Consider the following 144,179-nt stretch of genomic DNA (forward strand, 5'->3'; position numbering starts at 1 on the left):
ACAGCAAGATCCTTTTTGACCCACCTCCTAGAGAAATGGAAATAAAAACAAAAATAAACAAATGGGACCTAATGAAACCTAAAAGCTTTTGCCCAGCAAAGGAAACCATAAAAAAGACGAAAAGACAACCCTCATAACGGGAGAAAATAGTTGCAAACGAAGCAACTGACAAAGGATTAATCTCCAAAATATACAAGCAGCACATGCAGCTCAATATCAAAAAAACAAACAACCCAATCCAAAAATGGGCAGAAGACCTAAATAGACATTTCTCCAAAGAAGATATACAGATTGCCAAGAAACACATGAAAGGATGCTCAACATCACTAATCATTAGAGAAATGCAAATCAAAACTACAATGAGGTATCACCTCACACTGGTCAGAATGGCCATCATGAAAAAATCTACAAACAATAACTGCTGGAGAGGGTGTGGAGCAAAGGGAACCCTCTTGCACTATTGGTGGGAATGTAAATTGATACAGCCACTATGGAGAACAGTATGGAGGTTCCTCAAAAAACTAAAAATAGAACTACCGTATGACCCAGCAATCCCAGGGCATATACCCTGAGAAAACCATAATTCAAAAAGAGTCATGTATCACAATGTTCATTGCAGCTCTATTTACAATAGCCAGGACATGGAAGCAACCTAAGTGTCCATCATCGGATGAATGGATAAAGAAGATGTGGCACATATATACAATGGAATATTACTCAGCCATAAAATGAAACAAAATTGAGTTATTTGTACTGAGGTGGATGGACCTAGAGTCTGTCATACAGAGTGAAGTAAGTCAGAAAGAGAAAAACAAATACTGTATGCTAACACATATACATGGAATCTAAAAAAAATACAGATGGTTCTGAAGAACCTAGGGTCAGGACAGGAATAAAGATGCAGACTTAGAGAATGGACTTGAGGATATGAGGAGGGGGAAGGGCAAGCTGGGATGAAGTGAGAGAGTGGCATGGACATATATACACTACCAAACGTAAAATAGATAGCTAGTGGGAAGCAGCCGCATAGCACAGGGAGATCAGCTCGGTGCTTTGTGTCCACCTAGAAGGGTGGGATAAGGAGGGTGGGAGGGAGACGCAAGAGGGAGGGGATATGGGGATATATGTATACATATAGCTGATTCACTTTGTTTTACAGCAGCAACTAACACAACAATGTAAAGCACTTATACTCCAATGAAGATGTTAAAAAATATACATCCATACTATTGATACACACTCAAAAAAAAAAACAAAAAAACCCCAACTCCTCAAGGATTCCAGCCCAGAGTCGGAGTGGAGACTTGTGGTCTGGGAGGCCGAGGGAGGGGAGGGGTGGCCTGGCAACGTCGCAGGAGCTTGACCGGCCAGGATGAGCCAACGGGCTCCAGAGGGGAGGCTGGCCCGGAGTCCGAGGAGAGCAAGTGGGCCAGGGAGAGGGCGGACTGGCTTCAGCCAATTCGGTAAACTGAGAGCCATGGAAAATGTATTGTTTCGATTAATATTACAGTTTTACCCAGTCTTCCTCTGCCATTAGTAATATGGCAAGCCTTTGTAATCACTCTCTCCACATACGTATCTTTTATAGATAATTCTTTTAAACCACACATCTTAAGATCTGTATCATGTTGGGGACGGCCTGAAGACCTGAATTACTCACATATTAGTGCTGCCCCAGAGCTGCTTTCAGGCTCCCTTGCTCCATCTCCTCCCGGCAGGGGTCCTCCCCAGGCTCCTTCCTGGAAGATGCTGGGCCTCATCAGGGCCCCACCCATCTCAGGACCCCAGCTCCCTCCCAGGCTCATCTCGGACCCCAGCAGCTCTCCTCCAGGATGCAGGGCTTCCCTGGGAGTGTCTCCTGATGCCCTGAATCGAGTTGATGCTCGGGGGGTGCCTGTGCGTTCCTGTCACACGTTTCTGCATTTCTCCTGAGGCTGCTCCGCCTCTTAGACTTTTAGGCTCACCGCCTCGTCCACAGTCACACCTGGGAGCCTGCGACATAAGCGGCTTTTGACGGATGCTGGCTTCACCCATGAGCACAAAGGATCATTTCCAGGTATCGTCCGCAGCAAACAGTGTTCATCTGGGGCAAGAAGTGTAGCCCATATGTTACGGTGAGGGATAGATGGAGAGCAAGAGCCAGGAGAGAGTTTTGAAAAACCATTGACAAACAGTACAGGAAGATGCGGGTCCGTCAGAAAATCACGGCCACGGTCCCCAGTGTGCGTCAGAGGTTAAAGACAGGGGAAACCTAGTTTTAAGGAACACATTGTGAAGTTTTTCAACTGGAGATTTCGGTGGACAGATGTTGGTGCGGTGACTCGGGATGGGCAGGGGGTGTGTGTCCCTCCACTGGTCCACACGCAGCACAGGCCTGCGGGGCCGGGGGGATTCTTTCTGGCTCCTCAGGCCCTGAACCCCGCAGCTCATCCGACAGTTTCCAAATCGTTGCAGGGATACCGTGATGCACGGTCTGGAAGCAACATTAATAGTTATCAGATGTGACTTCAAATTATTTTTATCTTGGGAAAGGAAAACTTTGACCAAGAAATCATTACATACTTATTTTAACATTTCTTGAATAGAAACACATTTTCTTTGTTTTGTTTGCCCTTCAGCTAGCATTTTGTAAGAGTTGAAAGGAAAGAGATTTGGAAAATATAAAAAGGAGTGGGTTTTTGCTGTTGTTGTTGTTATTGTTGTTTATATGTTTGTTTTTGAGCTTTTAATACATCTGGAATATCTAAACTTTCAACCCTTTTGGGATTTTATCAGAAATATCATCCTGAGCCTTCAAATCTATTATTGTCGGTATGATGGATCCAAGCTTTCTCTGTGATGAATGATACTTCTATTCTTTAGGAATTTCTGCTTGTGTTTTCATAAATTATAGAAGCAGGTTTTACTTTGAGTTATTTTAGAGAAATAGCAGTAGAGGACACAGGCCACAAGGAGTTTCAAGAAAAAAAGCTTTTTTTGCCAAATGATATGTTCCTGAAGCATGTTTCCAGAGAACTCACCAATTTTATGAAGCATCTTGAAACAGATGGAAATGGAGATGTTCAGTTTCAAAAACAAATGATTACATGTGTTATGTGATAGACAGCCAAGCCCTGGGGAGTTCGGAATGCAGTCAAGAGGGGGCCTTGGCCCTGCATGGTGTCAACTTGGACAACTTGGTCTGATGCTTGGAAGTTTAGGAGAAGAGCCTTTTAGCTCCATGAGAAAAGAACGTTATCCTAACAGGTTACACGTAAGGTCACAGAATCCCTACCCTGCCTTGCGTCCCAGCGAAATCGGAAGGACAACTACGGAAGGTATGTGGTGTGTGTGGTCAGTGGGACTGGGTTGTTTTTCTAAGAATTATTCAGGAATCTGATTCTTGTTTATCTCAAATATCTTTCTTTGCTATTGATTGTGGATTTCAATCACAATTTGAATTTTCAATGTCAAAAAAGAAGGTTTGGGTGATTTGGGAAAAATGTAGTGGTCTAAACATTCTTAAAGCTGTCATAAGTTATTCTTGAATAGACACACCTTTGCTTAATCCTGCACCAAGTTCTTGTTATTTGTTCCTCATCTGACAGGACCTAATTCTACCCTTTCTCTGTGTCTGTGCCTTGATGCCACATGGCCTACACTTCACCACCAGGATCTATAGGGAAGGGAGATATGTTGTGCCCTGGTCAGTGCTATAGACCTAGTTCCCCAGCATTCACGAAGCCCCAGATTTCATCATCTTATGTAAATTATAATCAAGTTTACCATAGATCATTGTGTAGTGTTAGGACTCTTGACAGTTCCACTCCTTAAAGGAGCAATTTCCTGAATCTATTTTTGCAGTAGGACTTAAATTTAGTCTAGGAAATCATTATAATGTTTAAATTATACATATTTCTTATTTGCTATATAAATTTTTTAGACTATAGTGCTGGGAAAGTTAAATAAATGTCAAAAACCAGAGACTCCTGAAGAAAAAGTCCTCATTTCTTTTCAACAATCCATTGCAAACAAAAAATAAATATATTCTTTATAACTACTTTCAGGAGAAAAATTGAGTCGTCTGTCTAAAAGGATGTTTAACACATTCTCAAGGGACCTGGAATTTACAATAGATTAAAACAAACTTCCTCTTGATAGTCATATTTTAACACGAGGGCTGAGAAAGAAGTACAGTAAATGTATATGTTTACTCAGTAATTCCACCAAAAATGTTGGTTTGGCCCGATTTGGAGCACAAACATTCCAGTGGAAATTCCCTGCTCCACATTCATCATGGCCACAGGAAAGAGTGTTTCAATCCTGCATGTTTTCCAGAACGTTTCTTTCCTTTGTTTGTTTTGTACTTCACGGAATGTTACTTTTTCCAAGGTATTGTTGGTGGTGGGGGGAAGGTTAGTAAGAGGAGGAAACAATGGAAAAGGAGGGCTTGGGAGGAGTTTGAAAGCTACTGAACAAACATGGGTTTGCAGGCCTTTGTTGTCCTTGGTCCTGACAATGACTAGAGACAGTGGTGTCTCCCTCCAGGGCCCCCTGCCTCCTGGGAGTCCCCATCCAGCACACTGTCTTTGACCCCTGGTCCCCACATGCTGAAGTGTAATGTGTCTTATTAACCCACTGCCTGGAAGACCTGTTCTTGCCCATTGTAGTTTCTATGATCTACACACTTTTTTCACAGTGTGTTTAAAAGTCATTTACATCATGTATCACATAAAAAAACTTTAGTGACTCTAGGTAAAAATAGGTTTCTTCTTTCTAATTCTTCGTCTCTTAAGATATGCATTTCCCATCTCAAACAATTTAGCAAAATTGGACCTTAAGTTCAATTCACTTATTAGTGTGCTCTTTGAACTATTAAAGTCTCTGAAATTAAGTTGACATAATTTCTAGTAAATTAATTCTAATTCTCTACTAAAATAATCATTTTCAAATATACCTTGATTTAAGTATAACTTGCGTAATTAAACCCATCTGTAAGTTCTTCGATGTGATTGGCTTTGTAGGATTTATATTTTTAACCTCTATTGTAGAGCATTAGAAAGTATAGAGGTTACCCAGATGCAGCTATCCACTGTCAAATGTTAAAATGATCAGTGACCTCAGCCAAATTGAGATATTCAGGGACATCTTTGAAATGGTAGAAAACTTGCTTATGATTCCCCGTGAGATGCCTGGACACCGGGGGCGGCTTTGGGAAGATAGGTTCACACTGGTGCACGGAGCTTAGAGCACACCTGTGGGCCATACATCACTGCAGCCAACTGTAAGCACATCCTCTTGGACCAAAGGACTTAGAACTTGAGGAAATACATGATTGGTGGGTTGGAGGACAGGATTCAGGAGCTGGAAACCCTCCAGAACCGTGAGACAGTCAATTGCCACTTTTAGGCCACAAAGTTTGTGGCACTTTGTTACAGCAGCTTCGGCAAACTAACACACCACAGTATCAAAAAAGGAATGACTGGCTTATATAATAACACACACACAAACACAATATCTTGACACATTTAAAGATCACATATTTGAAGAATATTTAATGCCATCCTAAAATGTCCACCTTATAATAGTGAGTAAAATATAAACACATGAAATCTTCTGGTTTTACTACCTGCCTGTTACCCCATGGGGAAAATGGAGGTGTGTTTGGAAATGAACGGAGAACGTGTCAATAAAGAGAGACTTTGTGAACAGCAAGCAGCAAAGCCAAGCTTTATCCTTGATTTAAGGTGAACAACGGGAAACGGTTTCAAGGAAAAAGCTTCTTTTTATTGCCAAATGAAATGTTACTGCTTTATTTAGTAACTTAAAGCCTTGATGTACCATTTGAATATTTATTCATTAGAAGGGAAAACAGAAGCTGACTTTGATAATTATTGAAACAATATGTGCACTAAAAGGGCCTCGTGCTTTCATACAATTTAGTTGGTTTTGTAATAAGTTATTAGATTATTTCATATTTTAGCAAGTTTATCATAGAATTATCGCTGTAGAGTTGTGACATATTCTGAAATTAAACTTCACATTGTGGAAGTTTGATATAATATGGCCTATAAACTTTGGGCCTAATAGCTCCATTCTAGATAAGAAAACTTTGAGAGTCATGATACTTGACTTTATATATTTAAAGTGCTATCATATAAAAAGAGCAATAACTATGTTTGTGCTACTTTTTTTCTATAAATCATGATGCAGATGTCCTAAAGAAGTGATTTTGTTCTCTGTAGTTCTAGGAATTGAAACCAATGGCTGTAAAATTGAATTGATTGAGAATCTCTGCTCACTGGGGTATACATTTCATTTTGTCCTCATTAATTTCTACCAACTGAGCTCTGTTGTTCCTTTCTTCTGATGTTAAAACAAGAAAATTCCAATCACTGTCAAAAATTACAAAATATTTTTGATTATTAAAACAATCTTATTTCAGTTATTCAGTCCATTTAAAAATTTTGTAGCACAGAAGTGCTTTCTATATTACACAGTTGCATTCATATATATCATATAATGGATATATACACTTATATGTGTGTATGCACGTATGCACATACCTACATATGAGTATATATACACACATATATATCCATATATGGGTATATGTGTGTACATGTCTATATACTTATTATTTTGAAGTGATGTTGGGCTTCCAGAAGAGCTGCAAAGATAGTACAGAGGGTTCCCACCTACAGTCTTCTCAACTCTGGTTCTACAATTAATTGGCTAGAGACAGGAGGGTCTTCAGTGCTTATATTTTTATAAATTTTAATTCAATGCAATTCTGTTGATTTTTTTTTCCATGAAAAATAGACACGAGTAAATACTTTCTGTTTCATGAGGCATAAAGTATGAAAAGCTTCTGCATTAGAGATACTAAGTCAGTAATCAATTTATTCTGGAAGAGAAGCATATACCAGCAGGATGTGGGTAAGACAGGGTAGCGGGTTTTTCCCCCTGGTTTTAACATCTGTCTCTCTTTGTGTATATATCCAAAAATCCTCTTACAGTTAGGTAACAAGAAAAATATGCATCACTGTTTGAATTACTTTTCTGTATTATCCTTTAGGAGCTATTAAAAGTGATATGCTTTATATCATATTGTTTGAATGCTAAACACACCAAATGCCTTGATGAGCTTTTATCTGTTAAATTAAATAAATGGAGTTATATATACTTTTAGTTTTAAACAATGTGAAAAATATTTTTTATATATCTCAACTTATGGTACACACAGGAAAAAACACAGGAGTGTAAAAGGTACATAGTTTCTCAAGTTTTTTTATTCATTTTTAGTTGACTATATGTCTAATGAAACACGAAGATCTTTAAATATTAATATTTATTTTTATTGTCTGATTTATGTAACACAACACAAATCGCTCTACCCTAAACTAATTCCAAAGAATCCAGTTAATATATATTTCCACATTCGTCAATATATTCAAATTTACCTATAAAATTTTGGGTGGGTGGTGGAAAAGCAAAGAGAACATTTTAAAAATAGGGATTAGCTTTGAATCTGGATAAAGTTTCAGTTGTGAAAGAAAGAATAGAACGATTTCTAAAACTACATAAATTTTACATGCTTATACTTTTAAGTTAAAGAAAACACCATTGAAGGTCATATTTGTAGGCTAATTTTTAAATTAATTATAGCAATAAGTATTCAAACTATCCTCTCCTTCAAAACGTCTGTGAAGCAGAAGCAGCCTAAAAAACAGTCTGTCCTGGCAGGCATTCCTGACATGCGTGTTACTGAAGGGTCGGGCAGGTAAAGGCCGGATGGCCCAGCTGCCCCAGCCCAGAGCTGCGACCCCTGAAGTGGAACTCAGACCCCGTGTCTCTTTCTCCTTCAAGACACCCGTGATTCCCAGCAGGGTGTGCCCACAACATGCCTGGGACATCTCCCCACCATCAAGTTCCACGGTGTCTGAGGCTGCGATCGCTGCGCCCCCCAATACCCTCTTCCTGTAGCTTCCACGACACTTTCCCTGGTTTTCTTGACATTCTTTGGTTTCCCATTTTCAGCCTCTGAAGGAGTGTTTTTCTCTCCCCAGCGATAAAACACTGGGGTTTCTCCAGTCCCGGGCTGACACCATCTTCCTATCTTCCAATTCCAGGCTGTCTCTGGACACTCCCGGTCCATCCATCGTTGACCATCTGTTTGCAGACGATTCCCTTCCCAATCCAGACCCACACTCTCTGTTCCAGATCACACGTCCAGCTGGCTCCTTGATTTTTCATTCTGGTTCTCCCCGAGGCACCATGCAAACTGAAAAGTAATTATTCCAGCCCCACACACACACCTAGCTTTGCAGGTTCTAATGTTTTCTTTCAGATTTCTGGTACCATCTTCCGTTCAACAATGGAGGCCAGAGACACAGCAGGCACCTGCCCCCCTGCCCTTCCTGCTCCTCCAGAGCCAACTTGTTCCCACATCCCACCAAATACCTGTCTGCAAAGTCTCTCAGGTGTCCCAGAATTCTCCCACGTCACTCCTAGCACCCTGGTCCAAACCAGGAGCTGCCCTGGACTGATGCTCTGGCTTTCCGCCTGCCCCCTCCCCAAGCAGGAGGGTTTCTCCCTTAAGAAAAGTCCCAGGATACCTTGCACCTTCCCACTTTCAGGGAGCTTCCCGTTACCATGGAGATGTAGATGCAATACCTTATATGGCCTTCGAGGCCGTATGTGCCCTGGTCCACACACACCTCTGCAGCCACATGTCACATTCCCTGCCCCATCTTCCCGCATCACACTCACCCCAGCACCCTTCCGGTCCCTCGGGGCCACGTGCTTTATGCTCTTGGGGCCCTGCAGTGTCTGCTCCTTGCCACAACTCTGTCACACCTATTTTATGTTTTCATTCTTTCTATGCATTTCCTATCACAGGTGAGCTGGAGGGGTCGCAAAGACACGATTGGTGCCCTGAGCTGGCCTGAGGCTTGTTACCTGGGCTTTTGCTTGTAATGCTCGTCCTTGTGATGCTTTTGAGAGAGACTAAGGCTGGAGGCTGTGAATTTGCAGATGTACTTCTTCTCAGACATAAATTTCTAACTGCATGCTAGAATGGGCCAAATTGTGTCTATCTTTTTTCCGGAAAACTTGGCTGTCTATCCACCGCTTATAGAAGCAAGTAGCAACGCCCTGAAGTTTCTCAGTACTTTCAAGCTTACGTCAACCACCTTCCTGGGTTTATCTCAAGTGAAGCCTCCACATTCTCTCTGCCTGGGAATAGCCCACTTGGCGACCTTCCTCAAATACTCCTACTTTCACGTCCTGTTACTATTCAGTGAAGGCTGAGGAAGAGTCAGAACCATTCTGCTGAGAAGGCAGGAACCAAACAGCTCCATCAGAAATACAAAGTTGTATTTTTCCTCTGATTTATTTTACGTCCAATCATTTGTGTTAAGATTTAAAGAGCACGTGCCGCGTGGCCTTGTCCTTCAGGTGCTGTGTCGGCGACTTCAGGGTGAGCTCTGTGCCACCTCTGAGCCTGAGTGCACTTTCCCAGGGACGGGGTGGGGGGGACGCGTGTTGGTGACCTCGTGAAGCACCCTCACGTGTTCGCACGCCACAGCCAGCAAGGGAGTCTGTAACCCATTTTTCCTCTGTCTGGGATCTTGGCCACATGCTAAAAACAAAAGCAAGATGTGTTTCCATATTTCCTCCCAAACAATGACCATTCCTGCTTATTCGAGAGCTCCACAGCCCTTATTGAGATTCCATTTTTTTCCCTGAGTTTCTAAGAGGACGAAGCTTTAACATCCATTTCAGCGGTTAAGTTTACTCTCTCAGGTTGTTCTTTTCTGCACGAATGCCATCTTATGTGTTAAACTGAAAGTGGGCTTCCTCACCTCGTGATAAACTTTAGTGACTGTTTATTTAATGACTGGGCAGCGGAAAGCACACACACACACACACACACACACACACACACACCCGATGTCTCCAGAGCCTCCGCGATCTCCGCACACCCTCTGACGCCCCGAGGTGGCCTCCTGCATAGCTGTCCTCGCCTGACTTTTAGATCTTTAAGCCAAGTGGGCTGCGGCGGCTGTCCTGACTCTTCTCTGAATTTTCCGCACAGGGTAGCCCTTGGCTGACTTTCAAGTTGCCCAGTGTATTTTGTTTATTTTTCCCACATCTGCCAAGACCAGCTTTCCCTCACGAAGAATGAGAAATCTACACAGTCGATTGACTAGTGGGAGCTCCGAGGGATGAAGGGGTAAGAGGAAAAAAAAAGCAAACAGACCCTGAGTGGCCTAGAAATTCCTAACTGCAGTTAGCCCTCTCAGTGGGCGTGGTGGTCTCCGCGGTAGGAGAGGAATTTAATTTTACACATGAACTATTCTACAGGAGAGCAATGCCTGTTTAAGGAACACCTGTGTGGCCCCTCGTGGAAGGCGGGCACGGGAACTAGTACAGGCCACGTGCCAGGGTGCTTTTTCATGACACCACACTCAGCAGCTGGGTCTGTGGTCCGTCAGGATCATGCTATGGATTTGTTTCTAAATCCCCTTATCTTGTCCTTAAAAATATATGTACCTTTCTCTCTTATCAAAATGCTTTCTTCCCAGAAATGAAGGAGAGTCCAGTCATACCAGCGATTGCCAGCGTCATTGGAAGACCTGCCATCTGCTGCTGGGAGGTGATTTTTCCCTGTTTTACACATATGAGAAGTGAGGTTTCAGGGAGTGAAAGAATTCCCCTCAGATGGAACAGTAATGCGGAAGCTGTGATGTGAAGCCTTAGAGGTCTGATTCCAGAGAGGGGCTCTTCTTCCTACAAGGCACCAGCCACAGGGGTTCAACTCTTTCATAGCCTTGCGAGGGCTCCTTGGTGAGGGTCTGTTCACATGGTTTCCTGAGTTGCAATGTGGCACTTATCTAGGATCAAGAGAAAGAATTCTCGAAGAGCGGCAGCTGGGGTCTCTTGGTCCATTCCCAAATACTTCTATGGCCACAGTCTATTTATTAGGGTCCTTGGCGATGGCCAAAATTCCAACTAGGGGTGTGGAGAACTCTGTTTGACCCCAGTCCCCCGCTGCCGTTTCTTTCATTAGTTCAGCTGAGCTGATTGAGGGCCAGTATATCATCCCAGGATACGGGATCCGGAGACGCAAGTATCCTGCTACTCTCGGGCCACCCAGCGCTCTGAGGGTGGAGCTGGTGTGGGAACCCGACTCCTGTGGTCCGGTTTCTTTGTTAATGCAGGCTGCTCGAACAGACGTTCTCATGTACAAAGCTTATTTTGGATGGTGATTCCATCATCAGTTTAAGTTTTCCCCCTGAAAATTCTGGTTTTTCATGGCTTCTCAAATGCACACTTTTAAATTCAAACATCATAGTATCAGGTCCTTTTTTGTCCCCGTGTAGGTATGTGATGTGTCTGTTTTTCTCAAGGCACTTGGGAAGCTGGATGTATACATTTGTTGCAATTCAGGAGGAGCCGCTCTTCTTGTTGGGAGGGGGGAGGCGTTGGAGCCAGGGAGGCTCATGGTCACATTTTCAAATGGCCTGAATTCCTCCCTCTAACCCAGCTGGATCGCGCTGGTCAAAATGTTCTCCCTGGTTCTCTGGAAAAACTAATTCAAATATTCGCCGTTTTCTTCAAACCTTGGCTCTCTCCTCTCATCTTTCATTCTGGAAGCAGGTGAGTTCACCTGAACTCCACAGGGAAAATCGCAGTTTTTCAAAGGAACATCTCCAAATTCCTTACAGCAAACAACCTGCCCACATGTAATTCATACTCCTTTATTCCTCCTGGTTTTTAAGTTTTAAAATCGCTGTGTATCATGGATGTAAAATGCACCTGTGCTGGGCGTGTAGCTCACTGGGTTTTTACAGGAGACTGTCACCAGCATCCAGATGGAGACGCAGGCGAGCCCAGCACTCCGGAAAGTTCCACACACATCCGCAGTCAGTAGCATCTCCTCAGCACCAGAGGCAGGCGCACTGCGGCCAGTGATTCACTTTATCTTCCCTGTTGCTTCTCGTCAGTGGATGATTCGGTTCCCGCATTCCTCGCTGCTCTGGCTTCTTTCATCGCCTGTACTGCGTGTGGGTTCCCTGGAGTCATCAGCTCTATCGCGACTTAGCTCCTTGTCCTGCCCTGTCCTCTCCTCGGCTCTGATGGATGGCCCACAGTTCTAACTTGGTGGCTTCACGTCACACCCACCTATCCTCTCCTGGTTGTCTGAGCTGAGGTCGGGCTCTGCCTACCTGGGACCTCTGCTCAGGGTCGCCCATGGCTGCCGCTGAGACACTCAGGCCATGTCCCTTCTGGACCACGGTGTTGTGAGTCAGTTCCCTAAAGTCGCAGGATGGCGGCCTCCCCCGCCATGGTTTCCCCCACGTGCCCCCCTTCTACGTGGCCGCCTTCCCAGTGGCCTCCCCCCACGTGGCCTCTCCCTGAACACCTTACGCCACTGCAACCTCTACAAGGCCAGCGGGGGGCGGGTGGGGGTCACCCCTCAGTCATCAGAGTTGGAGTCTCACAAAACATAACATAATCTCGGGGGACACTCCCACCCTTGCCGTGTAGCACAGCCTGTCCGGGAGGGATGTCCGTCACCTCTGCCACACGACACGGGGAAGCACGTCCCAGGGCCCAGGGCACTCGGGGAGGAAGGTGCCCAAAGGATTGCGGAGGCCGTGGCACCTGCTCACAGGAGAGCGTGTGGAACTGCACGGCCACATTTTGCTTTAGACACTGACAACCAGCTTCCCCAAGTGCTGTGCTGATTTACGCTCCTACCAGCAGCGTATCAGAATTCAGATCTTCACCTTAACAACATGGACATGGTAGTTTTGTGGTCTTGTTTTTCACCAGCCTGGACACAAGGATTCTGAGAGAGCATGGCCGGGTCCCACTGGCTTGTTTATTGTGACATCAATCAAAAGTAACATTTTGAAGGATGATGGGAATCCACGTTGAAATGCTCTCTGGAAGAATTTATCTGGATTAAAATGCTTAAAACCAGGTCCAGGTCTGTCCGGCTTGCATTCCCTTTCTTGAGATGTGTTATCTGGGTTTCTAGGAGGGCTTCCCAACGTTTGGATGAAATGTCATCTTTGTGCAGCTGTGAGGGCAGAGGAGCTCGGGTCCAGGCTCCCCTCCGGGCGGGCGGATCCCCTGTCAGATCCCAGCAGCTCTGTGACTACCTACCGTGGGGACTGCGTCATCGCCTCGAGAGACTGACTCATCAGCCGTCCACTCGCCTCAGCCTGACTCACGCTCAAGATCAAGGTTCTTTCTGCATTTCTTCTAAGCCTCCTTCAGGCCCACTGTGTATTTGATTGCTAAGTTCCTCTAAAATTATTAGCACAGGATCCTTGGGGAGAGCAGAGTGAAGTATTTGGAATTAGTTTCTTTTAAGTGGCTTCAGTTTGGCACCTGCTAACTTTCAAAACATCTTCCAGAAAATGACCAAAATTCTCCACTTGTGTCTTCCCATAAAACACACTGTGCATCTGACATTTGCTTCTCATCACACTGTAAGCACATAGAACATCCTTTTTGTTGAATTTTAAAGAGAACACAAGGAGCTACTCAGAAATCTAGAAGTTGAATTCACTGGCCACTCACACAGAAGGCTGCCCTCTCTTAGTTTTCAACGTGACAGTGAGGCTGATGAATGTGTTTTTGCCTCTGTATTTTGGACAGCCTGGGTGGAAACACAGCCCAGAGGGGAAAATCAATTGGCAAAGGCAAAGGCAAAGGCAAGAATTCTCTTAAAATTCATCATCATCGTCATCATCATCATCATCATCATCGTCATGACCCTTTCTAAATACATTCACCCTAGAGCAATCCTTTTAACGCAGCTCAACTCTAAATACTATGTGAAAATGAGAACACAAGCATTCATAAGTATTGACACATGTCACCTGGTGTGTGATTACTTGTCTATGGTGCTACAAGTCAAATACACTTGAATTTCCTTTGCGCTTCTGAGTATTTCTTTTGTTCCTAGTTTCCAGTTCCTCGAGGTTCATGGATGACTCTCATGGAGAGCAGAGACGAGAGACTCTTCACCCACATGACTGGACACAAGTTGTGCTTTTCTTCCTACTGATTTCCGCTCATTCCCCTAAGAACCACCTGAAACCTGCAGGTGGTTCAATGGACATTTAGGAGTTCCAAATTGTTTAAAAACTAACCCATGCTTAGCTGCCTGGGATCTACAAGGAACTATGATTTAGCCTAATTCCCAGCGCTAACACCTTGCTTTCATGCATATACCTGGTACACAAGAAAAAGATGCTATTGATTTTAAAAATCGTTAAATTATAGAAGTAGTAAGAATTGAGAATTTGATGGGCTATAGTGCAACTAGGTTAAGACCCTTTGCCTGTATCATGGGAAATACAGTGACTTAGATGGAAAAGTATCGAATTGAGGCGGCTAGAATGTGGGGCAGGCATAGCTGGCAGGAGTGATTCATGGACCACTTTAGCCTCTAGGTTGTGTGTCCCCAACCCTGACCCTCTGCATCTGCCGATGTCACCGTGCTTTGTGAAGAGTCAGGCTTTGTGGACCCGAAAGGACAGCTTGACTAAAAGTGGTCTTTCCTTTTCTTGCCTGAATTTTTTCTTTTCTTTCTCCCTGCCTCCCCGTCTTTGTTTAAGGAAACTTGGTGATTTTTCTAGATTTCTTTGAGGGGAAAAAAGAGCAGATTTAAATGAAGTCATAGTGAGAATAATACCATGTGGCTGCGTTTATGCCAGGCAAGTGATTCCTGGTGCAGTATTATGTGATCTGATCTTTTTGTTCTGTGGCAAAGGCATCTTGTAAGACAGAGCAGGAACTTTCTGGGTCAATGGACAAAGCAAAATGCAGATTAATAGAGGATCAAACCATTCACCTATCTGAAAACCCGTCTCTTGGGGCTGAGTTACTAAAGTACCAAAGTTACTAAAATACTAAAGTTACAAAGGTACTAAAGTTACTAAAATTGCAAAAGTATGAAAGTTACTAAAGTACTAAAGTTACTAAAGTAAGGGAGATGTCTTGAGGGGTTTTGTTTTTCCTTTTGGTTACTAAAAAACATCACAGATGATCTAATGCTTTAGAGTTTACAAAGCATTTTCTCCTCCACATGCATTTTATAGATGTATTCTCTTAAAAGCCCTGTAATTTAAGTGGAGCAGTTATTCATATTTCATAAAAAAATATGGTACAGATAGTTGAATGACCTGCTCTGAACCACCCAGAGTCATTCCTGACCCCGACAAATATTCATTCATCCCTTTGTTCATTCATTCATGTACTTATATGGCAAATGTGGGTAATCGCTACAGGCTTCCATCAATTCTGACACCCTGAAAAATACAGAGATTATCTATCCTAATCAAACTTGACTGTGTGGGAATATGTTTGATGACACTAAATGATGTTACCTTATTTCAAATGTATTCAACATTTAAAAATAAAATATTAATACATTAAACTACATGTTAGGAAATGAGGATGCAGGACAGAGTCATGGTATGTGATCAAATAAATATTATGGATAAATATTAATTAGCTTTTCTTTAAAAAAAGAAAAACCTGGCAACTTTCCAACAGCACTACACCTGCTGATGCCTGATGCTGACCATGCACCACGTGTCTGGTCCCCTCCTTTACCTGCAATAGCATATAATCAGGTAAACCACAAACATTTAAGAGGCAATCTTAAATTATTTTCTAGATGCCTGAGTACTAAATCAAAGCCTTCAGGTGATACAAATGATGATGAAATGAGCACTATCTTAAATATTAGTTGTTTGTTCCATTATATGTCTTAGAGATAATGCAAATACAAAATTTTTCTTAAATACAACAGCATGAAAAAGATGAATATCTTGGAGACTGCCTGACTAATAAATAGGTCATCTTATTGAAAATACCAAAATGCAGAGACACTTCACATGCAGTTTTAGTGTCTGAGAATCTATGTTACTGATCAAGACAAGTCAAAAGAATATTTGCTTTTGCAATTCACCTGCACTGCACTGAGGTTGTATGGGAAAGAATTATGAACTTAGCATGAAGTTTTGGAAACTAAAATTGACATGAAATAACTGTGAATAAAAGTTTAACGAAAGTATGTCTGGAAGATATTATGCAGTAAAATATGTTAGTTGTAAAAATGATACAGCCTAAATATTTTATAGACATCCTGGAAAGAGTGAAGTTGAAATCTTTCTGTTCCTTGAAATATATTTTTTTTGGTCAATGCATTTTACACAAATGAGTCCTTAGCTAAGTAACCATTACCCAATTTAAATAATGGAATCACAATTCAGGAAAGTGTGAAATGGGAGGGTGGCTGCACATGAAAGGAAGGTCTGGAAAAGTCAAGTGGAAACAGGTTTTAGAGGAGCATAATGAGTGGGTTAAAGTTGATTTATTGAGAAAATTACTGCATAAAGTATAACCACAGGCATATAAGTATTATTTTTTTAAGGTTGTGAGTTCAGCCAAAAATAAAGATGTAGAAAAAGAAATAAAAATTCCATACCTAAATATATGTTTTCTTTTCCAAAAACATGATCAAATATTCTTTGAAGTCAATGTTCAAAACCAATAATATTGTCAAATATTGTGAGTCATTACATATTCTTCATCTTAAACGATAAGGGCAATTTTTAGAGCTTGAAAGTTAGGATGGGTAACCAAAATGTTGCTATAGAAAGTATATATTTTTTGAAATGTATTGGAAGCTCTTTTTAAAACAATAAAATGATACAAGTTTAGAAATATTTTTCTACCAGAATTTGAACAATAAGATTCAAGATTAAATTCACACTAAAATGTGAGCTTTGTACTTTTCTGTTTTTCATCAGCAGTCCATCTCATTTCAAGCCTTTAAGGAAGATTCTGAACTTGAGACCCTGCACTGGCTTTCCATTGGCCCTTCATGGTTCAAAACTTTAAGTCACTTAATTGTTCTCCAAATTAATGGTAAGCAAATAACTCCAATTTATTTCAATATTTGTTTTAAAATTAATTAAAGTACCAGCATTTAAGGAAGAAATATTACCAAATCTCTACAATCTTCTTCATAGGGAGAAGCAGAAGAAATACTTCCTAACTCATTTTATGAGGCCAGTTTTACCCTAATACCAAGACCAGATAAAGACAATAAAGGAAAGATAACTACAGAATAATATATGTCATGAACATAGATACAAAGAGCCTCAACAAAATATTAGCAAACTGAATCCGACAATATATAGAAGGAATTATATGTCATGACCAAGTGGGATTGATTTAAGGTATGAAAGGCTGCTTTAGTGTTTGAAACCGATTGATGTAATCCATCACATGAAGAAACTGAAAAAGAAAAAATCACATGATTATATCAACAGAGACAGAAAAAGCATTTGCCAAAATCCAACACTCATTCATGATAAATAACTAGGAATAAAGAGAGACTTTTTCAACTTGATAAAACTATCTACAAATATTCACAGCTAACTTCATACTTAATCATGAGAAACTCTAAGCTTTTCTAAGATCCTGATCAAGGCAAGGATGTCTACTCATCACTCCTTTTCAACACCATACTTGAAGTTCTAGCTAATGCAACAAGGCAAGAAAAGGAAATAAAATGTGTACAAACGGGGAAGGAAAATGAAAAACTGTTTTTGTTTGCAGGTGACAATATCATCAATGTAGAAAATTTGAAAGAATTGACCAAAAAACAAAAACAAAAACAAAAAATGGAAAGAAGTGAAAAACCCTCCTGGAACTAATATGTGATTATAGCCAGATTGCAGGATACAAGGTTAGTGTAAAAAATAATTTTCTTTCCTTTATGCCAACAATGAACAAATGGAATTTGAAATTAAAAGCATAATTCCATTTACATTAACACCCCCCAAAAGGATATACTAAGATACAAAACTAATAAATTATGTACAAATCTATATGAGAAAAACTACAAAACTCTGGTGAAGAAAACCAAAAATAACTTTGAAAATGGAGAGATATTTCATGTTCGTGGATAGGAAGACTCACTATAGTCAAAATGGCAGTCCTTCCCAACATGATCTACAGATTCAATGCAATCCCAATCAAAATCCTGGCACATTACTGTGTGGATATCAACAAATTGATTCTAAAGTTTATATGGAGAGGCAAAAGACCCAGAATAGATAACATAAAAGAAAGAAGAACAAAATTGGGGGACTGATGCTACTCAACTTCAAGACCTACCATAAAACAACCGTAATCAGCATCCTTTGGTACTGGTGAGACACTAGATAAAATAGGTCAATGGAACAGAATGGAGAGCCCAGAAATAAAGCTCCATACAGTCCACTGATCTTTGACGGAGGACAAAAGGCAGGACAGTAGAGCAAAGACAGTCTTTTCAACAAATGGTGCTGGAACAACTGGACATCCACATGCAAAAAAAAAAAAAAAAATGAATGAGACACAGATCTTACACTTTTCACAAAAATTAACTCCAAATAGATGATAGACTTAAATGTAAAATCATAATGATAAGACTCCTAGAAAATAATATAGGAGGAAACCTAGATGGCGTTGGGCATGATGAGACATTTTCGATACTACACCAAAGGCACAATTCATAAAAGAAATAATTGACAAACTGGACTTCATTAAAATTAAAAACTTCTGTTCTGTGAAAGACAATGTCAAAAGAGTGAGAAGACAAGTCACATACAGTGGGAAAATATTTGCAAAGGCACTTCTGATAATGGACTGTTATCCAAAATACACAAGGAACTCTTACAGCTTAACAATCAGAAGACAAGCAACCTGATTAAAAAATGGGCTAAAACCTTAGCAGACACCTCATCAAGGAAGGTATACAGATGGCAAATAAGCATATGAACAGATGCTCCATATCATGTGTCATCAGGGAAATGCAAATACAACCAGATACCACAACTCAGCTATTAGCATAGCCAAAATCCAGAACACCAAAAACACCAAATGCTGTTGAGGATGTAGAGCAACAGGAGCTCTCAGTCATTGCTGATGGGAATGCAAAATGGTACAACCAACTACTCTAGAAGACACTTCGGTGGTTTCTTACAAACCTAAACCTGCTCTTATCATCCGACCCAGCAATCATGCTACTTGGTGTTTACCCAAAGGACTTGAAAACTTATGTTCACACAAAAACCTGCACACAAATGTTAATAGCCACTTTATACATAACTGCCAAATCTTGGAAGCAACCAAGATGTCCTTCAGTAGGGGACTGAATTGATAAATTGAGGTCCATCCAGACAATAGAATATGATTCAGCACTAAAAAAGAAATGAGCTATCAAGCCATAAAAAGACATGGAAGAACCTTAAGTCCATGTTGTTAAATGAAAGACACCAATGAGAAAAGGCTCCATACTGTGTTATTCTAACACATGACATTCTGCAAAGAGTAAACATGAGACAGCAAAGGACCAGTGGTTGCCAGAGGGTCAAGGCGCGGACATGAACAGGCCAAGCACAGAGGATGTTTAGGGCAGTGAAAATACTCTGTATGATATTATAGTGTTGGTTATGTGTCATTATCCATTTGTCCAAACCCATAGGATGTACAACACCAAGAGTGAACCCTAGGGTAAACTATGGACTTTGGGTGATTTTGATGGGTCAACGCAGGCTCATCAATTGTAACGAATGCACCCCCTAGTGGCTGATGTTGATAATGGAGAGGCTGTGCAGGTGTGGGGGGAGGGGGTGTATGGGAATCTCTGTGTCACCCTCTCGATTTTGTTAAAAACCTCAAACTCCTCTTAAAAAATAAAACTGACTAATTAAAGTGACCAAAGATTTTGGATTGATATCTTATACAAGAGTTTGATATAGAAAATTGCTACAAGTAAAAGACGTACAATGTCTCTGATCAGTATTTGGAGAGGAAACAGCTTTATATTGTTTGATACGCAATGTAAAATTCAGGAAAAAGTGATCAAAGCAGAGGATTCAGCTTAGAAAATTGCATTACTTGGTTTACAACTTTTTTGTACCTGCCTAGGTCTCTGGGAAACAGATGTTGAACAGGAGTTAGAAATGCAAGAGATTTATTAGGACTTAACACTTGTGACAAAAAAGAGGGGAGGAGACAACCAAGGCAGGAGAGCCTTCGGTGTGAGAGGCAGGTCTGACACATGTGAAGGATGATGGAGAAGAAGGAGGGTTTGGTGGAAGGAACCTCAGACGGCGTCTCTGAGAATGATGTTCATAAAGTGCCATGGGGGGTACCTGCAATACGTAGGGGGACACAAAGGAATGAGAGGTAAAAACCCATCATGAAATGAGAGAGTAAGTTTTTCACATTCTTAATATTCTACCAAAATAATCTCACCTTCATGGAGTATTGTCAGCCCCCAAATCAAATGCAGAGACATATTTTTGTCTCTATAAACTAAGGGGGTTGGAAATTATGGTCTCAACTTCCAAGAGAAACTAATGAAAATAGTAGGTAAAAAAGTGTGAAATGCTATAATGGACGTGAATGCAGGGCATTCTGAGGGCTCAGGGCTGTTCATTTTGCACAAGTTAACAAATTCCAGGATTACCGCATTTCGTCCATTTCCTGCCCCAGAATTTTAATTCCATTTAAATGGAATGATTTTAAAGTTAGTTCTTCAATAAATTTAAGAGAACACAAACTATGTATAAGAAAAATGACTTTTTCCCCCCGGACATCTGCAGTTTAAATCCAGGATCCAGATTGCTGAGCATGAATCAAACCCATTTGGGTTACTTTAATCCTGATAAATGCCTGTCAAAGCTCCAAGGCCTTTTTTATCCCAAATTTAAGTGCATCTTTCAAGATACTAAAATCTAAAGGCCACAACTCTTTGCATACAGTAGCTGGTGTTCCAACTTCCAGAAAGAGAGATTTCAATCTGGTGAAAGACCCTACACTTAGGGTAATCCCATGGGCTTGGAGTTTTACTGCACCTTCTTTCAAACGAGTCATTTAGAAGACCAAGATCCATCTTTGGTATCCAGATGTGCTGATTATTTAAAAATGGCACATGTGTTTCAACAGGAAATAGGTTAAATATGTGGTTGTATTTTAGAAGAAGATAAAGCATTTTAAAAACCTCATTCCCAAATTTATATCTTGAGTATAGAAACAACAGGCAAAGCATTTAGTTGAAGAAAAATGAAATAAGATTTTCTCCATCATCCATCATTTTCTTCTCCACTTTAAGAGGAAACTTTCCCAGAAGCAAGCCTGGCATTGCTGAGGCAGCCTGGAGACGAATGAAACGTGTCCCAGGCCACTAGGCTCCAGAGCTCCTGGGGCACAACCCCTCTCACGTGGCAATTGAAACAGAGAGTATAAGACCATCTTTTTCATTGTAGAAACTCAGTAGATTCAAAGAACAAAGCAAGAATATTAGTTGAAAGAAAACTTAGAAATGACATTTTATTTAGTCTTTTTATTCTATAAATATAAAAACGAAGCCTAGAGAGATGAAGCTATATGACCAAAAATCAGTAGACAGTTGATGACAGTGGGAAAAGAAATGTCAAGAGAGGAGTTATAATAAAAGCTTTGATTTATCTAATTATGATATTATGTTAGAGAACTATAAAAGTAGAGTAGTGTGGTGCAGGGGTAAAACTAGGTAAATCAATCAATCAAGAAACACTTAAACATATAGAAATTGATTTTATTAAGATTAACACTAAACAGAACAGAGAAAGGTTGGATTCCTCTTGGGAAAACTGACCAAACTTTGGGCAAAAATTAAAGTTAGACCATAAAACTGTATTTCAAACAGTCTACAATTTTACTGTAAAATTAAATCATGTGAAGGTACCAGAAACAAATGTAAGTTGATAAGCCAAGGTGAATGCTTTTGGCATTTATCCTGCCTGGTGTTTTCTGGGCTTCCTGAGTCTGTGGTTTAGTGTCTGACGTTAATTTGGGGACACTGTCAGACATTATTGTCTCAAATCTCTCTTCTTCCCTGTCCCTCCTCCTTCTCCTTCTGGTATTCCTGTTACACGTGGGGGATATTCTGCTCTGTTTTCCTGTCTTTGTTCTCTTTGCTTTTCAAGGCTGGAGGTTTCTACTGTGATGTCCTCCAGCTCGGGGATACTTGCCTCAGCTGTGCGGTCGGCAGAGCCCATTAAAGACGTTCTTCCTTTCTTTTACCTTTTCTTTTATCTCCAGCATACTTTGTGGTTCTTTCTTGGAATTTCCATGTCTTCTTACATGGCTCATCTGTTCTTGCCTGATGTGTCCATTAAAGTCAGTGGCATAATCATCACAGTGTCTTGAATTCCTGGTCTGCTGATTCCAACACCCCACCATGTCAGGTTACTATTCTTCTGCTTCCTTTACAAATTGTGGTTTTTGTCTCTTAGTGTGCGTTCTAATTTTTCTTTGATAGCCAGACACGATGTACCAGATAAGAAGAACCTTTGAAAGTGGTCCTTGAGTGATATGGTGAGGTGGGGGGAGGGGAATCGTTCTCTAGCCCTGCAACCGGGTCTCAGTTTTGAAGCACATGTGCCCCTGGACTTGACCATCACCAGGGCGTTGCAGGTTGTCTAGAGGGGCCTGGAGTTGGGCTTCTCTCTTTCCCCAGGTCAGTTAAGCATGTGTGTGCATATGCACATGTGAGTGGAAACTGACAAATTGATTCTAAGTAAAAAAGGCCAATAACAAGTTAGGAGGGCTGGCCATGCTTGTATCAGAATTTACTATAAAGCTACAATAATAAAGGTAGCTTGGTGTTGGCACATAAATAGTTAACTAGGTTAATGGAACAGAGTAGGAATCTAGGAATTCACCCTCATGCACATGGGCGCAGGGTATATGACAGAATCCCTGTACAGGACAGTCAGGAAATGATCATTTTAATAAGTGGAGCTGGAATAATCATGTATCCATATGGAGAAGAAAAAGAGAAATTTTACTCTTACTTTGCAACGCTCATAAAATTCAAGTCTTGGTGGATCACAAACGTAAATGTGAAAGGCAAAACAATGGAGCTTCTAAAGATAATATAAGAGAATTTCTTCATGGTCCAGAGTAGGAGAAGCATTTTATAGACAAGACGCAAAACTGCTACAAACACTAACTTACTGCTAACACTAACTTCTAACTAAATGGCAAGGGAACCCATAAGATGCTTCGTATGGAGTTTTAGTTTGCATAATCGTTTTAAGCTCTGCCTTTATGTTTTCAGCTATATTTTCAAAACTAAATGTGTTTTTAAAAAGTACCTCACACATCATTTGAAAATTCCCTGCAGGAGTGAAGAAAGAAATTCATATATAAATGCACATATTTCTTTTTTTAAAATTCAAGTATAGTTGAATTGCAATGTTGTGTTAGTTTCAGGTGTACAACATAGTGATTCAGATATATATATATACACACATATGTATACATACATATATATATATATATATATATATATATATAAAACTAGTTATATATATATTTTTTTAGATTTTTTTCCGTAACAGGTTATTACAAGGTATTGAATACATTCCCTGTGCTATACGGTAGGTCCTTGTTGTTTATCTATTTTATATATAGTAGTTTGTATCTGCTAACCCAAAATTCATTATTTATCACCCTCCCTTTCCCCTTTGGTAACCATAAGTTTGTTTTCTATATCTGTGAGTCTGTTTCTGTTTTGTAAATAAGTTCATATATATCATTTTTTTTAGATTCCACATATAAGTGATATCATATGATATTTGTCTTTGTCTGACTTACTTCATTTAGTATGATAATCTCTAGGTCCATCCATGTTGCTGCAAATGGCATTATTTCATTCTTTTTTATGGCTGAGTAGTATTCCATTGTATATATGTACCACACTTTTAACCATTCATCTGTCGATGGACATTTAGGTTGCTTCCATGTCCTGGCTATTGTAAATAGTGTTGCTATGAACATTGGGGGGTATGTATCTTTTTGAATTAGAGTTTTTGTCTTTTCTGGACGTATGCCCAGGAATGGAATTGTTGGATCACACAGTAACTCTATTTTTATTTTTTTAAGGAGCCTCCATACAGTTCTCCACAGTGGCTGCACCAATTTACATTCCCATCAACAGTGTAGGAGGAATCCCTTTTCTCCATACCCTCTCCAGCATTTATTGTTTGTAAACTTTTTGATAATAGCCATTCTGACTGGTGTGAGGTGATGCCTCATTGTAGTTTTCATTTGCATTTCTCTAAAAATTAGAGATGTTGTGCATCATTTCATGTGCCATTTGGCCATCTGTATGTCTTCTTTGGAGAAATGTCTATTTAGGTCTTCTGCCCATTTTTTGATTGTGTTGTTTGTTTTTGTTTTTTTGATATTGAGCTGTATGAGCTGTTTGTATATTTTGGAAATTAATCCCTTGTCAATCGCATCATTTGTAAATATTTTCTCCCATTCCATAGGTTGTCTTTTCATTTTGTTTATGGTTTCCTTTGCTGTGCAAAATCTTATACATTTGATTAGTTCCTATTTGTTTAGTTTTGCTTTTATTTATTTTGCCTTGGGAGACGGAACTAAGAAAGCATTGCTACGATTTATGTCAGAGAATGTCTTGCCTATGTTTTCTTCTAGGAGTTTTATGGTGTCATGTCTTATATTTAAGTCTTTAAGCCCTTTTGAGTTTATTTTTGTGTGTTCTAATTTCATTGATTTACATGCGGCTGTCCAGATTTCCCAACACCACTTGCTGAAGAGACTGTCTTTTCTCCATTGTATATTCTTGCCTCCTTTGTCAAAGATTATTGACCATAGGTGTGTGGGTTTATTTCTGGGCTCTCTGTTCTGTTACATTGATCCATATTTCTGTTTTTGTACCAATACCACACTGTTTTGATTACTGTAGTTTTGTAGTATTGTCTGGAGTCTGGGAGGGTTATGCCTCCACCTTTGTTCTTTTTCCTAAGGATTGCCTTGGCAATCCTGGGTCTTTTGTGGTTCCATGTAAATTTTATGATTATTTGTTCTAGCTCTGTAAAAAATGTCATGGGTAATTTGATAGGAATGACATTAAATCTGTAGATTGCTTTGGGTGGTATGGCCATTTTAACCATATTAATTCTTCCAATCCAAGAGCATGGGATTTCTTTCCATGTCCTTGAATCATCTTTGATTTCCTTTATCAACATTTTATAGTTCTCAGTGTATAAGTCTTTCACCTCCTTGGTCAGGTTTATTCCTAGGTATTTTATTTTTTTGACATGATTTTAAAAGGGATTTTTTTTTAACTTTCTCTTTCATTGTTGGTGTAAAGAAATGCAACAGATTTCTGTATGTTAATCTTGTATCCTGCTACCTTGCTGAATTAATTTATCAGTTCTAATAGTTTTTGTGTGGAGTCTTTAGGGTTTTCTATATATAGTATCATGTCATCTGCATATAGTGGCAATTTTACCTCTTCCTTTCTAATTTGGATACGTTTTATTTCTTTTTCTTGTCTGACTGCTGTGGCATAGGACTTCCAATACTATGTTGAATAGAAGCAGTGAGAGTGGGCTTCCTTGTCTCATTCCAGATTTTAGCAGGAAGTCTTTCAGCTTTTCACCATTGAATATTATATTGGCTGTGGGTTTGTCATAAATATTTTATTATGTTGAGAAATGTTCCCTCTATACCCACTTTGGTGAAAGTTTTTATCATGGATTGATGTTGAATTTTATCAAATGCTTTTTCTGCATCTATTGAGATGACCATGTGATTTTTGTCTTTTCTTTTGTTGATGTGGTGTATCCCCTTGATTGATTTGTGTATGTTGAATAAATGCATATTTCTCACTGGGAAGTATGATTATGGGGCATTGCAAAATTTATAAGTAATCCATTTTTACAATAAGTATATTTCATAATTGGTTGGGAAAACAATTTCAGAGTTGTATGTCTAAGTTTTATGTGGTAACAAAACAAGTGCTTGAATAATCTAAACTGTTAGCAGTGGGCTCAATGGCTAGATATTGAAATAGCACACAAAGATTTTGTCCCAAGGACTTGGAAATTATCACAAAATGATTTAAATAGAAACTAGCAGGATACTTTAATCAGACTTTATGAATACTGAGATCCCAAACTGAATATTTTGTTGTACAACCATTTATTTTTCTAAGGTTTAAAAATCACCATATGTATGAAACTTCCTGGATAAAATTTCAAAGAAATTAATGTGTACAATACTTTAGGTGAAATTTCCATGGAAAACTGCAATTATTGACATTTGGGCCTCTGAGATGTCAAAGAAGCTGGTGCAGGACACGAGGTTCCGGGGGGGGAGGCGCTAACCATCAGCCCTGCTACCTGCCCCCTCCCGGCTATCACGGTTGCTCCTGGTGCGGGGCAGGGAGAAGGGGAGGCAAGTGTTTAAACTGCAAATTGAAACCTTGTAACATCTGTGTGAAATCACAAAATCACATGTAATTATAAGTGGCTTTTTGTTCTTGACATACTGAGTTTGAACACAAAATTATATGAATTTAGCTGAAAATGTGGAGGCAGCATTTGACTCCTCTCTCAGGAGAATGGCCATGCTAGAAGGTCAGTGGCTTCAGCCCCAGGACACTGGAGGCACGGTCTGGCCTCCCCAGGTGGGCTCCCCACACTCACGGTCTTAAGGTGAGATACTAAAGCTTTGACTGCTAGGTTGGTTTTGACTATTTAAATTTCACATCTTTGATTGTTGGGGAACACTGCCCCCAAAAAAAATCATGCTAATTCACAGGTTGTTCTGGTAGGTCAAGAAAAAGCACCCAAGTCTTATCGGCATCCCATCAAACCTTGGAGCCCTTCCAGCAGAAGCCAGGAACAGGCTCCCAGGAATAGAAAGAAGTAGGAACCTGTCCAGGTAACAAGACGGCACCACAGGGCACTCAGGGAGAGACAGCCTGCCCACACCTGTTACAGGAGGGGACTCTGGGCTCAGGAGAGGTGCTGGAGGAGCGTCCAGCACCAAGCCTAGGTCCTCAGTTTGCTGTGCTCTTTCCTCCAACATCATGGAATCCTTAGGCTTGCGGGGATGTCGTTCCCACCTGCCTGCCCCACCCGTGTGTGGTGTCTGATGATCATGCACCTGTTCTCCAGCCCTGATGCTCTCGGGGTCCCTGCGGCCTTTGGGAAGAACCCATCCCCTTAGCGAAAACTGCTTGGACGCAGCTCATGCACTGCGGCCACCCGTCCTCTCCCATCCCTCCTGTAGCCTCCGAACGATGAGAGGACGAAGCCTACAATGCTCACCTTGGGACCCTCAGCATCCAGCACAGTTTCTGGCCCATCGTAGGTTCTGGTAAATCTGTACGGAAGGAGATTAGATTGAGGGACTCATCAAAGTCCTACCAGAGAAGAACAGGGAGGGGTTTACAGCAAGAAACCAGCTTTGAGATGGTGGGGGCTGGGAGAGCAGGGGAGACCCCAGTGGTGGGCGGGGACCTTCAGGGCCAAGGCTGGTCCTGGTTCCCACAGAGGGTCTTCTCAGCCACTCCAAGGCCTCAGACTGATTAAGTCAGGCCCACCAGGGTCATTGTCCCCTTGGCTTAAAGGTGACCGACTAAGGGCTTTAATCAAGTCTGGAATGATAATCTTAGACTTGGTTATATAAGAGAAGGAATGCAGATTTTAGTTTTGGTGGCTAGATGCATTTATGGTGATATTTCAACATTATGTAGTTATAGAAAGCAGCTGGATAAACATATCCTAACATAAACCACAGAGAGCAGATGAGTTAAAATGGGTAATTCATTTAATTCAATACAGGAAATAGTATCTTCGCATTCAACGTATATATTCCAAATATTCACCCCTCAATGCACACAAAAATGTGAGGCCTAATAAAATACAGATTATAAAAATAAAATCTTTCATACTAGCTTTATTATAAAATACTATTTCTAAGCCCTTCTGTTATCTCAAAAATTATTATTTTTCTTATATAAGGTAGTATAAGAGGTATTGTACAGTCATTTTTTAAAAATGAATTTATTTATTTATTTATTTTTGGTTGCATTGGGTCTTCATTGCTGCATGTGGGCTTTCCCTAGTTTCGGCGAGTGGGGGCTACCCTTGGTTGCGGTGCGCGGGCTTCTCATTGCAGTGGCTTCTCTAGTTGCGGAGCACAGGCTCTAGGCATCCGGGCTTCAGTAGTCCCGGCGCATGGGCTCAGTAGTTGTGCCTCGTGGGCTCTAGAGTGCAGGCTCAGTAGTTGTGGCTCACGGGCCTAGTTGCTCTGTGGCATGTGGGATCTTCCCGGACCAGGGCTCGAACCCATGTCCCCCGCATTGGCAGGCGGATTCTTAACCACTGCGCCACCAGGGAAGTCCCTGTACAGTCTTGAAGAAAGTTAAATTTCATAAAATTAACTGGTTATTGCTATAGACATCAAATTTATCTGTGTATTTGAAGCTCTGTTCTCACTTTGGACACTCTCATTCTGTAAAAACGTTGACAGGGTGTTTGTTTCAGCCCGAATTGTGTACAAAGTGTAGGCAGAGATGAGGGCTGACTTGGTGGGTCCCCCCAGGGCTCGGGGGGGAACTGTGACACAGGCAGGGAGAGACCCTTGGGAACCCAGAGTCTGCTCGGCCCTCCCTCCATGCAGCCTTGGGAAGGACGCCGTGGACCCTGCACAAGAAGCTCCATCCCTGGCGCCCGGCAGCTGGGGCATCATCACTAAAGCGCTGTCCGCATGTGCATTTGACGAGTGAAAACATGTGGCCATTGTTGGGACCTGGGCCCAGGGTTTGACAGAAGGTAGCAAAGATCCTTTAAGTTCTGAGTGGAGCTCACAGAGGCTACACGGCCTTTCTCTCCACCGGGAAGGAGAGGACGGAGCTCGGAGCCTGGTCCAGGCACAGCCCCGGCGGCGCTCGGGGTCGGGGCTGGCGGTGGGACTGACTGACCGTGAGGGACTCCAGAGCGCCCGTCTCCTGCGGGTCATTCTCCTGAGCTGAGCTTCCCGACTGTTCGCTTTTCACTCTTTTATTTTCCTCTGTGGGAGAAATTCTCTGAACCAGCTCTTGTGAAAGGAAGGAAGCTGCTGGCATCGCAGCTGTGTTCTCCAGTCACACACCTTGGCGTGTTCTGACTCACAGCGTGTCCACTGTGCTGACCGACAGGCCTCGCCGCTCAGGCCCAAACGTGCTCTGTCTGTACCAGGTTGGAGCAACCAGGGCGGGCAGGGGGAGATGCAGCCTTGGATAGATACATCGAATTTCTTCTAGCACGGCATCTCTAGAACACTACTTATTTATTTTTATTATTATCTCGAGCTCAGCGGTTGGTACTTCTCAGTATCAGAAACTCAGGGGTGTTCTCCATGTTTACATGTGAGCCCGTCGCAGGGGCGATTGTAGGAAGCTGCCTGGGCCCGTCTCCGTGTGCCTCTTGCATCTGCTGGGAGCAGCTGAGAAGCAGCAATGACCTGGGGCCTCCTGGACGCTCTTCTGTTGCTTTGGGAAGGAGGCCATGGACAAACAAGATAGTCCAGAGGCACCTTCTTCAGACGGAAGAGGAATTCCCAGCTGTGGGGGTAATCGCGTTAATCATATTGAACAATACAAAATTTCTTGGGAAGTTACTTTATTCCATTTTCTGTTTTGAAAACTTTGCAGCATCAGCTGATTTATCCCTCACAAGAGTCCTCTGAGGGATTTTCTGTGATTAGATCCTTTTTGAGGATAAAACCAGGAAGCACAGTTTTGAGGATGGATGTTAAGTGACTGATTATGCTAAATCAGTCCTCTTCTCCTTTGTCATTTAGAAAACAAAGCACCAGAACAGAGGAAAGTTTAAATATCCAGTAGTGTTCAGACTCCGGGTAAAGTTTCAAAATTGCTGGAGTTTCCCATTTAATTTAACAGGAAAATGGCCAAAACATGTTGACCAAAAAGGCACACTGTGTTAGATTTTCATTCAGAGAGCTGTTTATCATTGTGACAGTATCCCTAATCTCTGACTTCCTTAAAACGTTTATACTAAGTGAAACTCAAGTTTGGGGAAGAAAGTGTTTTGGGAACGGCGCTCTCGTGACAGTTTGCCTGCTGCGTGCCCCCCGGATCCTCCGCTTACCCCCCAAGCGGAGGCCTCTGCTGGAATAGGGACCTCAGTCTTTCCACCATGAGCCCTGATCGCCATCCAGGAGCCGGCGACGGACACACGGCCGGGCCCCATGGACGATGGGCCAGGAGCATTAGGACAGCATCCGGGAGCGGGGAGGGAAGGCCCAGGAGAACGTGGCTTCCTTTTCTTCAGAGATGGAGCGATCCACGGTGTTTCAGAGCTCGAAGTAAGCAGAGGTACTGAAATAAAAATGCTTCGACTTCTTGATGACCAAGCCCATGTTGGAGCAGTGAAGTGAGTCTCCGTGTTTGCAGCTGCTCAGCCCCCGCTTCCCCGTGCAGGACCCTCCAAACCCTCCACTGAGCTCCGACCCCGAGGCCCAGGCGGGTGTGTGAGTCCCGACCCGCCCTTGGTCCTACACGTAGCAGACCTAAGAGCGAACAGGGAAATCAGCCATGTTCCACAGGGAACACCCGCTTACGGGAGGACAAAAGGAAAATCAGCGAGCCCTGGAGTTTCTGCTTGGTGTTACGACAACGGGGAGTCTGCGGGAATGTACAGGGTTACAGCCTGCTCAGAGGTGAGGACTTGGGGTTCGGGGCTGGTAGGCCACCTGCCCAAGTTCACAGGCCCCGCCGCCTGCCCAGGCCCTCGCTGTGTCGTCCGCTGCGCGAGGCATCGTCTTCGTCAGAATCCACGAGCCTCCGCTTTCTGTGAGAGTTTGGTCTTTTGGGAGTGAATATAACTTTATCATATTTAGGTTAAATAAGCCAAGTAGCAAGTTCTGGTCTAATTCGGCATCACTCATTCAGGATGTTTGAGGAGTCTGGGCACAGATTTGGCTGAAATAGCCAACTGTGCGAAGGACACACCTCAGTATATTTTTTACCTTTTCAGGTCTCACATGTGGAATATGGCAAACTGAGTTCTTTTCTGCCCTGTAGGAGGGACTCTTTTATAAATATTTAACTGTTTTAACCAGTTAATTGAATTCTAATATTGCCCCCAATTTAAACTCAAGCAGATCCTTCTTCCTTTTGCTGCCAACGATGGAAAAATCCCTGTGTAGCTTCAGGCTTGTGAGCTGCGCTGGAAATGGTTCTGTATGTGTTGGCATAGTTAGGAGTTTGAAGTAAAATGCTAAGTGCAGTATTCACTTTAAATATAAGTGGTTTATTTATATGAGAAAAGCAAATCCATGGCCTAGCCTTAGGAAAGTGTTACAGATTTAGCAAGGTAAATGTTCCACAGTCATAATTCTTTTCCTTTGTTGAAGACAATTCCCGTATTGAAATATTCGAGTCCTATCGGCTGATGCCTCTGTTAGCTTTTCTGATGATGCAGAGAGCTTTAGAAGCTCTTGCCCAGGAAGCCACTCAGCGAAAACGTTAGGGAGATCCTGGGCTTCCATCATCACTGTTTTCATAAAGGAGCAATCTAGTCTAAACACAGACAAAGATGCCGTAGGGTAAGGATCAAATAATCCCTGGCAGAAACAGAACAAGAATCAGAGGTCAGTCTCTTCCATGTCTTCACCTGCCCTTTGGACGTGGCAGGTCGTCTCATGGTCCATCTCTGCGTCTCCCTGAATCCTTGCCCTTCCTCCCTCCCCGAGGCCAACCCCGTGTCCAGGAGACTCTCACTCCCTCTGACCTGGTCTTCTGTCTACACAGGCTGCCATCACAACAGACACATTTCGGCCCCCTTCACTTTTATTTCCCCACCTCCCACCACGGTCGCATTTGCCCCCCAAAAGGCATGTTGAAGTCCTGACCCCTGGTGCCTCTGAATGTGGCCTTTTATGAGCAAGTTAAGATGAGGTCATTAGGGTGGGTCCCCATCCTACAGGCCCGCAGGGAGAAGCCCCCCGGCGACAGGGGCAGGGAGGGAGGCATGCATCTCACGCCGAGGAGAGCTTGTGGTCACCAGCCCCACTAGACGCTGGGCCTGCTGATGGCCCTGCCGACACCTGAATGTTGGATGTCTGGCCTCCAGTCCTCCAGGACTGAGAGCATGCATTTCTGAGTTTGAGCCGCCCCAAGCGTGGCACTTTGCTGCTGCGGCCCTGGGGTACTAGTGCACTAGGAACCTCTCAAGCCGCTGCCCTGCCCCCGTCCATCTTTTGCCTCACTGCACATGGTTCCACGTTGTCCGTGATATTTGCTCCTGTTCTAATTTCTTGTTTATTTGGGTGCTTGTTTGTTCCTTACCCTCCTACAGTCTCAGGGTTGGTGTTTGGAGACCTCCTCGGTACCTGTGGGATGGTGTAGAGAGGTTGGTGGCAAGATCCTTCTCCTCATTCATCATCACAGGCCCTTTGAGAGACCTTGTCACCTGTGACTCAGATTAGTAAGGCAAAGCCAGCCTATAGCACAAAACAGCACCTTTGAATGCAAAGTTTAGAGAAGGACGGCTCTGGCTATACTGCGGCTCTTGGGGCTAACTCCTCCCTTACACGTCACTTCTCCCATCAAAACACATTCTGTTTCCGTCCGCACGTCAGGAGGCACCTGGGCAGCGCTGGTGCAGCCCCTGGGTTTGCTTCTAATCTGGGTTATAAAACCACCAGGGTGATGCCACAGCCCGAGACCAGGCACAGACTCAACCCTCGTCACCTGTGGATTTTCAGGAAGTGGCTTTCGTCATCGTACTGGTTCTCCTCTGCACTGGCTCACGTGCATCGTCTGGTTCTCATTAGCAAACTGGGAACTGGATGATCCTCACGAGGATCTGAAGAGCTCACAGAGCCCCGTCACCGGACCGGACCCGCTGCCCCCTCCCTCCGTCTCTCTCTCAGTTAGTGGTTTTGTCCACAAGGCTGAGAAATATATGAGAACAATGGAAACAGATGCGATACTTTGAAGATAAAAGGTTTCTCGGAACGATCTGCTCCTGAACCTACAGATGTGCTCCCATTTTTCATTCTCACTGACACCAGTTCAGCTCAACTAAGCGGCAGTGACCCTGGGAACACACGGCCTTCTTAGATCCATGGGAGCCAGGATCAGGTGACCGCTTGTCTTTAGTGATAATCCTGATATTGGAAGAGCAGCAATTTAACCTCAGACATGAGAGACAGTCAGTTAACTAACGAAAAGATATTTCTGCCCTGCACGGATACCTAAAATATTTATGGTTTCTAATTTGGGGAAGTTTTATTTTATAATTTGAAAAAAAAACACTAGCTAAAGCATATTAAGGGGATTATGTTAGTTTGCTTAAGCTCTGCAGACTGTTGCCCTGGGTGCGTTTATTTGTATAAATACACCCACACTTGCTGCTTTATCTATGCCTATGTGCTCACGATGCCGCGTCTCATCAATGGGACAGCAGTTGCAAACGATACTCTTATTTCAAAATTTTGTTCCCCCCTCACGTGTAGTTCACCGGAAGAAAGCAAGCACAGACTTGGGAGCTGAGTTTCCATGTTGGTTTGTTCTGTATCGTGTTCACCTTTTCACATCCAGTGTTGTTAGAGACCTGGCGACACCTGACGTCAGTTTTTTTTCTTGTATTTTATTTATAATTTTTTCTTGAAGTGCTAGGAAAAGTCTAAGTACTGTGAACCCCCATCTTAACAAAAGTGACATCAGCTAAATTCTTCCCAATGGTAAATTAAAACATTTGACTTGATATCTGTTGAATTAATTACTCATTAAATGCTTATATATTGACAATGCTTAAAAATTTATACCAGTTTTGGGAAAGGCAAAATCACAGCACGAATGAATCAAGACAATGTCGCTTTGTTGAATTTTTATTAAATCTGTTTCATACTGTTTATGGAAAAAAATTCTTTGCTGAAGCTTGAAAAGCTAGACATGCCTGTGGTACTTATAAAAGTCAGTCTGGTGTTTCCAGTAACTCACTCGGTACGGGCACAGGATCAAGAAAACCATCCTATAGGTGAGAGGGCTCCTGCTACTTGCAGCTGCTTCAGCTCTATCACAGCTGACCCTGAGGGGGTCACACGGAGGAAGACGAGATGCTCTCAGACCCGCTTTGCGAGGACGGCTCTTTCCGGCCACCTCCCTGAGCTCAGCAAGTGGGGCACCGGCTGGGCCTGGCGCTGGCCACTCTGGGCGTGCATCTCTGCCCCTCCTGGACCCCAGCCAGCTCAGACCCGCCAGGGGCCCGTGGGCTGGCTCTGCCCCTCTGCTCGGAGCTGCTCTCCCTCCCGACCTCCATCCTTGTCTCCCTTCCGAGGGGGGAAGAGAATCAGGTCCCCAGAGGGCCTCCCCCCAGCCCCATTCTTCCCTTCCTGCGCTGCTTGTTCTCCGATGGCTAAGCTTCTCCTTGGGTGAGGGGCCTGCAGGGACGTCTAGGGGACCCCAGTGGGGGCCTGCCTCTCGGGTCCTCAGGTCAGGATTAAACACCCGGAAAAACGCACGTGGGTTACAGCCATCGTCTCTGTCTTGAACATACGATGTGTGAGGACAGATCATCCAAAAGAAAGGACTCTGTCACCCATCTCAGGAAGGAGACCAAGCAGACGCAGCAGAGAGAGGGCGCCCAGACGCCCCGTGGGGTCCCGGGGCCCCAGCAGAGCAAGGATTTGCTCCTCAGTGTCGGGACAGGGCTGTGGGCCACCCCTGGGTGCACATGGCCACGAGAGGTTCATACGTGGGGAGATCAGGGCCACAGCCCAGGGCCGCCCCGCAGCAGATGGGAGCGGATTTCACACCATGGATGTGGTCGGCCCGCACGCTCAGACGTCCTTGCAAACGGCAGCGGCTGGAGCTTCCACCATCCACCCCCCGCTGTCCCGTGTCCGTAAGGTTGAAACTGACACAGGAAGCGAATACATGACACTTACTGCTGATGGGAACTTTGGAAAGAAAAGCCTTTACGGGAGCAGGTTCTCCAGGGACCAACCGGTGACACTGTGTCCGGAAAGATAAATAAAGCGTTTATGACCATGTGTGCCCTCCAAGAAAATGGCTATTCATGGGTAAATCCATTAAATAGTGTGTAGTTAATTGGTCCGTATGGTTATTTTGCTCTGCGGATCCTTGGTTTCCAGGCCACAGTCCGCTTGGCGGCAGAGGAGTAGCTTCTTTAAAACCCATGCGACTGTTTATTGACGGCAGCGTGTAGACGGGGGTCACCCACCGCCACCCGCTGGGAGCGCGCACAGGCGGTCGCCCGGGCGGGCGGCTCTTCAGTAACCTAGTCTCGCCCGGAGTTGTCCCCGCGCCTCCGCCACCCCAGGCCAGTTCCTCTTCTCACTGGGAGACGCCTTATTTCATGCTCTGGTTTTAGCTTGTTGTGACTTCCGCTCTGACCCTCCGTACAGACCAGAGCAGAAGCCCCCAACCCCATTCTGAAGGATGAACCGTCCAGGCCCGGCGGGCACAGGAGGGGCGCGTGCCGTACTCTCCCCAGCGCCTTCGCTACACAGCAAAGCACCCCGAAGTTTAGTGGCTACAAAACCCTCTAAATCACACTGCTCTCAAACTCGCAGCTTTGCAGGGCTTGGGGGCATCAGCTCGCCCTGGTCTCTCGGCGGGAGGACCTGCGTCCCAGCACTTCCATCCGGGCGCCTCCCAGCACGTGGCCTCTCGTGGAGGGGGACCTCGCCCGGGGCCGCCTGCTCCGGGGTCCGCCGGGAACCGGGACGGGTCTCGTGGCCAGGCTGTGCTAAGCTGCGCGCAAGTGCGGCGAGGGAGGCACACGCCCAGTGGTCCCCATCTCTGCCCCGGGGTGGCGCTCCTTCCCTGCTGCCGGCCCCGCTCTCCATGCTCTGCTCACCGTTTCCAAGAGATGCTGCTTTTGCTGAATTTCAAGTCTCTGCTTTGCTCAGTTATACCTGAACTCACGCTCACCCTGCACGTTTAATGCAAACTCATCCTGGTCACCTGAAAGTGTCTTGCTGCCCCTCATATGACTGTTCCATTGTACCAGAGAGATGTTAGAAATAATGCACAGTAATTAGTAGTCACATTGAGAGCCTGGTAAAGAAAACGAGACGTGAGTCCCTCAGGGGCGGAGAGGAAGCAGGCGCGGTGACGAGGCGCCGGAGAACAAGGTGCAGGCTGTGCTTCACGGGGTGGCCTTCACGGCCTTTCCAGCAGTGGCCTTTCCCCCTCCCTACTGAAATCTCACATTTCTGTTTGAAAGTGTGAAGGTTCTGAAGGCCCGCCCACTGGGCCGCCCCTTCCTCCTCAGGCTGTGCTGAGGGTATCACGGAGTAGAAGGTGAGACAGGGTCCTGGCCTGATTAGGAAGGACACTCGGGGGACAGGGAACGTGTGTAGCTGCCCACTGGCGTGTCAGGACCACCAGACCATAAGTTTGGGGCACGACAGTTGTGACCATCCCCAGACTGTAGAACTCGGACTTGTGATAATCGTTGCCAATCCGCTTGGCTTCAGTTACAAGGAGAGAAGTGAAGCCAAGGATGAAGGAGGTGGGGGATGGGAAGGGGACCACTGGGACCAGGATCGGGGTTCTGAACACAGATGCTTTGCAAGGTCTACATTTATGATCCATGAGAAGAAATGGGATTAGGGATAAAAGTGAAATGAATCAACTCAATCAGACTTCCCTACGACCACGGAGCATGAGGGGTGAAGAGACCTATACAAGAGCACAAACGCCATGTAAAGCATCAGCTGGATAAACAGATGCTGGGAAAGATGCCATGAAAGGAGAAAGCATCCCTCTTGCCTACAGAAGAGTCATCTTCCTGAATGTGGCAAGCCTGGAAAGGACATCACCACGTCTGCCAGGACTCGGGCTTTGAACTCAGCTATTTCACCAGAGATGTTTAAATTAGGGAAAACCAAAGTCTGTTTGAACTCAGTACAAAAATAGCATTTGTGCTATTTGCAGACTTCTCTAGCAGATTTAATTACGGTCTTTCCAGTCAGGTAAATGCCCTACACTCTTTTTTTTTTTTTTTTTTTCTTTTCTTCTTTTGGACTGTTTTCCAGACAAAATTTTCCTCTCTTTCAAAAAGCTATAATTATGTCAAGGAATTGTCAATAAATTATACTCATTTAATTTTATTATGGGAGTGGAGCCTTGAGATGTGTGCCTGATGGTGAAATATCAGGGTGTCGTATTTGAACCACACTTTCCAAGAGTCAGTCGGGCATTTGTAGAACCTTCAAGAGTTAATGAACAGAATAATGATGTTAATTTCAAGCAAGCAAGTCCAGATGGAACATAGGAAAGAATAACAAATTTTTAACATAGTGGTAAGCTAAAACATTCATGTTACAGAAAAACAGCAAAGCAACAATTCTAGAAAGCACCCTCTTTACTTCTCTTATGGAAAATGTTTCTCTTATAGAGAATTTTTCTCTTATAGGAAAAAAATATATATGTATTTAGGTGAGAAAATGTCAGTGCATTTTCATTTTTCATCCTTGGCTGGAACCAGCGAAGTTATTTGTACCCATCACTTCACGACTGCTCATTTCCAACAGGACCAATGATGACTCGCGTGGTCACACCACACCTGTATCACGGTTACTATATGGCCACCACAGATGGATCCTGGCTCTGTGAGCTCTCGCTGCAGAATCAGGGACTTTCTAAGATGGCTACTGGGGACAGATTCTTGTGCCAGAACACGGAGACACCCAAAATCTCTGCAACACCATCCTACAGCTGGTACAATTCTAAAAGATGGCTGCAAACAAGTATGGCAGGGGACGATTAGCAGTTGGGGTGAGAAAACTGCACAACCTCTGATGGGTCATAAGGGATGCTGGCCCCAACTGAAACAGAACTCCATCTATCAGCGCGAGTAGGCACAGAAAAATTAAGTTATATAAAAAGTACCAGAAACTTAAAAAGAAACTAGACTCAGGAAGTAACAGGCATATATGGGTACGTAGAATAAAGGGGGCCAAGCTGAACAGAATAATTGGAGGAAGCAGGAAGGGAGAAAAGTAAATTAATTTGCACACACACACACACAAATAGTTTGTCAGTGATATTTGTTCTACATCAAACTGTCATGAAAAGATACAGTCTGTTAACCAGAAGTAGTTATCGCAGGTAATGAACCTCTCTAATTTGAAGACAAACAGACAAAACTGATCGCAATGAGGAGAAGATTGGTTATTGCAGGAAAGAAAATTGAGCAAAGTTAAGGTGTAGCTTGAGGAAGACCAGTAGTCCTGAGAACAATGGAAACAGGGTCTTGGGACCCTGGGAAAAAGCCAAGGAGACAGACCCCCACATTGCCTACCCTCTAACTGGGGCTGGCTTCACTGTCAACCATATTTTCCAAACAGGATTGAAGAATGTATCTATTTTAATTAGGCAGAACCATCTGAATTTGCAGATATTCACCTGTCTTTGACCAGACCTGCGAAAACAAAGGCGTTTCCATGTTGTTCATGTTATTTATCATTTAGTCATCGTGACTTATGCTTTTTCTACTGCGTGAAGCCCAGGGCTGGCTCCGGGTGGTCCCGAGAGCACTGACTGGCTGCGTCCAGCGGCCCTAGACTGGGATCCCCTCCCTCTGGGTCCTCGGAGGAGCCGTCGACACCACTGAGTCTGTAAAATGGGGATGATAACGTCGACTTCAGAAAGTTGTTTGAGGGAAAAATGACATGAAGAACAAAAGTCCATCGCACTTTGTCTGAAACATGCTCAAGGATATCAGTTCTCACAGTTCCTGTTCCTGGAAGCTTCCCTCTCCTCCCGGGACACCCCCAGCCCCGCTGGAAACAGACAGGCCCTCTTCCTCATCTCTGCCCCCCGTCCACTGATGGCTGCTCTGCCTTGGAGTCTGGATGCCTGTCAGGTCACTCCCACCTCAGCTTTCAATGCTTGGCCTCTCTCCTGTTTGGCTCCATGCATTTGAGCCAGACTCATGGAAAACAGCCTCGAAATTGAAATTGTGAGCCAACTCCACCTGACGTCCAGATGGGCACAGCCCCGCCAGCTTAGGTGACGGAGAGGTGAGGGCAAAACAGCAGGACGGACGCCAGGCTGAACATCCGGATGGACTTTCTAGTAATCCCAGTGGAACCCAGGACTTTCTAACACGGTATCTGCAGGGCTTTACCAAATTTCCCTTACCACCAGCAACCTTTTAATCCCGAATGAGAATTAGCTTTTTCAGTTAATCTACAAATGTAAGAATGAAGGAATCACTCATGAGAGCAGATTGTGTTGAAAGAGGGATGATTTGAAACAAGCTGCGTTTTTGGATTTTTATCTTTCACCAAGCCTGAAGACATGATTATTTTTCAAAATTTCCTTTTGGTAAGCCTGGCATGCCATTTTATAACACTGACATTTTTCTTTATTTATTCAAGCTGAGGATTCAGAACTTATTGAAAGCAGGAGTTGTGGGTTGCTGCATATGTGCCCAATAAGAATAAGTTTTCATCTTGCTGTTTGAAGACCTAGTTATAAAATATTTTGAATAAAGCAGCTCTACCTACTCACAGGCTAATTTTTATTGCTGATGTGGATTAAAATCCACATCCAAACTTTATGTCTAGTGGGTTTTACCACTGATACAAACCACAGTGTTGGAAAGGATTCCAGAAATGGCTGAAGGTAACGTGGCCGACACCCCAGCTTCTTCCTGATCATCTTCAGACATCCGTGGACACCTACGGAAGCCTGGAGGCTTCCAAATCAGCAAGTAAAAATGCAACAGTGGTGGGTGAGGAACCAGTCAGAGTAAAATAGAGTAAACTACAGATAAATTCCATTTGTGAAAATGAGAATGGTTTCCAAGGGGCCAAGCAATGAAATCTGGAGGAAACACGAATAAGAAGGTAGGTGGGCCCTTCCAGGGCATGGACAGCACCAAGCACTCACCAAGAAGGGACTGCTGAGGTCCCCCGCCCCCATCTGTAACGCGGGGGTCTCTTCAGAGGACTGGTGTTTGTTGTTTCACATTTGTGGACCTGTTTACTGAGTCAACCAATTCTCAAAACTTGTACATGTTTTTGTTTTTTTTCTTTTTTTTTTTTTGCAAAAGTAAAAAAAAAGTAATAATAAAGCTATTGTCTTCATTGTAATTAGTGAAGAGCTAGAAATGTTTTTTTACATTCGTTATTGGTATTTGGTATTGCTGGGTTGTATCATAACAAATGTGTAAGTAACTTAGTGGGTGGTGAGAGTGGAAACGTATGTAGACTTCTTATTAGGTTTTAATTCCAATGGCCCAACTGTAAGTAGCTTTTTTATTCCAATGGCTATAATTTCACTTTTTTCACTGCTAGGTCTATTATCTGAGCACAGTCAGTGCAGGTTATAAAAAGTGATAATATGAGATTAATGATTAGGGGCCAGAGAATATCTTTTTCACTGAACAAATTTACACTGAACAAATTTCAATAATTCATTTCTTCATTAGCTATTTATTAAGCACATCTCAGGAGTGAATATTTGTTTATCAGAGAAGATACAAAGATGATCAGAGCAAAGGACACTCACTCTCTCAGGAGCTGGCAGGCCAGAAAACACATAATAACATTTTTTTATATAACCTAGGACTTTTGAAAATACCAAGATCATTTAGGAGAGGAAAAAAATAACTCACGCTGCTTAGGGAAGAAAGGAATAACTGCACTGTCTCCTGATGTCAAAACCCACGTGACACAAGTGCAGCTGCAGGTGGTGCTGGACCCAGGAGCTCTTGTGCCCTGGGATCTGGTCTCACCTGTCTTTGCCTCTGGTCTCTTCAGACCCCTTGTGATGCAGTTCACCTGTGGGCATCTCCCCACTGCATGCTCCCAGATTCATGTCCAAGGGCAAAGAGAAAACACCTGCCTCATCGTAAGTCCTCAGTGGATTCTGACAGGGTCATATATCCACATTCAAATTGTGATGCTCTGATTAGCTAAGCCTGAGTTAAAGTCCAAATGAATAAACTGGAGAAAAGAAAAAAAAGTTGCAGATTTAGAAGAAATCACCAGAGAAATTGCTAGGTGCAAAATTCAACGTATTTCCATTCCAAAACTACTAAAACCTTTATCTTCTTGTGAATTTATTTTTTAGTGACTTTTGCCCCAGTTTTATTGAGAAATAATTGACATACATTACTATATATATTCACGGTGTGCAACATGATGATCTGACTTGCATATATTGTGAAATGATTACCACAATAGGCTTAGTTAACATCCATCATGTCATAGAGTGTACATGAGATCATACAATATATTTCTTTCTCTATCTGACTTATTTCACTTAGTATAATGTCTTTAAGGTCCATCCATGTTGTTGCAAATAGCAAGACTACATTCTTTTTTATGGCTGAATAATATTCCCTTGTATATATACCACATTTTCTTCTATTCATCCATCGATGGACACTTAGGTTGTTTTCATGTCTTGTTTGTTGTAAATAAGCTGCTATGAACATGAGGGTGTGGATATCTTTTCGAGTTTGTGTTTTAATTTTCTTTGAGATATTCCCGGAAGTGGAATTCCTGGATCATACGGCAGTCTTATTTTTAATTTTTTGAAGACCCTGCATACTATTTTCCATAGTGGCTGCCATTTACATTCCCATCAACAGTGCACACGTGTTCCCTTTTCTCCACATCTATGCAGCATTTGTTATCTTTTGTCGTGGCAGACTGAAAACTAAGTCTTTGGGGAATGTAACCTAGTGGGATTCTTAATCAATACTTGAAGAGTATTGATGATGACAAAAATCTCCTGCTGCTGTCAATTGTGCCTGAAAAATAAATTTCCTCTCTTGTGTCCCCTCAGTACCCAATCCAAGAGCTACACTAAAGAGAGCTCAGTGTCACCTGTGCCACATAGTGACACTATGCCCTAAGAGTTTTACATGAAAATATTATCAGATTAAATTAAACCTTACAAGTGTGTCTTTGGAAAATTACACAACATGGAAACAATACTATTAATCACTTAAACTTAATTGACATTTATAGGACATTCCAGCCCAAAACTGCAGAATAGATGCTCATTTCTGTTATACATAACATATTCATCAGGCAGTATGGTCACATTCTGGGTTATAAAACAAACCTCACGACGTAAAAAATGCTTAAAATTGTGCAGAGTACATTCTCTCACTATAATGACGTTGAGTATAAATCAATCACTGAAAGATATCTGAAAAATTTCTAAATATTTGGAACTAATCCAACATACTTTTAAGTAATTCATGAGCTAAAGAAGCTATGAGAGAAGCTAGAACATATTTTCCAATAAATGGATATAAAACACAAAATTTCAAAAATTGTGAGATACTGCTGAAGAGATACAGGGAAAAGTAGAATTTTAAATGATTATAATAAAATTAATGCTTTCCTAAGAAATGATAAAAAGTAGTTCAAAGTAATATCAAATTAAGTAGAACAAAGGGAAAATAAAAGAAAGAGTGGAAAATCAGTTCAATAAAAAATATATAAACAATAGAAAAATCCATGGAACCAAAAATCTTTGAAAATATCAATAAAATCTATGAAACTCTAGCCAGGCTGAATAAGAAAAAAAATAGGAGAAGATACTATTTACTAACATGAAGCGTGAAAAATGAAACATTTCTAAGATCTTACAGACATTAAAAGAATAATAAAGGCATTTCAAGTACTATTTTATGGCAACACATTTGACAAATTATATGAAATAAACATATTCCTTGAAAGCTACAAATTACCAAAACTGACTTAGGAAGAAATAGAAAACCTGTAAGGTCCTTTATACATTAAAAAAAAAAAAATACTGAAAACTTTCCACCAAAGTCCGTATATATCCTAGCCCATGTAATAAGGTAATAAAAAAAGGGCATATCGATTGGAGAAGAAGTAAAACCATTTTTATTTATAAATGAAATGATCATGCAAATAAAAAATTCTAAAGACTACAAAATAGCTACTAGAACTGATAAATGAGTTTAGTGGGGTCATAACACACATAATAGAAGTGCAAAGATCAATTGTATTTCTATATACTACTATGAAAATTAGGAATTTGAAATTGAAGTATTATTTACAACAGGATTAAATATGACATACTTAGGAATGAACTTAAAATATGAACAAGATCTATACACTGAAACGTACATAGGACTGCTGAGGGAATTAAAGAAGACCTGAATAAATGGAGAGATAGATGCTGTTCTTGGATGGAAAGACTCAATATTGTTATAGTGTTAACTTTGCCCATTTTGGTCTATAGACTCAAAGCAATCCTAGCCAAATTCTGAGAAGACTTTTTTTTTTTAGAAAAGAACAAGTTGATTTAAAATTTAGGTGTAAATGAAAAGAATCTAAAGAGTCAAACAATCCTAAAAGAAAAACAAATCTGTGTGTCTCACTCCGTCTGAGTTTGAAATTTACTGTAATGACAGTGTAATCAAGATAGTGGAGGGTTAGAAACAGAATCGCTTCATCAATCAAAGGAGCAGATAGAGTCAGAAAAAGCAGTAGACACAAATGGCCATTTGATTTTTAACATGTTCAGCAATACCAATTGGGAGAAATGACAGTCGTTTCAACAAATGGTTCCAGGACAACTGGATAGAAATATAAGGGGAAAACACCTCGACATCCACTTCATGCCATAAATGAAAGTAAATTAAAAATGGATTGTGGACTTAAGTGCAAAAGCTAAAAGTATAAAACTTCTAGGAGGAATCATAGGAGAAAATATTTGAGACTTTGTGGTAACTTCTTATTTAGGAAACAAAAAATATGTATAGTAGAAGAGAATTTTCATAAGTTGGACTTTATAAAATTTAAAAACACTGCTCTTAAAAAAATGAAAAAGAAGCAAAAGGCAAGCCACATATTGGGAAAAAATATATGACAAAGAATGTGTATTCAGAATATAAAGAGAACACATAACTCAATAATGTGATGAACAAACCAATTTCAAGAGGGGCAAAATATTTGAACAAATACTTTCAAACAAATTGTTAACAAGCACGTGAGAATATGTTTAACAACTATGGTTAACAATGAAACTTAGAGCCTCCATGACCACTGCAGACACAGTAGAACCTATTAGTCTTAAATTTGAAAGACAAATATCTTTTCTGAATATTTTCAGTAATCTAGGTGTGAACCAAGTCTGAAGACAAAGAAGGAGAGGAAATAAGGTAGAAACCAATGTTCATTGCTGCCCACTAGAAGCGGGGCTAGACTAGAACTCTGCTGTCCCCAATTCAATTCTCACGTTCCTCAGTGAAGACTGTTATCCCACTTCACACGTGAGGTGATGTAGGGTTAAGGCCAGCTCTCTTTGGCCAAAAATCCTTGTTTTATCTGTGGTATCGCATGGTCAGTGGGGGACACACAGCAAGATCACCTGCCACGGGATTCCTGTGTTTCCCTTTCTGGGATCAGGCATCATCCCCACATTTGTGAGTGGTACTAGTAACAGTTAAAGTTTGAAGGGAGGGCAGACCAATCCCTACAAATCTTTGGGTTCATGCGTCTTCTTCAGAAGGAATTCCTTGGAGCGAACATACCTTCAAGCTATGGAAAAGCAATTACCTTCAAGGCAGTGTATTATCTCTCAATCTTTGACAAATTTTGTTTGAACTCTGCTTGTTTGAGGAAAAATACACCATTAATTTTAGCCTGAGCATATAAACCCTAAGATAGTCCAGGGAACTGGCAAAGTATCCAGAAAGCTATCAAATATGTTAAAAGAATTGAGTTAAAAATTACTACAGTTTAAAATATGTTGAGAGAAACAGCACATTCCTTTTGCTCTATATTACGTTTAAATCTTTCACACATGGCTTAGTCACAGAATTCTCAGGGCATGTGGGACTAGCCTTATTTTCATGCTGAGGGCTTGATGGAGAATTTTTATGTCCAGTTAGGGGCCTGAGGTCATGCACTTCCCTGACTCACAAATAATATTTCAATTTGTCATCTAAATGATTACATCTCATATGAACTTGGTAAAGTGGAGCCAACTGAAAACAAGCAACTACTAAAAATAGCTTCTAGTTCCTCACCTAGACAATCTCCCACTTGAAATTAGGACAATCCTTCCAAACAGCTGGCAGATTGACAAGGGAGGGTCCTGTGTCCACCTGAGACCTCCAGAAAGAGAAAGAACAACAGAGGTGGCTCTGACAGGTCTATCATTTGCTGACAAGGAACACTGCAAAGTTCGCGTATTTTCTTTTTGTCCATATTTCTGACCACATCACGCTTCCCCTTGGAAGCTGCCTTCTTCACCTGCTGCAGGCCATACTATCTCCCCTCTGCTCTCCCTGCCGTGTTGGGAATTACCTTCTTTCATACCCTCTGTCCCTTTATTCTTCCTTCCCCCTTTCCTGCCATACTTTGGGGTAACTAGGTACTTCCTTAGACTTATGTTTTTATCTCCTCTATTGTTGGGTTTTTTTGGCTATAACTCTTCACATTGTATTTTAGTATTAGTATAGGATTTATAAATACCAATCCTTAATTTAATAAAATCTACTCTGAATTAATATAGTACCACTTTGTTCTCTTATCTTTGTGCTATTGTACATTTTATATATATATATAATATATATATTTTATTGAAGTATACTTGATTTACAATACTGCCTTAGTTTCAGGTGTATAGCAAAGTGATATATAGATACATATATATGTGTGTGTGTGTATATATATATATATATATATATATATATATATATACATAACATATATACAACTGAATTCAGATTCTTTTCCATTAATATGTATATATAAAACTGAATTCAGATTATTAACCATTAGAGGTTATTACGAGTTATTGATTATAGTTCCCTGTGCTATAGTAAGTTATATATTTTAATTCAACATATATCATAGGTTCTACAATGCATTATTATATCACTTTAAAGAATCAGTTTACTATTAAAGATATTTAGTAAAAAAAAGTATTTTATACTTATCCACATTTTTGTAATTTCTAACACTCCTATAAATCCAAATTTCCATTTTCCTTTAGTCTGAAAAAGTTTCTTTAGCAATCATGGCATGCTGGCAGCACATTCTTTCAGCACTTGATCCTGTGAAAATACCTTTATTCTGCCTTCATTTTGAGGGATATTTTAACTGCACATAGAAATCCAGATAGGCACTTTTCATTTGTATCACTTTAAAGATGTCATTCCATCTTCTTGTGGTCTCCAATGTTTCTGATGAAACAGACTCTCACTGTTATCATTATTCCTCTCTAGGAAATGGGTTTTTTTAAAATATATACTTGCTTTTAACAATTCCTCTTTAAAATAAACCTTTTATTTTAGAAGAGTTATAGATTTACAGAAAAATTGCAAAGATAACACAAAGTTCCCATATGCCCCTCACCCAGTTTGTTATTAAAATCTTACATTGGCATGATCAATTTGTCACATCTAATGAAACAGTCTTGATATATTAATATTATTATTAACTGAAGTCCATACCTACTTGAGATTTTCTTAGTTTTTCCTTATTATCCTTATTGTGTTCTTGGATCCTATCCAGGAACCATATGACAGGTAGTGGTCGCCTCTCCTTAGCCTTCCTTGGCTATGGCATTTTTCTCTTTCCCTGTTCTGGTGACCTCTGTCCCAGGTGGGATTTGTTGGGTGTTTTCCTCATGACTGGGGTCAGATGGTGGGGGAGGAGGAAGCGAGGAGTACAGTGCTGTTTCCATCTCCAGCATCTGGGTGTATCTCCTCTCTGCTGAGGTTACCCTTGACAACCTCGCTGAGGTGGTACCTGTGAGGTGTCTCTCCTGTACAGTTACTCTTTTTTACCCCCTTTGCATGCTGTGATCTTTGGCAGGATTTCACTGTGTGTAGCCCACACTGAAGAAGTGATGCTCTACCTCTTAAAGGGCAGAATATCTGCATTAATTATTTGATGTTCTGTGCATGTGAGAGGTGCGTTTTCCCCCCATTTTAAATTCATTTCATCATTTATTTATATAAGTATGGTACTTTGGGTTATGATTCAATACCTTTATTTGTTCCTCCAGTTGTTCCAGTTTTAGCCATCGAATGCTCTTTAAGATGGAGCCAATGTCTCTTTAACAGACCTAATCTTTGTGCATTTTTGTGAATCACTTCCGTACTCTCTGTCACGACAAGATGCAGCAAACTCATATGTGTGCTTCTTGCCTCATTCTCAGAATCAGCCATTTCTCCACGGAGACATGGTAGGATTTCCTCGTATCTTCAGTTTGATGGAATTGACCATGGGGTGCCCGGGTTTGGTTTTCTTTGTGTTTCTCCTCTCGTTGTAACTGAGTTTCTTGTATCTGTGGGTTTATACTTTTTATCACGTGTGGGAAAAACTCATCACCAAACCCATATAGATCATATAGATTTTTACCCTGTGTTATCTTCTATGAGTTTTATGGTTTGTGGAGAGTGTAAGGTCTTTGTCAAGATTCATTTTTTTGCAGTTGTTCCAGCACCATTTATTGAAAACTCGATCTTTGCTCCATTGTATTGTCTCTGCTCCTTTGTCAAAGATGAGTTGACTGTATTTATGTGGCTCTCTGTTCTGTTCCATTGTCCTGTTTGTCTATTCTTCTGCCCACGCCACCCTGCCTTGATTACAGTAGATTCAGAGTGAGTCTTGGAGTTGGGTAGCATCAGTCTTCTTAGTTCTTCTCCTTCAATATTGTGTTGGCTGTTCTGGGTCTTTAGCCTCCCCACATATGGAAGGTAGAAGCGGAGAGCAAGAACACAGCTAGAAAGAGCCAGCAGTGCTAGATTGGAGAAAAAGAGAGAAAAAAAATGATGATTTAAAATCTTGTCTGTGGTCTCTCTTTGGTAATTTTGAAAATTTTTAGGAAAGATTTTGATGGTCTGTCAATTAACTTTTGGTTTTATAACTGTTACGTTTTGAATGATACACTTTGGGGAGACTGGGTTTTAGGAGAAATCAAGAAAGCTCTGCTTTATATGAAAACACAAAGATAGAGATGTCCCAGCAACTTATCAAATGAAGACCATGGAATTCTGAAGAATGATGGCTGCTCACCCAGCATGCCTAACATCACTGTGTGATTGTGTAGGCCGAGAAACTGGGTCATCCATTACAAGGCAAAAGGCATTTAACGTCTACAACATATTCTGCCATGTTTTATCCTAAGGACTGTTATTAGCTGATGTCACTCAGTGCTGCCATTTCCATGATTTTTACCAATCCCTTTTTATTTTATGACATTTCTCAGAATAAATAGTATTACCTGCCTTTATTCTTGTTCCAGACAATTCTCTTCAACATAGTTTTCAATATGCGATTTCTAAAACACAGATTTGATTATGTCAAGTTTTCTCCAGCTTAAAACCCTTAATCAGCAAGTACCCCATTGTGTATAGAAAGTCAGTGTGGCTCTGTGGTCAGGGAGACGGGTAGCTTGTTCAAGTCCAAATCCCAGCTCCAACCCTGGGAAACTCAGTCTGGCATGGACTGCCACACTCTTGTCAAAGATTCTTCATCTGCGTAATTATATATTGTTGTGAAAAATAAATAAATATATAATATTGGTTTTATTTATAAAATATTCATGATTTATATAAATATAAAAACATACTATCATACATAGGTATAAAATATAAAATGCAAATAAAACATAAATAATATAGACATGAACTATACAGCAATACATATTATGAACATGTGTTTAATATACATGTCACACTATAGTGTCTGGTGCATAACACATGCTCAAGGCATGGTAGCGATTACAATTATTAGCATCAAAAGATCTCATTTGCATTACATCTGAGGTCCTAAGTGATCTGGGAACCAATCTCCTTTCCAATAAAATTTTACTGACTTCATTTCCTTTATTTGTGCTCTTCTTACCCTAATCACAAGTTGGTTTTGCACACAGAGCTTCTGTAGAAACGGCATCCCAGAAGGGAGCTCGGTTCTGCCATCCACATTGCTCCCCTGTGGGCCTTTCTCTTGTTGACTGAACGTTCTTACAGGTCAGAAGAGTGGCTGCCCAGGGCCCTCCTGTTCCCATGGAGGGTGGCTTTTTCATCTGCCAAATATCAAGCTTTTAAATAGACTCAAGTTTTTAAATGGAATCAAGCTTTTTAGTGGAATATCAATAAAATCCTGCCTATATCATTATAAGATTGATTTTCTAATGCTTTTCTCACTCTATCTTCACCCACATCTCCAACCCTAAGCTTTTAGAAATGACTTTATGATGTTGTCTTGGAAAGTCCTTGAGTTCACTTTGAGGTTACATTTCTTATGAAAATGATAGTACTGCTGATTGGGGCAGCATTGAGATGATAGTACAACAGAATTTCTGAATCCTGATTTAACTGGGACTTTTGTTCTCCTCCATGACGTCTTAGAAGGAGTTGTTTTAAAAAGAGAAAAAATGAATCACAACACCCCTTTATTTTGAATGGGGTTGGGTGAGAGATCCCAATGGCCTCAGATCCCAATATTTAGTGCTTGCAATGGACCACGTAGAGGGCAGATCTGAATACTCTCAACTCCAAGCAGGCACATATACAGGTTTGCTCCCATATATTTCCCTTTACTGCCTAAACCGTGGTATCAGCGATCACCAGCGATCACCATTTAGAGGATCCAGGTTTGCCAAGGGCCAGGACAGATGCAGATGGAGAGAAGCCTAGGGCTGCTTCCAGCCACCTTGCCTAGAGTTCCAGGGACCACAGCTTTGCACCGAAGCTTAGAGCCCCCGCCCCGGCCGACTCCACTCTGCCCACACCCCCCGTGATATTCTGTGGAAGAAGAGAGGGCTCTGAAGAGGAAAAAAGAGAGAATTAGTGTCTCAAAGCGTCGTCCTATCCAGAGCACATTCTTGTAATTTTTTAAGGAAAGGGGTTGGGGGAGATCTTCTGTTTTATATATAAAAGAAAAACATAAACATTTTGGATTCCCAGGAAAGGTAAGACAAGAGGGCATGATCTCGGACAGCCTGTTTTGTAGTTCTCTTCACATTTTGGAGTAAAGAAGAGGAGATGGTGATGGGCCAACACTAGGGTCCCTCCCAGCCGTCCACAGACAAGAGTCCCTTGCAGCCAGCACTTTAAACCACGTCTAGGTGCATCGCCCGCAAAGGTATCAAGATGGCCCCATACACGTTCAAATGATAATTTAAAAACATCAAGACTGGTCACTTTATAAAACATAGTAGGTGTCTCCTTCCATTATGGAATCACTTATCCCCACAGAGAAATCAAACTTCCATTGGAACATAGCTTCCTCTTTTTTGCTCCCCAGAGAAAATCTCAATATATGGCCCTTTCACTTTTCATTCTGTTCATGCTCAAACCAAAAGCTGAAAGAACAGCCCTTATCTGACGACTGATTTGCATAAACTTCCATTTTAGCCTATGGAATCATTTGTAGGAAGCCAGAGAGGGGTTTTCTCAAACCCAATGCACTCCCATTCCTCATCTTTCCATGGTTCTAGGATCACTCAGTACGGATAAGCATAGCACAGCAATGACCTGACACCCACAGAATTGAGGAAACAGAAATAACAGAAGCAAATGTGAAGACTGCAGCAACTTGAACCCCGGCCACCAGTCCTTGGCTGCTGTCACCACCGATGCAGTCAGCAACGTCCACCGCCCCTCAGCCCTGCCCACTGTGTCGTTATGACGTGAGTCATTGCTCCCCTTTCTCTGCCACTTCACAGTTCTTTCAAACACACCCCAGCATCCTCAAGCCCCCGTGCATCAGACAGCACAAAGAACAGAGAAGCCAGAGACGCATTTCCCTTCAAGTGTACCTTCACGTCCACACACTTTTCTGCATCCTGTGCGTGCTTTGTCTTCCCTCCTTCCTAGAGGCTAATCTCACTGCGTGGTCTGTGGGTCTCGTCTCCTCATTATTCCCTTCCCCTCTGTCTCTCTCTCTCCTCTCTCTTAGTTTCTTTATTTTTTAATTTTCTAAAAATTTATTTTATTGAAGTATAGTTGATTTACAGTGTCAGGTTAATTTCTGTGGTACAGCAAACTGCTTCAGTTTTACACATATATACGTCCTTTTTCGTATTCTTTTCCATTATGGTTTATACCATAACTATATTCCATATAGTTCCCCGTGCTCTACAGTAGGACCTTGTTGTTTATCCATTCTGTATATAATAGTCTGCACCTGCTGACCCCAACCTCCCACTCAAACCTTCCCCCACCCCCTCCCCCTTGGCAACCACAAGTCTGTTCTCTAGGTCTGTGAATCTGTTTCTGTTTCATAGATAAGTTCATTTGTGTCATATTTTAGATTCCACATATTAGTGATATCATATGATATTTGTCTTTCTCTGACTGACTTACTTCACTTAGTATGATCATCTCTAGGTCCATCCATATTGCTGCAAATGGCATGATTTTGTTCTTTTTGATGGCTGTCTCTCACCCTCTTTATATTTATAAAGCCTGCATCCAGATGCTAAAATGCCTCCCCTCAGCCCACATCTTCAGTTACCACTCTCCTCCATGCCACCCATATATCAAGATTTTAAATGGATTTCAACCTATTAATTTTTTCTTTACTTCTTTGTTTGTTTTGTTGTTATTTTACACTGTGGTAAGACACACACAAGATAAAACTTACATCTTAACTATTTTTAAGAGTGTAGTTCAGTGGCATTAAGTACATTCACACTGTTGTACCACCATCACCACCATCCGTCTCCAGAACGCTTTCATCTTGTAAAACTGAAACTCTGTCCCCGTCAAACAGTAACTCCCCTTCTCCCCCCTCCCCAGACGCTGGCACCCACCGTCTACTTTCTGTCTCTGTTATTTTTACTACTCTAGGGATCGCACGCAAAAGGAATCATACAGAATTTGTCTTTTGTGACTGGCTTATTTCACTGAGACTAACGTTCTCACGGCTGATCCATGTGGTAGCAGGTACTAGAATATCCTCCTTTTTTAAAGCTAAAGAATGTTCCGTTGTATGTACCCACTGCATTCTGTTTATCCATTTCTCCATTGATGGACACCTGGGTTGCTTCCACAGTTTAGCTTTTGTGAGTAAAGTCGCTAAGAACATGGGGGCACTCATATCTCTTCAAGACCAAGCTTTCAATGCTTTTGGGTATGTACTCAGAAGTGGAATTGCTGGATCATGTGGTAATTCTTTGTAATTTTTGAGAAATCACCATAGTGTTTCCCACACAGTTGTACCATTTTACATCCCCACCAGCAGAGCACAGTGTTCCTCCCACTTCCTTTTCAGTCACTGTGAGCTTGTTTCATACCAGCTACTTAACTGAAACTATCTTGACAGGATTACTTTTCCTACCACTAAATCCAGTTGTTCCTGTTCAGTCCTTGTTTGTCATAATTTCTCATGAATTTTCATTCATTTATAAATATTTATTGAAGGCTTAGTATATGCCAGCCCACATTCTACTTTCTGGGGAAGTAGTAATAAATGAGACAGACAGAAAAAACAAACAAACAAAAAAGAACAAAAAAATAAACCTTGATCTCATTGAGGTGTGTTGATTAAAAATAAAAAAAGTAAAATAGAAAGCATGTATGTTAATTATAAGTGGTAAGAGGAAAATGCAAGGCAGAGACAGTGTATAGAAATTGTTGATGAAAAGATATTGAAAACTTAAATAACTGGTCATGGAGAAATCACTGAAATGATGGCATTTGTGTAAAGACAAAAAGGAAATGTGTGTCAGACTGTACACTTAAGGATGAATTTGTGGAATGCAGCTGATACCTCAATTAAACTGTTCGAAACAAGTAAGATATAGAAATTTATAGTTGTTATCAGTAGGAAAATAAAGAGAAGAATCTGATTTGAGAACAGAGGATATTTTGCCTTATTAGACAAGTTAGTTTTGAGGCCATGGTAGAAAATTAAGGGGAAGGTGCCCAGTGGGGTGTTGGACCCAGGAGAGACCCCCAGACGTGAACAGTATGTAGACACTGCCTGAGACCAGCAGACCACACCCTACTTAACTGCTGATCTTCTCCCAACATTCAAGATAAACATCTTTGAAAGTTTTATTGACTCCTTCAAATCACTAGTTTTTGGTTATCCTATTTATAGTTTACGTACTGAAAGATTATAACTTACACTACAAGACTACAATTCTATACTTACAATACATTGTTAAATTTAAAGGTAATTTAATTTTCATGAGATGTATAGCCACAGTTACTTAAGTAAATGTCATTTAGGAAGCAACAATGGTAGAGTGTTATTTTGAAAGAAGAACATAGAACACACTCTATATAATCTATGTTGCTTACGGAGTTTTCAATCTTTTTTACATTTAGTCAAATAGAGAGTGCCAATTGTAGAATCAAATTCAAGGCACTGATTTCACAAATTCAAGTTTCGTTTCATTTCAACAAAAATGGGAAGATTTGGTTCAAAGAAAAAGATTTCCAAGGATTTCTGGTCATTAAACATTTCTTATAAAGAGCTTTTTCAAAGGCTTAAGAGTAACTTAATTAAATGCACATGGTTTAATGTTTCTTTGCAAATCCAGTGATTGAGGGAAAAACAATTTTGTGCAGAATGTATTTGCCAGAACTTTTCAAAAACAGGTTAAGATGTATTTTGTTGAAAATGAAAGGGTGCTGGTTTCGCCCATCCTTATCAACAGATACCAGTGTTGAAAATAAGTGATCCAAAGCCCTGGAGGATCTGACACTCGAGCCAGATGTGGATTCTCACACAGGAAGATTTTTTTATGATGTTCCAAAAAGCTAACAATACCACTTTGGTTGCCATCAAACGGAAGCTTTGCAGCTGATGGGGTTCCAGGCCTTTGGAAAGTAGTCCCGGGGTTTGTTCCAGGAGGGATTTGTCTCCTGTGCCCAGGCCCGAAGGCTTGCTGTTATTCGTCTCTAAGCTAATATTCTTCCATATTAGCCCAAATCTTTAATCCATCTCTCTCTCTCTCTCTCTCTCTCACTCTCTCTCACACACACACACACACACGTATTGCCTTTTCTGAATTAAACAAAACTCTGCTGTATTGCATAAACTTATTACATAAACTTGCATGAGCCTAGGATTCATTAGTAAAATGGGAATAACATCACCGTCCTTCTCCTTTGTTGTGACAGTCGGATCTGTGATGCACCCAGTTCAGAAGAGCAGCTGGAACGAGGTGCCCTCTTGGTAAGTGGCAGGAACCCAAGGGTCTTCAGGGTCACTGCAACCAGCCATGTTTTGGAATCTTTCACTGCATCACCACACTTCTGTGTCTAATTTATGTGGCAATCCATATTTTTTCAGTTGTAACAGAAATCCAACTCGAACTAGAATAATAAAAATAGGATTACTGGACAAGTACAAAGGTAGATGACAAAATTATTGAAAAACCTAAAAGAGTCGGGGCATCTTGCAGCGTGACTGTCAGCAAACTCTCTCCCTGTCCACCACCCACCCCCCCCGCCCCCCACAATATCTCCATATTTTGTCTTTGCTTTTTGCTTTTCTCCCTGTGTCAGCTTCATGCTCTTGTTTATTTCATGGCCACACAGATGCTGGGAGCTCAGGAATATCATCCTTAGAGAGTTGGGAGGAACGTAAAGGAGACTTCTCCCCCCAAGAGTCAGACAGGAAACTCCTGGAAAGTGCTGCCTGGCCTGATGGGGTCACCATTTCTTCTGGACCAACCATGGTTCTGGGGGATGGGGCACGCGATTCACCCAGACAGTCAGGGTCAACCTAGGCCGGAGCGGGTGAGGGCTGTGAGGGAAGCAGTGCAAGAACCAGATTGTCAGGAAGGAGCCTAATCCTTTACCAAAGGAAGAAAGGGTGTGGTTTCCGGCAAAATGATTTTTGTTCACTATAGAAGCAAAAAAAAAAAAACCCAAAAAACCACTAAACTACAATTAATACCATTGGGTGTGTTAGTGTCTGTATGTGATTTCACTTAGCCATCCTGTCTTCAAGGCTTTCCAAGCATATTGAGATATGAAAATATTTAAACAGCATGGGTTTTTCAAATCATTAGAGTATTTTTAAAAATTAAGGTAAATAAATCTTTGTCCAAATGAGGATGATAGTCTGTTCACTGCTGTAAATGAGCAAAGAGAAAATGTAACGTTGCCATGGATTATTCAGATGTTTTTTCAACAAAGATGTTTTTTCAACATTTGCAGCCCCCTTGTCCTCAATCATGACCTTTGATTCTTTCCTTAAAGTGCCCAAGAGCGTCAGATTTCACCCCACTCATTTGTTAAAAAATGAGATCTCCTCCATCTTCAACCTCCTCTCTCGTTCACTTAGTGATTAAAAGTATTTATTTAGCACCCACTGGGGGCTGAGCAGGATTCCAGAAATTGGTACATAGCAAGTAATATTACTCACAGTTTATTCCTTATGGAACAAGGTTGATGGAACGCCTTCTACATTCTGGAAATTACTCCTTCATTGTCCTACAGGCACTATTACATCCTTCATCATTTTCTTTGTTGCAGTTAACGAGGCATTTTTATACTACACTATTATATTGTTTAAATATTATCTTCCATGGTCAGAATATTTTCAAAGTTCTATTTCCTTTTGGTTGAATATAGTTTTGCTCAATAACGTTTGAGTAGCTGCTGGGGATTCTCCGGGCTGCCCTTCTCTGCTTTACTTTATCACCATAGCACTCCTTACTTCCTAAAATGCTATAACCTGTACTTATTCATTACACTGAATGCCCATCCCTTCCACCAGAAAGCGATTTCCATGAGGCAAGGGCTTTGCCTCTCTGTTTGCTTCTCTATCCCCACACCAAGAAAAGTGTCTGGCATCCAGCAGGCTCTCAGAGTATATTTGCTGAATTGGGCACAAATAGGACAGGATGTCAGTCTTTGAAGGGATTCTGTCTAGTTGGGAAAGCAGGAATCTACAAGGTAACAGCAGATGCAAACGCTGCCAGCAGAGGGGTCTCCACTCACACTGGGACCAGAGAGACATGATCATCTCAGCTATTTTCTACATAAAACAGATGGGAGTAAGGTCACGGATTCTGAGTGTCTCATGTCGAAAGTATGTTTTCCTAATAACCACGCTGTCTTTGAAAAGGAAATTGGTTAACTGGCTTTCGTGATTTAACAGAAAGCTGCCTTTCATTATGAACTTAGAAGAAAATAATAGGAAAATGGCCAAATGGGATATTTTTAAAACTCAACCTGTATTGAACAGAAAAATACAGATATTACTAATGGAAATGCCTTGGCTCCGAGGAAGTCTTAGCCTTTTCCCCTTTGCCAGTTCAGGAATGTAGGGCAGGTGGCCAGAGGCAACGTGTTTAAAAAGGGTACAGACACGGGGCCCCTGGCACCCAGGTCTGACGAGGTGGACGCTAGAATAAGCTGATGGAACCGCCAATGAAGCTGCATCATCTGCTGGGCCGTGGAGACTGAGGGCCGCCTGCAGACGGCAGGTGAGCAAAGTGAGAAACTGTAAGTAAGCAAATATTGAGACTAAACTGAGAAGCTTGAGGGCAAGACCTTGACCTCATGCCACGCTGCCGGCCCATGGAAAGCGGCCAGCGACGGTTTTCTCATTTGAGTTGAGGTTACCACCTATAGGTGGCTTAGCTTTGTGTTTCTACGAAGGAGTCATCTTGAAAAGTGTATCTTGGGATCAGTCTTTCTCACTGAGACAGTTACTAATTTCACTTTGAATTGGATGTTATTTGGCAGGTGTAGAGAGGACACGGGGAAAGTGCCAACTGGATGGTGAATTTGAAGATCTCGGGTATCCACTGCCAGGAAAGTCACCATCACTTCTCTGAAAAAACACCAAATTACTCACCAAATATAATTCATAAAGTCCCAAATGAAATAACAAATATTTCATAGTGGTTCTCAAATGCGAATGTGTCAAAAGAACATCCAACAACATTTTAAAAACGCATGTTTCCAAGCACCATTCTAAACACGCGTGCATTTGCACGTCTGCGTGCATGACACACACATGTGCACGTGGTCATTTACACATGCATACACACATGCACGTATATGCATGTGGACACACATACATTTACCTAAACATATATACCCAGATACATACCTAGACATGCATACGCATGTACGGAGATACATACGCACATATACAAGCATATGTAATTTGTTCTAGTAGGTTCCAAATGGAAATACTTACATTTGTGTGGTCATCCCTAGGCATCCACAGCTGGCGGTCTTAGGAGGCCTGCACCATAAGCAATGCTGCGGAGGTGGCCCTTGCCCGGTCCTCGGGTTTTGGTGACGGCAAACACAACAGGAAGCGTTCACATTGTGCACGGTGCAGAGCATGTCGGCGGCCACCTTGCTGCAGTTTCCTGGCTGCAGGGTGGGCGGTGAGTGTGGAGAAGGGAACCAGCCCCGATGTGTCAGACACGGAGAAGAGATTTTCATCCACAAGCTCAGAGGTTCACACAGCGACCCTGACGCTGGACGCGTCCTCTTTGCGGTACAGCCAGGAGAGCTGAGGTCCAGGGTGACCAATAACTCACTCAAGGCCTCACCGTCTGTTGGTGGTGGAACTCCTGAGACTCCGGGGGCCGGCCTCTCCACCCCCTGGCCGCACCCTGGGCCTGTGCGGGGCTCTGAGCTCAGGCGTCGATTCCAAGCGGGAGATGCCATCTGGGGACGTGGCGGGGTCGGGGGGGAGGGGGCGTGTGTCCTGATCCCAGAGGTGGTTGTACACGTACATGTGCTTATTCATCAAGCAGTAAATTCTGGATTTGTGTCTCCTCTGCAGTGTGTATGTCTATCTCAGTGATTAAACAAACAAACAAATTTTCCTCAGAATTAGACTTGGGAGTTAGAACAAACCAGTTCATTCCTGACAACAAGGTTCCTGGAGCGTGACCCAGCTTTCCAGCAGAAGCAACAGTGGACGTCCTGGGGACATGTGTGCAGCCCCCAGAGACCCGGTGACTTCACCCTCGTGAAATGCTGCAACATGTGAGCAGCCTCTAGCTTCATAAAAACTGCATTGAAAAGATAACTTCCTAGCTAATGGAGAAGGCCACGGCTGGTAGTGAATTGATGATGGGATAAACTGAGAAACAGGCATACAGCAGGAAATGAATTTTCAAAGAAAATTGACAGGAAATGAGAATTGATGGGAAATGAAATCAGTGGATTCTTCTACAAGTCCATAAAACCTACAGTAGGAAACTGCTGTTCTAATAGTTTTTGAACCAAACCCTAACCCTATGTAATTCTGTGGTGATCACATACTCGGGGAATCCCGTGTAATTGTGAGTTCACATTGTCAGACAGGATCTGAGGCACTTTCTTAAGGCAGAAGCCACCATGTTTCTTCCGAGCAGGATCTGGGCAGAGGAGCACAAAACATGACTCGTTATCGAACTTACTAACAAAAGTTGCCCTGGAAGAATCACTTCGATGGGATGGTGGCAGCGGCAGGGTCAGTCCCTTCGTCGCTGTAGCTGGAGATTAACTTACGCTTATCCTGTCCCTCAGTTGCACCTTATACATACAGACAGACTTTGAAAGCAGTTCAAGTTTGTGTTTATCCTTAGCTCAATCTCGGATGAGTTCTGCAATTGTATAGAAGGGAGTTTCTGTGCGTAGATATGAAAAAAATGAAACCAGCTGAAATCCCCTCTGGAAATAAATCTCTCACCAATGTTACTAACAAAAAAAAAATAAGATCTCCTGTTTCTGGGAAAAACATGATTTGAAATAAGTTGCAGGGGTCTTCAGTGTCCTGGCCACACTCCCTTCTGTTTTCCCCTCTGTAGGAGCATTTTCGGAGTTTGGAATCAATGACTTAGTTCTGTGATCCTTTATCAACGCCCTCTCCACCGCCATAGGTAAGTTCCAGGGACGACGCCTCTCTTGTTCACAGGTCATCTCCAAGCCTGGGACAGCACAGGGGCCGTCACAGGAAGTTATCAAACGCTAACTAAGGTGCTCAATGAGAGTTTCCTGAGAAGGGTGGATGGCGGTACCCTGGGTGTTATTCAGACCTCCAACACACAGTGGCCCTGGGTCCCAAAGAGCATTTAATTGAGTTAGAAAGGAAAGGTTACTGTGTAGAAGAATAATAAATAATACAGAAGCGATTGTGAGTGGGCCTCCACGAGGGGGTAGGATGTGGATAGATAGTGGGGAATCCAGGGAAATTTCCAACAAGGGAGCAGCAAAAACAGAAGCAAAACTGGCTTTCTGGAGACAGTGAGATTCCTGTGTAGATTTGGGATGGAAAGTTGACTGCGGTGTGCGTGGTTATGGACAGGCGGGGAAAGGGGCTGGAGCAAAACAGCGAGCCTACCCTGATGTGGGCGGGTGGGAGACCCCTGGGGGTTTAGGACGAGAGGGTGTCGTGACAGATCCAGGGTGGCTTTTAGGGAGAAAGTCTCAAATGTGGGAAGTCAAGGTCAGAAACAATGGTGGAAGCGAGGCAAGATTATCTGTTTGGATGACAGCAATCTGAGTTGAGACAAAGGAAGTGATGTGAGAGACATTTTAATGGAAGAACTCATATAGTTTCGCCATCTGGTGTGGATACTAAAGGAATGAAGTACAACAAAGCTGACCTGTACAACCTTTGTGATTTTGAGAATGATGTTTCCATCCACAGGAGACTTTGGGCAGGTATCATAGAATGGGTGAACAGCAGGGAACCTAGTGGGCTTGGCTTTAAAGTTATTAGATTTGTGTGAGAATAAAGCTTCCTAGTGAGCTGTGTGGCTGTAAAAAGTCATCTATCTGGGGGCTTCCCTGGTGGCGCAGTGGTTGAGAATCTGCCTGCTAATGCAGGGCACACGGGTTCGAGCCCTGGTCTGGGAAGATCCCACATGCCGCGGAGCAACTAGGCCCGTGAGCCACAACTACTGAGCCTGCGCATCTGGAGCCTGTGCTCCGCAACAAGAGAGGCCGCGATAGTGAGAGGCCCGCGCACCGCGATGAAGAGTGGCCCCTGCTCGCCGCAACTAGAGAAAGCCCTCGCACAGAAACGAAGACCCAACACAGCCATAAATAAATAAATAAAAGCCATCTATCTGCTTATCGTCATTACTTTTATTTAGACACATTGCCTGTCAGGTCAGATTTATTGTGGCTTAAAGTTTTGTGATCCCGTGACACATCAAATATACATTTGGGAGAGAAGCTTGTGGGGCTGGTCAAAACCCTGAGAGTGGATGAGCTTTTGTGGGGAGAACAGAGGAAGAGAGAGAAAGAGATCCAAGCTGAAGCCTGAGGGATTAGCGCAGCTCACAAATGGAGAAGTGGGAAGTCTGCAGTAAACACACAGTGTTTGTAAAAGCAGACTCAGTTTATATTTGGGAGGATTTACAGCAAGAGGATAGAAGTGCTGGACAACTTCACCCAACGACTGGAAACTTGAAAAGGGCTATATTGAGCATGAATTCAGCCCATGGAAGAGCCATTTGTACACATCTGTGTTAATAGAAAGGAAAGAAAAGAGAAGCCACGCTGATTCCAAAAATGTGCAAATAAGCAAAATGTCTAGCTTTGTAGCCGAAGTCTGTCTGTCTCTCTCAGAAGCCAAGGAATGATTAAAGTGTACCGGCAAGTGCAGATGCTGCTAGGAGGATATGACCTTATTCTTGGTACTGCTGACTTACTAAGAATACCCACTTCAGGGAGCCGTGCCAGTGTGAAGCCAAAGTTTTCTTGGAGCCCAAGATCTGTGTTCACAGCTGTTCACAGCTGTGTTCACATTTGCCCCAGAGGAAACACTTATCTGACTCTCTGAAAAACTCCTGAGATTGGATCTAGGTCTGGTCACTGGGTGTCATCTGGCCTGAGAGAAGGGGCCCCTCTCCAGATCCAGGTGGCAGGATCTGTCTCACTGTCTCCCCTGAAATGGCCACACCACCCGCGTGAATGTGGATCTAGGAGGGAAATTGTGAGGGAGAACGGCGACTGCCACTTGGTGAGAACAGAAGCCACCGCCCTGAGGCTACTTGGAACTCAGAACCTCAGAATCCGTGAACACGCTTGGCGACTCGTCTTGGGGCCACCCTCAGATATGGTTTACTTGGCAAGTTCCCTGAATTGCTGACACATATATTTATGCTGCCCCCCTAGGGGTCCAGAGAGCCAGGACTCAGAGTCCAAACACCAAGCATCTGGATATTGTGGTCCTTCTCTATTCACCCAGACATATCAGAGATATGTTTAATAATACAAATAACATGGACAAAAATGATGTAAATTACAGCTGTGTAATCTCCATTTATAGTAATAGCTTGTCATATTAATGTAAATTTCACCATTTTGTTAAATTTACCACGTTCAAATTCACTGATTTCATTTTCAAAGTGTTCCATGAACTAGGTATTATTTTCTCTATTAAATGAGCAAGTGCCTAGAACAGTGCTTGGCCTCCATAGTTATTAGTAATCATTATATCCTGGCCTGGAGAAATTTGAGTGTTTTCCAAGGAAATTTAGAGTTTAGGTTGTCGGAGAAACTTGAGTCTACAGACCCTGGTGTTAACTAGAACTAAGTCCTAACCACGAATCTTACTTGCTTTAAGCATATCAGCAACTCTTTCTGAGATTAATTTTCTGTAATACAGAGATTAAAGATGTTAATCACCTCACTTTGTTGTAAAATTATAACATAAATGCTTGCAAAACAAAGGCTTTCCTCATTTTCTTTTGCCTCTTACATCAAGATATTGCACTTGCAACAATTAATGAGCCAATATTGACACATTTTTCTTAAGGGAAGGCTGTACTTGATTCAAATGTCTTTAGTTTTTGCCCATGGTCTTTCTCTGTCCCAGTTCCCATCCAGGATAGCACATGACATCTGGGGGTGAGAGGCACTCCTTGTTTTGATGACTTTGAGAGTTTTGAGATGTATTGTCAGGCGTTTTGCAGAATGCCCTTTTTTGGAATTTGTCCCGTGTTTTTCTCGTGGTTAGACAGGGATCACAGTTTTTTGAGAGAAAGACCTCAGAGGGAAAGTGCTGTTTCCAACACATTTTATCAGAGTTGCATACTTTCAAGGTGATTTATTATTAATGATGTAAACCTTGATCACCTGACTGAGGGTGTGTCTGTCTGTCAGGTTTCTCACTGGAACGCTACTAATTTTTGTCTCTCCTTAATGTACTCTTCAGGAGAAAGTCCACACTTAAGCAGGGAGGAATGATTTCCTCCTCATTTGAAATTCTTCTGCAGGGAGATTGGCCTCTTCTCTCACCTCTATTTACTTATCCAATCATTTATTTATATCAGCTTGTAATCGTGAATATGTATGCTATACTTTTAGTTATAATCCATTACTACTTTCTTTTCTTGCTCTAATTGTTCTAGATTTATCCACGGGGGTGGAGGGGGTGCTTTCAGCTGTCTCCCGTGACTGTTTAATGTACTCCTACCAGTGGGGGCTGAGAGACATTGGCCTGTAGTTTCCCTTTCTTGTCATGTCTTAGTCTGACTTTGGTATAAGTGTAGTGCTGACTACATAGATTGAGTTAGAAGATAATTCTTCTTTTCCTATTTTTTGGAAGAGAGTGCAGAGAATTGACATAATTTCTTACTTAAAGGATTGGTAGAGTTCACCTGTAAAGTCGTCTGGACCTAGCACTTTCTCTGTTGGAAAGTTAATAATTATCAGTTCAGTTTCTTTAATGGATGTGGGCGTATTCAGAACATTTTCCCTTGAAGGTGTTTTGATAGCTTGTGTCTTTCAAAGTATTGGCCCATTTCATCAAAGTTATAAATGCAGTATGCATAGAATTGCTCACGGTATTCCTCTGCCATCCTCGTAATGTCCATGAGATTTGGTGGTGATGACTACTTTTTCATTTTTGAGATTTGTAATATGTATCCTTGTTCTTTTTATCTTGGTTAGCCTGGCTAGAATTATATCAATTTTATGGATCTTTTCAAAGACGCAGTTTTAGCTTATTTGGTTTTCTTTATTTTTATGTTTTCAATTCATTGACTTCTGCATTAATTTTTAAAATTTTGTTTCTTCTGTTTGCTTTATATCTAAATTGCCCACCTTTCTCTAGTTTTCTAAGATGGAAGTTTAAATGATTGATGTTAGATCTTTCTTTCTTACTAATATATACAGTCAACACTATACATTTTCCTCAAAGTACTGCACTTGCTGAATCCCACAATATTTTATGAGATGTATATTCATCTTCATTGTTCAAAATTTGTCTTAATATTTCTTGAGACTTCTCATGTAGCATATTTATTTAGTAGTATGTTGTTTAATCTCCAGATATTTTCAGACTTCCCAGCTATCTTTCTGTTATTGATTTCTAGGTTAATTCCATATGGTCTGAGAACATACTTTGCATAATTGTTATTCTTTTAAATTGGTTTGTGTGTTTATCTTTGTGACTTTACATATGCACTTGAGAAGAATGTATGTTCTGCTGTTGTTGGTTAAAGTATTTCATAAATGTCAATTAGATCAAGTTGAATTATGGTGCTGTTTGGGTCAAATATATCCCTGCCAATATTCTGCCTGCTTGATCTAACAGATTGTTATGTCTTCTTGAAGACTTGACCCCTTTATCATTATGTAATGTCCTTTTTTATCCTTGGTAAATGTCCTTGTTCTGAGCTCTGTCTGAATATGATGTAATTACTCCAGCTTTCTTTTGATTATTGTTAGCATGGCATATATCTTTCTTCATCCCTTTATTTTAATCTATGTAAGTCTTTATATTTAAAGTTGCATTTCTTGTATACGACATAGAATTGAATTTTTTTAATCCATTTTAATAATCTCTGTCTTTTAATTAGTGTATGTAGAGCTTTAACATTTAAACTGATTATCAATATAGTTAAATCAATATTTACCATGTTTTCTATTAATTGTTTTTTTTCTTTCTTTCCCTCTTTTTATGTCTTTTCTGGTTTTCATTGAGCATTTATATGATTTTATTTTCTGTCCTCTCTTAGCATATCAATGAATACTTCTTTTCTAAATGGTTTTAATGGTTGCCCTAAAGTTTGCAATACGACTTTTTAACTAATCTAACTACAGTTTGAATAATATTATAATGTTTTACATGTAGTGCAAATACCTTAAAACAGAGTATTTCCAAATGTCTTCCTCCTACCCCCCTATGACACAACTGTCATTCATTTCATTTATGCAATATCACTCAACATATTGTTGCTATTATTTAAATAGTTACCTTTAGACAATAAAGAATAAGAAAAATAAAAGATTGCATTTCACTTTTATTCCATCTCTAATGCTCTTCTTTTCTTTGTATAGATCCATGTTTTTGTCCTCTATCACTTTCTTCCTCCTTGAAGTGTGTTTCTTAACATTTCTTGCAGGGCAGGTCTGCTAGCAATGAATTCCCTCAGTTTTTGTTTGAGGAAGTCCTTATTTGCCCTTAATTCTTGAAAACTAATTTCACTGGATACAGAATTCTAGGTAGGCAAGTTTTTTCTTTCAACTCTTTAAATATTTCACTCTACTCTTTTCTTGCTTTCATGGTTTCTGACAAGAAGTCCATTGTACTTATTATCCTTCTTTTTTTATAGATAAAGTTTTTGTTTGTTTGTTTTGTCCTTACCTCTGTCGTCTTTCAGGCCTTTTTGATTGTCTCTAATTTTCTTCAGTTTGAGTATGATGTGCCTTGGTATTAATCATACTTAGTATTCTCTGAGCTTCATAGATCTGTGGTTTAGTTCATGTCTTTAACTTTGGAAAATTCTTGACCATTATTACTCCAAATATTTTTTCTGCTCCATATTCTTTTGCTTTCCTTCTGATTTTCTAAATACACACTTGTTAAACCATTTGAAATTGTGCTACAACTCTTAAATATTATTTTCTGTGTTTTTAAACCCATTTTTGTATTTGTATACAGTTTTGGAAATTTTTGTTGACATACCTTCAAGTTCACTGATTCTTTTCTCAGACCTGTCCAGTATACAGATGAATCCATCAAAGGCATTTTTCACTTCTGTTTCACTGTTTGTGATTTCTAGAATTTCCTTATGAATCTTTTTAGAGTTTACATTTCTCTGTTTATAATCCCCATCCATTCCTGCTCATTGTCACTTTTATCATTAGAGCTCTTAGCACATTAATCACATCTATTTTAAATTCCCTCTCTGATAACTCTAAAACATGTGTTATACCTGAGTGTGGATATCTGAGTGTGGCTACAATGCTTAATTTTTCTCTTCAGACTATTTTTTCTTGCCTTTTCACATGGCTTATAATTTTTTGTTATTGTTGAATGTTGAGCATGATAATCTTATTTGTTTTAAGTATTTTTTTAAACATTTATTTAATTAATTAATTAATTTATATTTATTTTTGGCTGTGTTATGTCTTCGTTTCTGTGTGAGGGCTTTCTCCAGTTGCGGCAAGCAGGGGCCACTCTTCATCGCGGTGCGCTGGGCCTCTCACTGTCGCGGCCTCTCTTGTTGCGGAGCACAGGCTCCAGACGCGCAGGCTCAGTGGTTGTGGCTCACGGGCTTAGTTGCTCCGTGGCATGTGGGAGCTTCCCAGACCAGGGCTCGAACCCGTGTCCCCTGCATTGGCAGGCAGATTCTTAACCACTGCACCACCAGGGAAGCCCGAGCATGATAATCTGATAACAGAAACTAATACAAGCCTTTAGTGTGAGATTTTATGTTAATCTGGTTAGGAGTTGAGCTATGTTTAATGTTGTATGCCAGATCTTTCCACTTCTTCTAGTTTATATGTGTTTGTCTCCACTGTATACTGTAGGCTTCCCTAAGTATTCCTCCTCAGAGAAAATCTGAGGTTTGCAGCTCTTTCAGCTGTAATTCACTGGAGCCCTCACAAGTGGTAGTAAGGTATAGGGGAGGGAAAATACAGAATTATTTCATGTTTTAGAAGGCTTCTGCTCCTGATTTGTGACTTTGCCAAGTATTTATTTGTTTCTTCCATCTTTAGGTAAGGCAGGAAAGCTAGAATGGGCTGGAGTTGGGTAATTGTCCTTTTCTTAGCTCTGAAAAGGCTAATATATATATATATATATATATATATATATATATATATATATATATATATATATATGTATATATATATATATATATATGTATATATATATATATAAACTCCATACAAACATCTAGAGTAATCTCATATCTAATTGAAGATTCAAGAACCAAGGAGAGGAGTACTATAGTTTTTTCTATCATTAATAGAAAGCCAAAGCCTTCTTAATTTTGTCATGTATTGTAAATATTGAAGGATCTTTTCAGGACACAGTCTAGCCAAGCATTTACAGAAATATTGACCATTGCACTAATGTGTGGGAAAGTGACCAAATTTCTCTTGAAGTGCCACTGAGTTCCTGGAGTAAAGGACACTGCTGAGAAGCTCTTAATAGGTGTTCTGTTTATAAGAAGAGGACCGAATGTGAGCAAGACTGTGTGGATGACGGTCACATTAGCTTAGCCTCCAGCCTCTTCTGAACAGCCTCCCTTCACACGGTTAATAAAGACAATTGCTAAGTACAAGGTCCACATGGGCAACTTTTGCCATCTGTTCTCTTCACAGGACAAAAGCCAAGCATAAAACAGACACTGAAAAATATCTGCTGCAAGAACCAAATGGTGAAAGTTAGAGAGTGGGGTAGAAAGAAGAGGCATGGAAAGAGCATAGAGATACTGCTCACCTTTCTAGAAATAGCCAAATATGACAAAATAAAATTACATACCCCCTCTGAATTTTAGAAAAAATGGAAATTAGTACTATATTTACTGGATTGAATCAAGAAATATGTGTGATACAGAATACCTGATATAATTTACTTTGTATGTTTTGAATGAAAACAAGATGAATGGCATTGTTTTCTTAAATGATGCATATGAATACTTGGCAAGCCTCAATGTGATGGCGTGGTGCACCTAACTGTGCCTTTTTAAAAAGTTCCTCATTTCTGGTTCAGGTCACACATGTTTGATAGAGGTGGAAGCTCCAATTTACATTCTTTTTGTGTTTCTAATAACTTTTATCCAACCCCAGGGCTCTCACTGCCAGAGGTCCACAGACATTCATATTTCATGTTGCTACATCCCTGGATCCCAAACCCAACACATGGCTGTTCTCACTCTGCACTCTCCACCCGTCTCCATGTTATCCATTCCCGTGGTCCCAGCTATGCCCTTTATGCCCTGATCTCCCAAGTCGACATCCCTATCGTAATCCTCTCCCAGAATTTCAGAATGCAGCCCTATGCTTCAGTTTTCTCTAATGTAAGGTTGAGTTAATAGTATTACCCATCTCTGAGAGCTTTTTGAAAATTCAATAAGTTACTATTTGTAAATTACTGGGAAAATCACCAAGTACATAATTAATAACAACAGCTCACAATTTAGTTGCCCCAGCAGCATCTCATGCTCAACATCCCAAATTAAATTCATTGTTATCCTCCAGTGGTTGTGTACCTGAGATGAGTTCCCCATCTCAGCTGGCCATGTGTCCAACCGTAGCATGACCCAGACTGTGAGTCACTCATGAGTTACCATTGGCTACTCCCCTCTCTCCAAACCAATAAATCACTAAGACTTATTAATTTTGTTTTACAAGTACTTGTTGATTTTATGTCCATATCTCCATCCTTACTACCCCTTGGGTTTCATCATAATGTGCTGGATTACCCAATGCCTTCCACTGAGTCTCTCCAACCCAATCAACTCCCTCTCAAAATGTATTTCTATAGATACAGTGCCATGAACTGTCAAAATTACAAGTCTGATTCATTTATTTTCATCTATACCTTTTGCCAATCTCCCATGATCTTCAGGATAGAATAACAACTCATTGGCATGGTAGGAAAGGCCCTTCACAACCTTGACCCAGTCCCTTCCCCACCCCTGACCCTGAACTCTACACTGGGCTCCTCTTATCCAATCTGCACGTGGTTCTTTAACATTTGATGCTTCGTGCTTATTTTCAAATGCATTTTTAATCTGTCTGTCTCCTCTCTCTGCAACATATCTCTTGCTTTTCCCAAGTCTTGCTAAATTTTTATCCACCTCTATTTTCCCATAACAGACACAAAGTTCATTACAGACACAAAGATGGGTGTGTGTATTGCAGTCCAGCTAAGCAGATCATTAAAACTGGATACTTTAATATAGAAGAGCAGGCTTCTTTCCTCTTAGAAGTAAACGTTTTCTAATTTTCTCTTCTACTTGGAATACATCTTCTAACCACGTACTAGATTCTTTGCCTTTTAACCTCCACCAATATCCTTGTCCCCAATCTTCAAAGTTCTATTTTTTTGCTTACACAGAACGTTTTAGCCACCATTTCATCTGATACAAGCTCCAGAAAATACTTAGAAAACCTCATAGTCTTAACTAAATGCAGCAATCATGAAAACATTCTAAGAAAATCAGCTCTTTTCCTTAAATATATTCATAAATTACTCCCTTCTCTTTTCTAGGACATAAGAAAATATATTTTATTATTTTATCTCCCAAGATAATGTGATTTACTAAACTATTTAAGGAAGATTACAGATAGAACAATTTCATCACATAGCTTCTCTTCCAAAGATTCTGGTAGAATAGATCCTGTAAAACAGATGAATAAAGTGGCAAAAACACTTCAGAAACAAAAGCCTTGGTGTGAGAATAGGATGTAGTCATACATTGTACAAGCATTTTACAAATATAAAACAAAAGCAACTTAAATGACATAAAAAACAACACAAAACAAAAATCTAAGAGGAGAAAGAGAGCCAGAGTGGCCCAGAAAGAAAAATACAGCTCAGTGGGAAAATATCCAATTATAGATAACAGCCTCATTTTTTATTCTTAGTGTAAATTCCAATCTCATGTTTGGACCAAACTTTTGGGAGTGGGTTTGATCCCTCTCCTTGGAACTAGAGCTACTTGCAGATCCATTTTTTAAAAATTGTGTATTCTAAGGGCCATGAGTTTTCAATGAACTTTTGCAAATATTTCATATCTAAAGCACATAGTCATTTTTTAGGATTGGAGTTTGGGAATATTTCTGAATATATCTGTATGGAATTTTCTTTACATGGTAGTCTTATTAAACTAAATAGAAAAGGACTTTTCCACTTAATTTAGATGTGTGTGTGTGGAGGAAAAAGAGAGAACATCTCATTAAGAAGTTCTTGAAGGGTTTCCCTGGTGGCGCAGTGGTTGAGAATCCGCCTGCCAATGAAGGGGACACGGGTTCGAGCCCTGGTCTGGGAAGATCCCACATGCCACGGAGCAACTAGGCCCGTGAGCCACAACTACTGAGCCTGCGCATCTGGAGCCTGTGCTCCGCAACAAGAGAGGCCATGAGAGTGAGAGGCCCGCGCACCGCGATGAAGAGTGGCCCCCGCTTGCCGCAACTAGAGAAAGCCCTCGCACAGAAACGAAGACCCAACGCAGCCAAAAATAAATAAATTAATTAATTAAGAATGGAGAAAAAAAAAAAAGAAGTTCTTGAAGACATGCAGGAGCTTGTGATCTTCTATTAAACCTTTGCTGTGTATTACTTAGTTTCTTCAAAAATGCAGAAGATGAGATAGAAAATTTATCCCCATATCCAGTCCTTTCTAAGCATAATAGGAACACTAAGCTTCTCCATAATTCATTAAAGCAAGACTCAGTTTAAATATCTGTATATTGTACTTTCTGAAACATCTGGTAGCACAATAATTATACGGGCTTGTGAGTTATAATAACTCCTTTCATTTTTGCACTAATATTGTCATGCTTATTCTACTCAAGGAATAGCTCAACAAGCATTTTAAAATAATTTTTCAAAGAGAAATAATTAATTCATCATAGGTAAACAAATTTAGAGAAGCAGCATCATTTCAAGAAATACACCATCAAAGTGTACTTTGAATAGAGCTCCAACTATTCTTTAATACAAACATGATTTAACTGAAGAAAGAAAACATTGCTGTATTTTGTGTCACTGAAGTGGTTTCTCACCAGCTGTCATGCACCACAAGCTATGGTGTGTAGAATTGGAGTTTTGAAAGGTGAGTTAGACTCGGCAGACAAAAATGTCAGATTGTATAACGGCACAGGTATGGGAAGCACGATTCACAGATGGATGGTTTTGCGCTGGTCCATCCACATCCTATCACCAAATACGTCTTTGTAGAAGTCAGCCAAGATCGTGGGAGGGAGGGGGGGATGTCAGTGACCTCAGAACAGAGTGAAGCAAATTGGCCACACCACGTGATGGAACAATAACCTTGACCTTATCACATGGTTACAACAAATTGAGTTAGCCAGCCTCCACCGTTTTGGTAAATCCTGACAGACTCACAGTCATCTATGATTATTTAGCAACTGCACACTCTGTGTTATCACCCACCAACCTCACAGAGTCTGGGGTTAGTAACACTGTACAGACGGGATAATTCGAAATACCTTCCTTCCTGCTCAGTATCAAGAATATGAAACATAAAGCAGATGGTTAAAAGCATTGCCTACTCCCACAGTTGGTCAATGTTATTACAGAAAAAATTTAATGTTAGGTTATATTCTTATTCACATTCCTTATTGTTTTAAAGTATATCATATGTTGATAATCCTTGATAATGGAAGTAACAAAGAATCAAAGAAAAATTTGTCCAGAGGAAGCACTCCTGATCTATGAAAATATTCACAAGTGGTGGATGCAAGATGGCATTGTTGAATCTTCATAGGTGGTCAGAGAGCTGTGTAAGTTTCCTGGGCACAGAGGCTATGTCCTGCAGTCACGGCAGCAGGAGGATAAAGTTCCTCAAAGACTATTAGACTCTTCAAGGTCAAGGTGAGTGAGTTCAGCCAAGCTGCTAGCAAAGTGGAGATGGTGGAATGGACTGGAGTCTGGAAGAGGACCAAAGGAAACAATAATTTGCTTGTCCTGATAATTATCCCCAGCCCAACCCCAACTTTCTAGGGGAAAAAAAGGAAAAACAAGAAAAAGAAAAAGGCAGAGAAGCAAGGACTGAAAAACAATTTGCACAGTTTTGCTTAATGTCGTGGAGCTTGGGACTGAGGGTCCCAGTACGGCCAAATCCCACCTCCTTCTGGATCAATCACACACAGTAAAGGTAGACCAATCCCTCTACTGTGCATCACTGTAGGTGTGGAAGAACTGAGGTTGGCCCAAGCAGAGGGGAGCTCATGCCTATTAAAGAACAGTGTGGTTCTAGTTCAACATGATGTTTGGTGAAGTACAATCACTTCCTCATTTTATCCAACAGATAGAGAAAAGACCTCACATCCTCTGGAAACAAGCAAGCCAATTAAAACTGTTAAAACAATGAGACTATTTCATATTCCAGTGCCCTTCCACATATAATGTTCCACACGTCATAAAAAATCATAAGACATACAAAGTAATATGAGGCTTACAAACAAGAGAAAATAAGTAACACAACGGTTTGCTGGGTCCAGAAATGGAGCTAGCAAACAGGACTTTAAAAAACCATGGTAAGGGCGTGGAGAAAAGGGAACCCTCTTGCACTGTTGGTGGGAATGTAAATTGGTGCAGCCACTATGGAAAACAGCATGGAGGTTCCTTAAAAAACTGAAAATAGAACTACCTTATGATCCTGCAATCCCACTCCTAGGCATATATCTGGAAGAAAACATTAATTCAAGAAGATACATGCACCCCAGTGTTCATAGCAGCACTATTTACAATAGCCAGGACATGGAAGCAACCTAAATGTCCTTTGACAGAGGAACAGATACAGAAGATGTGGTACATATATGCAATGGAATGCTACTCAGCCATAAAAAAAGAATGAAATAATACCACTTGCAGTAACATGGATGGACTTAGAGACTGTCATACTGAGTGAAGTAAGTCAGACAGAGAAAGACAAATATCATATGATATCACTTATATGTGGAATCTAAAAAACTGTAACAAATGAACTTATTTACGAAACATAAACAGACTCACAGATGTAGAAAACAAACTTATGGTTACCAAAGGGGAAAGATGGGGGGGGATGGATAAATTAGGAGGTTGGGATTAACACATACACTCTACTGTATATAAAATATATAATCAGAAAGGACCTGCTGTAGAGCACAGGGACCTATACTCAATATCTTATAATAACCTATAATGGAAGAGAATGTAAAAAAAGAATATATATACATATATATATACAATGGAATCACTTTACTGCATACCTGAAACTAACAAAACATTGTAAATCAACTATATTTCAATAAAAATGTTTAAAAAACATTGTAAATCAAGGATGTATAGGGAAGAAGGAAAGACAGAGTGAACAGATGGGAGGAGAGAGCAGAGAAAGGCAGGTTAGGAAATGGGACCAAACAGAAATTCTAAATCACAAAGTTACAATATCTGAAATAAAAAACATACACTGGGTAGGCTTAACAACAGAATGGAAAAAGCTGAATAAGGATGAATAAATTCGAAAAGAGACCTGGATAGAAACGATCTAGACTGAAGCTCAGAAAAAATCCAGATTGATAAAACCTGACCCAGGTGCCATATGAAGAGGTTTCACATCCATGGTCAGGACGTCAGAAAAGGAGGGAGGGACAGGAGCAGACAGGCATTTGGAGGAAGAGAGGGCAAAAATGTCCCAAATTTGGTGAAAAACAACCTATACATACAAGACACCCAACAAACCCTAGTGGAATATATACAAAGAAATCCACACCTATGCACATCATAACTGTGAGAGATACACAAAAGGAAATCCTAAAAATAACCAGAGAAAAAATCACTTACACCTAAGGGACCAATGGTGACAGTGACAATGTAAGAATCTCTCTAACATATTGAAAGAAAGGGGGAAAAGTCAGCTAAATTGGAATCTATTACCAGTGAAATTATCCTTCAAAAACGAAGGGGGAAAATGTCTGTTAAAAGGGTATCTTACCAAAGAAATTATTCCTCAAGAATAAAGGGACATAAATAATTTTCAAATAATACAAGCTGAGGGGATATTCTGCCAGTAAATTTGTACTATAAGAAATTGTAAAGTTATTTCTTCAGGCAGAAGAGGAATTATAACAGCTGGAAACCTGGATCTTTAGGAAGAAGTCCAGAACTGGTAAATGTATGCATACATATAAAAGATTATTTTTTCTTTTTCTTAATTTTTAAAAAGTAAATCAACTTTAAGATAAAAACTACAGCATTGTATGGAGGGGTTTATTTCATATGTGCTATTAAAATTTATGGAAACTGGGGTAAACATCTTATGTTTTCCAAATTAAAAGGAGCAAGGCTCATAGTCATGAGGCTAATCCTATAAAATAACTTTCTTTGATTATAATTTTCTTTAATATTTTTACACTTTACATCTCCATTAATAATTTTCCTGTGTCTCTTTCTAAAAGAGTAACATGAATGCTATAGAGAATATGGGTGCGTGGAAATGGGTATTAGGATACCTGGAATTATTAATTAAAAATGCGGAAAACTCTGTGTCTGGACTGAGTCCGTGGAGCTCACAGGTAATAAAGAGCTCCAAGGGATGAAGGTTCACTTGGCAAGACACTCCACAAGGAGAGTCTACACCCCGCCCCGCTTGTCATCGCGGATTCTCAGAAACGAGAGCTGAGGGGGTGGGTACGGGTTGAGTGGACCTCGTAGCTTGGGGTGGAGTTTTCTATTTTGTGCCTTTTATGCACTGGGATCCAAAACTGTATTCCCACTTTCCCAACGGGTAAATATTTTTCTTTCTGGGTCCTAAGGAGTTGACATAACCAAGTGTTGAGGCTGAATTACATCTAAGCATGGTTTGTTCTTGTTTTAATTTAATGTGGTGTCTACATTGCAGACCCTGCTGCGTTAGCGGGTATTTTTGAGGCTTCTCTGGCATTTTGTCAATACTTTGGGGAGGGATTAGGGAAGAGAGAGCACTATGGACTGAATGTTTGTGTCCCCCAAGTTCATGTGTTGAAGTTCTAATCCCCAACAAGAAGATATTTGGAAGCGGGGTCTCTGGGAAGTGATGAGGGTTGGATGAGGCCATGAGGGTGGAGACCCCGTGATGAGATTTCTGATTTAACAGGAGAGAATGTGAGCACGGCCACTGCAAACCAGGAGGAGGGTTCTCAGCAGACACCACGGCTGCTGGTGCAGACCTGGGGGGTCCAGCCTCCAGAATTATGAGAAATACATGTCTGTTTAAGCCACCCAACTGGTATTTCGTTATAGCAGCCAAAACAGACTAGGACAAAAAGCTAGACCACTCTTCTAAGTTGGACTCATTTAAAATGACTCATTTACCATTTCTAATTTGCAAAGTAATTTGTGCTCATTTTAGGATTTGAAAAATGTATAGAAAAAATCAAAAACACCTTCATGCTATCACACTGGCAAAATTCTCAACAATGTATTGGGGTTACAAGTATGAATGTTAATATGTATGTGTGTGTATATATACATACACAATTATATCACACTACATATAGAGTTAATATATGTTTTATGTAAAGTATATCATCAATATTTACCATTTAATTAATTTTATTCAAAATACAATTTATATGTGGATCTATGATGATTTTATTTGATTCTTCCTTATTCTTGGACATTTTCTTACTTTTTCCCATTCTGACCCTATTATTTAATATAGTCATGAACACTGTGATATTTAAAATATTAAATCTGTCACATTTATTTTACTTACAATTTTAATATTTTTATTTTATATTGTTGCACATGTATAGCATGTACATGAACAGTTTTTAAAATAAAATAAGAGTCTCTATATACACACTACACAGCTTAAGATACAGGATGTTTTCAGTACTTATGAGACCTACTGCTCACCTCTCTGAACACATCCACTTTCCTCCAATCTCTCCTCCACCCAAGTAACAGTTATCCTAATTTTTACATTAATCATTCCTTCTTTTTAAATGATTTTGCTGCATATATATTTTTCCTAAATAATTTATTTTTCAGCTTTCCTGTGTTTCGAATAATGAATAAATGTATATATATTGTACATATTCTTCTAGAATTTGTTTTTCACTCATTTGGTTTTGATAGTCATCTAAGATGATAAGTGTACCTACAGATTAGAAACTTTCACTGATGTTCAATATTCCTTTTTGCGACTATTCTTTCTTGATATATTATCTGTTGAGGATACTGAGGATATTTCCACTTTTTTGCCCTTGTTGACACAGCTGCTGTGCACATTCTTATAGTGCCTTCCTGGGAACAAGAACAAGAATTCTTCTCAGGTCATGAGATTATTTTCCAAACTGGAGGCTGACCCATTAATAGATCATTAGATCAATGTAAGTGATGGTGAAATATCCTTTTTGTAAAAGAATAAATAAATGTTTTAGAAGAGAGGGAATGGGAAGACAGAGAAGGGGATGAGAGGGGAGGGAAAAGAAAAAAGAAAAATATCAGATTGCATCACAAAAAATAAGAGAAAAAGGTGTTTTGTGATCTTCCATATTGGATATCTGTGTTCCAGCTTATGATATTAAGTGTATTTCTAACTGTGCCTTATATTAAAAAGTGGTTGAAAGGTGCAACTTGAGAGCATGTGTTTTGCAGTGGGACCTCAGGCATCACCAAGAGGTGCTGGATTTTGTTGCACAAGTCGTATCACTGTGTAGCTGTGTCACCTTCACCAGGAGGAGGTGTGGGGAGCTGGCCTTGGATCCTCCACCACCACTTCAAAGTCACGACAAAGAAGCAGGTGACAACAATGACTGTCTTTCACTGGCTTCCATTTGTTTGCAGGTATGAGTTCATCTCCCCAGTTCTTGGTTTCTTCATCTTGTCTTGATTATAAATACTTTTTTTTAAACATCTTTATTGGAGTATAATTGCTTTACAATGGTGTGTTAGTTTCTACTTTACAACAAAGTGAATCAGTTATACATATACATATGTTCCCATATCTCTTTTTAAAGAATCTTCTCGGTTATTCTCATAGGGAAGAGCAAGATGTGAGCTGAAGAGGAGGAACTGCTGTTCACGGCGTGACCTGCAGCTCTGGGGATGACACCTGGTGCAGAGCAGGAGCTCAAGTCCAGGACTTCTCATTGGTAAATGTTCAGTACACGAATATGAGGTTCTGCCCTGGCGATGACGGTGGTCTCTGGTGAACCCATTCTTATCCTTATCTGACTAAGTGATAAAAGTGTATAAAACATGCCAGTGGTGGAGTCATGGCTGGAGGTGCCATGCCTCACTCAGCACCAGCACCAGCACCTTGGGGTTTCTCGTTACCATTTGAAGAGTTTGGGGGACTCATAATATACGGATTCTCTACCAAATGCCAGGTTGCTTTGGATTTCACCATGAAAATTTGGTCTGGATGTAGAAGAGTGGCCAAATTCAGAAACTCATTTACAAATGCACTTTTCAAAAGCATCTTGACTTGGGGAGCAGGAGACTGGTACCCAACCAGCACCAGCGTTTGGAGAGATCAAGTTGGATGTCTTCTGGTGTCAGTCCTGAATGAGCAGGGCAACTCCCTCCTGTCACAACCCACCCTCCCAGGGCTTGGGTTTCTGCAAAGACTAGTCTGCTCTTGGACCTCAACCAAGAGCATGACCCCCAATGCACATGCATTCAGAATGATCCACTCAAATAGATTTTAACAGTACAAAGTCATCCAATTCTTTTTAAAAACTCGATGGTCTCAGCTGCCTAGTTGAAAATATGCTTTATTTGTGTCAAACTAGTGTTTATTATGCATTCTCTTGTGTCCTTGTAAAGGCACCACCAACATGAACCAAGAGAAGTCCCACAAGTGAGGGTGGAAGACTTGCTGAGAGCGAAACCCCCTGGGAGACATGAGCTGGCGGGGCTCCGTTCTCCAGTGCCTGCTTTCATCCAGATGGCAGTTTTTCCTCAATGTAATCCAACATGACACGTCCAATTCCCTTTCTCAACTCCTGAGCTTTTCCAGGGGAAAAATGTGATTCTGCCCTACTTTTAGCAGATTAATGTTCCTGTGCTTTTGCTTTGCTAGTGCATTTGAAAACATATGGACACTTTTGGCCAAAAAGAAGCCATTTCTGATTCATTTGGCTAAAGTGTGAATTTTTCCGAATACAGTAAAAACCCTGTTATGAAATGCTTTCTTCGATCTTAGAATCCATTAGACCATGAATCAAACTTTTTCCTTGGATGCACAGTATGGCATGAGGTTTATTCCTGAGCCCAACTTCTGATCTGTTCTTTGGAGAGGAGCCCTCCACCTGCCCCACTGCCTGGAGAGAATCACTGACCTTTCCCAAGAGGGTCCTGCTCTGTCCTCACTGTGAGGTAAAGTGTGGAGCTCCCCAAAAGAAAGCACATAGGAGACAGTGCTCAGGAGCTGGATAAAGAAACCTGGTGCCCTAACAGCTGTTTAAGAAATGTGGAGGGAAGGTAGGAACGTGTAGGAAGAAGAGGCGAGATGAGACTCCAGGCAAAGTCATCCTGAGTCAGACTGGATGGTCTTTATGGAAGAGAAAAGTAGGGACTTCGTGGGAGAGAAGTAGTAAGGAACAGAGTGACAGCTGGTGATGGCCACCAAACAGGGACTTCACGTTCTGTGTCTGCTGAAGCTGGACAGGCCCCCATGGAATCCAGGGAGAGTGGGATCTCTAAAATGTTAAATTTCCAAAGCACATCAAAAGTGAAGCAAGGCACGTTAACCTTAAAAGGAACTTACAGAGAGTGGAACCATGATACGGGTCAGACTCAGATTGAAATTGTAGGCCTGTCCATCGACAGATGAATGGATAGAGAAGATGTGGTACATATATTCAACGGGATACTACTCAGCCATCAAAAAAGAATGAAATAATGCCATTTGCAGCAACATGGATGGACCTAGAGATTATCATACTAAGTGAAATAAGTCAGACAGAGAAAGACAAATTTCACATGGTATCACTTATATGTGGAATCTAAAAAAAATGATACAAACGAGCTAATTTACAAAACAGAAACAGACTCACAGATGTAGAAAATAAACTTATGGTTACCAAAGGCGATGGGTGGGAGGGATAAATTAGGAGGATGGGATTAACATATACACACTACTATATACAAAATAGATAAACAACAAGGACCTACTGTATAGCACAAGGAACTATATTCAACACTCTGCAATAACTTATACGGGAAAAGAATCTGAAAAGGAAGTGATGTATGAATATGTACAACTAAATCACTTTGCTGCACACCTGAAACTAACACAACATTGTAAATCAACTATACTCCAATATAAAATAAAAAATTTTTTTTAAATGTAGGCCTGTCAACAGTGCAGATCAGTGAAGGTCTTCATACCTACCTCATTACCTCATCCTGGACCCTTTATGCCTCTATATCTGGGTAATTCTAATCCACTTCTCCGATCTCCCTCATCCCTGATTATAGAGACAGTTTCTCTGATGTTCTTGCTGATGGAATTCTGAGAAATAAAGAGCAGCAGACAATCCAAATTGGCGTGGAAACTCAGAGAACACAACTCACTTTGCGTCAAAAGCAGATGGGGACAGACCCTCCGAAGACAAGAGGCCCTGGGAAATCAGGCACCAGCCGTCAACTGGTTGGGGTTTGTAGGAACTTCCTTTGCAGCTAGAGGCAGAGTGATTGGAATTAGGCTCTGTGGCTCTAAGCCAGGCTCCCTGGGCCCTACTGCCCCAGGACGACGTGTCTGTGTTGGCACCTGAGACATATCAGGGTAACTGCCTGAGCAGCTACCCGGCTCTGTGTGTGACCGGTCATGGCCAAGTCCCTCCGTGGTGGGAATGGTCAGTTACCAGAGAGCAGGAACATGCTCGGGGTCAGAGCAGGTCACCAGCTTGTCCCTGACTTTCCGTCCTGTCGGGTGCTGTCCTCTGGAGGCTGGCACGGTGGCCCCCGTGTCCCCAAGTTCGATTTTCTCTTCCCCTCCCAGCCCCACGGTCAGGTTGTCCACGTCGGACTGAACCTTCCCCAGAGGGACTGTGCTTCTCAACCCCAGGTTCTACCAACGAGCACAAATCCTAACACGTCTGCTGCGAAGTCAAGGTACCCTGCTGCCAGCTGGATACCACCTGGGTGTCCCGCATTTCACAACAAAGCATCCTCTGTAGGTGGGGCCATCTTCCAGGCATCCCAGGGCCAGGGGTTTATGCTGAGTCTGTCTCTGGTCACCGCCACTCAGTGGTGGGCTGGTCCTCAGTTTGGCCGCTCTGGGTGACACACACCATCCGGCTTCTCAAAGGAAGCGACCAGAGGGCAGCCCAAGCTCTCGAGCGTGCATCCAGCCTGGGACGTAGAGCTGGGAGCGTCGGATGCCCAGGGGCTGGTGGCCCTGTGACCTCTGCTGTGAGCGGGAGCCGGGGCAGCCGGAGAGGATGGTCAGATGCACAGGGCATCCTGCACGGGGCGGCCAGTGGGGTGCCAGCGCCCAGGTGAGGAGAGGAGGGCACCCCTGAGGGCCTGGCTGGGTGGGTGCGTGAGGCGGGTGAGGAGCACATCCAGGTGTCCACGTGGGGAGACAGCTCAACACCTGATGTCAGGACCACCGCAGCGTATGGACAGAGGCCCAAAGAGGGTCCAGCTAGTCTGGGGTGAAGGAGGTAAAGCCATATGAGGAGGGCTCGCCCCCTTGCGGCCCCACTGTCCCTGAGGCCTCCGGCTGCATCTCCTTCAGCGTCTTTGGCTCCAGAGCCCGGCCTCACTGAGGAAAGTCTCATCTGAATCATGGTGTCTCACGCCTGAAACTAACACGATATTCGAAGTCAATGATGCCGCAATAAAAAGGAGGACACTTGTCACCTCGATCTTGGCTTCTCAACACCACCCTTCAAGAAGAAGAGTCTGGGCTTCCTGGAGAGAAGGTGGATTCAAGGTGAGGAAGGGAAGGGGTGAGATGAGTCTGGACCATCTCGAGGGGCCATAAAGGCAGACAAGGGCCCAGAGGGGATGGAGGAGCCGGGAGACAGGCCCGGGGTCCAGCTCAGGCCAAGACACCACCTCCAGCCAATTAAAAAGAAAGTCACAAAGTATGTGTGTCTAAAGCTCATAAAAGAGAGAAGTAAAACCAGTGATTCACTGGGGTAATTAGCAAACATTTATTGTGCACACAGCAAAAAGCCAGTTTGCAGCCTGGGGGCCCTCAAACCAAAACACGGAGTGAGGGTCAGCCTTGTGTTTTACAAACCCGCTTGGACAGTGTGAAGGCAGTGACTGTTTATTCTTTACAGTGGCTGGCTACAATGTTAAACTTTTCTTAAAGGGAACTGGGTACCGGTGAACTCATATCAACTTCGGATAACTATTAAAGTTTTGCTTAGGATTTTCAAGAAGTGACCCAGGTCGAGTTAACCTTGTCCGTCTTGCAAGATAAGTGAGAGTTCGCTTTGCTGGTGTGAATAACTGGTTTTGTCTGCTCGGGGGATTTTCAGGTTTGCTCTCCATTTTAATACATGAAACTCTGCTGTTTAAGACCCCGACAGTCAGATAACAGAGGAGGAGCCTCCCACAGACACAGAGAGCACACGAGGCGAACCCTGTCAGTTCCCAAAGCTTCTGCCTGGAGGCAGGGTCCCGCCAGGGCCTGGACGAGTGACCCAGTCCGAGCCCCCAACCTGGCTGGAGCCGTGCAGCTGGGGTTCACGGAGGAAAATGTGGCTGGGTGCAGAGAGCAGAGGGCAGAGTGCAAGGCGAAGATGGCTGCACAGAGACTCCAGGACTCAGAGGTGAAGCCTGGACTCTCTGGCCATTAGTGAGAGCCGACGTCCACAGCCAGGAGGAGGCTGCCTGAAAGATTGCAGGAACGGTCTTTCAGATCACCCAGTGCTGGGGATGGGTCTGTCCCCAGCAGTCAGAGGGCCTGTCCTTGTACATCCCAGGAGCCTTGGGGGCGTGGGCTTCACCTCACCAGGAGGGCAACATAGCTCTGGATCAAAGCCCCCTGGATGCCCTCCTCCAGCAAAGGTTAAAAGCAAGACCCAAAAGGACCCAACTGGTTCCAGAGGAGAGCTCAATAACCCTGTTTTATTACAAGAATATTTGAAGCAAAAAGAATATTGTGGGTTTTTTTTTAATATTTACAAGTAAAATGTATGGTAATATACAAAGGAAGAGTAAAGTTCAAAGTCCTCATACGGTACCTGAAATGGTGTATCAACTAAAGGTGAGCTGCGATAAGTTAAAAGATATATGATATAAACCCCAAACAACCACAGAGTGACACAACAAAGAGCTAAAAATGAAAAAGTAAACAAAGAACAAATGTGACACAGAAAAAGTAAATAGTACGATGGTAGATTTAAGCCCGATCCTGTAAAAAGTCACAGTAAATTGTAAAAAGTCACAGTAAATTAAGTTAAATGATTAAACACACCAATTAAAATACAGAGTTTGTCAGATTAGATAAATTTAAACAGCTAGGTCATCTATCTGCTGCCTATAAGAAACCCACTTTAAACATAATGACACAAAAGATTAAAAATATTTATGCCATGTTGACATTAGTCAAAAGAAGCCTGGAGCAGCTGTGTTAATATCACAAGGAGATTTCAGAGCATAGTGCATTCAGGGATGGAAAGCAGGTCTCCTAATAATAAAGTTGTCAATTTAACAACACGACGAACTGGGTACTGGTGGCCTTACTGATGAATTCTACCAAACATTTAGGAAACAATATCAACTTTATACAAATTCTTCCTGAAACTTAAGAGGAGGCAATACCCTCCCCATTCATTCATTGAGGCCAGAGTTGCTTTGATATGAAGACCATTACAATAAAAGAACTTACAGACCAGCACTCTTCATCTGAATAAATGCAAAATGCCTGAATACAATTTTAACAATATAAAAAAAAACAATGTTATCATGATAAAGTGAAGTTTAGCCCAGGAATACAAGGTTGTTTTAACATGGGTCGATGTAATTCACCTTAGTAATAAAATAAATTAAATTAAATTAAATTAAACTTTAAAAGGAAAATAAAAGAAAATAATATATATGATTATCTCAATAGATGCAGAGAAAGCATTTGAAAATATCTAACATTCATTCTAATAAACACTCTCAAAAAACTGGGAGTGGAAGAGGACTTTCTCTACTTGACAAAGGGCATCTACATAAAATCTGACATAATGCTTATGATGAAAGACTGAACACTTCCCCTGAGGTTCAGAAAAATGGCAAGGACATCAACTCATATCACTTTTATTCAACATTGGACTGAAAGTTCTAGCTAGTAAATTAAGGTAAGAAAAGAAATAAATGGCATCCAGACTGGAAAGGAAAAAGCAAAATTGTCTTTATTTGCAGACGAGATATTATCTATGTAGGAAATCCTATGGAATCCACAAAAATGTTACTATAATAAATGAGCATAAAGAGATCGAAGGATACAAGATAAATATATAAAAATAATTATAATCTATATATCAGCAACGGACAATCAGAAACTGAAATTGAACATACAGTGTAATTTAGAATAGCATCATCAGTATAAGATACTTAGGGATAAATCTGTAAACAGATATACAGGACGTGTACACTTAAAATTGTAAAAAACATGGCTGAGAGAAATTAGAGAACGAATAAATGAAAAGTCATATCATGTTCATGGTGCTGAAGACTCAATAGTGTTAAATTCTTCCCAAATTAATCTACAGAATCAATGTAATTTTGATCAAAATCCCAGAAGGCTTTTATTTACTTATTTTTTAGAAACTGAAAACCTTATTTTCAAGTTTGAGAATGAAAAGCATCTAAATTGGCCAAAAAACATTAAAGAAGAAGAACACAACTGGAAGATTCACATGACTTAATTTAAAGTTTACTATGAAGATACAGTAAACAAAACTGTGATGTTGACATGGTTTATACACATAGAATTGCAGTCCAGAAATAGATCCACATATTTATGACCCACTGATTTTCAAGAAGGATGCAAAGATAATTCAGTGGAGGGAAAAAATAGCCTTTCAACAAATGGTGCTGGAACAATTGGATATCTTATGTGAAAATTAATTTCTATCCATGTCTCATACTATGTTAAAAAAAAAAAAAACCTCAAAATAGATCATAGACTTAATGTAGAATATAAAGAATATAAATTCTAGTAGAAATCATTGGAGAAAATCTTTGTGACCTTGAGTTGGACATAGATATTTAAAGTTGGACAGCAAATGTGTGATCCATAAAAGAAGAGAAATTGATAAGCTGGGCACCGTCAAAATGAAGAGCAAGAGCTTGTCAAAAGCCACCACCATTGAGACGGTGAAAAGACAAGCCACGGACTGGGAGGAAACATCCACAAATCACTATCTGAGAAAAGGCTCATATTTTAAATGTATAAGGACTCCCCAGACTCAGTAATAAGAAAACAAACAACCAATTGAAAAATGGCCAAAAGACTTGAACAGACATATCACCAACGGAGATATCTGGATGGAAAATAAACAAACGAAAGAAGCCCAATGTCATTAGCCATTAAGGAAATGCAAACTCCAGCCCCAGAGAGGGGCTCTCCCATCCCTGTCAGCGCACAGGAAGATGACTGACCAGGGCTGGGCTTCAGCATGACAGTCAGGGCCTAGCTAAAGACTGAGGGTGGGGCATTTCCTGTTAAATATCGACAAACCTGAGACCCCAAGCCTCTCCATAAAGCCTCAAGGATGGGAAGAGAAGGGCCCCCTTCTCTGCTGTGTGCCCTGCACTCCTGGTGGGGGCGCCCTTTTATTTTTATTTTTAGGTAATAAAACATCCATGTTTCATTTTCAAAATAACTTTTCAGCTACAAGCCCAAAAGCATCACGTTGTAACAACCTCGAGTGAGGAAGCTGCCTAAATTGACGGATTTTAAAAGCCTTGAAACCATTGGTGTCTGGGAGGTGCAGAGACAAAGGAGGCCACTCCATTAACAGCCACAGAGGATGGCTGGCCTTTGCATCCGCAGCCTCGCGAAGCAGGAGAGACGCAATCGTGCTCTACAGCTCAGCTGAATGACACAGAGACCACGTGTGCTCACCGTTTCTCTCAGAGGTTGCAGGTTAAGTTATTTAAAAATCTCCTTCTCTTGAACTGTCTTTCTCTCAAAGAAAAGAATCCCCGGGATCTACTTCACGTGGCATTTATGGAGGACCTACAGCAAGCCAAGCCTGGGACTGGGAATTTACCATATTAATTAATCATTATAACAAGCTGGGAAGTTCTAAATTTTTGCCTGAATTTCATAAATGAGGAGTCTGAGGGTCAGAGGACTACAGTAATTTATCCAAGATTCCAGAGTGAATCCAATATAAAACCAGTACTTTCTGACATACATCGTGACTCTCTCCACGTGCCTTGGATTCTATATTTAGACTGAGTGGAAAGAGGTCTGGGAAATGCATTAGCCCATCTGGAGGTGAATTTGATACTTTCTCATTTGTCTCAGGGAGTAAGGTGAATGGAATGAGAAGTGGGGCTTCAGGGGAGGGGGGGAAACCAGAAAACTCTTGGCCTCAACCCCTTCCCCTCTTTCCTTTTTCTCCCCGTCTCTTTCTGGAAAGTTTGTTTTCCTCCCAATAAAACTGGAATTCATCACTGTTCATGTATTTAAATATTTTAGTTTGTCTCTCAAAATAAAACTTGGTTCCCACGTATGTACTTAATGGGTATCATCATGTGTCCTCTTCAAAATACTCTGTGGCCATACTCTATTATGCATGGTCAGGAATTGATTTTCCTAATAAATGCTTCAAAATTTTTTTTCCATCATGAAATGTAGTGTAAATCAGTGTCTCTTCATCCTGATTTTATTTCCCCTTGGGCAAGGAATTTTCACTTCTAACAGTTGAGCTTTTCAAAGAAACTTTTTAATGGACAGATTCTTTTCAAATGTGTATTATTTTTTCTGATAATAGTAACTTGAAACTTTTCCTAAAAAGTATTTCAAAAGTTTCATGAACTCAAGGAAACACTTAGGGAAAATGCAGAGCTTTGAAAAAAATTAAAAAAAAAATCAGTCCAATTAAGAGAAATGAAGTTGATACAGGAGACAACTTGGGCGAAACTTGAGGATGTTATAAGTGAGAGAAGCCAGATACAAAAGACCATATATTGTAAGATTACATTTATATGAAATGTGGCTGCTGAGGGCTGGGGGGATGGATGTGGGAGGGGACAGAGAGTATCAGCTTCTTTTAGAATAAAAAAAGTCCCAAAGTTATATTATGGTTATGGTTGCACAAACTTAGAATATACTAAAAACAGTAATTTGTATGGTATGTACATTATATCTCAATATTACTGTTAAAATATTCAGTTACAGAAAAGATCAGTCCATGTAACTTCAGGAGTTTTGGATTGACTGGAATTTCATGAATGAAATCTAATAAGTAAGATCCATTTGATACATTTTCATGGATATTTGGGTTTTATATGAGTTTGAGTTAATTTTCTGATGTTTTCCGCATTTTTATCAAATCTTCAATAGGTATTAATTCTAGTTCTTAAACTTAATGTGTGACCTTGAGCAAGTTAAGTAACCTTTCAAAGCCTTATATTCTTCACCCCTCTCCATCACACACGTATGCCAATGTACACACACTCACTACCAATACATACATCTTTCTGGGAAAGACTTTTCAGAAAGATAGAAAAGAGAAAAATACTGTTTTTACATACAACTCCATAAGGAGTGTATGAGGCATGTACACACATGTATGCTATGAAAACTAACCAATACAAGGAAACAACAAAAATGTATGTTGTAGCTTCTTAAGAATCTTCAGGCCTTAAGGTTTCTCCAGGGATGTTCAGAGCACCCAGAACCCCACACTGATTCTCCTCAGTAAAGGTAGGATCTTGGAAGAGCCAAAACACTAATAGAAGAAAGAGAAATAAAGGGAGAGCCAACCCATGCCACAAAAATCACCCAAATTAATGTCTTTGCGAGAATTAAGTGTTGATTATCAACTCCACACAAGCCCACAGGTTTGTTGAGTAAGGAAAGCTGAGTTTATAAGATTTACTAATAAATAAGGAGAAATATCACTTGGCAGAGTCTTAGTTTACTATGTCAGAAGTGGAAGGAAAGTGTAGGTTTGAGTGATTGGGATTGGGTAGTTAATGACGAGGTAATTTAGGGTTGGTGACACAAGGAAGCAAGTTTTGAGGTGAGTCTTCATACTTGCTGTTTGACAAATGAACTTTTTGCTCAGATTAGCAATATACTGTCCTGATAGAGAGACTTTTGCTTGTATTATCGAATTGTTTCTATTGATAAATTGGTTTACAGAAATTCCTTGAAGCAATCTTAAAGTTGCATCTAAAGTGGCACTTCATGATGAGCACAGTTACCTGGGAAACCAACTGATGTGTTACGAGACACTGGTACCGAAAGAGTCTGGATGGCACCCAAAGGAAGTGAGAAAAAACCCCGAGAGCTGTTTTGATGGTGTGAATCAGTTAAATTATGAGAATGTTAAAATGAGAAATCAGACTCATAACAAGAGTGATTAGGGACGAAAACGTCATACTACAGACAGGAAGGAATATCATAGGCACAATAGTTGAGAGAGACAAGTGTCTGTTAACAGTACAGAAGCTTACACACACAAAAAGTAATGAAAACTCTCAGGAAAATAGAGAATAAAAGTATACACACTGAAGCATGGCCATCTCTAGATCCAGCCATCTGGAAAATATTTAGTGGCTCTTGGCTGGAAACTACTCACTTTTTTCAATTCTGTTCTTCATCTGAAGGTCTTGGGATAAGTTGTCTTCACCCCACAATCATCTGTCCTGGTACATTGCTGACAACTCTTGCTGTAAAATTTCCTGATGGGAAGGAGGACCAGGTGATTCAGGGTAAGACCTTATGGCTTTTTTTTTTTTTTTTTTGGCTGTGTTGGGTCTTTGTTTCTGTGCGAGGGCTTTCTCTAGTTGCGGCGAGCGGGGGCCACTCTTCATCGCGGTGCGCGGGCCTCTCACTATCGTGGCCTCTCTTGTTGCGGAGCGCAGGCTCAGTAATTGTGGCTCACGGGCCTAGTTGCTCCGCGGCATGTGGGATCTTCCCAGACCAGGGCTCAAACCCGTGTCCCCTGCATTAGCAGCAGATTCTCAACCACTGCGCCACCAGGGAAGCCCGACCTTATGGCTTTTCACCTGGGAGACCTAACTCCAGGGACCTCTACTCTGGAGTTGAATTGTAGTCATAAGCAATGGATACGGTCCCTTCCAACATGATTCCAAGGCCTGTCCTTTTCTTTCATTCTTAGAAAAGACAAAATCTCCAGGTTCCAGGTCCAGTAGAAGCTTCTTTGGAGCATAAGGAGAAAAGGCAGCTTCTACCCATCAGCTATGAAACTGAGTATAATGCATGAATCTTTTGAAGTAACTTACTTTATCTGCCTGAAGTAAGGGAAAGTTGAAAATTGGGGGAATAAACACCTCATGTTACTGAAACGCGTGTCAGGGTTTATGGCTGCTAGAAAGTGTGAACTCATGGTCATGAGTGTGAACAGCCTTCATGGAGGAACCTTAGGAGTTCCAGACATTGTGGGTGGTGTGAGCTATACAGCACCATTGGACACCTCTGTCCAGGGAACGTGGTAACGTGTCTGTGTAAGTGGCAGTTCTCACTCAGAGCTCTCTGTGACAATCCTGGCAACAATGGGGAGATTGATTTGTTTTCTACGTTGGGAATCTACATAATTGCATTGATTTATGTATTTTCTTTTTCTACTGTCCAGGCCACAGACAAGTGAAAGTTCCAATTAGTTCTGAGAAAAACCAAACAATGACCAGGACACAGTCAAAACTCATCATACAGCGTAATTACATGGAATCCAGGAAGGAACCCTGAGGCTTAGGCTCCTGAATGTGTTTCCCATTTTTCAGTTTCACTAGCAATAAACACTTGATCAATAGAGATGTTTTGGCATTGCATTCAGCAAATTTCTCACCCATATTGACTGAGTCAAGCGGCCAATCTATTTTTGCTATAATAGGTAATTTCATGAAAAAAAAAGTTGCCAAGGTTTTATTTGAGGAACTCTGGCTCCACCAAGTGGCTGGCCTGACAGCCCCTCAAATTGTCCTGTAATTTGCTACCAGATTCTTCTCCATATCTTCTCTTCTAATCTGGAGTCAAGCTGTTGAGTTCTGTTATCATTTGTAATGCAGTTAGATTCATTTGTCTTGGTCTGCATTCTGTCTTGGGATCCCCTTAAATCCTGGTTGATTGTTTTTTCTACTTTGCACACAATAAATTTTACTTTGGCTTCTCTATGCCTGTTGGCATTTCTCTGGAATTGGACAAATACATAGAGTCATGTGTAACCATACAGAATTCCATCACTCTAATCATTTGACTGTGTGGCCTGTTTGTACTGAATCCCTTCCCAAGCCCCGAGAAACCACTGATTTTCCTTCCATCCCTATATTTTTACCTTTTCCAGGATGTCATATAAGTGGAAAACTATAATATGTAGCTTTGGGGGTCTGGCTTCTTTCACTCACCAAGATGGAGTTGAAATTCATCCATGATCCTTGTGAATCATGTGCTCACTCCTTTTCACTGCTGAGTCATGTTCCCCTGTGAGAACAGACCACAGTTCTTTCATCCATTCTCCTTTAAAGGACAACTTGGCTGTCTCCAACTTGAGGTGTTACAAACCACTTTTTGTGGCAACATAAGTTTTCCATTCACTTAGGTAAGAATCTAGAAGACGGCTTTCTGGACCATATGGTAAGTATATGTTTATCATTCTAAGAAACAGCCAACTGACATCTAAGGTGGCTCTACTATTTTTGCATTGCTGCCAGCAAAGAAGGAACATTCTTGTGGTTCCACATCCATACTGGCATTTGGTATTGTCACTGTAAAAAAAAAAAAAATATAGTAATTTTAGTGATACTTATCGTTGAGAGAGAGAGAGAGAACTCTGGATACAAGTCCTTTATTAGATATGTAATTTGTAAATAGTTTCTCCAAATCTGTGGCTTGTTTTTTTTTTGTTATATTTACAGTGTCTTTTGCAAAGCAAAAGTCTTTAATTTTGACTGAGTCAAATTTAGCAAATGTTTCTTTTATGAGTCGTGCTTGCAGTATTGTATCTATAAACTCACCACCCAAACTAAAGTCATACAGATTTTCCTTGAAGTTTTCCTCTAGAAGTTTAATAGGTTTTCATTTTGCATTTAGGTCTATAACTCATTATGAATTAGTGTTTGTATATGGGCCAAGGTATGGATCAATGTTCTGTTTTTTGGCATATGAATATCCAAGCGTTCCCACGACATTAATTGAAAAGACTGTCTTTCTCGACTGAAATGCCTTTGCACCTTTGCCAAAAGTCACTTGCCAAAGTATGTGTGAGTCTACTTCTGGACTCTTTCTTGTTCCATAGCTTTATTTGTCCATCACAATGCCAATACCACACTGTACTGATTACTGTAGCTAAATAGTAAGTCTTGAAATTGGGTCATAGGAGTTGTACAAATTTGATCCTTTACTTGTTTGTTTTCTCCCCAGAATTGCTGTTGTTATTTGTAGTTCCTTTGCTTCCTATGTGAGGTTTAGATTCAGTTTGGTACCTACAGAACAGACTTGCTGGAATTTGACTGAGATTGCACTGATCAAATGGGTGGGAATTGGAAGAATCAACATCTTTAAAATACTGAATTTTCCTATCCACAAAACAGTCTATTTCTCCATTTACTGAGATCATTTTTACTTCTTTCATCAGTGCTGTATAATTTTCAGCATACAGATGCTTCACTTATTCTGTTATATTCATATCTAAGTATTCCATTTGTTTCAGTGCTATTGTAAACAGAATTTTTAAAATTCAAATTCTAAATGTTCATCATGTACATAGAAATATATTTAACTTTTTCTATAAGTTGTTTAACTTATAGGCATAGATATGTTTGTAATAGTACTGGTTTTAGATGTTTCTTATTTTCTAACACAAGCATTTAATCCTCTAAATTTCCCTCTAACCACAGCTTTAGCTACATTCTGCAAATGTTGATATGTTGTATTTTCTTTTAGACTAAAATATTTTAAATTTAGTGTGAGACTTCTCTTTTGACCCACAGGTTATACAGAAGTGTGCTCTTTAGTTTCCATATATTCAAGTATTTCCCAAATATATTATTTTTTATTTCCCAGTTAATTTTGCTGTGTTCTGAGAATACATTTTTTGTGTTTTCTATTATTTTACCATTTTTATGTCCTAGAATATCATCTATCTTGGTGTACATTTCAACTTGAGAACAATGTATGTTGCTGCTGTTATGTGGAATTATCTATAAATATCAATAAAGTCAAGTTGTTTAATAGTATTTATTTAAAAAACACAGGATAAAAGATTAATGAGCTACTCTTTGGTAAAATTTTCCTAAAGAGGACATAAACAAACATAAATTATACAGACAGAAAGCAATGACAATTGTGAACTTTTATCCTTCAAAAGACATCATTAATGATTATATCAGACTGAGAGAAAACATTTGCAAAACAAATATCTGGCAGAAAGCTTTTGTTTGGAGTATACAAATAGCTTACAATGCAATGGTAACAAAACAAATAATCTGATTCAAAACATGGGCAAAGATTGTAAGCAGCACTTCAATAACAGCATAAAGATTCACAACTGGCGAAGATGCAAATGAAAAGATCCCCAACAGAATTTGTCATTAGAAAAAAGCAGATTAAATCCACAGAGAGAAACCCTTACTCATCAGCCTGAATGCCTAATGTTTAAAGGTGTGACCATATCAAGTGTTGGCAAGGATGGATAGGAACTTGAACCCTTATACATTCCTAGAAGAAGAGTAAAACCATTTTGGAAAACTTTTAGGCAAATTCATAAAATATTAAAACTACACCTGTCATATGACCCAGTCATTTTACTCCTAGAATTAATACATTTGAAACACAAATTTTTGCAGATAAATGCTCAAAGCACCTATCATTTGTAACAACCAAAACTTGGAAATAATCTAAACATCCATCAACAAGTGATGGACAAGCAAATTGTGCTGTGCTCGTGAAACAGAACCCCACCCAGCTGTGGAAAGGAACACGCATCTGGTCCATGACCTGGATGAAGGAATCCAGCCTGTCACGTGGAGTAAAGGAAGCAAAGTAAGAAAGAGTGTATGCCATACGACCCCGTCTGCACGAGGCTTTTGAAGATGGAAGCTGCCCTACAACGACAGCAATCCCATCACCAGTTGCCTGGAACAGAGATCCTGGGAGCTGGCCTCCGGAACACGAGGACCTCAGGGCCAAATGGACATCTTGACGACAGTGATATCCTCGTGGGTGTACACATGTATCAACACTTAACAAAGCAGCGCTTTGAATATGTGCAACTTATTGTACAAAATTTTACCTCACTAAAGCTGTAAGGACATAAGATGAAATAAAGACATTTGAGTCAAACAAAAGCTGATAAATGTCCTGTCATGAAACTACTTTAGGAAGAAATAGTAAAGGAAATTCTGCAAGTTGGGAAAAAAACCCACAAAATGATCCTAGAGGTAAGCACAGATATTCGGGAAGAAGTGAAGAATGCCAAAAAGTGTAAATGTAAACAAGTATTAACTGTTTAAAACAACTATAATAATGTAGTGTGAGCTTTATAAGGTTTGTATAAGTAAAATCTTATAAGAGCAGTAAATTCAGTTAACTTTTGGAAACTTCTTGCATTTTCAAGGAAATATTAAAAGCACTCATTTAAAAATTAATTACTCAAGAATGCATATTGTAATCTCTAGGGTAACTGCTAAAATAATATTAACTAAAAATAATAAGAGCGAAAAATCAATTGATGAAAATAATTGCTTTATCTGAAATAAAACAAGAAAGTTGGAACAAAGAAAAACAGATGAGAGGAGTAAAATCATATTGTAAAATGGTAGACTTAAACACAATTATATCAGTAGCAATATTAAATATGAAAACTGAACAATCCAATTAAAATCCAAAGATTCTCTGTATCCAAATAAAGAAAAAAACAAGTACCCAACAATATGTAGTTTGCAGGAGGCTCATTTTAAATAAAAGGATGCAGAGAGGTTGAAAATGAATGCAAAGTGGGAGCCATAAAAACATCCTCCAAGAGGCAGCTGGTGTAGCTGCATCAGTATGAGAGAGCTGATCTTAATAAATGCAAGATAATACTAAATATTACTGAAGATAAAGGGGACATTTCATAAAGAAAACAGGAAGATAGAAAACTCATAATTTCATGCGCACCTAAATAAGATGGTTAAACAAGGATAAGAGAAAAACTTGACATTGCTAAATGGAGAAAGGAAATATCCACAAGCATAGTTGAAGATTTTAATGAATCTCCACCAGAGGCTCATAGAATGAACAGATCACAAAAAAAGTGTGAAAATAGATTTAAAGGACATAATTGAATTTTCTTAATTGACATGTATAGAACAATAGACCCAGCATTGCAGTATAAACTCTTTTTTTCAGATGATCAAGAAACATACATTAAAACTGACAGGGCCATAAAGCATGTCTCAACAGATTAAAAATAAATAAATAAGTAAATAAAATTATACGAAGTATGTTTTCCCGCACAAAGCAATCTCACTATAACCCAACAACAGAACGATAACTAAAATAATTGCACATCACACTTCTATGCTATTTAGGAGTAAAAGAAGTATAATGGAAATTAGAAAATATTTTTAATTGAAAGATAAAAAAATATGGCATATCAAAACTTGTGGGATGCAGGTAAGAAGTGTTCAGAGAAAGTGTTATACCTTTTAGTGCATGTATTTAACAGGAAGAAAAATTTGTAATAAAAAAGCTAAGCGTCCACCCCTAGAAGCTAGAAAAAGAATGGCAAATTAAACCCAAAGACAGAAAGAAGGAAATTATAAGCTAAGATGAGAAATTAAGAATCTTTTGCATGAGCAGATATGAGTTTGATTTTCCAAAGTCAAACTTTTTCTAATTGAAGATCAACCAAACTGTTTGTTCATTCACAGGCTTGTATGTTCCAAGTATTGGTTAAGCTCTGCACAGAATACAAAGTGCCCCGTCAGCTGGAGAGTTACAATGAGCACATTACCAATTCAAGAAATCACAGGAGAATAACAATTTCAGGGATAAAATCTGAAGGCTCACAATAAACCCAGGAGCCATACTGCATGTCCTCTGACATTCCAGAGAGGATCCCTGTGATGAAGGGCAGGGCTGGGGCGCAGGTGGTCGGGCCCAGCATCCTCTGTGCTGAGAGCAGGTGGCCTCCTGGGCTCCCAGGTGTGACACCTCTATTCCACTCCGCAAGCTGGCTCCTTGCCGCTTTCATCTGGCCTTCCGGCCACAACTGCCTCCATGCCGGGTGGGGAAGATAAACATCATTGCTGCCACTTTAAAGAGGAAGAGTCACAGATGCAGACAGGTGTGGTGAATGGTGGTCAGAAGTCAGGGGTCAGGACTTAGGATGCATTTCTTGCCCTGTCCTTCTCGTCACAGCGGCCACCACAGGGGTAAGCACTTAGGGCTCGGAAGAGGTCAGGAGGCCATGGGCCAGAGAGCGTTTACGGGGGATGTGGAGGATGTGGGCTGGGGCTGGACCGGGCAGTGGAGGGGGTGTCGAGGAAGCGGGTATGGGGCAGCACCACCCAGAAGCCCCTCATATGGATGCACGAAGGACAGAAACCCGGGCAGTGGCTCCTTTGTCACATCTGACCTCCCAAGACATGCACAGAAATTGTTTTTGTTTTTGTTTATAAAACTTACTAATTAGGTAAAACTCTCAGGTTTAGTTGTCACACACTTTTCAGCACCAAGTGCATCCTTCGTGACAACCCGGCCCAAATGTGTCCTGTTATCCGAGAGGGACGTGACAGAAGCCTGCATATCCTGGGGTGACAGATCCGCACACCCTCTCCGTGGAGGGGAGGGTGGGAGGCTTGGGCAGCAGACCCCGCAGGCTCGACCCAGGGCCTCCAGGGCCTTTTACAGTGTGTATTTTAACGTCCAGCAGAGGTAACCTGTGCCCACAGAGAAACATCAATCTTGCTTTAACGCGGCAGCGGGTCCTTTCTTATTCCAGACGTAGTCTCCCCGGGACACCATGCCAGGCACAGTAACAATAAGTAACCGAGCTCCAGCCCTGTTGTGAAATGCAAATCCTAGATTTTAAAATGTTTTTCAACATAAAGTCATGGGAATAGAAGTTCAAACACCAAAACAGAGTTATATAAGAGGAATAATAAATTAAAGATGTCCAAAGGCAGTTGCGGCAGGAAACCAGCACACCCACAGGCCCACGTGGCTCTCTAGCCCGTGTGGCCACGTAAGCAAGGCCACCGCCACTGTTTATTTAGAATTTATACCATGCATAGCTCCCCTGCCTCGCAAAGCTCTGCTTAGGCATTTTGACAAGAGTTTAGAAACGCAGAGAGAATTAACCATTGTAGTTCATTTTTTCATAACTGGCTCAGCAAACAAAAGAAAAACACTGCAAGTATTCTGCTGCTGACGCTACAGTAATTATTAGGGAAATTATATAATGCTCACAGTCGTAGCAGTTTTCATGACTCAGGGAGGTAATACCATGAAAGCAATTCGTGGACGTCCTGCCAAAGAATACGTACAAATTTGTACCTCCTCTTGTGCTCCAAGATGTAAAACTTAATGGATGCTTTGCAGTGATGACATACTTTGGTTTTATGTTTTATAAAATTCTCAAGTAGCAGTGAAGTAAGTTTTTCCAATCCCTGCCCAGATACTATGGGCTGTTTGACCTTGGGCAATTCTCTTCTCCTCTCAAAGCCTCTGTTTACTCATTTTTAAAAAGAAATAATAATAGTGCCTGCCTCATAGGAATGTCATGAATATTTATAGAAGTAATACATTGAAAACCATCTGAGTACGGGGCTTTCTAGTGAGATCTGTATTGATTCATCTTTCTTACAGGTTACAATACCATGTGTGGTCAGCTTTCTTTTTCAGTCACTTTTGTTATGTTTCTCCATGTAAAATAAACCGGGATACAGGGAATGAAGAGTGCTGAGGTAGGACGTGAATATTGCAACTTAAAATAAAAAGATCAAGACTTGGGAGTGAAGGAAATCCTTGGTCATCTTATTTAGAAAGTCTGGGGAGTGGCATGCAGATACTGGACAGTCCAGATGGAAGGAATAGCAAATTCAAGGCTTTGGGACAAGAGCATGTTTGTTGTTAAAGTATCAGAAAGGAGGACCACATGGGTAGGGCAAAAAAGAACAAGGGGCGGGGCATCGTGGGAAAAGAGGTAACTAGCCAAAAAAAGAGACTGTATGTTCAAAAAAGGTGGTGGGTTTAAGGGAAAGCATTCTACCCCTGGGCATGAAGGGGGAACAGAAGACACAGTCACAACCCCATGAGACCACGGCTTCTGGTGACTCAGTGGACCCGACCTGTGGTCAGGGGTGGAGCAGCCCTACCCTTGGTGCAGAAGGAGGGAGAAAGGACAGGGTCCCATCTTCGCTCTCCCACACCCTGATTTCCTGCTGGTGTCAACTTCCTCTCTAACCACAGCAGAAACCAGAGGGCAAGGGACCCTGTAGATAAAGGTCATAAAGGTCAGCCTCCCGAGCACACAGTGGATGGCAGAGAGTGGACAGTTGATCAAGAGCGACAAACAGAAAACATCCAGTGTTGGAAACTGAGGTTATGGGGAGGGGTTAGACCGTGCAAAGTCCTCTGGATCCTATGATGGAGCTCACTCCAATCAAGCAGAAGCTGTAGGGGCCCAAGTCTGGGGCCTGAGTGCATCTGACTTGACTTTCAACAAAATCCTCCCGGCTGCTGTGTCGAGAAGACCGAGGAACAGAGGACGGAGCAATGAGGTCATTGGGAGGCTCTTACAGCTGTGGCACACGGGCTTAGTTGCTCTGTGGCATGTGGGATCTTCCCATAAGATAAAAGAAAACAAGTAGAAACCAAGCTGTAAAATGACAGAGAAGCCCTAACACAGCAATAATTATATTAGAAACGAGCCTGAGATCCGAGACGGCAAGGAGGCGGCCATGAGCAGTGAGGATGCAAAAGAATTGTCAACTGCAAATTGTATATCTGAAAAAAATGACTTTGAGAAATTACTGGAAATAAAGACATATTCAGATGAAGAAAAAGTGAAAAGAATTTATTGCTAGCATAGGCTCAAAGACTGGCTAAAGCAACTTTTTCAATCATAAAGAAAATGATAAAATAAAGAATCTGAAAACAACAGGATGGAAGAAGGAACAACAGAAAGAGCAGAAATATGGGTATTTACATTATTTTTCCTCATGAGTTCTATAAGTTATATTTCATGATTACAACAAATTGTAACTCCATTGATGATCAAGACAGTCATATATAAAGCAGGGGAGGCAAAGAGATGTAAATGGAAGTGGGGTTTCCGCATTTCACTCAAAGTGGTAAAGTGTGGGCACCAGCGCACTGTGATGAGCCATCCACGCCCACTGCAGTACACGGAGCGGCCACCGTGAGCGCTATACAGGGAGACACACCCAAAAACCGGATAAATAAGTAAAGATGGAATGCTAAGTAGTGTTCAAGTACACAAAGAAGGAAGAAAAAATTAGCAGAGGAATAAGAAAAAAGAAAACAAATAGAAACCAAATTATAAAATGACAGAGAAGCCCTAACACAACAATAATTATATTAGATTTAAATGGTCTAAATAACCCAATCAAAAGACAAAGATTGGCAGAGTAGATAAAGAAATCACCACCCAACTACATGCACTTTATAAGAAATTCACTTTAATTTCAACAACATAGGTAGCTTGAAAGTAGAAAGATGGAAAAAGATATACCATGCAACAATTACTTTTAAAAAACAGAAGTGGCTATGTTAATATCTGAAAAACCAGGATTCAGAGCAAAGAATATTATTAGAGATAAAGAGGGACACTACATAAACGCTAAAAATACCAACAAACCAGGAAATCACAGTGACCTGAAATGTGTATGCACCAAACAACTGAGCCTCAAAATATGTGAATCAACAATTATAAGATGAATAAGTACAGATGGAGGTCTAATGTACAGCATGGTGACTATAGTTAATACTACTGTACTTTTAAAATTTTTTTATATATTTATTTATTTATTTATTGGCTGCATCGTGTCTTTGTTGCTGTGCGCAGGCTTTCTCTTTCAATGATTGTGGTAATCATTTCACAAAGCATATGTGTATCAAGTCATCACTTTGTCCACTTTAAACATATACAATTTTATTTGTCAATTATACCTCAGTAAAGCTAGAAAAATAGATTTAATGAAACTGATAGAGCTGAAAGGAGAAATGGACAAGTCCACAATTACAGTTAGGGGCTTCAATACTCCCCTCTTGGTAACTAAGAGGACTATTAATAATAGGAAAACAGCAAGGATATACTGTATCTGAAAAACACAATAAAACAACAGTATATAACTGACATATAGAACAATCCACCCAACAACAGAATATACATTTTTACAAATACTCGTGGAATATTCATTAAGATAGACCACATCCTGGTGGTCCAATAACAACCAAACCTCAAACATTGAAAATAATTGAAGTCAAATATAGTGTCTTCTCTGACAAAATGGAAGCAAATTAGAAATATTAACTGAAAGTGGACAGAAGAATCTCTAAACACAAGGAAATTAGACAACGGTCTTCATGTGTCAAAAAGGAAGTCTCAAAGAAAAATTTAAAAATAAACAGACTGAATGAAAATAAAAATACAACATTTCAGAGTATATGAGATGTATCTAAAGCCGTTTTGAGAGGGAAATTTATAACTGGAATTGCTTGTACTGGAAGACAGCAAAGGTCTGAAATCAATAATCTAAGTTACTACCTCAATAAACTAGAAAAAGAAGAGCACAATAAATCAAAAGCAAATGGATAAGAGGAAATAATAAAGAACAGAAATCAGTGAAACTGAAAATAGAAATTCAGTAGAAAAAATCAATAAAACCTAAAGGTGATTTTTTTGAAAAATCAATAAAATTTATAAACTTTACCAAGACTGACATAGAGAGAGAGAAGACATCAATCATGAAAACCTGAGGAATAAAATGTTCTGAAGCTTTATTGGAATATATCTAAGTGAAGATGTCTTTTTTTTTGTTTTTTAAGTTTTATTTATTTATTTATTTATTTATTTATTTATTTATTTATGGCTGTGTTGGGTCTTCGTTTTCTGTGCGAGGGCTTTCTCTAGTTGCGGCCAGCGGGGGCCACTCTTCATCGCGGTGAGCGGGCCTCTCACTATCGCGGCCTCTCTCGTTGCAGAGCACAGGCTCCAGACGCGCAGGCTCAGTAGTTGTGGCTCACGGGTCTAGTTGCTCCGCGGCACGTAGGATCTTCCCAGACCAGGGCTCGAACCTGTGTCCCCCGCATTGGCAGGCAGACTCTCAACCACTGAGCCACCAGGGAAGCCCCAAGATTTCTTTTTTAAAACTTTCAGATTTCAGGTATTAACTCTTCCAAAATATAAGTTTTGTTCCACTCTATTTTTTCATCTGGGACTCAGTTTGGACACATATTAGAGTTCTTCCATCTATTTTTCATGTCTTTTAACCTCTTCCACATTTACCGTGTCACTATTTCTCTGGATACCTCTTGTGTAATTTCTTCAGAGCGATCTTCCATTTTACTAATCTCTCTTCATTTATTTTAAGTAATCAATGAGTTTTTAATTATAGTGATTATATTTTAATGTTTGAAAGTTCTGTATTTTTAATTATGTCTGGTTATTTTTTATAGTCTTTTCTCCTTGGTCTCAGTGTTGCTTTGGTTCCTGTGACTGTTTCATGGTGGTATTTTTTTCAGTGCTTTCAGTAATTTGTAATTGTGGTTCAACTTAATACAAAGGCACCCTAAATATTTGCATTTACTACTGTTAGAAGCCATGGAGCACTCTTGGTTTGGGTTCAAATCTTAACGTAGGACCCCATGGTTATCCTTTAGAGCCAACTGATGATGCCATTTGGACCAAGGACGGCCCCAGCTTCATATGTGTGTGTATCTGCTGGTCAGTGATACTCCAGAAACACCTTTACACACGTGTATCCTTCTTAGTACTGATGTTTAGTTCCCAAGGACTGAGTACTATGGCTCTGAGAGGATGTTTCAAAACAACAGCAGCTGTTCTTCCTGGAAAAGCCTGGAGGTGGGAAGACCAGTGGCATGAGCTCTGTCTACTTGTGCAGTTCTGGGGGCACATGGTGACAGCTTCAGGGTCTGGAGCGGAGAGCTGCTGTAGGTGGAGTCATCATAGATTTGCGTGAGAGAGACATGTTCACATCTCTTCTGTTAGTGAGAAGTAATAAACGAGTGGCCTTTGTTAAAACATAGCACTACTGCTGGGAATAAAATGACATTTTTAGAGCCCCTGACAAGTTTCTGAGGAGCATGGCAAAGAGAACAGGAGGCGTGCTAGGTCCAGTCTGTGTGCTAAAGTTGCCTGCACGCCTGGGTTCTAAGTAACAACACATGTTGTCCGTTTCTACTCACAACTTGAAAAAACGTCTTGCTAGCTAAGAAGCTCATTAAATGCTGTAGTGAACCAGATGGTTTTATTTATATAACTTACATGAAAACAAACTAAGAATAGATTTCTTTTGTCATTTGGATATTTGCTTGTGCCTCTTTCCAACTTTTCCTAATGATAATTTTATGATTCATGAGTCAGTGTTCATGGTGGGTTGTGTGTCTGGGTCTTGACAAAACAAAAGAAATTTGTTCCCTGGGCCTTGCTCTCTGTTTTTGGGTTCACCCCAAAGCAGAGAGGGCACTCACATCGCCTTTAGCAGAGAAGACCCCAGAAGCCCTCCCTTGGTGTAGACACTCTGCGCTCCGGAGCTCAGCATGTGGGGAGGAGCAGGGGCTCTGGGGGATTAGAGCAAAGATCAGCAAACTTTTTCTGTAAAGGGCCAGGAATATAGATGTTAGGCTTTGTGAGCCGTGTAGCCCTAATAAAGGGCTAGATCTACTCTGCTTATGCAAACCCAGTAAGTCTGTGGTCCCAGCTCACCGCCTTCACTAAGTCTTCTACAAGCTCAGGGTGCAGGTGACATGGCTTTTGGATGTCCCGAGAGGGCTAACACAGCAGTGGGTGGGGCGACTTTCTGTTCCGCCTTGTCACAAAGCCACATGCAGCTCTGGAATCCTGAGTGTTCTGAGCCCCAGCCATGCGGGGGGAAGCCTGTGGTATAGACACAACTCGGTTTCCATCAGGATCTACTCCATTACAGGATCTCACACTCCTGACTTGGTCTGGGTTAATCTATATTGTTTCTTTCCTTCTTTATTCCATAAATTTTGCATTCAATAAATATTCATTAAACACTTTCTATTTTTGATCATTGCTTTAGATATTAAAAACAAAAATGAATTAGACATAAACCTTGCCCTCAAGAAATTTCCAGCTTAGTAAAAGGAGACCTATTGGTGTTTAAGTTCAAATAGTGAAAGTTTGGGTAGTAGGAATAGCTATATTTTCTCAGATCTTTCCACATGCAACCCCACTGTCACTCAACGTGCAAAGCCAATAAAATCTCATGCCAAGCAAAGTAGCATTTCTTTTGAGTTAATTTGTTTCTCTCTGAAAGAATCTTGAATTATCTTTATTTTCTCCAGCTCCCAATACATTCATCCCAGATATTTTGAAATTCAGGAGCCATGTCTAGGTGTAAGTTATTATAGATACATCACTGTTGGTCACTCAGTGATCTCTGAGGACCTGTGCCTTCCTTTGGCCCCAAGGGATGCTCTCCTAGAACGTGCTGGGCACGAGCACCCACAGTAAAGGACGTGCTGTAGGGCGAAGGGCACCCACTGGGGGTCAGATTATCTGGTTTTAACCCTGGCCCTGCCACTATGTATGATCCTGGACCTCTTCGTTAAACTCACCATGACTCAGTTTCCTCATCTATAAAATGAAGCAATGACACCGACTCAACAGTTGTTCAGGGTCCAGGAAGCACTAGCCAATATTAGTGATGGGTACCCTGTTCTCTTCACTGGGAACGTCTATGAGATGGATGCGTGGTGTCTCTTAGCATCTCTCTCACATTTCCATGGTTTTCCCCTTTTGCACTGTGTTTGAAACAAATCCCCAGCATCTTCCAACCCACCAAGTATTCTTTAGTTATGATCATTGATTGAAATAAATGTTAATAATGTAAACACACACACGCACACATACACACACAAGAAATATCCATCAGGCCCAGAATGTTTTTACAGATGCATTCTGCTGATCCTCAAATGTGCAAATAACTCTATACTTACATAAATTTTTCTAGAAACCAAAAAATGAAGACTACTCCCCAAATCATTTAATATGACACCAAAATCTTCACACAACCAAGTAACAGTACAAGAAATGAAAATTACACACAAATCTGATTGATGGATACAGATGCACAACTACTCAACAAAATATTGAAAACAAAATTCAGAAATATTAATTGAAACATTGAAAACCTATTAGTGTTCTTCAATATTACCATAGTAAGCAAATTAAGGAGAAAGAACTCCATGCGACTAGATTAATAGCTGCAAAATAATAATTCAATATTCATTTATGATTTTTAAAATTGGTTAGCAAATAGGAATAGAAGGGAACACTCTTATCCCAGGGAGGACTAGCTTACTACAATAACACTTTCAAGCATCAGACCTGTGGGGAATGTCAGAAGCATTTCCTTTATAAACCAGGAATGACTCCAGGACTCTCCACGTCCCAGACCCTGTGCATGTTCTACCAGCAGAGCCGGAAGTAAAAGGTAGTAGCGCTGGGAAGGAAGGCACCGTCATTGTTCCCAAACTACCTGATGGTTTACACAGAAAACAAGTAGCTTTGCTTATTTTTCAACAAACATTTCTGTAGTCCTCAATATTTGGCTGCCACGATTCCAGATGATTTAATAGGAAAATGTAAAAAAGCTATTGATCACAACATAAAATGTCATTATATATCCTTGCACCACCAAAAAGAAGTATAACATGAAAATAAAGGAAAACAGCATGTGTAATAGAAAATAAATAAATAAATATAGAAAGTACCTAACAAAAATTCCACAAGAAATAACTGGATAAAAGTATAAATTGTTGAGGCATATATTTTAAAAAAGCCAACTAAATGGAAAGGTTTACCAGGTTCGTGCACAGAAATACTCAATATTATGAAGATCTAAAATGCCCGCAAATAATTTATAGATTTAATGCTCTTCTAATCAGAGACCCAGTGGAATTTTTTATGAAACTTAACAAAATTGTCTAGGACTTAAAATAAAAAACAAAAGTCTTAAAATCGCTCAAAATGGGGGGAGAAAAGAAAGACAAAGAAAAGATGAGGAGAATTACCTTGTAAGTTACCAGATTTGTTATAGATCAATACTTCTAAACAATGTAATAGTGATATACAGACGAACAAGTAACTTTACTGACAAAATCGTGCCCGAGGGTGATTAAGGGAAGTGGCGTTCGTGTGGAAATGAAATCACTGCAGCTACTTTGGAAAACAACTTGGCATCGCTCACTGGTGAAGTTGGAGGCCCGGCAGTTCCACTCTTGGGTATCTTGTCTAGAAAATTTCTTGCACATGGGCAAAATGGGACAGATACACACATTTTCATAAGCATAGAAGAGTAAAATTTTGAAAAATCTCACAAAACAGGAAAATATGTGAATAGTGATGTGTTCATTGATGTACCTAATGTTCAAAAATGAAAATAAATAAGCAACATCTACACACCTAAATGTGAGTTAATCTCACAAGCAAAATGTTTACTATTAAAAGCAAGTCATGAGCAGCATACAATGTAAGAGTCTACTTTATAAATTTTAAAACATACAAATTGATAACATATTGTATAAAGCTCCATGCAAATGCAGGAAAATAGAAATAAATGTTAGGAGAGGATAATTACCAGTTCAAGCAGTGATTGCTTCTGGGAAGGAGGCCTTGATTTGGCAACATTTGTAACATTTATTTATTTGTTACATTTCTTTCTTCAGCTGGCAGCTAAGTACATGGGCATCTTTTATGTTATTATGTATACCTTCTTTGAAATATTTCATTATAATGTACCTTTAAAATAAATACCTTTAGTTAGAGGGGCAAGAGGTTCCACTAGTGGGGAAAAAATAACAAATGAGGAATACATACAAACAGGAGATAGACTCTGAAATGAAAAAAAGAACTAGGCTACTGTTTTTAATGTACGCTATGAATATAACATGATCTCTAAACATGAATTGAAATAATGCCCAAAAGAAATACCACAAAATTAGCAGTGTTTTAGTATGGTACAATAGTGATGGTTCTTCTGCTTTTGTTTTCATTTCTATGCTTCTTTATAACTGCATTTCTTAAATACGGTATGCTACTAGGTTTTCACCGGCACAAGATGAGAAATAGCCAACTAAATCGTCAAGCTAAGCAATTTTTTAAAAAGTTAATCAAACTTCGAAGTGGAGACCACCCCCTTTTCCATTCGACGCCCAGGAGAACTCAGCCCTCATGAGCTCTCCCCTCCGCATCTGGTTAAGAGTCAAGCACACAACGCTCTCTCCTGGGCCTGTGTCTTTCCTCCAGAAACCCACGTGTGGGGTTCGCCTGTGCCTTGTACGCCCCCGTTTCCACCCTCCCGCTGCTGCCGGCAGGGCCTGGCACACAGCTGGTGCTCACACTTCCTTACCTAAGGGAACGCCAGCTGAGGAGCTCTCATCTGGATGGGGGACTGGCACCTGCCAACCTGCGCGGGAAGGGCCACCACGAGACAGCCCAGGGGCACCTCCTCCTCCTCAACCCTCGGGACCCCATCAGGGCAGGAAACGTGACCCAGCCTCTCCAGACAGCCACCTGTCATTCACTCTGCAGCCTCAGAAGAGAGAGCGTTTCGTTGCTTCCATTCCATGAAATGCACAGAAGGTCCTAAGTTCTTCAATGGATATTAATATCATTTTAAACGCCGGACTCTCCTGAGTATTAAGGAATGCACACATCTGGAACCCCCTCTGCTCACGGACGCTTATAAACTTTCAAGTCTTTTTTTCAACAGGTGACCAGCGATAACACACTGACTCCTGTCACTCCACACTTTAAAACCTTCAACTTGACAGTTTTTCAACCTTCAGAGTTTTTCAACGTGACCGCTGCCATCCTGGAATTTGTCCTGTGGCTGCAGGCTGGGCAGCCCCTCAGGTTCAGGCTGGGGCGCCCGTGAGCCACGGAAGCTCGGAGCCCACAGCTGCTGGGTGAACTCCCCTGAACGAGTCATTCTCTTCAGCCCCTGTGTCGTCCAAAATAAGCTTCTCTGCGGCAGAGGGTCGAGCAGCCGCTCTCGTTAGAGGCCTCGCCACTTCCCTGCACAGTGGGTGTCTCAGGCCGGGCTCTCCCCCGAGGACCCCTCCTGCCCTTGCAGCTCCAGTCTCTTCTGGGGCAGGGCTCTGGGAGGCTGCAGCGGGGCAGGGCACCCTCCGCTTCCACGCGGGAACCCAGAGGGCACGGGCGGCAGGTTGGATCCACAGAATAAAGAGGGCATTTCCATTCAAGCTGGTTCTCAGCCCGGCAGCTTGCTGACCCCAGATGAAGGGTGAGCTCTGACCCTCCCATCAAAACAGGAGTGCAGTAGAAGGCTCTGTCCCTGAGCTGTGACGTTAGCCAGTTTACATGCGGTGTCCAGGCAGGAAACGCAGAGACAGGAGGTAGAGGGAGGGGGCCACGGATGGGGAGGGGGGAGGGGGAGGGGAGGAGTGACCGATAACTGGGGTTATGTGATGGCATGTCCTAAAACTGATTTCGGGGACAGTCGCACAACTCTGGGAATATACTACAAGCTAATTGTATGCGTTAAAAGCGTGCATTTTACAGTATGTGAATGACAGCTCAATAAACTGTTATAAAAAAATAGAATTGCAATGATTTTGATTAATACTGTTAGTTATTCTTATTATAGATGTTTGGAAAAGAAGAAAACATTTGGAGGATATCTTAGTCTTAATGAGAATTTAGGTCCCGAGACCCTGTAAAGTAAAACAGATAACCAAGCAGAGGGATCCAAAAAGTGACAGAAATGTGCAACCTCTTTTCCTAAATATGAAATATCACCTCTAAGCAGTGAAAACGCTGTCCCTGTGATCCACTGTAGATTGCTCACTGGGGAAAGATAGTATTACTTATTGAAGAAGAAATTCACATGTATTCATATAGGTGTATAGATACATTTTAAATTGTTTAAATAAACTAAGAAGTCATATCTTTGGTTTATTTAAACACTGAATCTTTGCTAAACAGCATCTTAAAATTTTGAAGCACTCTTTTTAAATTCCTTTTTACAGATTCCTTTTTAATACCTACTTTAATTCCTTTAACACCCTACAAGTCTTATGACTTCTATGGGAGAGCCTTTTGCATTATACAGACACTAAATTAAAACACTTCTCTTCACTCCCAGGTAAAGGAGAACACAAATGTCACTAGAACGGCACAGAGGCCCTGGAAGGATGCAATGCCACCAAGATCACTGAAGCAGAAACCCTTGGAAGGAAAAAGGCAGAACCTTTGATTGGGCGGTTCTGCTTCCTTTCTCCAGGCTGCTTTATGCTTTTTCCTCAAGGCATCGTGGATCCTTAGAGTTTGGCATTTGTAACATTCCTTACGCCTTTGGTAACACCCTGAGCATTCCCGTCGCTGGGTTATGGGCACCCAACATGTCATTGTCACCAGGCGGCTGAGTTCCTTTCTGGTGGAGTAAAGGACAGCTCAGAGCTGGCCATGCAGATATTTCCCTCTTTTGGGAAAGTGTCCACTGGTGACGGAAGCCTTCATTCCTCCACAGCATGGTTCAAGATTACATACTTGCCCTAGCATTTAATGACGACCCTTTTATGGGAAAACATTCATTTTGAAACATATGTTTCAGCCAAAATATATAGACAGTGCACTGTGCTCAGATGTTCCGTTCCTTTATAAGGCAACTCCACTAGCTCTTTCAGCAAGCAAGGGCTTAGTGGTCAGAAGTTTGGTTTGGGACACTTTGCCATTTCCGATGTTGGCAGCTTCCACGAGCCCTTTCCACAGCCCATGGTAAACAACTAGGATTTTGGCCAACAAAAAGAAGGAAAGAAACAAAATAATTTAATGAAAAAAAAATCCAAACAACGTCATCTTTTGTGGCTGGATGTTTAAGACGTCCACATGTAAAGGATTTTTTCCTCTCCTTATAGATTCCCTTTCTCTCCCCCTTTTGTACAGAAGTAGTCTGCACACTCTGCAAGAATGTCCCTTCCCAAAGTGTAAGCCTTCAGAGAACTTAGAAGTTTTTTTGGAAGAGATTAAAAGAAAGGGAGAGTGAAGTTGAATACTAGGAAGCCTTTGACAAGAGTGTGTTGGCAAAGCAGGGGGAGAGAAAAGACCACTTGCCCCTAGCATCCCCACAAGCCGTGGGCGAGGGAAGGTCTAAGAACTTGAAATCAGACAGTCCTCTGCTTCCTGGTGTTAGTGAAGGAACGGAAGTAGGAATATGAGGTGTGTTTAGGAAAAGGAGGGCGAGAGATACCTTCCCAAATAGTTCTCGGCGGTCACTGTATCTTAGAGGCCAACCCAGCGGGCAGCCAGGCATCTGGGGAGAGTCTGGTTGGCAGGACAGCCTTGGAGCAGCCGCTGAGCTCAGATTCCGCCCACCTGCCTAGAGCCGTGGCCTTGGGCAGGTCACGTAGCGACTCTACAATATTGAGAAGCATCATCAGCCCTCATCCAGGGAACCACACTTCTACCTAAGTACACCATGAGCATGAAATAAGTTCATAGTTAGAAAGCACTTGGCGCACATATGGTCACCTTATCTTTGATAAAGGAGGAAAGATTATACAATGGAGAAAAGACAGCCTCTTCAATAAGTGGTGCTGGGAAAACTGGACAGCTACCTGTAAAAGAGTGAAATTAGAATACTTCCTAACACCATACACAAAAATAAACTCAAAATGGATTAAAGACCTAAATGCAAGGCCAGACACTCTAAAATTCTTAGAGGAAAACATAGGCAGAACACTCTATGACATAAATCACAGCAAGATCCTTTTTGACCCACCTCCTAGAGAAATGGAAATAAAAACAAAAATAAACAAATGGGATCTAATGAAACTTAAAAGCTTTTGCACAACAAAGGAAACCATAAACAAGACAAAAAGACAACCCTCAGAATGGGAGAAAATATTTGCAAATGAAGCAACTGACAAAGGATTAATCTCCAAAATATACAAGCAGCTCATGCAACTCAATATCAAAAACACAAACAACCCAATCCAAAAATGGGCAGAAGATCTGAACAGACATTTCTTCAAAGAAGATATACAGATTGCCAACAAACACATGAAAGGATGCTCAACATCACTAATCATTAGAGAAATGCAAATTAAAACTACAGTGAGGCATTACCTCACACTGGTCAGAATGGCCATCATCAAAAAGTCTACAAACAATAAATGCTGGAGAGGGTGTGGAGAAATGGGAACCCTCTTGCACTGTTGGTGGGAATGTAAATTGATACAGCCACTATGGAGAACAGTATGGAGGTTCCTTAAAAAACTAAAAATAGAACTACCACACGACCCAGCACTCCCACTACTGGGCATATACCCTGAGAAAACCATAATTCAAAAAGAGTCATGTACCACAATGTTCATTGCAGCTCTATTTACAATAGCCAGGACATGGAAGCAACCTAAGTGCCCATCGACAGATGAATGGATAAAGAAGGTGTGGCACATATATACAATGGAATATTACTCAGCCATTAAAAGAAATGAAATTGAGTTATTTGTAGTGAGGTGGATGGACCTAGAGTCTGTCATACAGAGTGAAGAAAGTCAGAAAGAGAAAAACAAATACCGTATGCTAACACATATATATGGAATCTAAAAAAACAAATGGTTCTGAAGAACCTAGGGGCAGGACAGAAATAAAGATGCAGACGTAGAGAATGGACTTGAAGACACGGGGAGGGGGAAGGGTAAGCTGGGATGAAGTGAGAGAGTAGCATTGACATATATACACTACTAAATGTAAAATAGATAGCTAGTGGGAAGCAGCTGCATAGCACAGGGAGATCAGCTCCATGCTTTGTGTCCACCTAGAGGGGTGAGATAGGGAGGGTGGGAGGGAGACGCAAGAGGGAGGGGATATGGGGATATATGTATACATATAGCTGATCCACTTTGTTATACAGCAGAAACTAACACAACAATGTAAAGCAACTATACTCCAATAAAGATGTTAAAAAAATAATAAAAATAAATTAAAAAATAATGTGATAGCAATGAAAAAATTCTCTATAAATTGTCAATCATGACAATTTCAGTTATTTATTTATTTTTTGTTATTTTTTATTTTTATTGGAGTATAGTTTGATATGACAATTATTTTATGTCAGTTATTTTAAAAGACAATTATGAAATCGTAAAAATTTTGAAGTAAAACATATCTGGGTGCTGGTATGGGCACTTCACTTTAATAAGTGAAATTATAGCACAGCTAATGCTGTGTGGTTTGGGGCAAGTTACCGTATCACTTCAAACTTAGTTTGCTCATCTGTAAAATTAGGATAACAATAGGTACCATCCTAAGTAAATAGTTATGGACGTGAAATGAGACAAAGAAAAGAAAAGAAAGCACTTGGAATAGCAGCTGAAGCACAGGAAGGGTTGTATAAACATTTGCGCGATACCCTACTGGCACTGTGTAAAACTCCTAACGTGAGGCACACATGCACCCGGGGGACTTGATGGGTGTGCCGGGGCCTCACTGGACTTGGACCTCAGGATCAGCAATGGCATTTCAGGGAACGAGGGCAGCGATATTTCCTGCATGCTTCAGCATGCCCACTGATTGACAGACCTGCAGTTTCACTGAAAATATGATGGTGATCTCCAAATTATGCCCCAGTCTTTTAATCATGGCGTATGTGTGGCATGTGTGTGGTGTATGCATGCATGGTATGTGTGTGTGTGTATTACATGTCTGTGTGGTGTGTGCATGCGTGCGGACACTTATATGTGAAGGCATATGTATGTGCTTATGTGTGTACCTGTGTGTGAGCGAGAGAGAGACCCCGTTCTGTTGTAGGTCTTTCCCCCAAGAGACAGGGACACCTATGCTCTCAGATAAACTGAAACTCCGCTTAAACTAATTCGGTCAGAATCAATTCACATGTGAGTGTGTGTGTAATGAATCCTTAACCAAAAATGTGAAGAGTTTTGTAATTTTTTCACGCCAGCAGGCAATCAAAAGCAGGAACCCATTTGAGCTAGTTTTGTTCCTTCCTTTGTTTTGGGCCACCTCTGTGGGTTGGGACCTAACATGTCTCAGGTGTTGCAAAAAAGACAATTCAGCTCCGGGAAGAAGATGGCAGGCAACTGCAGCAATGCTGTCAAGTGCATCCAGCATGAGATGCACACCTCCGCTCTGCTGTCTCCATGGAAACCATCCCCATCATTCTCCGCTGTGCCCTGGGGTCTCCAGTCCATCGAGGACACCGGCATGAGCAGAAGCAAGGCACGGGGGGGAGGGGGCACAGGCAGGTGGTCAGGATGGTGACTGGGGAACAGGGAGCTAAAAAAGTACCAGCTGGTGCATCTTCAGAGCAGCATATCAAATAAATAGGGTGGGTGCCTGCTTCCAGAAGACGGAGATACAGTTGTTTGTTTTCTTAACAAAAGTATTTGAGCTATGTCCTCCTATTTTCCTTACCCACATGTGAGTGTATGTAGGTGTTTGTTCATTGCATTTAAAATACCCTGCTTCTTTGCAAAAATGGTATAAAGTTTGATAGATTTGGTCAATAACTTTAATAGTGATCTTCCCATTTCAATTAATGGAACAACTCGAACTTATTAATTCTCTTTAACATGTTGACTTGCCTTGCTAACTATCCTTTTCCATCTTACAGTCTTGCCTGGGTTGCTATTGAACTATTCTTGTAACCCATGTTAAATTAACCGTGTCGAACTGAAGATAACGTGTGTTGTGTGCATTACACCACGTGCTTCATTATGGAATAAGTGCGGCTCCTGGTTGATGAATTTTTATCAAGAGTAAGTTGTGTTTAATCTTTGCAGAAAAGCAAAGAAGTGGCTAGTATTATAGAAAGAAAGATAGTGATTATGATTAGGAGGGGACCTGGGTATTGACCTGGTCTGGTTCCGTAGACGATAAAAAATTAAAGAGTATATTTTTGCTTTGTGCCTTTTATGTATATTTCACAACATTTAAAAATGTTTAACAAAAGAAAGTGAGCTGTTATTGGAATGACAGCTGAATTCAAAAATAAGATTGGCATTCCCATGGACTTGAGATCGATGGGAACCAAGTCAGGGAGTTGAAGCTGAAGTTGCCGTCCTACTAAGCTCTCCATCTGGATTGGAAAGAAGATGGACAATATCGAATGCCAGGTGAAAGGCTGAAGAGACGCATGCTCAGGGCTATGGAAGCTTGTCTGCCGGTTTCTAACATTGCTGGGAGAGCTCTTCTCTCCTGCCTGGGGTTCACCGCCGAGGACTTGCTGCCCAATGTCTGCAGTGTCTTGAGCTGTTTGGGGGGGGCCACAGAAATTGTGGGGTTCTTGGCCTAGAACTCTGCCATGGTTGGGCCACTGAAGGGGCCTGGATCACCAACCTTTGGTCTTCCTGAGTAAATAAAAAGTGCCTTTTGGTTTAAAAAAGATTGTTTTCATGAAGCCTCTAAAAATTTTACTAATATTTTTTAATTTTTAAAAATGATTTCCAGAACATCTTCTCACCTGCGAGTTTACATAGTGTGAAAGCTGAACACAGACTGTATTTGTGTAAGTTTTTTTTGTTTTGTTTTGTTTTGTTGTTTTTTTTGTTTTTTTGTTTGTTTTTGTTTGTTTTTGTTTTTGTTTTTGTTTTTTTGTGTGTAAGTTTTGTTTCAAAAAAGTCAGCAGTCAACACAGTTAAACAAAACTTTTTACAGCCATGGTGAGTGTGTTCAGCCGAAAACCTAGATGGCTCTGGAGAGAAAACAACCAGTGTAGCATTAAAATTAACACTTTAAAAAATACTGGAATAGATGTAATTTAAACTCAGATGGAAAGAGATATAGTATGGGAGTCAAGTTCAAGATGTATGATGAACAGTGAGGTTTCAACCCCAAAGCCAAGGTCCTGCCTTGTGGGTTCCGTCACATCTGCGATGCACGTTAACATATTTCTGTGGTTTTCTCTACAATCCTGTTTGGAAGAAATGGATGAACTGATCTGAACTTGCTTCTTTTTTTTTTTTAACATTTCAAGAAGAGAACTAAAATCTCCCAGCTAGATTTGAAAATTGGAAAAAAATGTTTTATAATTCCTTTTTTAAATGTCAGCATTTTGGAGTTCCACTTGTCTTGGTTTAGACTTAGGCTACAGAAAAATAGATATTGACGTTGCAAACAGTTCCACTATTTTGGCTTCTAGGAACTCAGGTTGAAGGTCAGCCCATCCTGCACCTCCGGGGGCAGATACAGAGATACAGTCACAGCACGCAGGTGCCCCATCCTTTACCAGCATCCACGTGGGACCCAGTCCTGTGCTTGGAGTTCATCCACCGCTAGTGTCTCTCCACCACAGCAGCACAGGACGGTGAGGGGAATTTTCCTTTCTTCCCCCATCTCCATGGGACCCTCAGCACCATCAGAGGGTCACACAGAAGACACTGGGCATGGCAAGCACCCCGCCTCCTGCTGCCTGAAGGAACCTCTTGAGCTTGGCAGTTTGACCTAAGAAAACATGGTGCAGCAACTAGACAAACAGACAAACAAACAGAAGCAGGTGAGGCCTGTGTGTCACTTCAGCCATAAGTCTCATAATTAGGTAAAGTGTCGCAGTCCTTAAAAGGAGAAAGTAAATCTCATAGACCCCACAGTACTGTGATCAATGATTTTTGCTCATAGTGTTACATGAAATATACCAATAGATAGTTAGACGTAAAATCCTTATTCTTCTAATTCTTATACAACTAGAAAATAAATACAAGTTACAACACCAATACAATTCAAATGGACAATATTAACTTACTGTGATGAGCAATACTGCTTTGCTAAGATTGGCTAGCTGAGCTGTAACGTGGTCCTGAACGGCGACAGGGCATGTTGTCTTGGACTCTGCCCACCTGCCCCGACCTGTGCAACTGTGCCTCCTGACTCAGACTACTGGTCAACCCCCCTCTGTCCCCACCCCATGCACACAGCATCACACAGCTTCACACCCACGGAGTGCATTGTGAGTCACAGAAACCCTCTGTCCTCCTCTCCTGTGCTGAGTTACTCTTTGGGTAGTATTGCTGACAATTTGATGGCAAATACAAAAAGAAAGGCAAATTGAACAATGACGGCACGGCATTACTTGGATGTAAGTAGTCACATAGGCGTTTTAGAACGTCTTAGACTAATTTTATTAGATAATCTTTGAGGTAAACTTAAAAATTCCTGTAGAATACACGATCATCTCTGGGGCTACATTTGTGGATCTCAGTTTGAGAAACTTTGACTTTATCTGGGAATCAGATGATAGACGTTATGGCTACCCCTTCAGCCCCGAGGGTGAGCTGGGCTCTGCTGCATAAGCCAGCAGGCCCCCCAGGGCCACGTGGGATGCAGATGGGCTTGACAGATAAAGTGCAGGACACCCAGGTAAATTTCAAGTGAAGGTAAGCAATGAATTTATTATTTGTATGAGCATGTCTCAAGATTATTCATTGCCTCTCCGATATTTAACTGGGTGTCCTGTTTTGTTTGTGTGTGTTTGTTTGTTTCCAAAATCTGACAATTCTGGGTGCAGAGTCTCTCCAGAGGACAAGAGGGAAATATCTGGTGGATGATCTGACAATAATTTAACTTTAATGGAAAAATCCCTTAGGCCTCGAATGTCAGTACACACATCTTCCTTTATCTCATGTCAGAGCCAGTCTCAAATAGTATATCCTTCAAATTGCTGCTTATGTCTCATTGAAAATGCCTGACAAAGCACAAAGAAAAATAAGGGGTCATATCTGGCATTTCTAAATTGATCTGTAATTGGTATTTTCCACTCATTCCATCGTTGTAAAATAACTGCCCCGACTAGGAAGCCCTTTGGAAGAGATGTGAGTCAGACGGTGGGTGGTGGTTTGCGGAGAGGAGCCGAAATCCGAGCCTGTCCCCGCCGTGCACTGCAGTGAAACAAGAGCCTGCAGAGAAGCAGAGCAAACATGTGACACTGCACGTCTCATTGTGCATAATCGTCACCTGAAGTCCAGGGAGACCCACTACCATCTCCGTTTTTACTGATGAAGTAACGGATTCAGAGCAATTAAATAACTTGCGCGAAGAACACCAGGTCAGGAGCCTTGGAACTGGCGGAAACCCGGCTGTGATTGAGCAAGACCCCAGGGTCTTTCACGGCATCACGCTGCACCTGCTTAAATGTGAATTTTAAAATCTACTTTATGACATTAGTTTTTATTATTGCATATGATTTTCTCATATCATCATCACAAACATTTCTTAACACACCCCACAATAAAAGTTCCTGAGGGTAAATAAATTTCTCCATTAGAATGAGGCCTCTTTTTAATGACACAGGATCCCTACTGCTAATTAACCATGGACAATAGGTGAGCACAAGGGGTCACTGAAGTTGGGTAGGATTTGGAATGAAATGCACACGTGTGCTTGAAGAAAACACTGTATAACTCTGTTTGGAAACCCTTCTCTTCACTTTTAAAATAGTCTGAGAAAATGATCCTGGCTCTTTAATAATCGAAAGCAAGGCCCTGGCATCACTTGGTTGTGAGGTGATAGAAAACGAAAACAATTGAAAACATATGCATTAGCTGACGCAGAGCGGCTTTTCACCAGCGGCTCCAAAGCCTGGGGACCTGGCAGAAGGACTCCTGAAGGCCTAGAAATCTTTTGACTGGGAAAGTCTGTCTTTGGGAACGGGTCTTCCTCTGATCTGATAAAATCCAAACCGTAGGATGTGAAGAAATTCCTTGATTCTGAAAAATAGTGTCAAAGATGGTTTCTATGATTAAAAAGAGTATTCAAGCAGTTACTTAGGAAAAAAATCGAAAGGCCGACAGACATCGATTTGTCTCTTCAGGCCTACTATTACATATACAGCACATAATCCAGTCTGTTCTACCAAAGGCCTGCTGGGACCTTGTCCTGGCCCTGGGGACACAGCTGACTTCTCAGGAATTTGATGTTTCCACTTTGATGATGGCTATACCGCAAAACAAATGAGGGACAATGAAAAGTCTTCTGACTGTGTGCTCCGCTAGCAGGATTGAGACTGGACACTGAGATCTGCAGTGACCCGGTAGCTACTTCCTCTGGGGAGGTCAGAGGAGACCTTCCCGGGGGTGACATTTGACCTGACGTCTGCGTGGCTGGAAGGAGCCAGTCCATTTCAGGTGATGGGGGAGGGAAGGCCAGGCAGTGAGGAGCGTTTGAGAAGAGGTGAGGGTACCAGTGAGGCTTGGAGGTGAGTGACGGAACACACAAGGTAGAGGAGACGCGCACTCCAACAGGCTGGCCGTGGCAGCTATCCTGGGGCTACTGGTGGTGCACAGCCAAGGGGGGGAGTCTCCACGCTGGAATGGGAAGCAAATCAATGAACACACCTGTGCGTGGCTGACCGGGAGAGGACGGCCCTGTCCCTGGACTCCTTGGTAAACACACTGATAGCAGAATTCACAGAACAACTTGTTAGGTCGACTACAAACACGTGTTTAAGTCCATGCAGTTTTCATTTTCAGGATGGGCTTGCTGGTTCCCATCACACCTGCTTCCTGCCTTGATGGAGACCTGAGAGAGGAACGGCCTGAGGACCCCGCCTGGTGATGGGGGGTGGGGTCCCGGGGCTGCAGCTGGGGTTCGCGCTGCCAGAGTGAGCCCCCGGCCACCCTCCTTCAGGGACGCCGCCCCGCCGGCCCCTTAGGCTGACCGCTTAGGTGCTCACCGCAGAGGCCAGCCTCGACGAAGGTAGAATTCCATTCTGTCAAACATGAAATGGCATCACGCATTCATTTTTATAGATAGTTTTGCTACATTCCTGCAAAACCAGACCCCTAAAAGGGGAAAAAATCTGCTTTTTTTCTGAAAATAAAGCAAGTTAAATGAAATAATATATGAGGGGCCTCTGTATATTGTATATTGGATAATACAACATATCATGTAATATTGTGTAATATTATACGCATAATATATTGCTGATGTCCAGGGAGTCCAAGTAGTTTGCCTGAGGTCACAGCTCAGGACTCGAAGCAGGTGCTCTGGTCCCCAAGTCTGTCCCTTTGCTGCTGGGATCCCATGGGCTTCACACCAGCTGTTGGCCTCAAGATGCCACTTTAAGTCCCTATTTTGCCACAATCTGTGGACAGATACTCTGGAGTCTGTCTGTGATGAGCCATGCTTTTGGACCCCAAGTCCTCCAAGTTTTCTTTTAACCAATCAATGATCATGCTCTGGTAAAACCACTTATGGTTACCAGGGGGGGACATAGGGGAGATTGGGATTGACATATACAGACTACTATATATAAAATAGATAACTAATGAGGACTTACCGTATAGCACAGGGAACTCTACTCAATACTCTGTAATGACCTATATGGGAAAAGAATTTAAAAAGAGTGGATATATGTATATGTATAACTGGTTCACTTTGCTGTACACCTGAAACTAACACAACATTGTAAATCAAATATACTCCAATAAAAATTATTTAAAAAACCACACAATTTGTTCAAAAGCACTTTCCAGTCTGAGGGAATTCGGGGGTGTACAAGATTCAGACGGGCTCCAAGTGAAGAATCATTAGGGGCTGTTGCAGGACCACGTGCAGGGGAGTAATCTCACCGTGAATACAGGGGTTATGTGTTCCATAATCCCCACCTTGGCCCAACGGCTGGGGGCCGGCAGTCACAGAGCTCCTGGCATCTCCATGGCCTCTTTGCAGGCGTCTCAGCCCTGATGCACACGAGTGGCTCCTTGTGATTTAAAAGCACCAGTTTCTCATTCTCTGGATCTCCTGGTGTCCCTACACTTGGAGGGCGGGTAGTGTGCAGTGTTCAGCAAGGTGCCCTGGAGGCCGACCGCCAGCTCCAAGTCCCCTCTGCGTGCACCCCTACCCTCTTCCCAAACAAGGAGATACAGTCACTAACTCACTGGGTTATTGAGCTATCAGAGGACTAAGTGAGATGCTGCATGAAAAGTGCTGATTTACCTGGAGCCTAACCAGGACCAGGTAAGTCAGGGACTGTCCCTTCCAGGTGGGACAGACCCTCCTGCCCCCAATGCCCACCCTGCACTCTTCACGTCAGCTGATGGCACAGGGAGGAAGAGGGGGGCTTGGCCAAGGACCCACCCTTTCCTCTCGTCCGGGGCGATGCTGCCACAGGCGCCACGTGGCCGCTCAAGCACGGAACCGGCATTATTCTAGTGCAGGGAATCCAGTTTTTAACAAGTCACTGGGTTTAGTAAACTGTCCCCAGATGCAACGACGGCAAAAACAAAGAATGCGGATCCCAATCTCCTCCCGCCAGCACGCTCTGTCTTGGTGTGTGGGGGGCTCTTTTCTTAAACCCTTAACTATAGAATTCCAGTTTTGTGACACTTGTAATTTTTGCCGTCTAATATCAAGACCAAGGTAATACTTTTTGGTTTCTGGAGAAACAGAATGTTTTTCCCTATGTGGGTAACCATTTTGGTTTCATCCAAAAAATGACTTTTTTAAGCTAATTCTTCCCCTAACTTTATTGTTGGTCTTTGAGAGCTGCTCCGAAAAGCCCTTTATTCTCTCCAGCTTCTCTCTGCGACCTTGGTCCTCAGGCCCCCTGGAGCCTGTGTCTTCATCTCCTTCCCACAGGTGATCACATGTCTGCTGACTCCATCTTCACTGCTTTCAGAAGAGTTTTCATATTCAGGATTGTTTTCATCCTACTAATTAGTTCATATAAATAGTAACCCTGCAAAAATATGTATATATATATATATATATATATATATATATATATATATATATAAAATGAATATATAATTATACATATTTTAATATATATGAATGTACATGTTCACGAGGGACAATACAATTAGCCAAATTTCTTAGGAGCCCAATAAAGGGCTTTTCTTATAGTACACGCTTAACAGATGATTTTTAAAGCATGATATCATTATTTACGTGGTAGATTATGCTAGATAATTTTTATTAGCAATCAGCATTTTTTCTGAGTCCCTATGTTCTTCAGCCAGCCTTTCTCAACCAGAGCTCCACAAGAAAACTAAGTCCTACCAAAGAGTATTTGTAACTCTGTTCTTAATTCCCCCAAGTCTGGAGCTGTTCTAGAGAGAAGAGAAGAAAAGTAACTTCACTGAAGACCAAGGATGCCTTCACGCACTGTGGTTTTTCTCTGCAGGACCGACTGGCTGAGAAGGGTGCTTCACCTCCAGCGTGGGCCGCGGGCCTGGGGACGTTGCCCGCGTGTCCTGGCCAGCAGGCTGTGGACGAGAGGCAGCACGTGGGCTTAAAGTTGGCACCTGTACCCCTGCATGGCGGCCCTGACCCCCTCGGCTCCAGCAGTGGTTTCTGCCTCCTCCCCGCATGTAGGTGGAGGTGGCCTTCCGGACTCAGGCTCTTAGCTTGTGACCAAATGGACACAAACACACATGGTGGCCCCCGATTTCTGCTCCTCCAGCTCTTCCAGTGGTTTCGTGGGCTCTTAGTTCTTGTTAAAGCCTAAGTTGGCTGGAAATATACTGCTGTGTTTTCTTTTTCTGTAGTGAACCTTGAAGAATGCCTGGCAAAGAAGCGTTCCCAGGCCAGGGCTTCAGGTCATGTGATTCCAACCTTGGACTTGGGGAGGTTTGACCTGTTTAAACGTGCACCCCTACTCATCATACAGAGCAGATTTTCAGCTTCTTCTCTTCTTAGGAGAGTTTTCTTATTACTTATTTGTCTGTTATTCCTCCAACAAGGTGCTGGGATTATGTACCTAAGAGGATTGAGGAATTTCATTTTGCATATTTTCACTCCCAAGCAAGTTCTGTATCACAACAGCTTCTTCATATCTTCTGGCCTCTCTCTCCTTCGTGGCCCAAGACTAAGGACACTTGGGCCTGGAGGGTGAAACATCACATCCATCCTTGCCCTGAATCCAAAGGCCCTTTGCTGCTTCCCTGTGAGAAGCTCCACTGGGAGATGTAGACTTTGGTTGCTACTGAAATGACTACCTGCCATCTTCCTTGTTGCTTTGGAAACGACTGAGAACAGGTACCCAGGAGCACCTGGCCCGGCGGATCCTAAAAGTCCCCTTTGCCCCTCTCTGGGGGCACGGAGTGACAGAGGGCAGCTTCTCAGACCCCCTTCCCTCTCCTGGAGTACAAATGACCAAAGGGGTCTTCTCCCAGCGTCTCATTTACCTCTATAATTTCCTGCCATTTGTTCTCACCCCAAGGCCCTGAGGGTAGGAGGGTGGGGCCGTGGAATCAGCTTCACCACTTAGAAGAGCCACCGTTTACTTACCTGTGAACACGAGAGGTGTGAGAGTATCGCACCGGTGCTGGTGTGCGTCCAGTGAGGCTGTGTCAGGGGACGGCCTCATCCGGTCCCACAGCACCTTACTTGGCACCCCCTCCACCTCTGGGTCCCCATAGCACCCGGCACATTATTTCTAGCCTAGAACACAGTGCAGTCTGCGTGACAACAGTCTGTTTGCCCATTGGACACACATTCAAGATGGTAGACTCTTTGCTGGCAGACTTTGTGTCTTATCCACACTGGAACAGAGCAGATACTCAGTGAAGGCTTCTGAGTGTCTGACTGAATAAGTTATAACCGCTCCTTCTGAAATGCATTTCTTCCCACACCACCAGGCAAACATTAACAACCTTCGTGCACCTAGAGAATTCCCCTCATCATCACCAATCCCGTATTGTTCCAAACTTCAGCCTTCTGAGAGCAAAGTCTGGAGGCAGGCAGTAGAGAAAGACACTGGGAATTAAAATCCCACTGATTTCACAGACAGAGAATTTGTAGAAGAAGGAAAATCACACTTCTGCTGGAGGAGAGTGAAATTAAGGTGACTTTCTACTCAGGAAAAGCTATGCTAACAGGACCTCTCATGGAGGTTGTTGGGCTCCTGAGCTTTTGGAAGTAATTTTCCACATCTTGTTCCAAAAAGCCCTGAAGGTGCAATGCAGAGGAGCAAATAGAAACCGGGTTATTTCCTCACCGGACCGCAAGCCCTGTGAGGTCAGGGCCTGTTTGCTTTGTACCTGTTCCCAGTGTCTGTCAGAGCACTGGGCCGTGGTGGGCACTCAACAAACTCTACCAGATGAATTAATCAATGAATTAATGGATCAGAATTATTTTAGGCTCCAAGCCACAGGAGCTAAAGAAGGATGGGGGTGAAGGAGGCCTCCCATTCGTAACGAGCTTTCTCTATGGTACATCTACCAAGACGCTCCCTGGGAAGGTCAGAATTCCACTTTCAGAACAGGTTTAAAGAGTAAGCAATTTGTAGCCTTGCAATTGGCTTAAACAGGTCAAAGCCACTGTTCCAAGGGACCGGCTGTGTGACTTGGTCCCAGCAAGAGGAGGGGAAGAAGGCTGGGGCCCTCCCCGCATGCCTGCCCTCGGACTTCCAGGCTGACAACGGCAGCCCTACAGAGACCCCCTCCCCACGTCCCGCGGTGTGTCAGCCAGTTTCCCAAGACAGAGCCACACCCCTGCACCTATACATACGCCTGTGTGTACACACTTGCGCACCTGCCTGCATTTCTGGTTGAACCCTCACCGATACACTAATGTTATTCATTAGAAAGGGCGCTGTTCTCACATAATGTTAGAAGTGTGCATTTTGGGGTCAGGCCAACCTAAGTGTGAGTCCTCGTCGCCGTGTCAACTAACTGTGTGACACTGGCCAGGTTACGATCCTCTCCGAGTCTGTTTCCTAATCCTGAGTCCTATTTCCTACAGTGGGAATAATATTTTTTCCCAGAGGGATAATAACGTGATAATATATAAAGATAATATAAAGATATATATATAATATGTAAAGATCTTAGGTTAGTACCCAATTGGGTAGATACTGTCATCTTCATTGCTTTTACCATTTCTTCCCCATTACGAATGAGAAGTATTACTTCAGGGGGAAAATGCATAAAATCAACTCTTTAGAAACCATGGAGTAAAAAAGGCAGAGAGGAAAGAAGCTGACAGCCTGTAACATGAGGCTCTGTCCTGTCAGGGTTCAGGCATCACTCTGTGCAGAGAAGGTGGGGAGGATGCACTAGGCAGGGGGAGGGGGAAGAACAGGAGGGGGGCAGGGCAGAGCAGTGATGAATACAGCGGATTAGGTGACAGCTCAGGCCAGCTCAGACCACAAAAGTAGCTGCGAGATTGACCTCATTGTTCTTGATCACCCTCGGCTATCTTCATTTCTTAAAGAAGACCTTATGGCCATAAAACACACACTTTAAAAAATTAATCTTCATTCATACATCCCAATATCAAAAAAGCAAACAACCCAATCAAAAAAATGAGCAGAAGACCTAAATAAACATTTCTCCAAAGAAGACATACGGATGGCCAAGAGCCACATGAAAAGATGCCCAACATCTCTAATCATTAGAGAAATGCAAATCAAAACTACAATGAGGTGTCACCTCACACCAGTTAGAATGGGCATCTTCAGAAAATCTACAAACAACAAATGCTGGAGAGGGTGTGGAGAAAAGGGAACCCTCTTGCACTGTTGGTGGGAATGTAAATTGATACAGTCACTATGGAGAACAGTATAGAGGTTCCTTAAAAAACTAAAAATAGAACTACCATATGACCCAGCAATCCCACTACTGGGCATATACCCTGAGAAAATCATAATTCAGAAACAGTCATGTGCCACAGTGTTCATTACAGCTCTATTTACAATAGCCAGGACATGGAAACAACCTAAATGTCCATCGACAGATGAACGGATAAAGAAGATGTGGTACATATATACAACGGAATATTACTCAGCCATAAAAAAGAATGAAATCATGCCATTTACAGCAACATGGATGGACCTAGAGATTGTCATACTAAGTGAAGTAAGCCAGGCAGAGACAAATATCACATAATATCACTTATATATGGAATCTTAAAAAAAGATACAAATAAATGAACTTATTTACAAAATAGAAATAGACTCACAGACATAGAAAACAAACTTATGGTTACCAAAGGGGAAAGGTCAGGGAGGGATAAATTAGAAGTTTGGGGTAGCAGATAGATGCTACTATATATAAAATAGATAAACATCAAGGACCTACTGTATAGCACAGGGCACTATACTCAATATCTTGTAATAACCTAAAAGGGAAAAGAATCTGAAAAAGAATATATATATACATAGGTAACTGAATCACTGTGCTGTACACCTGAAACTAACACAACATTGTAAATCAACTATACTTCAATTTTAAAAATATTAAAAAAAAATAATCTTCACGGAAGTTCTCTGGTGGCCTAGTGATTAGGATTCCGGGCTTTCATGGGGAACTGAGGTCCTGCAAGCTGCACGGTGCAGACAAAAAAAAAAATTAATCTTCATGGAAAATGTGTGGTTATATTCTGACCCCAATTTATTGCCCACAATTTCTTCCAAACTTGTATTTCTATTCATTTAGAACACATATGGAGTTTCATAATGTGCTGATCTCACACTCTGTGTAAGGTCTTGTTTGTTTGTGTTTGCTGATCAGAGAACTGATTCTTTTCTTCCGAGCAGCAGTCAACTGCTGAGGAGTTGGCTTGTCAGACTGATTCCTTGGTGACGGCTCTGAATCCATCTCAAAGGCCCAGTCTTATCCCATGACCACGGAATGGACGCCAAAGGTTACGAGGATTTATCTCCACGCCACAGGCGTAGCACCAGATGACAATAAGTATGTGAAAGAGAATTGTAAGGGATCAAAATGGAACAGTAAAAAAAATCTATTAAAACCAGGCCGTTTGTTTTTCTGAATATTTCGGAGTGTGTTTTGTTTGTTCAGAACAGAATCTACAAATGTGCTTCCCTACCCACACCTGCCCGTGCTGGAAGGGAGGTCCCAATTCGGGGTAATTTCATTCTTTTTAGAGGAAGTAAGTCAACGTATAATCCCTGGGTTTGGGGCCACCCGCTCAGCCCCCCGCGGTGGGCGAGGGGACCGCAGACTCCGCGCGCCGTAGGTGCAGCTGGGCCGGCACCCCGGGGGGCGCCCCCTCCTCTGTTGCCTCGTTTGTCACTTTCCCCTCCTCGTGGTCCCACTGCTTTTCCAGCCCCGTCACGTGGCCCCGATGTAATGCGTTTCATACATGCCCTTGGATATCCGTGTTTACACGTGAAATATTCAGTTTATTACATGTGTCTTAATTCACATGAGTGGGATTATGCTACGGGACTTACCCCGCTTCTCCTTTTTCTCCCTCCGAGTGGTATTTGAACTTGTGTCTCTCGTCCCGTCGTGGGCACTGCAGTCAGGGCTGCGACCGTGCCGCCCCCCGGGCCCTCCCGCTCCCGCAGACGTTCCGGATGCAGCTTCTCCGCGAGCTGCCCCGGACCCCGCCCCACCCCCGGACGCCGCGGGCACCTGCCCCCCGGGCTGCACGGCCAGGGGAAGCACCTGCCTCCCTGCACCCACGCCAGCTCTCCCGCAATGACTCGCTCTGTGGGTCACAGGGTTTCCCATCTCAGACCTAGATGACTGCTCATGCATTCCCTCCCGTCTTTAACTTATTCAGCCCGTTCCTGAACCCCTGTACGTGCGCAGCGTTGCTCTGGCCAGGGAGGGTGCAGAGGCTAAGAAGATAGAAACAGACCCTGTCCCTGTGGACGGTGAATCCTGGGATGGGGGGGGGGATAATACACACCTGGACAAATGATAAGGTGATGGCAGATGGTGGTGACGTCCGTGAGGATATAAAGCAGACTGGAAGCTCCAGGGCACCTTAGTGATGCGTCAGCTGCCGTGATCTCACCGATTAATTCATTGGAGAAGCGTGCATTCTGCGCCTACTGGATGCCCAGCCCAGTCCTCGGTGCTGTGCTATCCCCATGGCGAGCAGGTCCCTGTGGGCCAGGGCGCCCATTCTCTACGGGGGTAGAAACAGTCCACAAGTGTCCCTGGTTCCCTCAAAATCCACACCGGGCTGTGTGGCCTCAGGGGAGGGAGGAGCAGAGGACACCTCGTTCAGAGCCTGTGGTCGGGGATCCCCTGATCCCCAAAGAGCCCTGCTCTGGAACGGCATCTCCCAGGAGGCCCAGCTGAGCCCCTGTTCTGGCTCTCTGGGCGGGTCCCTCTCCTGACCTCGGCCCCACCTTTGTGCTGCCTGAGCTCAACCCAATTCCACGCCCCCAGTGGCCCCACCGCGGAGTCTTTCCCATCCCCCCTTTCGCTCCGCTCTCTGACGGACTCTCAGCAAGCTCATTTGGTTGTGTAGCTGCCTCTCAACCAGGAAATTAGAAAGTACAGACACAGAGTCAGTGCTGGCAGATGATTCCCTTTTTCAAGGTCATCCTTTCACGTGAGGAAGAATCGCTCCAACATCTGTCGCACTGTTTAGCTGGCATCCCAGTGGTGTCAAATACGTGCTCGCCTCCCTTTTAGAGAAACTCTGGGAGGGGAACATTGATGGTCAATGTCACGGCTTTCTTCCCATTTCTCCTGGAGGAAGGTCATCTTCTCCTTGGAGAGAAAAGTCACCAGAAAGTCCTGAGCACGGAGACAACTGGATTGCTCCTTGGCGCCTGCGTCCTAGCTGTCTGCACATCTTCAAGCCTGCTCACTGGGTACCACCACTACGTGTGTCTCTAGTACCTGCATCCTCCACATCTTCCAACATTGGGTGGGGTAGAGGGAAGAATCCCACCTCTCTGGTGGTATACCTGCTTCCATCCAAGCAGGAACCTCAAGATGGTAACAGGCCCCGAAGGGTTCCATCCTGACACCAGGAGTCCTTGGTGTTTAAAAATCTCAATGTTAAATCTCAAGCAGCTGCACGACAGTCCCAGGCAGTGAGGGGGAAACATGCGGTGACGTTCCAGACAAGGAGCTGGGAGGACTCCGGAAGCCGCGGCTTCTCTAAGCAGCTGTGTAGCCTGCAGGGAGGTTGGGACCTGACTCGGGGGAGAGGACTCAGGGGTGGTGCTGTGACCACGGCTCTCAAAGCAAGACCTGCAGCCCCTCCAGAGCGGGGATAAGAAAGGAGCATGCCTCTTACAGGCTCACTGAAGAGTGACAAAGATAATGGAACTAAAGCACCCAACCCAGTGTCTGGTACGTGACATCAAAATACAGGATGCCTATTTTTGCACTGGTTGCACCAACTCTGAAGAGACGCAGGGGCCGTGATGGGAGCAGAGGTGCCGCTGGCGCTGGCTCTCTTTTCAGGTATTTCACGGGACGCGTTTCAGGTGGAGGTAGAATGGTGTGTTCTGTGCCACACGCATCTCCCCCCAGTCAACCTAAATAAGAAGGTAACACGAGGAACAAATAGTCAGTAAATTAGATTATTCTCACCTCTCCCGCCCACCCGGGATCTCTGCTTTGCTGGGAAAGGACTGGGTGAGAGCATAGCCCACTGATCTGTGTGACGTCTCACCCACCCTTTCCCTCCACACCCCCTGGATCTGAATGCAAACTTGGAGCTTTGGAGACCTCAGCGTGGGATGGGATTTTGAAATGGGATAAAATGTGATGTAATATGTACACTGTGTATATAATACATGATGTGTCTAATTTTGGTAATGACAAGAGTCTGTCTAAAATCTCTTCTTCCTGAGAATCTTCCCCACACATTTCTTAAGCGTTATAGATGGGCTAGTGGGAAGCAACCTCACAAAGGAATTTTTCTTTCTGAACACAGAAAAAATAATCACAAAAACCACCTACAGTTATGTGGGCAGGAGCTTAGTTGTTCAAGGGTCAGTGTGCAACCTTCCCGTCTGGCTGGCCTCCTAAACTCTGACACTTTGGTGTTCTCAATTCCTTCACAGCTCACTGGGAGAAATGGATAAATGGTCTCAGGATATAGATGTTTGCCCCAGAAATATGGCACTTACAGTGTTAATTGGCTACAGCTCAAATAAACATGTCCAGAATCACGGGGCCCTTCCCCATTCCACATTAAAATCTCCCCAAATTTCCCTTTAAGCAAAACAAGGTCTGTGTGTGTTTGTGTGTGTCTTACAATTTATTTCTTTCCTTTGCATAAATTCCTATGCACCTTTCTTTAAGTCTTCAAGGAAAGCCCCGTTTGTCTCATGGAACTTTGATGCACGTCTGCACTTAGGGGTCGGTATCAAATGACAAACTTGAAAGATGCTAGAGTAGGAAGCGCCAGTGTCAGCTCCCCTTAAGGGATCTTCTTTTCAAGGCAAAAGACAGGTCCACATGACTCGCCAAGTGGCTGTCTCCCCACGGGTGGGTCCAGGAGATGCTAAGGAACTCTCTCCTTCCTAGATGAGCAAGAAAATAACTTCCTACAGAATCCCTGAATGACCTTGCATGTGATGTGGATGGGAATAAATTCAGAGGCTTTGCCAATCTTTTCTTTCCTCCGCATTCTCTCCGTGTTGTCAACCACAATGAAAGTGGCGAATCATCAAAACGTAAAGAACGGCTGGTTCCGAAGATTCATGAGGTCATGAGGTCACTTCTAGCTGAGTTAATTGTTAGAGTGCACATGTTTTGCTTTTGTTGGTGTTGACAAATTTCTTCCTAAAAAAGTAATTTCTGGGTTTATAGACTGAGGAAATGTGGAAAAAACCCAATTATATATGAGAAAGATATTCACAGTGTATTGTATCTTGTGTTATTTTGAAGGTTCCATAATGAAGCAACCATTGCAAAAAGAAGAAATCCAAAGCAATGAATAATTCATGAAAATCTTTTTCTCATTATGTGTATAAGGCTCCTTATTACATTACCTTTAATTCTCCACCCCTTCCTCCTCGTTTTTACGTAACCATTTTAGAATAAAGTCCAAACTCTGAAGCCCGGTATCAGATCTCCGCTTGACTCGGGCGGCCCTCTGGTCCCCCGACTCACTCATCCCACAGCCTCCTTCCCATCGCTTTCCCACAGAAGGGCCGAGTCACTCCGGTCTGCTCTTCACCTGGCGCTCAGCCTCATCTCGGAGACACCGATCTTTTCACCATCCCACGATTTACAGCACCCTATTTCCACCTACCATGTGGCATGACCAATAGCGCTCTTGTTCCTTATTTATGAACTGTACCATCTCACTAGAATGTTTAAAAAATCTATGAGCATTTCAGTCTTTTTGCACAGCTGAGTTCCTAGAACCAAGCATACGACGCATCACAGAGTTGGGATGAAATTACTATTTTTGAATAAATGAACTGAATGTCCTGACCACCTTCAAACATCAGAGGTAGCGCTGGATGCTGAGAGTCCTAAACTCCAAAGAAGACTTATGAAGGATATCAAAAGAGAAAAAGGAACTATACCACCAAAAATTATGAACCAGAATACTGTAACCTCTGGATCCCAACACGATAGCAAACTAACCCAAGTTGCTGGATGCCTTCCCCATGCAGTCCTGAGATGTCGGAGACGGAGAAGGAGGGGGCAGGTGTGAGAACCAGGAGAAACCGTGAGGGAGATGGCAGGGGGCTGGATGCAGTAGGAGGGGGAGAAATGCAGGGACCACAGGTAGTGCTTTTGTGAGCGCATGTAGAGGTTTTAATTGTTTTCTTATTTCTCTACCAAATTTATAACATGAAGCAGAAAATGTTTTTTCCACACTTGATCTTAGCCAAAAGGCCGAGAAGTGATAGAAAATGCTTTTTCCAAAGGAAACATCAGGACCAATGAGAAAAGATGGGTATTTAGCAGATGCTCTTAAGGGAAACTGGTCAATTTATTAACAAAAATAGGTTGGAACCTACCTCATGCCACATTTGATGAATGCCAGATGGATGGAAGCTCTAAATGTGAAAGCTAAAATTTTTAAAAGAAATAGAATAAATGTAAGAATATCCTTGAGAATCTGGGGTGGGAATTCTTAAATGAGATGTCAAGAATAAAACAAATGTTTAATTTATTGATATATCAAAATTAAGGATTTATTTTCAATGAAAGGTGACGTTAAGAAAATTAAGAAAGGTAGTACACTGGGACAAGATTTTGCAATGTACAAAATCATTAAGTGATTAATAATGAGTGAGGATCTATCAGAACCAGAAATATCCCCAAACCCCAGACAGCATAGCTGATTGAGAAGTGGATTTGGACAGGCGATTCACAGAGGCTGAACTCCTGTGGCCAACAGATGTGTGAAAAATGCCAAATCTCACTAGTAAATAAGGTTGAGAGTGCACTTTTCCTTCTCCCCAGATTGGCAGAAATTAGAGAAATGGGTCATGCCAAGTGTTGGTGTGTATGTGAAGAAACGAGAATTCCCGTGAGATGCTCGTAATCTGCTTCAGCCATCTCATTTCGGAAAGCGTTTTAACCGAATGGAATTAGCTTGTGCATTTCATGGATTCTGACCATCCTGATACAGGGAAGACATCATGGAATTCATGACCACGTTGCTTGGGCTCCCAAGAAGTTCCAGGCAGCTGAGATGACTCGAGGAACCACTGACAGAGGTGGAGTCAAATGTCGTGGGATAACTAGAAAGGTGTTAATTCAACACACAAGGTACCAACTACAAGGAAATAGGTGCACACTGACCAATGCTGACCTTTTAAGATGTTATGCTGAAGTACCAGAAAACCAGTGTGTTGTCCATAGGACAGTATAACCCATGTCAGTTACAACCACAGAAACGCAAAGAGCAATCATAGTTAAGGGAAACTTACACATCCAGGCACATACTAAACGCATTACAGTTGTGTTTGTGGGAAGAGCAATGGTAGACACACATCAGAACCAACTGGCAAAATGCCCAAATAGCACTTCGTCCTTAGAAGTTTGCTGGGTGCACGCCGGTGGACCGACTCGGTCTTGGATCCCGTCAGCTCGTCCAGATGCATCTTCCCTTTCCACCAAGGAGAAGCGTACGTTGGCAGCCAGTGCCAAGCAGGGGAGAAACACAGAGGATCCTCGAAGCAAATGGCTTTGGAAGCTGCTAGAATGTCCCCCAAATCCCCTTCTCGGGGTCCATGAGCCGTGAGCAGCTGGTCTGTCACAATCATCCTGGAGCGTTGTCATGGCCAAGGCTTTACTCTAGAAACCCCAGGAGCCAGATGCAGCCAGAGTGCAGCAGACCCACACTGGACGCCAAACACCATGACCGAAAGTGGGATCCGGCCGCTCACCGCTCAAAAGCCAGTAAAGAGGTAAGGTTGGTGGAAAGGAAAGTTTGCTTTATTTTGGCTGCTGGCAACTGGGTGGGGGGAGGGCAGACCCCTGTCCAAAGGCCGACTCCCCACCACTGACAATCAGGGGGCAAGAGCTTTTATAGGTGGAAGGAGGGGGTTACATGCAGAAACAGCACAGTCAGCTCTGACGGTCATCTTGAAATTGGTCGTGTGGTGGTTTGATCAGCATTATCTTGATTGCTTTAAGTACAGTTAATCTTCATTTCCAGGGTCGGTTTGTTCCAATTTCCTTGAGGCCAGTTCTCGGAATCGTGGCAGCTTATGTCACGGCTACAGTCTGGTCATCGTGTAGTTAACTTCTTCCACCTGGTAGGGGTTTCGGTATCTACAAGACAGCTCACAGGACATGGCTCAGAATATGATCTATAGCCCTTGAGGAGGAACTAAACGTCCTAGACTTTGCTTAATGACTAAACTATTATTATTTAGTGCTGTTGGACTGTTTTCCTTTGCTTCTGCATTTTCTCACTTCTCTGATTAAACTTATTCTTTGGCTAAAGTTTTTCCACAGACAAAAGGCAGGCTAGGACATGGGGGGCATAGACCATAGGGGTCCTGCTCCATTTCATATACACCATATCTCCTTTATCCATTTATCCATCTACGGACACTCAGGTGTTTCCATATCTTGGTTATTGCGAGTAACGCTGCAATGAGCATGGGGGTGCAGATAGATCTTTGAAATCCTGATTTCAATTCTTTTGCATAAACACCCAGGAGTAGGATTCCTGGATTGTATGGTAGTTCTATTTTTAATTTTTTGAGGAACCTCCATATTGTTTTCCATAGTGGCTTCACCAATTGGCATTCCCACTAAGTGAAATAAGCCAGTCACAGAAGCACAAATACTGATCCACTTACGTGAGGAACCTAGAAGAGTCAAACTCACAGAAACACAGAGGAGAAGGGGGTTGCCAGGAGCTGGGGCAGGGGGAACGAGGGAGTTGCTATTCTGGGTTTAATTCTCTGTTTTGCAGGATAAATAAGTTCTAGAAGTCTACTGTACCAATGGTGCCTAGGGTCAACGACTCTGTACTGTGCATTTTAAAATACACTGAGGAGAAACCTCTTGTCAAGTGTTCTTAACACACACACACACACAAAATCATGAAAGAACACAAGAAAGTTTATGGAGGTGAGGGATGTATTTAGTACCTTGATTGCGGTGGTAGTATTGTGGGTGTATACAGATGTCCAAACTCAAGGAAATGCGTACGTTAAATATTTGCACTCATTGTATATCACTTATGCCTCAATAAAGCTTTAAAAAAAAAAAGATCTAGGGCTTCCCTGGTGGCGCAGTGGTTAAGAATCCGCCTGCCAATGCAGGGGACACAGGTTTGAGCCCCGGTCCTGGAAGATCCCACATGCCGCGGAGCAGCTGGGCCCGTGAGCCACAATTACTGAGCCTGCGCGTCTGGAGCCTGTGCTCCGCAACAAGAGAGGCCACGATAGTGAGAGGCCTGCGCACTGTGATGAAGAGTGGCCCCCACTTGCCACAACTGGAGAAAGCCCTCGCACAGAAACGAAGACCCAACACAGCCATAAATAAATAAATAAATAAATAAAATTAAAAAAAAAAAAAGATCTAGCTTTAGACACACAGTAGGATTTCAATGAAGATTAGTCCTCTCTCTTCCCTGGGGCCATTCCCTAAGAAAAATCTTTATTAAAACTGCTGATTTTAAGCTATGAGTTTTTCCAGTGGAAACTGGAACATTCCATTTTTCCAAACTAATGATGTCATATTTCAGGAAGCAGTGAAAAAGCAAATTCCAGGGCAACCCATTTTTGGTCAAGGGAAAATTCTAGAATGGAACACTATCATCTCAGTGTGTCAATATAGATACAGCAAACTCCAGGAGCCAGGAGCAGGAGTGGCGTGTGGGAAGCTGAAGGAAGCTGGGGACCATGTTTTTATTCCTGCCTCTGGTTTCCCTTGGGCATGAAATAAGGTCATAACACATATGCTATGAATGAGTCTTATTTGCAAGTCCATTTGTGCAGACAGGTAAGAAGGTGAGATTGTGACAGTAGTTTATTCAGCAGAATTTCAGACTAGTGTTGGAATTTCAGAAGATCCTTTGAAGAAAAGACAGGAATGCACCCAGCTGCAGGGAAGAGCATGATCCAGGCATGGAACCAGTGCTGGAGATGGGCCGGGCGCTGAGGGGTGCTGAGTCCTCTGAACCTCCGCTTGTGTAGATCCCCTTCTTCCTTCGCCAGAACAAGGATCCACCATGTCAGCCTTTTGGACATCATTTGGGTCTCATTCAGCGAGACCGTTTTCACCTGCAGGGAAGTTTAGTTAAAATTCAGAGGGTCATAAATTTGAAAGAACTGAAAAATATTATGCGAATCACATCACTTCTGGACTGTTCTTCCAAGGAAAAATTAAGTGGTGCAGTCAGACAAGACCAGCCTGGAGGCCAGATCTTGTTTTTCTCTTGCCTCATCTTGTGCCTCCCTGAGGTCTGAGCCTGCCCTTCCTCTTCCTCTGAATTTATAATTCTGATGCTCTTCAAGGTTCAGTAACAGAGTAGCTCCCCAGGTCAGTGTTTCCTCAAATGTCACCCACTAGCCAGGGTCACAGAGGGTTCTGGTTTAAAATGAAGATTTCCATATCCTACTTGTACCCAGTGCATTGATTTCCTAGGGCTGCCTTCACAAATTACACAACAGGGGCTAAAACAACAGAGGTCAAGGTGTTGGCAGGGTCCCTCGCCTCTGGGTGTCCTGGAGAGCATGCAGTTCCCTCTCTTCTCATGCTAATAGCTGCCAGCATCCTCAGCTTTTCCTGGCTGTGGTTTCCGTTTTCAATCCCTTCACATCTGCCGGTGTCTAATCTCTGATCTCCCTGTCTCCCTCCCTCTTGTGATGGCCCGTAGGGCCCTTCTGGATGATCCAGAATGATCTCATCTCAAGATCCTTGACTTAATCATGTCTTCAAACTGCTTTTTCCAAATAAGGTCCTATTCACAGGTTCCAAGGATTAGGACATGGACGTATCTTTGGGGCCACCATTCAGCCCGGGGGGTCAGAGGGAAGAAATGCCTAGAAATAGGCATGACATTGAGAGGACCTGCTGGGGTGATGTTTTGTGTTCCTGTGGCTTTGGATCTCATGTGCAAGCTGAGGATTCCAAAATTCTCTCCCTAGCCCAGGACATGTCTCAGAATTCCCAAGTCATACATATCCAATCACCAATTAAAATGTCTTAATATGTTTCAAAAAAATAAAAATAGAACTACCATATGATCCAGCAATTCCACTTATGGGTATTTATCCAAAGAAAATGAAAACACTAATTCTAAAAGATATCTGTGCCCTCATGTTCACTGCAGCGTTATTTACAATAACCAAGGTACAGAGGCAACATAAGTGTCTATAGATGGATGAACGGCTAAAGAAATTGTTATACGTACATACATATATATATATAAAATAATTATTCAGCCATAAAAAGAATGAAATTCTGCCATTTGTGACAACATAGATTGACCTTGAGGACATTATGCTAAATGAAATAAGCCAGACAGAGAAAGACAAGTATCATATGATCGGTTGTATGGGAAATCTAAATGCATACATGAAAACCTGAGTTCATAGATACAGAGAATAGATTGGTGGTTGGGGGAGTTGTGGGAGAGTGTTGGGAGAAATGGGTGAACTGGGTTTATTTCTTAGTTTAAATGAATTGAATAAAAAAAGAGAGAGAATTAGGAGCGCCTTTAAAACAATAAATATCCATGTAACTGATCACTAATCAATTTTTAAAGGAGCTAGGCCTGATATATTTAATTCAACCCCTTTTCTCAACAGACTTGAGACTTCTCTTGGGATATAGATTGACTTTTGAATCATTCATGAACTCAGTTCAGAAAGGATTTAATAGGTAAGACGTAACTTGTTCTACTGTTACAAGTTAATTGACTTGACTGGTCTTGCTTGTGATTCTTTTCCTAAGCTGAACCTTTCTCTGATCAGTTTATTAGGCTAAACAACTCAGACTTTGGTCCAGGGAAGATTTTGTCCCCTGGTTCCCTTCATCACCTTCTAGAATCTACTGCTCAGTTTTGTCTCCAAGCACAGGCTCATGAGACACACCTTTGACTCCAGACAGTAAACATACCTGTAAAGTCCTGGATGTCACCTCTTTATTGCTCCAGAAACACCTAGGAGTCTCCCTCTGGAAGCAATCTCTTCTCCCATTCCTCATTTTTCTGCACCTTTACTACTTTGTCTACACCTTAATAATTTATTTGTTTTTTAAGCAAAGAAAATTTGTTTTCTCATTCCTGGTCTGTTTTCTAAAATAATTTTAAATAAATTAAAAAAATTTTTACCAGCATTTTAAACCTAACACATCAAAAAGTGCACATCTTTGTGTCGTTGCTCTGAAACCACATCCTCTGCAGTTCTAGTTCTGATGCGCTCTCCCTCCACAAGCCAGACACCCTTGAGCATCCTCTGTGTCTCCCCTCCCTCCAACCCATCAGCAGATCTTGTTGATTCTTCCTCCAAAATACCCGGGTGGAAATCATGAAGTTCTACTTGAACAGACAACAGTGCTATAGCTAAATTCCCCTTTCTCTTCCCTTTCTATTTGTTCCTTCTGTGCTTTCACAGCAAGCACTTTCTCTTCCATCAGTTCTATAGATTCCGGTGTTTTTAAGGACTCAGTGCTCCCTGTCTTCCTGGGACGCAGCCCACTGACAGTTTTCTTAAATGGTCCACTGCCACACCCTGGTGGAGACCATGGAAGCAGCTCACCTTACAACTTCATAGCCCCTGATGAGCCCCTAGGTTACCCTACTGTCCTCTTTCACCATTGGTGATTTGGAGGTCAGGGTTACCTTTGTGTCTTACATCAGCTTACCCCCAACTTTAATCTTTTAGTGTCTTTCACTGCAGTATCTGTACAACCCAGACTTCTTAGCTTGCTATGCAACGTCTCCATGACCCACCCCTGCTCTTGTCCCATCCCCAGTATCCCCGACCCTCACACTTGATGATTAAGCTCCATCCACATGGACCTCTTTCAGTTATTTCAAGATGCTGAAAAATTCTTTCCTGTCCTAGGGGAGTTAACCATAGGATTCCTTAATGTTCCATTCTGTTCTGGAATGTTCATTTCTTAATTCTTTCACTCTTTTGTGAAGAGTTTCTTCCCTTCTTTCAAACACCAGCTATGCCTTTCTGTCACGGCATGTGAGTTCTTGTAATAGTCATGAATATGCCTGTTCACTTGGTTATCACTTTCCTGAGCTATTGATATTTTTGAATGAATAAATGATGTATTCACTCGACTAGCAGCTAAGCTTTGTCTTCATGACCAAACCACTGTGGTCTGATGGACAGCTTCTGGGACTGGAAAACGTGAATGTGTCTTATAACCAGTGAACTATGTTTTGTAGAGAATATTTGAGGAACTTCCCTCTCTTTCTATGGATGGACATAAATGTATTTCAGTTTTATAAGTGGTTAAATATATTATCTGAAAAAACTCACAAGGTGATTCTGGAAAGGCCTTCTGAGAGCACTGCAATCCACCAGGTCCATCTCAGGGGTAGGTGGAGCTCTTGATGGGATATACAGCATCAGGGCTCCCAGGCTGGGCTCAGAAAGAAGAGATGGGAGCTCTTCCTCCAAGATCAGTGGAAAGGGCTTCTACTTATAATAATGGCTGAGTAAGCTTCTTCCCTCCGATAACAACAAGAAGCTCTCTTTTGTAGTTGTCCTTTTATAAAACTACTTTACACACACAGCAGCAGCAGCAAGTATGTAGAGGAAATGGAGAACAGCCAGAAACAGGCACATTCTGAAAAGGGGTCAACAGCTGAAGGAGTAAAGTGGCCGATGGCATTGGGCAATGGCGTGCTTGTAAATTGACCTCCCACCAGAAAAAGAGAGAGACACCTGATCTGTAAAGTTTGTCAGTTGTCATGGTGTAAATACCCCCACCATGTCTGATTTCAAACTACAAGTGATTTTACCATCAGCAGCCCAGAAAACTGCAGAATCCTTGTCAGTCGGCTCTTATGAGCTGATGCAAGCTGGCTGGAGCCCATCACAGGCAGTGGTGGGCTTCCTATTTTAATGGTTTATGGCATGAAGGCAGACCAGGTTTATAGCATGCCCCAAAGCTGGCAGATTTTGGAGAGGAATTATCACCTGGAGAAAGGGAATTTGCACTGGATGAACTTTCCATCTTCACTGCTTCTGGCTTGAGGGCAGGCCTCAGTAGGCCTGTGGGACAGCTGAAATCCACCTGAAGAACCAGAGGTTAAAATGTGGGGCAACCGTAGACATAGAAAATTGGAGGTAAATCCTTGGAAGGAGAGACAGAGAAGCGCATCCACAAATTTTGTGTATAAACTCTGCCCTAATATATCTTCCCCCCTGGACCTTGTATATGCAAGGCAGACTCAGTAGGCCAGCTAAGGATAGATGAAGTGAATTGGGATTTGAGCTGCCATTCAAAGGCAGCGTCTGCAGCACGATTCCCACCAAGATATTAGCAACAACAGCAACAACAACAGAACACTTTTCAGAGGAATATAACACAATCCAGAGTCTGAACAACATAATATTCACAATATCTAAGGCAGAATTCAAACTTACACATCCCTCAAAGAAACAAGCAACTATGACCCCACCTCAAGGGAAGAACTATCAGTGGAGACTGACCCTGATGATGCACTTGGTAGACTTTAAAGCAAGGATTCAAATCCTGTGCTCAATGACAAAAGGGACATACGCTCATAAGGAATTAAAATGTGGGATCAGATGTTGCAAGGGACTTGTTAGGTGAGGGGCAGAAGAGGAGGGTGGGGGAGTCTTCAGACCATGACGCAAGCCCAGCTCCCATTGAAGCAGGAGGAGAGGAAAGACTGGGTCAGAAGAGACCCCGAGCACAGCATGGTTCTACCAGAGCTGCAGCCCGGCTGACGGGGAACGCTCGAGCCCGTCTGCACCCACAGAGGGTCTCCCAGAGGGGCAACCTCAGCGCCGCCCCCAGCTCAGGTGCCGACTAAAAGCAACTCCGTACAAACACAGGGGCGTGTCCAGAGGGGCAGCCAATGGGGCTTGGGTCCACCGTGCATCACCCGGGAGGGGATCTGAGCAGCCGCATTGGGGACTTCAAGCCATTTCTTTAGATGACCTCTCACTTATTTGTTCTTCAGCTTCTTTTTTTTTTTTTTTTTGGCTTCGCTGCTCGGCTTGCGGGATCTTAGTTCCCTGACCAGGGATTGAATCCCCACCCTCGGCGGTGAAAGTGCCAAGTCCTAACCACTGGACCACCAGGGAATTCCCCTGTTCTTCAGCTTCTTACACATTCACCAAATTTAAAATTGCAATGACTCCATTTCTTATTTACTGAAAATCTTCTTGTATTTTTTTCCAAGTCTGCCTATTCATTTTTCTTGGTTTGTTTTATCATAGTTTTCATGTTGTCTTTATTTTCTTTAATTATTTTAAACAAATTTGTTATAAGTCTCTATTCAATATTTTTCTTTCATGTTCCCTGAGATGTAATTCTTACTGAATCTGTTAGCTTTGTACTACAATGTACTGTTTCCTTGTTTGTTTATCAATTTTTATTGTGAGCTATTTTCTTTATTCAGGTTTCTTTTTTTCCCTAAAAGTATAATATACCACTTGGATTATCAATGAGTCCCCTCAGCATGTCATTTTATTTGCTTTTGTTATGTACTCCAGGAATATTACTGGCTTGGACCAATGTTTGTGTTAGTTTCCTGAACACGGATACACACGAGCAGATTCTAAATCCATTTAGGCATCAGCTTAAACTCCAGTTTCAATTCCCTCCACCCATGGACAGTGTGGACAGGTTTCTCATGGCTGCTGGGTGTTCATCCTTGTTCACTTCAGAGGTCCCAGCCCTGAGGGTCCAGGACCCTCCCTTCCTTCCAAGCTGAACACCAGACACGGTTGTTACCTGTCCAATAAACCTGGTGTTACACGTCTGCCAAGAGGAACCAGGAAGTTTCAAAGGAAAAGGTAGAGACAGCATTTTGCTTTGTTGGGTGCTTTTGCTATGGGAGGTTTTCAGAGCTGTCTACCTACCACAGGGCGGGAACCAAAGAGAAAGGGTCACAGATCCGCATTTTAGAAAGACTGCAAGAAGGATGGTGTGGACGGGGCAGTTGGGACTTGTCACCAGCTACGCCCTGGGCCAGCGTCAGAGCAAGAGGGGAGGAGGACTTCGTCTTCAGCAGTGGCAGCGGGACACATGGAAAATCCGAATTCAGAATCAATAGTGCTTTCTCTTTGGATGTGAGGACGACAGAGAAGGGGAAAAGGCCGCACGAAGAGGAAACCTGTGGGAAATGTCTGAAGACCTGGAGCCGGGCCGCAGGCTCGAATCTGAGTAGAAGATGGCCTCCTCCCGGTGGGGATGGAAGGAGGAACGGCTGGTGGAGCAGATCAGCACAGGAGAAGGAGCAACCCCTTTTCTTGCCGGACCAGTGCACGCTCCCAGGAGGCAGGGAGCCGCCTGTGTGGCAGGTGCCTCAAGCCTTCCTTGTCAGGGAGGGCAGGGAGGGGGAGTGAGTGGGAGCGAGGGCGGGCGCAGGCCTGCAACTGCAGGATTTGCAGACAACGGAGATGGCATCTCACCAAACTTCATTCACCCGTGTGTTCATCGGAGAAGGATGTTCAGGCCTTCGCAGGCGGCTTCAGGTCACACAGCCCACATCGCACAGCTAACTGGGGGTGGACCAGACTATATACGTTGACTCTGCGAGCCCCTGTTATGAAAAAGGGAGAATTCCGAGGGGAAGGGCTGAGGGCTGAGGGCTTTGGAAGCCAGCCCATCAGGCTTACATCCCGCCCTGAGTGAGGGCCGGCCCTCTTCCCTCTCCGTTGAGGGTTTGTTTACGGGGGACACACAGGCACATGCACACACGTGCACACATGCTAGCACACACACGAACACATACACACGTACACCTGTGCACACACATGAACACACACACCTGCGCACACACATGAACACACACACCTGCACACACATGTATTTTCAATCAGAGACTGTGAGCTTCATCAAATCCTTTTGGATTCTAAATAAATGTTTAAATGCATGTAACGGGGATTTTCATGGTATCTTGTCAGCTTTCTTCAGCCGGCTTGTCTCGGGGATCAACCAGGAAGCCACACGCCTGGAGAAGCAAACAGGATCCCCTGACACAGTTCGTGCGGGCAGCGTCTAACGTGTGGACCCGGGAGCCGGACCAGCCCCAAAGGACGGGCCTGCAGTGCCTCCCGGTGGAAAAGCCTGGCCACTGCACCGGGAGGGAGGGGGCGCCTTCCCGGGATTTGCTGGCCGTCACTAAACTCATTCCTCTGAGGGCCTGGTCTGTGAGAGACGACGAGTACTTTCTGGGACAAATGCCAAGGGCGAGGTCACGTGCCCTACAGAGGCTGACGGAGGAGAAGGAGTGTGTGTGACCCGTCGCGACCTGCCGCTGGAGGCCGGCCGAGGAGGCCCGAGGTGGAGCTGGGCAGCAGAGCACCTGTGCGAGGAAGCTGCTGCCTGTGCCCCGGGCTGTGATAGTGACCTTCCCCAGCGCGCTCCCCCGGGACCCAGGGCAGCGGCCTGACCCGCCTTTCCCTTAATGAGGCCCTGGGTTCAACACCAAGTGCGCCAGCCGAGGGCCAGCCATTTGCAGGTATGTCGTCAATCGTATTCTTTCTCCTTATTTATCTGCCTCTTTGGATCGAATTAAAAGAGACCAGAACACAAGAAGGATGACCAGGTAAGGTGGCGTAACTTCTTGGAGGAAAAAGGGGAAACGAAGCAAATCTAATTGCCAGATTCTTTTAATTGGTCAGAGTTCTCTCCATGGAGAAAGAGAGGTGTCTGGATCTGAGCACAAAATGGGAGCCGAGGGGACAAACTTCCGAACCCCTGAGGAGCTTTCACAACAGAACTTGGGATTTGAAGTCTGGACAGTTGAGGTCCCAGGAATTAATGCATTAAAATGAAAATAAACATGTGTAATTATAAAACATAAAAAGATAAAACATAAAACTGTATTAGAAGTGTATAAAATTAGAAAAATTAAAAACAAAATAAGCATAAACTCACCAAATCTTAAAATATTAGAATCTGGGTTTCTTCTCCAAGTGTGAAATAAAACATCGGAAGAACTTAGCTTTGCGTCTTTGATGTTCAGCCCAGGGCCCCGGTAAGGGAAAGCCGAGCAAAGCTGCTGCTCGCCTCCCGCCAGCGTCCCAGCCCAGGACACTGGGAGCGGTTGCAGCGTCCTCGGCAGAAGCTTTGCGGCCAAACTCAAGTGTGAAGCCACACCAGCAGCGACCGAGGGCTCCTGTCACATGCCAAGCGCTGCTGTGATGCTCCTCCCACTCGTTCATCCTCACAAGGACCCGCGAGGGCCCTTCTCTTCCCATGGCACGTGAGGACCTGGGCGTGCAGACCCTCCCTGGTCACGCGGTAGCCAGGCCAGAAGGCGCTGAACAGCCTGTGTGGAGCCCGAGCAGAGGCCGCTGCCCGCCCTGCCCCCTGGAACGCAGCCCAGGTCCAGGTGGAAAGTGGGGTGATGCCCTGTGCCCCTGTGCCCCGTCCCTGGGAGGGGCCCATCTGAGGGGCCCTGCCCTGCGCTGCCCTCACGTGGTCCCAGGAAGCTCTGAGCCTCCAAAGCCAGGTCTGCACTGAGATGTGCTGCAGAGGGAAGAGGCACCCCGGACTTTCCTCCCAGCTCTGTTGGGATGTAATTGCCATGCATCCCGTGGTGTGGTGGTCTGACTTACACGCTGTGGAAAGATCCCCATAGCAGGAATGGTTAGCTTGCCTCGTCTCGCAGAGATGCCGTGAACTCACTAGATTTCAAAGAGAAAGAAAGGAAAGAAAACCATTTTATTTATATGTGTGCGGTATTTTATGTTGCAAGAATATTTTACATATATCGTGTTAAATTAAGTTTTTTATTAAAACGAATGTTGCCTGTTTCCCTTTACTTTTCAAACCGTGGTTGTTTGTAAACTTTGCGTCCTTGGTGACACTGATTCCTCTGACAGTCGGCCTAGAAGAAGAGTCCGGGCAAGAGCTCAGAGGCCTCTCCTTTCCTGCTTCACCCTGGACACGTGCTCAATGAGGCCCCGAGTGGGACGTTCCCCTGGGGGTGGGGCTGTGTCGCTCACCCTTGGGTGAACGCAGGGGTCCCCGGAGCCCCTAGTCACCCCTTCATCGACCCTCAGGGCCGCAGCGGGGGCACCGCCAGACAAACCTTCTAACTAATGTGTTTTTCACTGTTGCCACTTAGTTTACAATGAAAACCCAAAGGCTGTGCAGGGATACATCAGCCCTATGACAGGGGCTCATCTTCTGTTTGTTTAGGAGGACTTTTTCACCCGACCCCGAATTAGCTCTTTAGTTGGGTGATGACACTGACCCCGACTGCACCTGCTCGTGGCATGTTCCCAGCAAGGCCACGGGCGGCACGTCTCACCGCTTGGAGCACCTGGGCGCTCGTGATCCAGGGGACTCAGGGCCCCAGCGCGATCATCGTCGTGTCTTCATTCTCCTTGTCGTGTGTGTAAACCTTGTCGACCCGCTGAGGACTTCGTGTGACTTGGACTTTTTTATAAACCGAAACACTACTTTCGTACAATTGTGCAGTTTTAAGTATGTGGTAGATGCTTATTAAACATTTGCAAAGCAATGCCTGGTGAAATCTATCCGTGTGTGAGATGAATTTTAGTCACAGTGAGGGAGAGAAACAGACCACTGATTAAAAATACCTGTGGCCTCCCCATCACAGGAGCCCAGCAGCTGTGAGCTGAGGGCCCCTGCGATCCTCGGGAACTTAAAATGTGGGTGTATAACGTCCAATTCGGATTCTGCTTATTGCAAAGGCCTCAAGATATCTGACACATTTTTAACATATAGAATTCACTTCTGGGGTACTGAGATATACAGACTTGTTAAAAAATGGGAACTCAAAATATAACAGTTACTTTAAAACATTCTATATGGAGCGTTTGTCCTTTTGGGGGTATAAAACAAAGAAGATCATTAGCTTTTAAGTATGAACATAGAACATGTATTTATAGAGTTGATGTCTATAGTCAAATAAAATTTGGAACAAAATATCAGTCAGGTTAGATATAAATGATTCAAAAGTCACATGGTTGATTATAATCAGTCTTATTTTTTCACAGCCAAAACACGTTTAGTTTAGTTTTCCTTTTAAAAAACTTCTGCCATATTTACAAGCAGCTCAAGGTTGACTATTTTCCTGAGATTATGTCCATTTGAGTCCTTGGTCTTGGACACATTCTGAACCTTGGCATCTCACCCCAGAGAGCAGAGGTGCTGCACCTGCTTCCCAGCACGTGGTTCCCCCACCTGTCCCACGTCTCCCATCCAAGGGGTCTCTTCCCTGCCCTGGAGTCAGGGAAACAAAGTAAGAGAGGTGGGTGCAGAGGGAACCCCAGTGCAGGGTAAGGACCCTCAGAGAGACGGGCCAAGCACCCCAGAAGAAAGCCACTGTGGCCAGAGATCTGATGCCAGGATCCGAGAAGCAGACGGGCCGAATGGAATTACTCAAGAACGTATGAGTTTCCTGCAGTTGCTGTAACAAATCGCCCCACTCTGGAGCTGAAGACACCACATATTCGTTCTCTGACAGTGCTGGGGTCAGAGGTCTAAAATCAAGGTGTCAGCAGGATTTCCCTCCTTTTGGAGCCTTCGGGGGAGAATCTGTTTTCTTGCCTTTTCCAGCCTCGAGAGGCTCTGTGTTCCTTGGCTCATGGCCCCTGCTCAGCATCAGGGAACATCCCTCACCTCTAGTTCTCTCGTCTCATTGTCTTTTTCCTACCTCAACCCTCTTGCATCTCCCGTGTAGGACCCTGTGGGTACAGTGGGCCCACCTGGAAAATCGGGATGACCTCCCATCTCACAGGGAGGTCCTCAACTTGGAACCTTTGTTTAATCTCCATGCAGAGTCCCTTTTGCCACATGAGGTAACATATTCACAATTCCAATATGGTGTGAGACGTGGGTGCCTCGTGGGGAGCATTACCCAGCCACCCACAGGGTCAGGAGGGAGAAACAAGTAAGATGACCTCCTGTTTAATCATTATAGGTACAATTCCTTGGCTCCTACAAGCTTTTCAAGAGTCTATTAAAATACTTGATGTTTAGCATTACTTGGAAAAGACACATGCACCCCGATGTTCACTGCAGCACTATTCACAGTAGCCATGACATGGAAGCAGCCTAAGTGTTCATCAACAGATGAGTGGACAAAGAAGATGTGGTACATATATGCAATGGAATATTACTCAGCCATAAAAAAGAATGAAATAATGCCATTTGCAGCAACATGGATGGACCTGGAGATGATCATACTAAGTGAAGTAAGCCAGACAGAGAAAGATGAATATCATATGATATCATTTATATGTGGAATCCAAAAAAACGATACCAATGAATGTATATGCAAAACAGAAACATACTCATAGCTACAGAAAACAAACTAATAGTTACCAAAGGGGTGAGGGAAGTGGGGAGGGGGCAAAATTAGGGATATGGGCTCAAGAGATACAAACTAGTATGTATAAAATAGATGAGCAACAAAGTCATATTGTATAGCACAGGGTAATATAGCCATTATCTTATAATAATTTATAATGAAATATAATGTGCAAAAGTACTGTATCTCTATGCTAATATAATGTAGTAAATCAACCATACTTCAGTGAAAAGAGGTTTGGGGTTTAAAAACAATTTTATTGTCTCTATGACAAGAAGGAACCACTGCAAACTTGAATTAGTAAAGATTTAATCAGTCATCTACAAAATGTTCCATTTTATCTACTCACAAACATTCATTACACTTAATAGCATTCGTAGGTTAGATTGTCTTCCTTTGGGATAATTCTCAAATAGACCCAGAGATAAGCAGCACCTCACAGAACATTATCAACTGAGTTAGAAATTACACCAATCTTTTACAACACTTTTAAGACCTTCCACAGTTTTTACAGATACAAAGCCCAACGTGGTATGAAGGTGAATTTTTTTTTTAAGATTTATTATTTATTTATTTTATTTTATTTATTTTTGGCTGCAGCGGGTCTTAGTTGCGGCACACGGGATCTTCGTTGAGGCAGGTGGGATCTTTTGTTGTGGTGTGCGGTCTTCTCTCTAGTTGTGGTGTTCAGGCTCCAGCGCACTGTGGGCTCTGTAGTTGAGGCGCGCATGTTCCAGGGCGTGTGGGCTCTGTAGTTTGCGGCACGTGGGCTCTAGTTGAGGTGCGCAAGCTCAGTAGCTGTGGTGCGTGGGCCTAGTTGCCCCGCGGCATGTGGGATCCTAGTTCCCCAACCAGGGATCGAACCCGCGTCCCCTGCATTGGAAGGCGGATTCTTTACCACTGGCCCACCAGGGAAGTCCCTAAAGGTGAATTTTTAAATCTTTCCTATACCACGGAGGAGGGGCACTCTGTAAGTAAAGGGTGACCCAAGACAGGACGGCAAGCAGCAGTGCACGGTTCTCTGAGGCAGGAGTCCGAGGGGGTAAAAAGTTCTTCTACCTGAATTGGGGCCTGGTCTTCTCCCCGTTTACTGTCATCCTTCCCTCGGAAAAAACGTCAGAGTTAGAAGTGAGATGAACATGGACGCCTTCAGAATCAGCTTCTCCCGCAGCATCACGGTAGATGATAAAAGCAAGTGTACTCACATGAGACTTGAATTCAAGGACTAAACACCTTTTCACCACACACATACCTCAAAATCCAGAAGCAAAGGCAGCCCCTACCCCCAACCTTCCCCAGGAGAGCTGACACTTCATCATTTGCCCTGATGCCCAGGAAGACGGGCACTTTGGGGAAACCAAGGGCCTCCTGGCCCCAGGATGCAGAAGCTCCAGGGCAGCACCTGCCCCTGGACAGGGCGTTTCTGGGGCACCTTCCTGACCCTAATCTGGTGGCATGTGTCCTGGTCTGGAACATCCTTCAGGTGACAGGTCAAGACTTGGGAAACCTACGATGAACGTTAGCCCGTGGATTTTATTTTCCTCCAGAAGAAATCCAACAAAAGCCACAGACAGGTAACCAGAAAAAATCAGACAAAAAGACCTTGGACACTTAGATTCTAAACTTTATTTTCAAGTATTTTGCATCAAACTTGCGAGCAGAACCCCAGACTGTTACTTGTCCCCTCCCTGGGCTGGTTCTCTTCCTCCGTGGCCAGCCTTTCCTGTGATGACTCTTACCAGCCGGTTCTGACCTCATTTCAATTACGTAAAAACCGATTTTGGACATGAATCACCTTTTAAATATAAACTAACTCTGCAAAAAAGCCTTTCCACCACTAAATCTGTCTATTTTTCAGCTGTTAAGCCTGCTAGTGAGCCAGTAAAGAGGTTTTTCTCTATTAAGAAAAAAAAAAAAAATCACTAATAGGAATGCAGAAAGCCCATGGACGCCTTATTTTTAGTGCTTCTTGACATTTTATTTTCTTGTAAACAACTGGTGGTGTGACAGGTATTTAAAATGTCCTCTTTGCAAATAGAAAAAGAAAGGAAGAAAGAAAAGGGAAAATGGAGAGAAATAAACCACAGAAGTTGACAGAACGTCATCGGCCAACAAATATTTATCAGCTTTGTCTGCCTGATGCCGAGCGGGGGCAGGTGGGCCGGTGGTCCTATTGCAACCTGTGTTCACGTTTTTCCGTTGGCCGGCTGCCTAAGATAACCTTGCACCAGATACGGAAAAACGAAAACAACTCTTACTAATAAATCCTGGAGGTCATTTAGGAAGCCTGGGCCGTGCCCTGTGCTGATGCCCAGGAGGTAGGAAGCTGGCTGCGTGTCCTCTGCGGGCACCGGGCACCGCAGGGTGTAAATTCTGTCGT

General features: G+C 42.3%; 1 pseudogene; it reads right to left on the reverse strand.

Moving 5' to 3' along the window:
• Positions 1-126,580: 126,580 nt before the first annotated feature.
• Positions 126,581-126,723, reverse strand: LOC114238356 (U2 spliceosomal RNA; annotated as a pseudogene).
• Positions 126,724-144,179: the final 17,456 nt, after the last annotated feature.

Source organism: Balaenoptera acutorostrata, chromosome 14 (genome assembly GCF_949987535.1).
Source record: "Balaenoptera acutorostrata chromosome 14, mBalAcu1.1, whole genome shotgun sequence".
In the NCBI taxonomy this organism is placed as follows: Eukaryota; Metazoa; Chordata; class Mammalia; order Artiodactyla; family Balaenopteridae; genus Balaenoptera; species Balaenoptera acutorostrata.